The sequence below is a fragment of the Mesoplodon bidens genome (genome assembly GCF_964165515.1).
Source record: "Mesoplodon bidens genome assembly, chromosome: 7".
NCBI lineage: Eukaryota > Metazoa > Chordata > Mammalia > Artiodactyla > Ziphiidae > Mesoplodon > Mesoplodon bidens.
In genome coordinates this window covers 87,781,216-87,925,394 of record NC_138164.1, presented here as the reverse complement: position 1 = coordinate 87,925,394, position 144,179 = coordinate 87,781,216, and positions in this window count along the sequence as shown.

The following is a 144,179-nucleotide window of genomic DNA, read 5'->3' as shown; positions in this document are numbered from 1 at the left end:
CACCACACATCATGGAACCATCTTTGCCTGAGGAATCTGTGGTGCTCTCTCCTAAAAGCCACGTAAGAATATATGCAACACCACCACGGGGCGGGGGATGGAAGCCCAGCTTCATCAGCAGAAAGTCAGTGACAATGATGCTAATTAAAGGTAACACACAGGACTGTTGGGGGCCAGCAAATATAAGTGCTAATTTCAGTAGGTATCAAGTTTAATCTTAAAGGCTGTGTTCTCTTCAGGCAGGAAGCAGCAGACAAGCAATGGCTCTTGGACACATGAGCACACTTGGAGATCCTTAGAGATCTTTGGGTAAGGATACTTGTGGAACATATTAGAATTATTACTCAAAGAGAAAGGGAATGCAGAGCTGTTGCAAATTATGTACTAATGTGTAATGACTTCATTTGAATACAGACCCATATTAAGTCAATATATATGCACTCACCAAGCATAGAGAAATGTTTTGAGAGTAAGTTATATTTTTGTAAAATTTACATTATATTTTTTACATTATATTAATGTAAAATAGTAACAGGGCATTCTGGAATTACACAGTAGTTAACATGAGGCTACCGCTGAGAGATAGATCCTCTCTTAGTATACTAACAGTCCAGATTCTTTCGTCCAGATTTTTGAGTAGGGCTGAGCAAAGTGCCTTACAGATCTGTCTGAGTGGCTAGCCAGTCTCTATCAGATGATACCAAAATTCCCTGTACACCTTTATCTCTTATCTGCATCACTGGTCATCTGAAATCTTCCTGAGTTGGAAGGATATGTAGTATAATTTTTGTCTATTTTAAATGGACTCAAACAAGTGCTCAGGAACAACAGTTTGCCCAAAGTCATATTGGGGTTAATGGTAGAATGTGGTCTCAAGTTTGATCTTCTGACTCTGAGTACTGTGTTATTTGATCTCCTCTTCTCTCCTGTGGTCAGTGGGACAGCCTGAAGCCTGGAAGTATAGGTGAAAGGTGGGGAGGGAAGTTTCTCTTTTCATTGGAAAAAGGGTAGTGATTCTAGACAGATTGTTGAAACTAGAGTTAAGCCTTTAAAAATAAAAATCCTCTTGTTTTCTTTTCACAAACTATCCATCATCCTGGAAATCTAGCTGTGTGTGTGTGTGTGTGTGTGTGTGTGTGTGTGTGTATGTTGGGATGGGCAGGGATCCTGGAATTATTTCTGTGATCAATTCACTGTATTTTACAAGCAGCTCTGGCAAGCATGGTGGGACAATAATAATGTGTCCCTTGTTGATCTCAGTCACAGAGGAGAATTTTATTGTCTGGGTCATTTAGTTCCCTTCTGGAGGTTGGAAATTTAATTATCTTTTTTTTTTCTCCTTTCTGTTGTAATCCAAGTAGCTTATTATTAATTTTCCAGTGTATTTAATTTTTTTCTCCTTGTAGCAGTTTTGGGTTACATATGAATTTAACCACCAGACTGAAGTCAGATAATGGCTGAGCTTGGATGCTCTCTACAGAATACCTGACAAACAGTATTTGGGTCAACGTCCTTGAAAATAGGAAATGTAGAATTATATATATATATATATATATATATATATATATATATAATTTGTCTGAATCCTTTTGTGGTTAAGGGAGTATATGCTTGTTTTGACTTCCTGTTGAAAATAAATACCCTTGAGAAAGAAAACTCATGGATTCTCTATCAGCCTTTTATTCCATGGGACCTCGCTTTTTGAGTTAGTAGTAATTTCAGGAGGCTCTGAAGGAATTACACATAAAAAAGCACATTTCCCTGGGAGGGTTAGATCCAGAATTTTGGTACTACCTCAAGCAAGAGTCAGCATGACAGAGGAAAGAGTGTGTGTTGGGGTCAGAAGGGCTGGGTTTAAATCGTGATGCTCTATCGTGTACTGAACATTATACTTCAGATGATGGAATTAAATAATCCAAGCCTTCATTTCTTTCTCTGTAAAATGAGATTGATAGTATTCTCTACCCAACTTCAAAGGATTTTTCTGCGGCCAAGTTAAAGAAATGAATCTGAAACTGCTTTATAAAAGCTTGTATCATTTAAGATTCTTTGGATATAAGCAACAGATTCTAATTTAAGAAAAAAAAGGAATTTATTGGAAGGCCCTTGGGTAAGTCACTAAATGAAAGGACAAAACTGGGATACTAGGTGTAGAAGCACAGAAACCCCAGCACTGGACCAGGAATCTAAATTACAGGAACTAATGGGTGGTCCTGTCAAGATGCCACTGTCAGGACGAATAAGTTCTGTCTTTATCTCTTTGAGGTCTTCTGCTCAATATTTAGAATCTCTGGAGAGAGAGACCAAGACCAAATGTCCCCATCTTGGGATAGAAGCCTTCCACCTTGTTTAGCTGGGGCAAGGCACCTTGATTAACAGACCATCAAGACTGCCAACACTGAAGGAAAGGAAATGCGATCAGGAGAAAGCTAGGAATAGAGGCTGGGTGGCAAGACCACAATATTCACTGTAATGGCTCTACAATTATTTGTTCCAGTGGGAGGGCAGGATGCTGAGAGGATGCAAGGATGACCATAGGGGCTGGGGGTGGAGAGGGGAGCTCTGATTAGCTAAAGCTTCTCTGGCAGGGGTGCATCCTTTGGGGAAAAGGGTGAGGGAGTATTAAGGAGGGGGAAGGGTGAGTGGTTAAGGAAATAGAGGGGGGAGAACACTTTTGCTTAAACAATCCTTTTGTGCCCCATGGATTTCATGTAACATTGCAAGGTAAACATAGACATTATCTGTCCATTTTTTGGAGCTGGTTTTCCTAGCTCTTCAAAAGTGGGAGAGTCTATCTTGCATGCATCCTAGGGTTACAGGAAAGTGCCTGAGAGGACTCAGAAGGGATATTTGGAATGGCTTGGCCCCTGCCATGTGTCAGCCAGAAATGCTTCTATTTATATGTTTTATGAATTGGGTTTTCATGTGTGAATCTCTTTAGGGTAGGGTAAAAAAAAGATTTTGCTGCTAAAAATAGCACCAGAAAACCTGCGTCTGCTAAAGGAAAATATGAAGAATGTTTTTGAATAGCCTGTTTAGGCTCTTCAAACTGTCTCAGTCTCCAGCGACAGCTGGGCTGCTGGGTACACAAACACAATGTTGCTTTATTGTTTGATTCATATCAGTATTACCTCAGCATTGTTCGTACAATTCATTTTGCAATAGCCAGAGAGAGCTGCAGTCTGCAGAAAATTTTACCTGCCAAGATGGTTTGTTGAAATAATCCTGAATTGTGCTTGATCTGTTTGATCAACAGGGAAATAAATAGGTTCAGGCAGATTGGGCTTTGTTGAAAAAATATCTCCTTCTTCCTTAGTGTGTGCCCCGAAAAGTTGGAGCTCAGCTCCCCTGGAATTCCCAGTCCTCCTTAAAATCTGGGAATTCTTTTAGCTCATTCATTTGCCCTCAGTAACCATTAACATTTCTATGTGCTTTGCAGAGTGAATGGATCTGTCTGGTGAACTGAGGTGAGTTTGAGAAGTATGTGCTGGAGGGGAGGATTGCAGACTTCAGGAAGTGCATATTCTTAGCTTTGCCCCAAGCAAAACAAATTGTGTGAATATTCTTAGATTGCTCAAAATAAGCTGAGCAGAGAATTTCATGTTAAGGTAAACCAGTGACTCAAACAATGATACCTTAGACATGCAACAACCAACCTACCATTTGGCTTTCAGGATGTTATATACCATACTTGTTCAACTGTATATTTACTTTAATTATACAGCTACACCCTCAGGGTCAGAGTGGAAGTAATGTTATATCTATGTGACTATCATATCTACGTATCATATCTGTCTACTATCTACCTACCTATCTATTTCCCAAATATACCACTATAGTTGTTTTAGTCTGTTAACCTTATAAAATTCTTTCTTTGAATTATAAATGAGTATATCCAGGTATAGTATATGCAGATGTCTCTGGTATGGGGATAGAAAAGGTCTGTGCCTTATGATTTCTACTTTCTTGATAGAGGTTGTCTGGTAGAGAAGAGGAGAGACAAAACAAATTATTAACAGAGGGTGATAATGAAGAAGGGAAGACTAGGAAAATTTTCCAATGAAGATTGTAGGATATAGAATACTGTTTATATTAAATAGTTATTTTTCTTCTTTAGTATATGTTAAAGTGAAATACATGCTCATATTTGAAAATGTTGAAAGTATTAGAAGAGTATAAAGGGGCAGAAAAATAACAGCATGAATCCCACCAATCTGTATATTTCCTTCCAGGCTTTTATCTCTTTTTTTCTTTCATTTTCACATAGTTGTGTTCATTTAACATATGCAGTTTTGTGGTTTGCTTTGTCCAATAAATATCATAGAATCAGTGTCTTTGTGAATAAATATTTCTTTAGTATTTTAGATTATCCTGAAATCTAGGTTTTCGGGAGTGGAGTTAATGGGTTAAAGATGTATACATTTTTAGGCTCTTAAGCTCCAGAAGGTTCTGCTAATTTACATTTACATTTTATATTTCAATTTATACTCTCATTTACACTTTCTAAAGCCCTCAGTGGGGCTGCATGTCCCACTGGGTAGCATAATTGACTTTCATCAACATTGAATTGATAATTTGTACTTAACTTATGAATTTAATATAAATTGATAGAAATTTATGTTCTGCTTTTCAGTTTTGCATTTCTTTGATTATTAGTAATGCTTTTTATGTGTTTATTGGCCATCGGTATTTCACTCTTTGTGAATTACCTATACATATATTTGTATATTTTTATTCCCATATTTTAAAATTTGAATTCATGTATTTTTATATTTTTTTCACTCTTATGGATTATTAAAGACTTTAACACTTTGTTAAATGAATTGTCTATATTTTTCAGAGCTTGTCATAGGCTTTTTAACTTTATCATTAGAGCTAATTTGTCATTCCTTATTGTGTTTTTTAAATGCATGGGAATTTTAAGGTGTCGTGTGTTCACATATATCTACCTATTCCTTTACGCTTTCTGCCTTTAATTTTATGCTTAAAAAGGTTTTTGTCATTCCCGAAGCAGATAACTCCCTATGTTTTCTTGTAGTGTGTTTCATGTTTTCTATGCAACCCTTTGACCTCTCTGGAACTTTTCTTGATGTATGGCCATGATGTAGGAGTTTGGTTTGATTTGTTCCTTGCTGAACTTCTTGTCCTGGCCCAAAGGGCCCTACATGTCCTGGTCCCTGCCTGTCTCACTAAACACAATCATCTCCTTCACTCTGCCCTGAATCACTACTCTACATCTATACTGTCCTTTTTACTCTTCCTTTACACCCCAAGCTGGTTCTTACCTCACAGTTTTGACATTTGATTCCCTTGCTTGGAAAGCTCCTTCCCAGATGTCCATATGGCTTTTTCCTCATCTATTTCAGAGTCTTTGCTGATCACTCTGCCTTAAGGACTGCTCCTCTATCACTACTAGGCCTGTGACCTTATTGTATTTTCTCCCCAGGTCTTAGTCATATCCGAAATTACTTGTCCATTTGCTTGTATAGTTGTTAATTGTCTCCCACACCAGAATGTAAGCTCTGTGGGAACAGGGGCCTTGCCTCTTTGCTTCTCCACCATTTCCCCAACAATGAGGATTAGATTGGCCTGGTATGCAGTACATATTCAATTAACATGTTCCTTAGTCAAATGAATGAATAGAGTTGGTGTGTGTTATTAGCCAACTACAATAATACAACAATTATGACAACAATAACAGCTAACCTTTACTGAGTGCTTATTCTGTGGTAGTCAACCTGCTAAGCGGTTTACAAGCATTATTTCACATAATCTGCCAAATAGAATCTGCTCATTGAGGACATACTGACCTTTATTACTGCAAATAGCACTTAATAATAGTGGGCACTATTGTATCACCCACTTACAGGTAAGAAAACCAGAGACACTGAGAGTTTAAGTAAATGGTTAAGGTTAAACAGCTAGCAAGGGAGTATGTTGAAGCTTTATATTTTGCATATTTCTCTGCCCAATTCCTCTGGGCAAAATTTTAATATTTGTTTTAATTGGTTTATTCTACCAGATTAACTCCTGGATCTTTCTTTTAGCCTCTTCTACTGCTTTCCAAATAATCTTATTGGACTTTTGATTACAATTGCATGAAACCTCTTCATTAATTTGGAAAGAGCGTCATCTTTTCAAAATGAAACCATTCTCTTCTAGGAACATTGTCTCTCTTTATCTCTATTACTTTATGACCCTTGGGGGGAAAAAGAAGTTTTGTAGTTTTTTTAAGTTCCTGCTTATTTAAAAAATTAAGTTATAATGAGCCATTTTATATTTTTGGTTACTCTTATAAATAGTATATTTTATGTTACATTTTAAATTATGTATTATAAATTCTTGTTCTTAAATGATTGTGCATAAATTCTTGTTCTTAAATGATTGTGCAGAGTCCTATATTTAAAAGGAATGGATATTTGTTTCTGAGTCATTGTGTGCTCTATTAGCATCTATTAGAGAAAAATGCTCATTGCCCTGACAGATGGGTAAAAAGAAATATTAAAATCAGAAAACTACCAATAGAATGATTGTTAAAAGTATGAGCAGACCTGGGCTCAAGTCTGTAAAGTAGGTGTAGCCATAATTTCTACCCACAAGGTTGTTGTAAGCATTAAGTTAGGTACTGTGTCAAACATTTAGTATACTGAAAGATACATACTAAATGTTTAATAAACATTAACTACTGGTAATAGGGCTACAAGTCCAGAAATGATTTGCAAATCTTTTTCTGTAGATATTAAACTATGAGGGGATCATCATATTGTGAAATTTCATGTTCCTTGGTGGAAGATGATACAGAGAAGCCTAAAAAAGAAGCCAGTGATGCTACAGTCACTTTTACTGTGATGTCTTTGGCTATCAAGTTGAATGGAGATGTAAGGCTTCATTTGTATTTTGATCTCCTTCTGTGTTTATGACCATAAATGGGTAGATACACACACATCATTCTTTAACTTTAAAAAAAAGTATTGCATGGCAGATTTTTTTCATCTCATAAAATTTCTGTTGCTCCCTTGTGGCCCCTCACCTCTACCTCTTCCCTATGGTTTTCCCTGTCTCCTTACACTAACTCTGAGAAATGTACCCCGCACTACCCCACAAGTACAGATCCTCAAAAAGAAAAGAAAAGAAAGAATGGGACATAAAAAAGTTTTCTTATTTGATTTGAACCTGACCCTGTTTCATCTCTCTAGGTATGTCTTGCTTCTTTTCACAACCTCTATTATGTGACCACAAACACTTGCCTGTTGGTGGGGAGGGCTGTCGTAGGGCTTAGGTTATGGTTCACTCAGCCTACACCAAAGCTCCTCCCTCTGGTTTTGATCACTTTTGTTGTTGCTTTTGTTAGAAAATTATTTTCTTCTATATTAAATGGGTCAGTCTACCTTTTTCTCTTAATAAATAATATGCAGTAACCATAATTTACTCTTGGAAAATTGAAGCCATTGCTATGCCTGGGAAAACCCTCTCCAATATGTATTCTTTTTGTTATGCAGCCACAACTTAGAGTTAGAGAAGGTGCTGGGGTAGGGCTGCCCTATTAGTGATGACAAGTCCTTAGAGAGGCCTGCCATGAGTTGAGTGGATTCTAGTGAATGGAAGGACGATCAGCCTAACCCCAAAGAGCAACCATAGGATTTGGAGTCAGACAGCCCTTGACTTAAATTCTGCCACTAGCACTTATCAGCTCTGCTATCTTAAACAATTTAACCTTCCAGAGCTTTAATTTCCACAGCTACTATTTGGGAGAGAACAGTACTCACCGGTGTGTTTGCCATGGGGATTAAAGAAGACCATGTATGTAAATGTAAAGTGCTTAACACAGCACCTGACACTTGCAATGTCAAAGACATCATGACACTCATGATTATCATACTCATTCAGGTCAGGTACAGAGAAGAAAACAATCAGGGTCTGACGAAGGGATGTCGTTTGGTAGTAAAATATGCTCTGTAGTAGAGCCATTTTCCTTAAAGAGAGATGAATCTCTCCAAACTGTGAATATACAGTGTGTGGAGAAGACAAGGTGACTTTCAGCCTCCCTATATTTTGGTAGCTTTTCTTGCGAATGCTGACTGGTAAATGTTTTCCAGAATTTGCTGTCACACTGACATTTGATGGTTTCTTAATAATTTTCCATTTCTTCCATGTGTTAAATAAAAAAACTATAGCTATTTTGTTGGTCCATGGCAGGGCTATCTGTGATGTTGAGTAATTGCTTGGCACACAGGAAAGATTGCCTTCTATATTTAAACATGTTTATCAATCACGCCTTCCAGACACCATCTGCCCAAGGAGGGCCACAACAAGTGGAGGTCCAGAGAAGGATGACTTTGGGAGGAAACCTTTCCCAGGAGCATAGAGCAGAAGCCATCTGGCTCTAATGATTGTTCAAGGTGGACGAGGAGAGGGGAAGGGGAATGTGCACTCAGATAAAACACTTACTTATTAATCGAACAAGGCAGGTGCTAGGCTGCTTTGAATTCTGCTGGCAGGCTGCAAAATGTGCCATTTTCCATGCTAATAAATCCTTCAACACAGGAGACATCCCTAGCAATCTTTACAGCAAGGAATAAAGGAAAAATTCAATTAACGTAAACCCTGTGGTTAACTTTAAAAATCTCATAGCCTCTTCTCCTACAAGTTAGAAGGTTGAAAGGAAAGATAAGGAAAAGAAAGGGAAAATGGAGCCCACTGCCATTAGGGGTTAATTCAAGAGCACATTGACTATTAAAGCAACTATACTCCAATTTAAAAAACTCAAAAAACTCATTGAGGAAAAAAACTCACCAATTACTTTTTAAAATGTCATTTCAGTCTTAATACAAGGTACCCGGAAAAATAAAAACGTGTTACTGAAAAAAAAAGAGCACATTGACTAGATTTAATCCAGATTCCTCTGCCTGGCATTCGAGGTCACTTTTATGTCCACAGTGCCCTACCTTGGACACTGCCTCTGAAGTCTTGGTACCAGAGATATCTAGACCCTGGGAGTGAGGCTGGAGGGGGAAGGAGGCTTACTTTCCATTTCTTTCATGACACTTTCCACATTCATCCTCATAGATTTTCTCATTTCTATTTATTAGCTGAAACTCAAAGAAAGTTTAGGGAACTTGCCCAAGGAATACAGGTGGTGAGTGATTGAAGTGGGAATTAATTCCACTAACATCATTACTATTTGCTTTCATGTCTTCTCCCTCCTAATTATCCGAAGGTTCCTTGAGGGCAAGTTTAATTATATAGCATTTTCAGTTTATTCTTTAATATTCATGATAATACATGCTCTACTCAGAAAACTTGGTGACAAAGAAAAGCCAAGGATATTTAAGCACTTAAACTTCTATGGATTTTTGTTAATAATTTGATTTGCATGCTTCCATTCATTCATCTGTGTGTGTGTGTGTGTGTGTGTGTGTGTTTGTGTGTAAGTGCTTGTACATAATTACACCATTCAAAAACCTGCATAATGGCTAAGAGTGAATAGAATAAATTCATACAAATATAGACCTGGGTCTGAATCTTTTACTGTTGCATTACATTGGATAAATTTCATCACCTTTTTGACTCTCAGTTTTCTCATCTGGGAAAAATAAAAGCCTTCCTAAATTTCCATTTCCCCGTTTATAAAGTGAGCATAATAACACCTATTTCATAAGTACTTTCTGAGAATTAAACCATATTGTTTATGTAAAACACACAACATGGAGCCCATTTGATAAGCTATTGTTATAATAGCAACAATAGTTACTGTGGTTACTATAATTATTTATTGGGACTATTTTCTTTGTCAATAAATATTCTTCCACAGTAGTATTTCTCAACCTTTTGTTTATTATTGTCCCACAAAGGAGCATTTTAAGACATTTTCCCCGCTAATTGCCCCCATGCCCATGAAATTTTAATACCACAGATGTACTACATATCTGTTTATGTACTGTATGTATATTTGTGCTTTATACATACAAAGAGCAAGATATTCTTCACCCCTGCAAAGCAGCAATTTTAAGCCCCCATTGAAAATGCATTCTACAACATGATTTATAACAGCACATCATAATTTATTACAGAGATAAATTGTAATTTAGATCACTGACTGTTAATAAATATTTGGGTTATTTTGAATGTTTTCCTAGTTTTTAGCTACATTATAATGAACACATTGTACATACATGTATCCTTGTATATACAAACCTATCTTTGTGTATGTCTATGCTTTTTCTCAGATAAGTACCTCAGAATGAAATATGTTGACCAAAGATTATGGACTGTTAAAGTAATTTCGATGTATTTTGTTCAATGAATCTTCAGAAACTTTGATACTGTACTATACTTTCAGTAGCAATGTCTGAATGTGCCTGTCTTGCTAAATCTTGCCTAAATTGGGTATTAAAATTTATAGTTTTTTTATAATTTGTAAAAATCTTGGGGAGGGTTTAGTTTTGAGTCAGTTTTGCATCCCTACTATACCTAGGGCTGAGCCCATATCCATGGCATGTCTCACAGGGCCCAACAGGATTGAACTCCAGGCTCTCCCTTCAGACTTTCTTTGCTTATTTCCTACACAGCCCTCCACACCCCAGCATTATGAATGCCATACAGCTTCTGACCAATCCATGTCTTTCTTTTCTTTCCTGTTCTTATGTAGTCCAGTCCACTCAGTGGTGGGCTGTCAACAAGGGTGACCCTAAGTCAGACACGAAAAATCCTAACTGATTCAATATAATTATCCATATTTCTGCCCAATGGTGCTACCATTTTTAATTTGGATTCTAATTCAGAAGCACTTCCTCCAGCCATATTGAAACTAGATTAAAGAGGCACAAAGTAGGAAGACTGTACAGAGATAGAAACCAATTTGGGGGAAAAGATCTGGTTTGGTTTTTTGAGGGAAAGGATATTCATTTGTTTACACATCAAATGTTTATTGAGCAACTACTATGTGCCAAGCACACTGTAGTTCCAGTTTCTGCAAATATAACAGTGAATAAGACAAATGCTCTCACGTTCATAGAGATGGGAAGTATCTGTAGGAACAACCCCAGTTCAAGAAAGCAACATCACCTCAGTCTGGCAAATCAAAAGAACGGTATGGAACAGAAAAACATGGAAAATGCAAGAAGGGAAATTAAAACAGTGCTAAAACATTGGCCTGCTAAGGATTTTCATCAGTTCCTTAGAGAGGAGAGAAGTGAAACATTATTAGAATTACGCTGTAAATCTTTCATAGTTTGTTTTATTAGTTTGCTTCGTTCAGCTCTTGAGTAAAATGTAGGTCATTCCCATTTCATAGCTCACGCGCCGCTCACCTCCTGCTGTGCGGCCTGGTTCCTAATAGGCCACGGACTGGAACCAGTCTATGGCCTGGGGGTTGGGGACCCCTGCCTTAGAACATACCTGTCATAACACTGATTTCCTATTTCACAACTGATATTTTACTTCTCTCTTTTCGCTAGTAGACTATGACTTTCCTGAAGCATTGACTGTGTTTTAATTTCTTTACCACAAACACATGGCATAGTCTAATCACAGAGTAGTTGTTCAATGTAGATCTGTTATGAAAGAAGAAAGGAAAAAAGGAAAGAAGGAAGGAGGGAAGGAGGGGATGAGGGAAAGAAGAAAGAGGAGTAGGTTCTGACTAGATATTCAATCTAGTGTCTAATCCTTTGATACTTAACAGTTCTGGCTTAGTTTGAGAACACTGAGAACTTGCTAGATCACAAATCGCTACTTGCTAAGGCAGAAGGAATAAATAGATTTTAGAAATCTTTCCCATATTATATTTGCTTATTTATTTTGTTTAAAAAATCAACATTTATTGAGCACTTACTTCATGCTAGGTACTAGACCTTAGATGCTATGATACCACCATCTCAGCTTAACTCACAATAATTCTATAAGATGAGTGTTATCATCTTCATTTTATGCAAGAGAAATCTGAGGTTTACAGAAGAGAAATAGGTAGCTTAAATGCACATGGCTATTAAGTATTAGGGTAGAAATGTAAGCCTTGAGCTGTCCTGATTCGAAAGTCCACTTAGACACTAAATGTGTGGTTCTATTTCTTTTCCCATATACATTCCATTTAATCAGGGTTTCATGAGCCTCTTAAAAAAACAAGGGCTTTGGGAGCATCAGACAAGTACATGACTAATAGAGAAGCATCTTTATTATCACCTTTGTGACCTTTTGTGTGGCTGTATATGACTTTTAAATTCTTTGGCTTCAGGAAAAAATAGGTATATGATATAAGTATGTAGTCTGTGTGTCTGAGATGGAAAAATGAGGGAGGGAGTCTGGGGAGGAGGGAGAAAGGGAGAGAAAGAGACATAGAGAGAGAAAGAAAGAGGTGGGGGATGGAACATCTCACTTTTCTCTTTGGAAACATTTACTTAAAATGAGCTGTAAAAACTCCTTTCCTACATTTCCTCCTACTGCATTTATAGTAAATTTAATGGATTATGGCTTTGAATAAATGAGTCAGCAGTAGGAGTCCAGCAGGTGCTGGATCACTGCAGTAGAAGACCTCCTGGCCCCTAAGAGGCACTGCAGTAGAAGACCTCCTGGCCCCTAAGAGGAGGGCAGCCACACTGTGGGAGTGAGAGTGCTCCATCCCTTTTCCTTACTCTCAGCAGTAATTCTTCAGTCCTCAACATTTCCCTGGCTTATAAGATCACAGATGTGGGGGTCAGATATTTTAAAACCTAGTGTTTTACTCAGAGACTGTATTTTTCCTTTACTACCAAATTCCTTGGGGGATAGATACATTTTCTCTTGTACTTTTAATGGAAATTCTGCAGGAAAATATAAAGGAATATATTTAGTCTGCTCTTGGTTGGTACCCAGTGTATTATTTCATCATTTATAGGGCTGGTAAAATTGACTTAACCTTTCTGTCTTTCCCAGAAGCTACCTTGTATATATACAGTGTGTAGTTCTTCCAGTTGGGAATTCAATTAACAAAGAAACAGAGCTCTAAAACATAGGTTTATGGATTCTCTTCTTCCACTCTGTTTTTAGGTGCAGCTCTTTGTAGGCAGAGTCCATATTCAAATCTGAATTTCTCATACAACTTACAAGGGCCTTTCTCTTAGCAGGTGCTTATGTTTTTAAAAAAATAATTTAGAATGATGACTTATTTAAAAATTAAAATGATGTGGCAATTAGAGAAAAAGCATTTCTCTATAAGAAGGAAGGAAGTCGTAAAGGGATTATTTCATTTTATAGTATATGATGTTGACTTTCTCCAGATTGAGATGGTTTGGGTTTCTGTAACAACCATTAAGTTTGCTAGAATTTTATATTATGTATTTTTTAATATAATGTAGAATATTCTTCAAATGGAGGGAAAGAAAAGAAGGCTTTGATGTCATGGAAAAATTTAGCATTATATCAAGCCCTGAGTTCTTCTTTCTCCAGTAGAGAAAAGGGTGGAGAGTTTTATGCAATCCAGCATTTTAGTCTATTGGCAAAGTGTGGTAATAAACTTTCCTTTGTTACCTGTGAAAGCACTGAAGCCTTGGTGGCTACTTTCTTCAGGGGATAATCGCACTGGATAATAGGAAATAGAGACACGATAAAATCCTGGTTAAAAAAAAAAAACATGCAAAGCTTTAGTACTGGGCCAACTGAGCAATTAATTCAATTCAGAAAAGTACATTAAAACAACATTAGAAATATGACTCAATACAGTGAAGTCTAAGAAGATACAATGCATTATCTTCTGCTAATCTATGAATGTATAATTCCTCAGGCATCAGGGAGCGTTTCTGCCAGTTAAAGACTATCTGGGCTGGAGTGTGGCAGAGAGTCAAATGATTAGGTTTGAGACACTGTTTTAAAATGACCCATGTGACATTATTTTGGTGATTGATTTGAGACTCATTCTGCCTGCATCTCTTTTCTTTTTAATAAAAATTTTATATATTAAGGATATACAATATGGTGATTTAACACATACACATAGTGAAATGATTACTACTATAATCAATCTAATTAACATATCCATCTCCTTATATAGTTATCTTTTTCTTTTTCTTTTTTTTTTCTTTTTTTGGTGATGAGAGCAATCTACCCCCTTAACAAATTTCCAGTATTTAATACAGTGTTATTAAGTCTATTCATCATGCTGTGCATTAGATCTCTGGATTTATTTATTCTATATAACTTCAACTTTGTAACTTTTGACCAACATCTCTCCATGCACCCCCCTCATTACCACGGCTCTACTTTTTGCTTCTACGTATTTGACTTTTTTAGATGCCACATATAAGTGAGATCACATGCATCTGTTTTGATTCATAGTATCGTGTGTGTGTGTGTGTGTGTATACGTGATCTACAGACATTCAAGCTCAGAGGTGTTTTTCATGTTCCAGTTTTAGCTCTGATAGCTAAGTTGATGTGACAGTGAAGACCGCTTTAGTGAGGATAACATCTAAAACTCAACTCACAGCAAAGGAGCCTTGAAATTACCTAAGAAAATGTATATCAAAAAAATTTTTTTTAAAGAAGAAAACCCCTTAGGACTACCCTGGTGGCACAGTGGTTAAGAATCCGCCTGCCAATGCAGGAAACATGCGTTTGAGCCCTGGTCCGGGAAGATCCCACATGCTGCAGAGCAACTAAGCCCGTGCACCACCACTACTGAGCCTGTGCTCTAGAGCCCGTGGGCCAAAACTACTGAGCCCGCATGCCATGACTACTGCAGCCCGCACTCTGCAGCAAGAGAAGCCACCGAGATGAGAAGCCTGCACACCTCAACGAAGAGTAATCCCCGCTCTCCGCAACTAGAGAAATCCTGTGCACAACAATGAAAACCCAACACAGCCAAAATAAATAAATAAATCATTTTTTTTAAAAAAGGAAGAAACCCCCAAATTCTAACCCAGAGGGTTTCTACTTTGAAGTGCAGAATTTTATGTTCATATATCTCCTAAGAAGAGTACCATTGTTTCACTATTTGGCTGGAAATGAAGACAAAGTTCTATTTTTTTCTTAGGAGAGGAGTTGCAGCACTGTGTACCTAGTGAAGCTTAAAAGCAAAACAAAACAGAGAACTTATTCCCTTAAAGAATCATTTGTCATTAGAGATGGGTTTTTTACAATGTTCATTTATAGAAAATCTGTTTGTATTAATATATGATATCTGTTTTCATATGAAGAAATAAATATCTTATATATTCTCCATCAAACACCTAGTTGGATAAGAAACTGCAGATAGTGAATTATATGGTTTTTATGAAAGAAAATACTGAGAAATTAGGTGAAGTAGTGCAAACAAATGAGAGAAAAAATATTATTGTAGGGCTGAGAGCAAAATTAAACCTCTTTTTTTTTTTTTTTTTTTTTTGGCGGTACACGGGCCTCTCACTGTTGTGGCCCCTCCCGTTGCGGAGCACAGGCTCCGGACGCGCAGGCTCAGCAGCCATGGCTCACCGGCCCAGCCGCTCCACGGCATGTGGGATCTTCTGGAACTGGGGCATGAACCCACGTCCCCTGCATCGGCAGGCGGACTCGCAACCACTGCGCCACCAGGGAAGCCCAAAATTAAACCTCTTTGATGAACCCTACTGGGAATGAATTGGGATATATTATTACTCTTTTCTGTGGTGGCCTTTAGGGACTGCATCTGATAGTTCTACAAAGTGCAATGTGTAATAGAGACAGGAGGGAATGATTCAGTCCTACCTAATCTGACATGTGTAGAGTCTAATCAAAATTAACAGCCCTTTATCTAACATCTGCCATTAGCTTTGTACCATGATAGACATTGTGAAGGCTATAAAAGAAGGATGAGACTTGGTCTTTACTGTCATATAATTTATAACATTGGGGATGAGAAAAGGGAGACCAACAGTTATTGTGTATCCTATGTTCAGTAGACTGAAGATATATATGTCCTAGTCCCCAGAACCTGTGAATATATTACCTTACACGGTAAAGGAGACTGTGCGGATGTCACTGGGCTAAGCATCTAGAGCTAAGGAGATTATCCTGGAATATCAGGAGGCCTCAATGTAATCACAAGGGTCCTTATCAGCGAGAGAGGGATGCAGGAGAGTCAGAGAGGAGATGTGACCATAGTAGCAGAGGTTGGAATGATATGGGGCCGTAAGCTAAGGAAAATGGGCAGCCTCTAGAGGATAGAAAAGGCAAAGAGATGGTTTCTACCCTAAATCCTTCACAAGAATCACAGGTCTGCCTACCCATTTTAAACCTCTCATCTCCTGAACTGTAAGATAATATATCTGTATTGTTTTAAGCACTAAACTTGAGGTAGTTTGTTGTTGCAGCAATAATAAACTAAGACACTATTATGTTATCTCATCTACCATTCCTATTAACACTGTGAAAAGGTTATTGAGATTCCTCTGAAAAAACTCAGACTGTGCTCATATAAGTGTTCACATTTTTGTAAGCCATGTATCTAGTATATAACAAAGCAAACATTTAAACTCTAGTCAGGTGAATTCCAAACTACATCAAAATGGAGATTAATGAATTAAGGACAAATAATTTTAGAGTATATCATTAAGTGCTAAATTACATCATAGAGGCAAAGAAGTTAGATAAAGGAATGTGTCTTTGGGTTGGAATATTGGTTTGGATGTTCCACAGAAGAGATTGCTTTTGGTAGGGTTTAGAGGGATGATAAAATTTCACTAGGCAGAGAGAGAAGGGGAAATTAATAGGCACAAGTGAGTGTAGTCAACAGATGAGTGGACAGTGAGGTGATTAACTGGGTGGTGGAATGTAAAGTACACCCTGGGGAACAGTAGGTTAACTAGGAATGAAACCAAGAAGGAACCTATGGGGCCCCCCCAGCTGACCAGAGATTTATGGCTCAGATAATGTTCCAACCACAAGCAAGACCTGAGGGCTACTTAGAACCATGTGACTGAGAAAATAGAAGATTACCCCCTCCCCAGCACATAGCCCCTTCTTCTTTTCCCTATATAATAGCTAAGCAAAACCTGGGAAGTTGGGAGTTCGTTCTTTGGGACATGAGTCCATGTTCTCCCCTGGTTCACCAGTTTCCTCAATAAAGCAATCTTTCCTTTTTCCCAACACTTATCTCTCAGTATTGGATTCCTGAGCAAGGAGCAGCTGAACCTGAGTTCGGTAACAGGAAGAGTGGTTTCAGATTACAAAGAACCTCAAATTCAGATACAAAAGTTTAGATTTGATTTAGTAGGCAGTAAGGAATAATGGATGTATCTGAGTTTTCATGAAAGGTTTCTGTTGTTCATTTGCAATAATAATTTTATTTTAAAATAGAGTTTATAGCATTCAAGGCACTATACTATTAAAGGCTGATCTTTCAGCAATTTGTAAGAAGGAGTGAAATCAGGGGAAGTAACCTGAGGCCATTGAAGTAATCCAACGATGACATGGTGAAGACCTGGGTGAGCGTGGTGTCAGTCAAATTCAAATTATCATCTTGAAAGGACAAACAATAGATAAATTAGAGATGAATATATGATATTAAGCCTAATTTCCTGGGCAAATAGTTGGGTCAGTGAAAAAGTTACAGAGATGAACTTGGGGGAAAGAGACAGGGAAACCTGATGAATTGTATTTTGAAAATGTTGTTTTTTTTGATGAAAACAAGACATGTAAATGAAAATATTCACTAGGTTTCTGGAAAAAAAAAACATTTTAAGGCTCAGGTCAAAGCATGTAAGTGGAGGTATAATTTGTAAGGTTATAGGTAAACTGGCTTTGCAAGGGCAGGACTGTAAATCGACAAAGGAATAGGATGATGAATTGAGTTTTGGGGAACCCCACAGTTTAGATGTAGAATAAGAAAGTGGAGTGATGCACAGAGGAGCTGATTGAGATGAAGAGTGGGAACAAGATTGCATGTGCCATAGACACCAAGGGTGAGGGGATTTCAAAAACAATGTGTTAAGTAGTGTTCTCAAATATAGTGGAAGCTTCTTGACAAAGAAGTTTGGAAAAGGCCACTGAACTTTGGGATTCTGTACAAATGAACTGAAGAACATATGAAAAATTTGAGAAAATTAGTATATTGTTCACTTCGCAAGTGAAACAAAGACAGCAGAGAGTAGTAATCAGAGAGGGTAGTAGAGGTAACCCCTAAGCAATCTCTCTCCTCATTCTTTCTCTCTCCCCTCCCTCTGTGTGTGTGTGTGCTTGTGTGTGTGTATATATATATAAACAAATATATATGTATATACATGTTGATATGTGTTTGTCTCTTGGTGTTTATGTGTGTGCACATATATACACACATTAAGACATACATACATATATAACTTACACACATAAACACTCATAGACATACATATACCAAGGAGCAGTTAGGGCTATAGAAGAAGCTGGAAAAGAGAGGTAACTGGGAATGAGTTTCAACAATAGAAATAGCAAAAATACCTATTAGAGTATGGGAATCCTTTGGAGAACACATTCCTAAGGATCTTTCATGCTCCAGGAGGCAATCTGTTATTTCCATGTCTTTTCTATTTTTTTTTTTTAAAGAAGATGTTGGGGGTAAGAGTTTATTAATTAATTAATTAATTTTTGCTGTGTTGGGTCTTCGTTTCTGTGCGAGGGCTTTCTCTAGTTGTGGAAAGCGGGGGCCACTCTTCATCGTGGTGCGCGGGCCTCTCACTATCACGGCCTCTCTTGTTGCGGAGCACAGGCTCCGGATGCACAGGCCCAGCAGCCATGGCTCACGGGCCCAGCTGCTCCGCGGCATGTGGGATCCTCCCAGACCAGGGCTCGAACCCACGTCCCCTGCATTAGCAAGCAGATTCTCAACCGCTGCGCCACCAGGGAAGCCCCCATGACTTTTCTTTACTACATTTCCTGGGGTTAGGGACCTAGTATTGTAATTCTTGGGGTCTCTTTTAGTGCTTTATACATGTAACACTCATTCAAAACTAGTGATCTGTATGAATAAGTGAATCCTATTTATTTCAAGTATTGCTCTGAAGGGATAAGAAAAACACAATCTCTGAAAAGGAAGAAAACCGTAACTGGTGCTCACATAATTTTATAATAGAGCATTGAGAAGTTGGAGAGAGCTTTTAATCTAATAAAAAGCCCATCAACAGTCCAAGAGTTCTCTGGTCAAAAGATTTGGATTTATGTATGGTTATTCTCACCTTCTTTTTGCCAATGTGAATCAACACAGCAATAGCTTGTTTTTATATGTGTACTATTCTCTAGAAAGTTAGGGAAAATGAGTTGAGGTGAGGTCACAGTTGCATTTGTCAGATACCTATTGGTGCTCGATATTTTATTGAATTAAATCTTTACAACTCCATGAGACAAGTGCTTTTCTTATTGTGGAGATATATGTGTGTGTGTGTGTGTGTGTGTGTGTGTATGTGTTATGTATAAAATGACATCTACTATTTAAACCATTTTAAGTGTACAATTCAGTGGTATTAGATATATTTGCAGTGTTGTACAATGATCACCATTATCCAGAACACCATTTCCAGAACTTTTTCATCATCCCAAACAAAACCTCTGTACTCATTAAACAGTAACTGCCCATTCACCCCTCCCTCCCTCTCTCAGCCCTTATTTTACTTTCTGTGAATTTGCCTATTCTAGGTACCTCATAAAAGTGAAACTGTACAATATTTGTCTTTTTGTGTTTGGCTTATTTCACTTTGTATAATGTTTTCAAGTTTCACTCATATTGTAACTTGTATCAAAATGTCATTCTTTTTATGGCTGAATAATATCTACTGTCTGTATATGCTACATTTTGTTTATCTGTTCATCTGTTGATAGATATTTGGCTGGTTTCCACCTTTTGTTTATTTGAATAATGTTGCTATGAACATTATTGTACAAGTAACTGCTTGAGTCCCTGCTTTCAGGTCTTTGGTGTATATACCTAGAAATGGAATTTCTGGAGACAAGTGCTTTTATATCTATTTTTTTTCTGATAAAAAATTGAGACTCAAAAATGTTAATTTTCTCAGAGTCACATTATAAGTGGTAGTGCTGGGATTCCAACCTGGCCAGATATGTCTGAGTCTAAAATCCATATGCTCTTTTTTAATATCATGTTGACTTATGAGTTTTAATATATTTTCATTCTGATATTATGAAAAGCCTTTATTTTTTCATAAGGCATTTCTGCCTTTCAAATGGCCCAGAATGTGTTGAAGTGAAAAAAATGATCTTATTAATTTAAAGTAGTAGTTATTGATGTTGTCATCATTGTTTTTATTGTGTTTAGAAAATATCATGTATTACAGAAGTTGAAAGGAAATATAAAAAAAAATGGAGAGCAACATTTCAGGCATCTGGTTTTCTTAAATTTTACGTAAAATTTTACGTGAAAATTTAGACTACATTTTTTCCCAGCTCATTCAGATTTCACATTGTACTTCCTGAGGGAGATTGCTTGATAATACCATTTTTCTGTACATATATAAATAATTAAATAGGATCACATTTTAATACTATAATTTACATTTGCCTTGGATTAATCACTGAATTATTTATATGCAAGAAGAAACATAGACAAACCAAAACAAATGCTGATGAATAAAATAGAAAAGGAGAAAAATGAATATTGCCCAAGAGACCAGTCAAACATCAAAGTATATTATTAAGTACAATGGCACTTGCTCTCATGAGATGCATTTTTTTCAAATACTCCTACAGTCTTCCAACAGTGGCAGTGAGATGATGGGTATCATACTTGTACAGTATGTGTATTAACGCTTAGAACAGAAAATGACATTCACTCCTACTGTTCTGAATTACAAGGAGTCAGCCTTGGAAACCTGCCCCCCAACCCCCCATAAAAGTAATCTTTCTCCCTGCTAATCCTGGGTTTATTTCCTCCCATAAACTGCTAGAAAAACATATACTTATTTTCTGAACAACAACCTCTGTGGATTATGTATTTTCAAACTACAGATTAGATGAACCTAATCCAGACAAATACAAAAGATATGAACATAATGGAAAATTGAGTTTTGCTTATGGAATTAGTATCCCATTTTACTTTATTCTTTTGTAAAATATAGCAGTTCTGACCACCTTTTAAAATGGTTGTAACTTTTAAATTTTATTTTTCCTATTGTTTCCCAATAGACATAAGAAGTTTAAGTGTCTTTGGCAGTACATCATATCACATTTGGAGCTCAGAAGTTGATAAGGCATAAGGGATATTCCAGCCACAGTAACTTTGTTGTACCTAAAAATGGATACTGGTCTCACTAATTGTCAATAGCTTCACTTTTTTGTTTGTTTGTTTTTTGTTTTTTTGTTTGGCTTGATTTCAAGGCTTCTTGTTCCACGTGTGGAGTGATTGGTGATAAGGTATTTGATTTGAGTGTATGTGTCTAACATTCTGAGCAGTCTCATTTTTTCAATCTGTAGAAACACTAAAGATAAAGATTTGTCCTCGATTTAGCTATTATTTTTCTCTCATACTGTACTCAGAGAGGATACCAGCTGATTCTATTTTACTTAAACATATTTCTAACCTCCTGGAATGAAGTTTCCTGGAATACTTAAGTACACTTATATGAAAAAGCATTTTATCTCTTTCCCTATGGGATGAGTCAAGCATCTTCACATTAAAAATGAAATATATTCCTATATTTTCTTACTTAATTTAACTTTCCTTCAATAGTGGTTTGCATCTTCCATATTTTATATATCACAGTATTTGTAATGCTTCTTATAGATTTTAGCTCACAAAACTCTTTATGTTATGAATATTATATAAAGTGGGTTTTATTTATGATTACTCTCTTTAAATGTTTAATCACAGGATAGGAATTATATATAACATTATATTAGGTACCAATCCTATTCTCCTCCTAATTAAATATACTTGCTGAGCATCAGAATAATCAAAGGAAATCTGTTCTATGAGTTCTTTATGGGAATGTATACATGACATAGTAAGACAAATGTGCTGTATTTAGATCATTATCATCATCCTTACATTAATGTATGCTGAATTCTTATTTTGTCTTGGTACCAGGCTAAGTTACAGGTATCATTTCATTATTTCTATTGCCAACATTTTGAGAAATTTGTTACTACCCTGATTTTACAAATTAGAGAATTGAGGCTTAGAAAGATTCAATAACTTGCTCAAAGATCACACAACTAATAACAGAAACAGGATGTGAAACTATACCTTTTTTTTACTTCAAAGAACAATGTTAACCATTAGTTGCTTCTGCCACCTAAAGTTTTGATGGACATTGAAGAATATAGAATGATTGGTCAGGATAGAGCCCAATGATTAGTCTCAGGACTGAGACAAACATTTCAGGTAAAAAACTGCCACATTTACATAATATACAAGGTAGGAGGAAACGTTCTTTGCTAGAATGGAGTCTACCATCAGTAGAATAGCTCAGGGACATTAGTTGGATATTAAGATTGGAAGAAGATAATTTTCAATATCACTCTCTTAGAGTCTTACTTGTTTTGTCTTTGATCTCATTCCTCAGGAAACATGCCTGTCTTCATGAGAGAAACAAATAACTGAGAAATGACAAGGACAATTAGCTAATTTGAAACCCCAGGGACAGGATAAGAATCTAAAAGAAAGAAACATTTTTGCTTGGGGTCTGATATGAGTCACAATAATGTTTGAGAAACCTCTTCCTTTCTCACTGAAAAAAGAACTGGTTGCCTTGGGGATGATTACCTCAGTATCAGAATCACAAGAGCTATGGGTTTAGTGCTGGGGCTGAAAGAAAGGAATGATAACCTGAGGGGACACAAAGCTCCAAAGTCCTGACAAGGGCAACTGGTACCATAAAAAGAGAAGAGCGGTGGCTGACAACTCCCAAAAAAGTGTCTTAGTCTGCTTGGGCTGCTATAACAAAATACCATGTACTAGGTGGCTAACAAACAATAGAAATTTATTTCTTATGTTTCTGGAGGCTAAAAGCCTGAGATCAGGGTGCCAGTATGGTTGAGTGAAGGCCTGCTTCTGGATTGCAGACTTCTTGCTGTATCCTCACATGGTAGAAGCAACTAGGAATCTCAATGAAGCCTCTTTAATAAGGGCACTAATCCCATTCAAGAGGGCTCCACCCTCATGGCCTAATAATCTCCCAAATACCCGACTTCCTAATACTATCACACTGTGTGCTAAGGTTTAACATACGAATTTTTGGAGGACATAGACATTCAGACCATAGCAAAGGAGGAATGGAAAGAGAGACAGCTTCATCTCCAAAGGACTGCTTTAATCAGTTGTCTTGGGGTTCTATCAGGGGAGAGCCTGGACTTGGAATAATTTGGGTTTAAAAATTATCCTGCTGCTGGGCTTCCCTGGTGGCACAATGGTTGAGAGTCCACCTGCCGATGCAGAGGACATGGGTTCGTGCCCCAGTCCGGGAGGATCCCACATGCCACGGCGCGGCTGGGCCCGTGAGCCATGGCTGCTGAGGCTGCGCGTCCGGAGCCTGTGCTCCGCAACAGGAGAGGCCAGAACAGTGAGAGGCCTGCGTACCGCAAAAAAAAAAAAAAAAAAAAAAAGAAGATTATCCTGCTGGAGACAGTAAAACAGAAACCGCTTTTATATTCTCTCTTGTTATAGCCAGATTATAATTGTATAATTGCAAACGTTAATACTTTTATCCTGGTATATATCTCTAATATCTCCTTTTCTGCTTGATATGCATTATTCATCTTAATTTAATAGTTAAACTTTCCCTCAATTTTGATAGTTGATGGGTTGCCATTTAGTGGGTGGAATGCATTAATTTCTTTAGTATCTCTCCAAGTTTTGCTTTTAAATTAACCAGGGTTGTTCTGGAAGAAATCAAGTCAGAAATACTTGTTCTATACCTTTCCTTGATGCCCACTGGGCTACCTAATGGATATTACTTGCTTATTTTATGATTTGAGTTGAAGGCACTATCCGAGTACTATCTAGGTGTAGACACTTCCTGCATTCTTCACAACTCTGTTTAATTATGTCTTCCAAAGCTGGATGATATCAGAGCATGATCTTATTTTGCCAAATTTTCTATTCTTTTCTTTTTTTCCCGACTACATCAAGTAACAAGTATGTTATGGGTCTCCTGCAGTTACATATTACTATTATCATTACCTTTCTTATTCCTTGTGTTTACTCCTTCAGGTGACACATAATCACATAATGATAAATCGATTATTTTAAGTGGTCACACAGCTGAATTTTCCTTTATTAACCATCTAGTAAACTTTATACATGGCACTGTAACTTCTCCTATTCTAGGTTGAAAAATCTTGTGTTTGAAATCTGAGACTTCTGGGACTTAGGTTTCAGTGATGTTTTGATAAAAATTTCTTCAGATCACCTAGGAAAGAAATGACTATGATTGATTCCTTCAGTCCTGATACAACTAGCTGAAAAGAGACAGTTTAAAACATGAGTGTGCATGAATGTACAAGGGAAAAAATGCCAGGAAGGGGGATTGTCTGATTGATTTTAGTTCTCAGCGTTCCAAATCTTATCTCTCTTGTCTTAGTCAACTTGGGATACCATAACAAAATACCATAGACTGGGTAGCTTAAATGACAGAAACTTATTTTCTCACAGTTCTGGAGGCTACAAGTCCAAGATCAAGGTCAAGATGAAGACCAAGACCATGGTCAGTTTCTGGTAAGATTTCTCTTCCTGACTCTGCTTCCACCAGATAGCTGTCCACCTTCCATAGTGGGGACAGAAGGAGAGAAAGCTGTTTGGTGTCTCTTCTCATAAGGGCATTAATCTCATCCTGAGGGTTCCACCCTTGTGATCTCATCTAAACCTAACCACCTCCCAAAGACTCCATCTCCAAATACCAGCACACTGGGGTTTAGGGTTTCAACATATGAATTTTGGAGGTACACAGTTCTGTCTATAGCACCTCTTTACAGTTGTGAATGACTCAAAATGATCAATAAATACTCATCGAGGGATTGAGATGAGGCCAGGATTATGCTGGATTCTGTGGGTTTTATAAAGAAGGAAGAAGACATGGTTAAGAACTTGATTTAGATTTGTATAAGTTTGGATATCTTTTAGTAAGAAAACATAGATACAGAAACATAACTCCCTTTCTAGGATTTTTTAAATAGCGGAATGCTTTTAGCATTATTGATTGAGGAGAGAAATTTTGAGTGTCAGGTGCATAAGAAAATATGATGGGAAAATAGAACAGTTCTTCCTTTAAGACACTTCCTTTATGATTGTTTAGAATTATCAGAACATGGACCAGAACAGCTTTGAGAGGCGTACCGATCTTCCTTTTTCTCTGTGCTCTTTAAGGTATTTACATAGCCATATAGACCTGAGTTAGAATGCCTGGAGCTTAAATTCATATGTTCTTGTCCAGTTCATATGAGACCATTATTTTATCCATAGCAATATTAAATTGCTTAAGTGAAGAATTAGAGTAACTTAATCAGAAAGGAAACATATTTAGTTATTTCATGCATATAATGTGTCAGGCACTATACCTGATTTCATTCTCAAAACCACTCCTACAAAGTGGCTATTTTTATCCTTATTTTACATACGAAGACATTGAGGCCCAGAGAGATTAAATAATTTTCTTTAAACTAATTTTAAAAAGAAGCACTTGTTCTGCTAATAAGTGGTAGAAATAGAGTTCACTCTGAAGCTCTTTTTGTCATATCTACTATTTCCATGAAGTAAGTACACTGAATTTGTATTTGGTAACTGAATATTTGTCCAACTCTGTATGCTTTCTTTGCAAACTCTTCTGCGTATTGATAGCATTTTATTTGCCTCCATCATATCTCCTCCTCTCCAGTGATCAACATAAGATATTTAGCCATGTTGAAAAGACTCAAAACATCCTTCCATTGTTCTACCAATTGTCATAAACCAACAGTTCCATGCAAAAGAATGAGAATGGTGTTTGCCCTGATGTATTGCTTGAAGGATGATGTTCTACAAGAAATATAATAGATGTTATATGAAGATAAGGGCCTGTGGTAAAAAATAAATTTGGGAAATCCTGGTTTAAACAGTTAAGCAGATTTGTACTTTGTAAGATTTCCTACATCCTTAAATACTAATGCGCAGTGTAGTGTAGTTTTCCAAGAGAGCAGAATGAGTGGCTGTATTTTCCTAAATTATTTGACCACAAAACCCTAATCTTATTGAATAACTATTAGTCTTATGGAACCTAGAATTCTCTAGAGCATAGTTTGAAGCACTGGCTTCCAGTAATGAATGACACCTGTTTCGTCTAAGTGATTTTTTTTTTCCCCATGGTCCCTAGGAAAGGGTGCATTTATCTTGTGAGTTCATACTCAGAACCCAGAATGCATACGTGGGTGAGCTAGTTGTTTTATTTCATTGTAAAGCAGTTTGGGGAAGATGATAAACAAACCACACAAATATATGCACAAAATTCCGCTAGTCTGTGTAGTTCAGAGCAAGGTGAATTTAAGATTTAATTGCGCTGATGGAGTGTGAGTGTGGGCAGGGTGGGGGTGTGGGTGGGTGGCATTCATTTTCAGCCACCATTATGAAAGTAGAACTTGCTTGCTTTTACTATCCGCACAATATGTGCCTTTGTAAACAGGATGCAATCTGGAACCCGATTCCTGTATTAAACACACTTTTCTGTAGTTCATTTTTAGAATTTTGAGCTTAGCTTCCTCATGCTGTTATAGAGCAGGCTTAATTTGTGCATACAGAAGGCCGTTCTCTTGGAGTCTGGGGGTATTATGGAAAAGTCATAAATGAATTGGCATTGGTGGGGAGAGAGAAAAACTCATTGCCACAGTTCACTCCTTTGAGCTTGCAACCATCTGGAGGATGCCATATGGAGGAGGGAAGAGTTCAGAGAAGACCAGCACTTAAATCACCAAAACCCATTTTAGTCTCCATTGGACTAGATTTGATCATAAAGAACCGTCTCCTTTCTGGCTAGTGGTCTCACACAGGACTAGGTTAAAATAATGGATTCACTCTTTACTAGCTATATGTCTATTTTCAAATTATTTAATTTTTCTAAATCTTATTCATCAGTAACATGAGACTAATACTCACTTAATGGACATTTTGTTATTATTAATAGAAGTAAAAGCACCTACACTGTGCCCTGCTCATAACTGATAGATAAAGAGTGCTCTTTCCCTTTTCATCCTGTACTATTGGACCGGTTTGGAGAAGAAGGACTTGATGACGGGGCCAAGAAGGATCCAGGTAGAGGGAACATATGCTGATTCTTTTCTATATTTGATACTGTTTTTGTGTTAAGAAAGCTAGTCAGCTTTACACCCTAGACAAGAAAAGACAAACGCATTTAATTTCCAGTAACCTTTTTTTCAGTCATTCTACATTTCCTCTGCAGCACTTGATAATGGTTAGTACTTTCTTGTTCTTGAATTTCTTCCTTTGGCTTCCACAAGGCTCTACCTTGTTAGTTCTGCCTAATTATGTGACTGCACCACTTCCTCCAACTTTAGAAAAAAATTGTACTCTGGTTATTCATCGCCGCATAATAAACTACCTCCAAACTTCTTGGCTTAAAATGATAAATATTTTATTTTTATCCCCTGTGGTTCTGGATGTTGACTGGCTGAAATTGGCCATTCTCACTTATGTTCTCTCATGCAGTTGCAATTAGGAATGCAGGGCTGGAATCTTCTGAAGGCTTATTCACTCATGTCTGGCTCCTGAGAATAGAGGAGGAGATTGGGATAGATGCAGCAGCTATTAGGGATCCTTGGGCATCTCTCTGTGTCTGTATGGAGTCCTTCCTATTCATAGTCTTTTTTAGTGTACAATTTGCAGGGTAGCCGTGTTTACATAGTGGCTCAGGGCTTCAAAGATACGTTTCTGAGAGAGAGAGCACTATGTTTTATGTCGTCGCCTCAGAAGTCACAAATGATTACTTCTGAAACATTTTACTCATCAAGACAGTTACAAGGGCTTGTGCAGGTTTGAGAAATAAGCTCCACCATCAATAAGGGTGAGACAAGATTCTGAAAGAGCATGTGAAACCAAAAATATTTTGTGGCCACGTTGGGAAAATAGAACTTACCACAGTCTGTTCTCTGATTCCAGTGATACTATAATAAAGGTGGAGCAGGCCCACAGCCGTTAGCGTGTGACCCTTAGTGCAGCGGTTGGAGGTCCTGCCTCGCCAAGTCAGCCTTGTAGTGGTCCTCCTGGTGGAGAGTACAGTAAGAGTGGATCCCTGCCTTCTCCCCGGGGCCCTCTGGGTGAGGGGATGTGGCTGGGGACAGGCCGAGGACTGGGTCCTGCAGAACTCCCAAGCCCTCACTGCGGCCAGCCACTGGCTAGGCCCAGGCCTTGAAGACCTAATGGTGGTAGCAGTCTCCATGGGTCACAGTCCGTGGAGGCCTCAGCGACTGGACTATATGGACACTGCCATTAAGGTAACAGCTTCAACCAGCTTCAGTCTCTCCATTCAAGTTTCAAAAATTGATACAGCTTGGATCAGTCGTCTACCCCTAGAAGGTGGCCCGAGGTCAGGATTAAGTTGCCAGGATGTTGCACATCATTACTTCAGGTCCAGCTCTGTGGTGGGACTATTCTCAAAGAAGGGCAATTGTTGTGAGCTGGTGATTAGCTTGACTGGTATGTTCTACAACATGTATTCCTGCTGATCCTATACAAACGATTCTCTCCAGTTTAAATGAAAAGCGTGAGGGTGGTCTGGGTCCTGAGCACCTGGCTCCCTCAGTGATGATGGCTGGGCAGGATCTGGGACCCTGGCCCTGAGGGCACTGCCAGCTGAGATCTGCCTCTTCAGCTGGGCCTGGGCACTGGTGGGAGGACCCAGACTGGGTGCTGGATGAACGCTCCCAGGCAGGGTACCTGGCCTGAACAGGCCCCCCGCCCCTCCAGGGCCTGGACCTCCAAGGGCTAAGGTTGAGGCTTGGAACCTTGCCCTTTCTTCTCAGAAGAGAGAATAACATTTGTTTTGATGGAGGTTTACAGGAACATCTTGACCTGACCTTAAGAACAAAGCATCTGACACCAAGAAGTTTGCAACAACTAACCACACCCCTCCCTCACCTTTCCTATAAAAGGGTATTGCTGAAAGCTTTCAGGAAGTTCTGGGTTTTTAAGGCATGAGCCACCTGTCTCCTTGCATGGCCCTGCAATAGACCTTCCTCTGCTCCAAACTCTGAGGGTTTGCTATTGTTTGCCCTCACTGTGTGTCGGGCACACGGACTTGCATTTGATAACAATACAGGTCTCTTCTACATGCAGAATACACTCACTCTGTCTGGAAGACCACCTCCTCCCAAAGTTTCATTCTGTTGTGGCATTGGGCTCACTCTCAAGGGCCAGGATCTCAGCATATACGTCATGTTTAGGTGTGATGAGCTCCTCGGTGTGGTTCCTTGTGAATAGGTTCTTGAGTATCCTTCTCCTTGATCTAAGACTTGTAAAACTAAAGTGACAAACTGTCTGCCTCTCCCCCCCACACCCAGCATACATGATGGGACCGACTCAGAATAACCACAGTAGATAATTCCATTTAAAAAGGGGGAAATAGGCAGCACAGAAGTCATTGGTCCATAGCAATTCTGAAAAAAAAATAGCCCAGCATATATTGCCAATTCCTTGATTAAGGTTTAGTCATACTGTCTGGGAATGATTTTTCACAGCTCTTGGCTTTGCCTTTCCATAAAATGTAGTCTGTGTTTGCAGCTCAATAATTTTTTCAGTCTGTTTCCTGCTAGTAGAAGCTCAAGAGTCCAAGTCTTCTTTAATTTGGTACTGTTTTTGTCCTTTTCAGTTTAAGCTGATACAATTCCTTAAAAAAGCTTTGTATTTAAAAAAATTTTATTTTATATTGGAGTATAGTCGATTTACAATGTTGTGTTAGTTTCAAGTGTGCAGCAAAGTAATTGAGTTATACATATATCTATTCTTTTTCTGATTCTTTTCCCATATAGGTTATTACAGAGTATTGAGTAGTTCCTTTTGCTATACAGTAGGTCCTTATTGATTATCTCTTTTATATAGAGAGATGTGTATATAAAACTTTGTATTTTTTTTTAATGTACCAATCTGTAATCCATTACATTAGACTAAAGCCACATCCACAGATCTCTTCAGGGAAAACTCTGAGCTATGTTGAGCTTCCTTTGAGACTGTTATGGGACAATGCACTTCAGGTTCTTAGAAGCCCTATTGTGTAATAGAATCTGTGAGACATGCCTTAATATTCCCACAGGGTCTTTGCCTGTTTGAGGTATTACTTTAAATTTTTCTTAACATAGGTTTTTGCAGTCATACTCCTGGCTTTATCTTTAGATGATGTTTCCTGATTGTATGCTAGACTTTGTCTCTATCCTGAAGCCATTTCTTAATTTAAAAATGGTTTTCTCTAGTAGGTCTAGAGAAAAACCATTTTTAAATTAAGAAATGGCTTCAGGGTAGAGACAAAGTCTAGCATACAATCAGGAAACATCGTCTAAAGACCTACTAGAGAATGGACTTGAGGATATGGGGAAGGGGAAGGGTAAGCTGGGACAAAGTGAGAGAGTGGCATGGACATATATACACTACCAAATGTAAAATAGATAGCTAGTGGGAAGCAGCCACATAGCACAGGGAGATCAGCTCCGTGCTTTGTGACCACCTGCAGGGGTGAGATAGGGAGGGTGGGAAGGAGGGAGATGCAAGAGGGAAGAGATATGGGGATATATGTATATGTATAACTGCTTCACTTTGTTATAAAGCAGAAACTAGCACACGATTGTAGAGCAATTATACTCCAATAAAGATGTTAAAAAATAAATAAAAAAATAAAAGAAATGGTTTTTCTTCCAGAGAGGCTGGGAATGAAAATGTTTTATTTACTCGAGTCCTGACTCCTTTATATTTGACAATTCTTTCTTTAGATTGTCTCTCTCATCTTGCACCTTACTATAGGCAGCTAGAAGGCAGGCAGTGACGTCAATGCTCTGTTTGGAAATCTCCTTACTTATATCATCTGGTTCACTAGGTATGTTTTTCCTATTTTCCAGATTTCAGCAGGCAATAGTGTTGCTAAACTTTCTAACACTGCCTTCAGGACCGCCAGACTTTTTATTTGGCAACCCATGGAACCAAAATACCTGTCTCAAGGTAGAGGTGCAGGCTTTTATGACTTTTCTTGGAAGTCATGTATTCTTATGCATTTTATTTGTTTAAGTGATCACAAAGGCCCACTCAGTTTAATGAGGAAGGGAAATAGTCTCTACTTCTTAATGAGGGGAAGTGGCAAGGATCAGAAAAGCATGTAGGAATAGAAATATTATTGTGGCCATTTATGTAAAATATAATCTAACACATTCAGAATATAAGTGTTTCCAAAGGTTTTGCTCTTTTCCCACTCTTTCGTTAATTTTTCCTTGGTGATGTCATCTACACTCATGGCTTCAAATAATGTACTATGTATATGACTCCCCCAAATCATCCTCATCATTCTAGTCATCACAGTTATCCAATACCTAACACATTTTGAACACTTGTAGCGATCCAGGCACTGTATTAAGGGTTTCACATGAATTGTCTTATATAGTCCCTACCAGGACCCTATGACATGTTTCTGTTTTACAGAGGAGTTTTGGGTGGTTACATACTTAACCACAGGCGTGCAACTCTTATGTAGAGCTGATTTTTTTTTGAACAGAGAGATGTACATTTTATTTAGTTTCTTAAGTCTGATGGTCTTAAAATAACAAATCAGTATATCATAGTTAAAAGTCAGGCTTCAGGATGTTTCATTTTTGCTTTGGATTAGACAGTGAAACACTTAAGTAGTTTTCTTTGTCCTAAAGAAAGAGTATTAAAATTGGGACACTATGCCTTTCAAGTAAAATCAATACAGTTGGTGGAATGTTTCACCCTTTCCCCTCAAAAACACTATTAAAACCTCAATGCTTATAAGTTATAAAACTTCAAAGTGATAATTTTGCTCAATATTTAATGTATAAGAAATTGAGTCCTGGGAATTACGTGGCATCTTGAAGCTGTACATTTTGTTGCTGGAAGAAATGAAACTAGAGCCCAGGTGTTTTGAGGGAAGTGTATGTAGAGCTGATTTTTTTTTTTTTTTTTTTTCTTTTTGCGGTACGCGGGCCTCTCACTGCTGTGGCCTCTCCCGTTGCAGAGCACAGGCTCCGGATGCGCAGGCTCAGCGGCCATGGATCACGGGCCTAGCCACTCCATGGCATGTGGAATCTTCCTGGACTGGGGCACGAACCCGCGTCCCCTGCATTGGCAGGCGGACTCCCAACCACTGCGCCACCAGGGAAGCCCGAGCTGATTTTTTTTAAATTTTAATTTTATTGGAGCATAGTTGATTTATGATGTTGTGGTAGTTTCAGTTGTTCAGCAAAGTGATTTAGTTATATATATACATATATTCATTCTTTGTTAGAATTCTTTTCTCATATAGGTTATCACAGAATATTGAGTAGAGTTCCCTGTGCTATACAGTAGGTCCTTGTTAGTTATCTATCTTATATATAGTAGTGTGTGTATGTTCATCCCAAGCTCCTGATTTATCCCTCCCCACCATGTTTCCCCTTTGGTAACCATAAGTTTGTTTTTGATATCTGTAAGTCTGTTTCTGTTTTGTAAATAAATTCATTTGTACCTTTTTAAAAATTAGATTCCACATATGAGTGATATCATATGATATTTTTCTTTCTTTGTCTGACTCACTTTACTTAGTATGATAATCTCTAGGTCCATCTGTGTTGCTGCAAATGTCATTATTTCATTCTTTTTTATGGCTGAGTAATATTCCATTATATATATGTACCACATCTTCTTTATCCATTCCTCTGTCAATGGACATTTAGGTTGCTTCCATGTTTTGGCTGTTGTAAATAGTGCTACAGTGAACATTGGGGTGCATGTGTCCTTTCAAATTATAGTTTTCTCCAGATGTATGCCCAGGAACAGGATTGCTGGATCACATGGTGGTTTTATTTTTAGTTTTTTAAGGAATCTCCATACTGTTCTCCATAGTGGTTGTACCAATTTACATTCCTGCCAGCAGTGTAGGAGGGCTCCCTTTTCTCTACACCCTCTCCAGCCTTTATTGTTTGAAGACTTTTTGATGATGGCCATTCTGACTGATGTGAGGTGATACCTCATTGTAGTTTTGATTTGCATGATGTTGAGCATCTTTTCATGTGCTCTTTGGCCATCTGTATATCTTCTTTGGAGAAATGTCTACTTAGATCTTCTGCCCATTTTTTTAACTGAGTGTAAAGCTAATTTTTTTTTTTTTTTTTTTGGCCGTACACGGGCCTCTCACTGCCGTGGCCTCTCCCATTGTGGAGCACAGGCTCTGGACACGCAGGCTCAGTGGCCATGGCTCACGGGCCCAGCCGCTCTGCGGCACATGGGATCCTCCTGAACTGGGGCACGAACCCGCATCCCCCGCATCAGCAGGTGGACTCTCAACCACTGTGCCACCAGGGAAGCCCCTAGAGCTGATTTTTGATGGCAGGTCTTTTACCTCCAAAATCCATTTAGTTAACCACCAAATGAAGTTATCCACTAGGTTTATACCTCTGGTTCTGAGTTATTTTCCAAGACTGTCCAACTGCTTCCTGGATAATGCCACCTTTTTGAATGTTCTCTGTGGAAAAGAAGATAGGGAAAGAAGGAGGCCTAAGACCAAGCTAGTGTATATTGAACAGAGGCTAGAGAAAGGAACACCCTTCACCTAGAGCTGTGGACTTCAAAGACAAGGCAGCATAAGAATCTGATAGTTGAGCAGTAGAGACTGTGTTTTATAAATTAGAGAAGGTTCCAATGTCTTATAAGATGAAACTGTTCTGGGACAAGTTACCAGGAATGATACTCAAGCATTTGACTAGGGAACTATTAAGCTGGCAAATGGGAGAGACTCGCAGCAAAACATTGCCTGTTTATAATAAGCGGCCAAAGTGGCTCAATTTAATTGTTTAGCCATGGAGTAGATGCCATTGTATTTCTCATCATTCCATTATTGTCTCAAATACATTATCTTCTCCATATAGAGATTCAAAAAAATTTTACTATCAAAATTGAGAAGTGGTATAAAAGCAATTTGTGTGAAAAAAAGTGTAGAGCTTTTAGTTGACTAATACCTCAGTGAGAATCTACATTATCCTAACCTTTTTTTTTTTTTTTCTGCTATGGTGAAAATAGGTTGCCTTCAAAGACTGCAGTGAGGGAAGTGAGAATTTCATGCTGTTCTGAATATGTGCGACCACTGCTAGAGTACATACTGTGTTTTGATCAAGGCATTCTCTTACAGGTCATTGTTAAGGTCAAATCTCTTCCCTATGGCTCTTCAATGGCTGGTGAAGCCACTCAAATCTGGGTCAAGTTAACTACATATAAAAAAAATAAAACAATTTATCCATTAGAAGCCAGGGTATTTGTATTAGTTTTTCATTGCTGCTTTAACAAATCATAATAAACTTAGTGGTTTAAAACAATATAAATATATTATCTTAATTTCTATAGGTCAAAAGTCCAACATAGGTATCATTAGGCTAAAATCAAGTTGTCAACATGGCTGCATTCCTTTCTGGATGCTCTAGGGGAGAATCTATTTCCTTGTGTTTTCCTGATTCTAGAGGCTGTCCACATTCCCTGGCTTTTAGGTGCTCTTCCCTCCATCTTCAAAGCAAACAAAGGACGGTCCAATTCTTCTCATGTAGCATCTCCCTGAAAGGCAATTCTTTTGCCATCACCTAATTGTAAGGATTTATGTGATTAGATTGGGCCTGCCCAGATAATCCAGGATAATCTCCCTATATTTTAAAGTCAATTTATTAGTAATCTTAATTCCATGTACAATCTTAATTGGATTTTATTATGTAATCTAACATATTTATAGTTTTTAGGGATTAAGGCATAGAGATTTTGGGGGGACCAATATTTTGCCTACCACAACATATAATGTAACTAAGCAGCTATATGTATAATTATTTATATTTTATAACCACAATGTCATATATAAATAAATAAAAATTTATATATAAAATTACAGACACACACACCCATACAATATAGAAGGGTGGTATGATCTTTACACATTTGAATGGCTGTCCACATCTGGATGTCTTTGGTGAGCAAAAATAGGACCAATGATTAGAAGAACCAAGGAGAAATAACTATATACTTAAGTTTTTTGATTTCCTGCAACATGTCATACACTTTACTTAGATTTTTATTAGTCATTTATAGGAAGGTACCATCCCATTTACAGATGGGAAAACAGAGAATCAGAGAGTTGGATGACAGTGCCTTTAGGAAGTGGTAGAACTGGGATGTAAACCTAGGGATGACTGGCTCTCTCTAAAAGCATCCAATTTTAGGGGAGAGGTTAGCTCTACCTGCTAAATTTTGACTCAACAGAGAGATGGTAAGATTGAAAAGGCATAAACTTTGAAGTCCCTGAGGGTGGTTCCTTCAGAGATCAGATGCTGTCATTGAAGGGACTTAAGCACTGGACAGGGTGGAAGATGAGGTGGAGCTGAGTAAAAGTCAAGTCTCTATTCTAATATGAAATTCTATTAGTTATTGCTGGGATTTTATAGTAACTTCCCAAGCAGTTTCCATCTCCCAACTCTAGTTCCTATAAGAGACATGGGATCATGGTACAAAATGACTTAAGTTTAAATCCCAGCTTCTCTACTTCCTAACCCTGAAGCCATTGGAATATTATGTATGTTCTCTTAGTTTTGGAATTCTCAAATGTAAAAGAGGGATAATAATAATACAACCTTTTAAGGGTGAAATGGAGATTAAATGAACTAATGCAAGTTAAAACCTTTATCATAGTATCTGGGCATACAGTAAACACAGTAGGTTTTGTCAATTTTTATTGTTGCTGGGTTGTTATTTTACCCAACATATGCATCTCTGAAGCACAAGTCCACCATATGATTTTCCTAAACATTAACCTTTAGCCTCCCCCCACCACACATACCAACTACTTATGGAGTAAAAGGCAAGAAGCCTTAGCTTGACCTGCAGGATCTTGTAACTATGTCTTCAAGTAGCAAAATCTCCCCTTTGCTTTCAGACCTATACAGTCCAGACCTACTCATCTCCCTTTTACCTGAACATGTACATGTCACTAGTTTTCCTGTTTAGTGTCCTTATGTCACCATTCACTTATTCTAGAATGCCCTCGATCAGATTTCCAAAATCTAAACCATTCTTTAAGAATAAGCACAAAGATTGCCATCTCCATGACCTGTCTCTCATTCCCAGCAAGAAGTTAGTTCTTCCTCCTGTTATAAAGTTATTATGTATACATATAGTTACATAAAGTGAGATTTTACATATGTATATAGTAGAATATGTATATGTTGCCTTATAGTCCCTCTTATACATAATCTAGAACAGAATTATATCTTAATTATTGCTTTATTCTTAATATGCTTTATATGTTTGGCACAATGGCTTGATAAGAAAAGTATAGGCCAAAAATGTTTGAATAAATGAATGAGTTAAAGGAATGAAAATTACTCACTTTTTAATCTAATTCCCAATTACAGCATTTGTGTATGACTTCCTGCACTGAAATCAATAATAATCATGAATTTTCACACTTGTCTTCATTCTTCCTTTCAGGCAAAAATTCAATATGTGAAGTTCAGTAACCCAGTGGATATTAATGAAGCTCCTAATATGTGGTCAGTTGTCTCCTATAGCCTAGACAGTCAGTGGGCCTGATATTTCCAAGACTTTGGAGGTTGGTTGTCTAAACAAATTGTGTTATGAAATGTTCACATATAATGCAGGATGCAATAGTAAGTGGTGTGGCATGATGGGATCCAGACCCATAAAGACTGGGCATGAGTCTTGGCTGTGCTCCTAACTTGCTGTGGACCTTGAGCAAGACTCTTTCCCACTCTGAGTCTCATTTTCTCATCTCTAAAAAAAAATGATGATAATAATAAGATAATAATAATGATAGCAACAATAATAATATCTGTCTCATGTAATTGTGAAGATTTAATGAAAGAAATGGTCATGGCAAAAAGAAGCTAGTCACCCCAAAATCTCTCTCTCCCCACCCCCAAGTCAGTGCAAATAGGTTGTGCAGTCTAAATAAAATTAATCATTGCTTTATTATTCAAACACAGTTTTGAGAACCCCAGCACCGCCACAAGCTATATTCTGACTTAATTGCTAATCAGTATTCCCACATATAGAAATGCTTGAGCCATCATTAGACAGATTATATATACAATATCAGTCATGATGAGTGTTTAGTGAACGCTCAGTGCCTTTCTTTCCCTGGCAGGGATCCAGGTTGTGTACTAATCATCATAGAACATTAAAGGCGGAGGGAATGCAGTGATGTCAGGGAGATTTTAGATACTATCCAGTGATGCTGAATATTTTGCTTCTTGCTCTCTGGAAACTATAGGTGTCCAAGAAGATGTCTCTCAGCTGAGATTCCTTGCCCAAACTTCAACCTGAACAATTCTGCTTTTGCTTGTTTTACAAGTAACAATTCTTGTCCAGATTTTCTTTGGGGATCAGTGGTTCTGCTATTTTAAAATTGAAAAATCACTAATAATACCTCCCCCACTTTTAAAGATGAAGAAACTGAGACTCAGAAAAATTGAACTCAGGCTTCCCTGGTGGCACAGTGGTTGAGAGTCCGCCTGCCGATGCAGGGGACACAGGTTCGTGCCCCGGTCCGGGAAGATCCCACATGCCGCGGAGCGTCTGGGCCCGTGAGCCATGGCCGCTGAGCCTGCGCGTCCGGAGCCTGTGCTCTGCAACAGGAGAGGCCACAACAGTGAGAGGCCCGCGTACTGCAAAAAAAAAAAAAAAAAAAAAAAAAATTGACCCCCTCATAGACACATACATAATAGGAAACAGTGGCAGCACCATCATTAAAAGCTCATAGCTGATTTGCATGGATCGTATCCTCTTGGTACCAGATCATATCCTCCTGTCCTTGCCAAATCAGGATTCCAAGAGCAGACTCCCAGTTACCTCCACTGGCATCTCTTCACCTGAGGATTTTCAACTGGGGAGGCTACTCTGCCATATTGGAAAAGCTGAAGAATTAATATCCCCTGAAGCCTCCACCAGTGAGTGACAGAAGTTGGTGAATAAATACCTCAACTCCCTTGTTCCTCACAGGGGATAACTCTGAGGTGTGTGTTCTATACTGTTTTTTCTAGGATTTGCCCTCTGGGATTGAGTGGTGGTTACCCATAGGGGCAGTTTACTTGATAATATGCTCCTTATATAATATACTCTCTTCCAGAGTTTCCTTGAGATCATAGCACTAATACACTACTTTCCCTGGAATCCTTGTCTCAGGGTCTGTGTCTGGGGAACACAGTGTCTCCTGACTCACCATGTAGTATTGGGACTTGAGTTAACCATTGGTGGATAAGTCGATTGGACAAAGGCAAACTATGAGTGAAGGACTGTGGAAGGTGGAAAGTGAACAGCTCTGTATTTTCTATAGTTCATGGAGGACTCTGCCACGTTGGTATAAGGTCTTTCTAATCTGTGCAACCCGTTTTGCTAGCCTACTCTTTTATACTCCCATTGTATTTTTTTTTTTTTTTTTTTTTGCGGTACGCGGGTCTCTCACTGTTGTGGCCTCTCCCATTGTGGAGCACAGGCTCCGGACGTGCAGGCTCAGCGGCCATGGCTCACGGGCCCAGCCGCTCTGTGGCATGTGGGATCTTCCCGGACCGGGGCACGAACCCATGTCCCCTGCATCGGCAGGCGGACTCTCAACCACTGCACCACCAGGGAAGCCCTCCCATTGCACTTTATGTCCACTTAAGCATCACAACTCTACATTTATAGTCTAATTGTGTTCTGTCTTCCCTGGTTGATTGTGACATCCTCAAAGTCAGCAGTCTCTCATTCATGCAGACTGTTGCACAGTGCCTGGCACAGAGAGTTCACTTTGCTCATGGGAGCTAAGTGAATCACTTTCCTTGTGGATTGGTGAAATGGGTCAGAACCTCATCAAACTGGAGAAGCAAGTGGAAAATAAGGTGCCTACACCGGATCAGAGAGAAGAGTTTAGCTGTGAAGTTGTAAGAACTCACAAGCTATAAAAGGTTTTTAAGTACAGGAGCAACGTTATCAAGGTGCTATTTAAGGAAGAAATGCTTTGAAGCTACACTTAAAATAGATCAGATCAAGCAAGCTGAAAGCCAAGGAGGCTGACAAGAGACCTCTCCTATAAACCAGGTGTGAGGGGATAGTTCCGGGGGAGGGGGAAGTCTGTGTCCAGGAGAATGGACAGAAAGAGATAGATGAGAAGAAAACACTTTGCACAAAATTTTGACAGGAACTGCTAAATGTTTGTAGGTAAAAATATACTAGGCTATATCTATGCAGTGCTTTCTATTTTTCATAGCACTTGACTCAAAAATTTGGAGCCACTAGACAGGTATGATGTTGTCCTTGACAAAGGCAGGGATATTGAGAGCAGGAACTGCTGTTGGGGGAGGTTAACAAGCTGAGTTTAGTGACTTTAAATCAGTGATGACAGCAAATTCTTCAGTAGGAATATACTATTCAAATTCAGAAGAAGCCAGGACTCCTTGACTGCTGAAAGCTCTACCAAATACTATTTTAGAAACATATAGATATATCAGATAATTTTTAATGTGGAAAATAAATAAAAATGGCTGTATTAAAACATTTCTTATTTTCTTTTTATAGTATTCATTAAAAATTAAACATTATCAGTTTAACCAAAGGTTAAGCTTTCACATAAAATACTAAATTTTAAGATCCATGAGAATTGAGTAAAAGTCATTGTTAACATTCTCAATTTTTACGTATTATACGAAGTAGCAAGCATATCATGATAAAGCCTAGATTAAAGAGTCAGACATATTTTATGCTTTCATTTCACTTTATTGTGTATTAAACACTCACTGTGTACATTACAGTTTGAGGGGATACAGAATAAATAAAATAACATTCTTGCTCTCAACAAATTATGATCTAAAACAGTTTGGTTGAGACCAAGTGAAAACGGTCACACTGAAATGCTAGGTGTGCATGAACAAAAAAATCGATAGGCTTGTAATGTTTTGTGGGTGAAGGTAATGAGGAGAGTAATTTGTGCTGACTAGGGTCATCTGGAAAGGCTTTGCTGAGAATGTGGCATTTGAGCTGGTCCTGATATGGGATGGCTGGGCTATCAGTAGGCAGGAGAGGATGTAGCAGGTGGGGGGGTTTAAGTTGGGTTGTCTCACTAAGGTAAGAAGTATCAAGGTGTCTTTCAGCCAAGCAGTGGACATATGGGTGTGGAGTTTCAAGGCACTTGTGAACAGCAGCGTTTGAAGGCTGCAGCGTTGCAGTGACTCATACCCGAGAATTTCACAGCTTCCCCTAGCACGCACCCATTCTGTTTCAGAGCAACGCGTGAGTCATCACAGGGAACAGTTGGCCATGTTGTCACCAGTACACTTTGAAGCAATTACAGAATATTTATGCCCATTAGCAAAGGCAGATCAGTTGTGGGTGCTCAGGATCCACTCCTGTGGAAAGGAGTGAGTCTGAAGTCTGTATGCCCCTGGAGCCTTTAGAATACTAACAGGCCATCAATGCGTCCCTTTATGGAATGTCCTGTGCCCTGTTCAAAGAGCGAAAACATGTTGAATCACTGAAGTAAGTCTACACAACCACCCTATTGTCAGAAGCCCCAGTTTATGAGTGTGGGACAAAGGCTTAGGAAGCTGAATTAACTTTCCCATAGTCATAGGACCCAGTAATCAGTTAAGATTTGATTCTAGCTGATTCTGACTAAAAATTCCATTCTGTTTAAACATTATTGCCTCGCATGAGTAGCCAAGAGTCATAAGTATTCTTGCTAGTGGGTCATGGAAGAAATTGCTCATGTTGGCACAGCTCTTTAGTATTTTTAATATGCCAAATACTATTATAATTAATAGTAAGTTAAAAGAGCTTCTCCTAAATGCCATGTTTGTTCCTTATAATAACGCTGTCAGACTGGGTTGAAGTTAATGTTCAGAGAAAGTACTGGACATGACTAAGGTTGCAAGGTAATCCTATGAGGTTATTGGTGCCTTGGATCCTAAACAGATACTCAGTCTACGAGTGGTTTTCAATTTTTTCAAAACAAGAAAGCTACTTCTTCAAATAAAATATTATGGAGAAGCCCAGTATATGATGAAACCAAAGCGAATGGGGCTGCTGAGGCTGAATTCGGGTTTTGAACCTTGGAGACCCTGCCTGTACAGATCCTCCACTTACTGACCACTCCAATGCACCTCTGTAGAAACCTGGGGTTTGAAGAGTTCAAGTTCTACTCTTGCTGCCTCTGATGGAAAAGACACAACCACTATGGTCTAAGTGTTTTTCCCTACTCCCCCTACCTATGCCCGGCTTTAGTCATTAGGGAATATGTTTCCTATTCTTTGACTCTGCTGTGTGAACCTTGGGGTTTCTGTTTCATAATGTGTGGGTTTATGGGTTGGCCTATACACATATCATATCAGGAGCGAGAACTTCTTTCTCTTTCCTAAGGGGATTTGAGGCATCTTTATGCGACATTTTAATTATCTTGTTTTAGACACAGAAATTCTGGTGTCATACTGCACAGGCTCAGATTCCAGCTCTTTAACTTAAGTTGAAAAATAGCCTCTCTGTGTTAGTCTTCTTATCCCTAAAATGGGGATAACAATGGTAACTGCCACTTTGGACTACATTGATAATTAAATTAATACTTCATACAGAGGACTAAGAACAGTGAATGACACATAAAAAGCACTCTATAAATATTAACTATTTATCATGCATTAAAACATCTTAGAGGTTGTTTTTTGTCTCAGTGAGTCAATATGACTCTGTGGACACACACATACATACCTGTTGATCTGAGGCTGCACTGATCTAAAACATTTTATTAAAAATGAATCTTAATCTTTCCTTTTCAAGAGCAACCATGCTTGAGTATTGAGGGGAGTGTTTGCTGCCACAATTTAGGATGGTCATTGAAAAATTATAATGTATCTACAGGGAACATGGTATAGTGTACCATGGGATGAGGGGGAGGCTTCAGAACAGGAGTGAAAAACGTTTGAAATAGAATGATTGAACTGGAAAGGAGAACAGATACTTACTGGGGGGTACAATGGACCTTAGGTGGAACTAGGACCAATAGATAGAGACTAGAAGGAAGGCAGGAAATATTTATTTAGTACCTATGATGTGTTAAGCATATGCTTTTACTTATATCATTTAATTTTTATAACTATCTCATAAAGTAATAATTATTGTCCTCATTTTACATATAAGGGAAGCTGGAGTTAAGGAATGTCACCTGCTTAAATCAATTGGAGAAGCTAGGACTTCAGCCTAGATGCCTTGGACTACAAATTCCCAGCTCTTTCCACTGCATTCCTTTATACAAGTTGGAGCTGTCCAACAAGAAATAGGCTGCCTAGATGTCTTGACATATACACAGAGTGCTGTGGGTAGGTTTCTTCTCGTGATTCTAGTCCTCAGTACATGACAAAAAGACATTTCAATCTCAGTTTTCTTTTAAGTTGCATTTCATCTTCCATATTGATTTTTTCTTCTACCTTTCTTTCTTTCTTTTCTTCAGTTTGAGGTTTTCATTTTCAGGAAATCAGTCAGGTTGCCATTGAGTTGCATTCACTTAGATGTCTATTAATTTCATCACAGGGCAAATTTCAAGATAGAGCAGTTTACTAAGGGTTTTGCCTTTTCAGACACTGGCTTCACAGATAAAAATGAAACATTTAAAGATGGCTTCGGCCATTAGGACACCCATATTATATTGGTGGAAATCCTCCAGGCCTCCTAGCAGTGAATAAAGACTGCAAAATTAGCCCAGAGTTAAGCCAGCTTTTCTAAGTGGCCCCTTCAGTACTTGCTTCCTTGTTACCTAAGTCTACACCTTGCCAAAACACCAGGGGCTTTCCCCTTTGTTCTGACTTCAGTTTCTCATCTGTATGATGAAGTCAAACTAAACATCCTTGAAAATCAATCCCCATACTGTTATTTGTGATCTGAGGATTAAACTAAAATGAATTTCCTATGTTTCTTTCCTTCCCTCCTTCCTTGATTCCTTTTTTCTTTTGTTCTTTTATTTATTTATTTGGCAACTTGCTTGATAAACCTTTAGTTTAAATTCAGAAACTTAATTTTTTTAAATGATAACCTCCAAGTGTGTAGTTCCTAAAACAAGCTGACACTCTACAAAGAAGAGACAATTCTCACTTAAATGAAACAGCAAAGTTACAGATTGCAGCTATCATCACTAATTAGCTGTCCCAGATGGAGGTTTGCCCCACCTCAAAGCAAGAGCTGGATGGCTTCCTATAGATAACTGGGACGCAAATAACTTGCTCCACTCTCTCTCTACATTAACCGTACCATATTTCCTCTCCTGTAAGAGATGTACAGTTGGTCCATTTTAGAATTGGGGCAAAAGAAACTTGTTTTGTAATTAGTTTAAATAGCATTTTTAGGTATAAAAATAACAAATGCTATTGTAGAATGTTTATGTAATGTGAAAGACACAAATAAGAAATCATCCACAGTTCTATTATCTAGCTATAACTACTGTTAACATATTGGTATATATCTTTCCACATATATCTTTTGATACATGTATATGAAATAAAGTTTACACTGTACATACTGTTTTGCAAGGCTTTTAACTAAACACAGATCATAAAATTTTTTATGTCATTAATATTCTTTCACCATATCATTTTTGAATGATGAGTAGTATTCTGTTATTTGGATATTTCTTATTTTAACCACCTTTAATTTTTGATACTTAAGTTGTTTTCATTTTTCACTGTGAGAAATGGTAGATGCCAAAAGCTCAGCTTTTCTGTACACTGGTGCCGTATCAAATCTTGGAGACAGAGTTTTGGGTGAAGTAGAAAAGGATAGCTTTATTACTTTGGCAGGCAAGGGGGGACACAACGGGCTCCTGCCTCAAAAATTTATGTGCCCCCAACCCCCTTGGAGAAGATAGTGAGAAGTTTTACAGTAATTGTTCAAAGAGAGCGTGATCAGCTCATGGACATTCTTTTGGTGGGTTAGTTGTAAGGTAAGTAGGAGTCAGTATCATCAACCTTCAGGTCCAACTGGTCTGGGGTCTACAAGCTTGTGGGCAGTATACCATCATTAATTGTTAACTTCTCCCACCTGGAGGGGTTTCATTATCTGCAAAATAGCTCAAAGATATTGTAGTGTGTATCTGTTGAAGGGGAACCAGGGCCTTGCCCCAAGGCTTTTCTTGACTGTTTCTCCCTGGTTTCACATCCCCTCCCTTCCCTAATTAACAACTGCTTGAATCTGCCCATTGGAACTCAGGGAAGGTCATGGAAGCTGAATGAAGGCTGTTTCCTGTAATCAAAGAAATGGGGGACACAGAAAGGCTTTGTGCCCAGGAGCCCCACAGGTCCCTGCTCAGTATCATAAGCAATGTTATAAAGATTATCCTTACAGGTAAATCTTAGTATACATCTACAATTATTTCCTTGGGATAAAATCTTAGTAGTAAAGTTGCTGGAACAAAAGATAGGCAATTTCTAAGACCAAATCTCTTCAAAAAATAAGGAACACTTTGCATCCTTATGGTTTATGAATGGGAAAATTTTCCTTACACCCTGGCCAACACTATATATTACTGTTTGTAAAAACTTTGCCAATATGCTTGGTAAAACTTTATATATATATATATTAAAGTCTCTTTACTCATTTAGGGGGATTTTTTTATATGCTTATTAACTTTTATAATTCTATCATAAATTGCCTCTTGCCCACATTTTTAATCTCTATACACTCAGACTGATAATATATTGAAAATGTTGTCTCCCAATTTGTTATTGCCTTTTGATTTTATCTATTATATATTTAGCATAGTATTTAAGAGCACAGACTCTTTATTCAGACTGCCTGTGTGCAAATCTGGAACCCAGCCCTTTTGGCTATATGGCCTTAAAGTGAGTTCCTGAATAACTCAAGGCCTCAGGTCACTCATCTATAAAATGGAGGTTACAACAGTATGTACCTCATATGATTGTGAGAATTAAATGGGATGATACTTGAAAAGTGCTTAACATAGTCTCTGGAAAGTCATGAGTACTCAATAATTATGAGAAAAATATTGTCATTAGCCATATTTGTCACCAATGACTTAAAAATTAAATGATTAAAAACACTTCACTAAGGCTAGAAAATTAATTTTTAAAGGAATTAATTATTGTTTACTTTTTTGATCTCAGTTAAGATTATTTCCACAAATGTAATCATTTTTTCCTTTGCAGTTTGCCTGGTCATGCCTGTCAATTAGCAGATATGGGATATGAAAACAGGCTGGATTTCATCTTGTGCACTTCAAAATCAGCATTATTTATTTAATTTATTATGTTGACAAAACAGAACTTGAATTCTAATTACAAATGTTCAAATTCAGGCACAGAGAATTACATTAAAAAAAAGAAAAACTACTTTGACAAGGAATAACTAAGAATAAAAAGTAACATTGAGAAGTGAAAAGTCTCTCAATGTACTCCAAAAGACAGAGGTGCTAGACTATAAAATTCTTTCCTGAGAGGAATTTAGACCTGCCCAGTCTGAGGTACTAAGTAAGAGACATCTTTAGTAATTAATTAAGGGCAATTTTTTCCTTTTTCACAACCTGAGATTGCTAGTCATGGGGTGCTAATAGAAATCTAATTAAATGTCAAATAAGTCAGTTGTCTAGCATACAGCTGTATATACAGCAGGTCCTCCAGTACACTTATCTAATAAACTAATATTAGGTTTGGCAAAAAGTCTGCCATAAATATGATTTACTGATTTGTTGGATGGTTCATGTTAGTCAAAATTGCCAGTTCATTTTTGTATAAAGCTTTTTTTTTTTTCCAGAAAGAGAGTGGGAGAGTTTGTTCTAATCTCGTTTTAAGAGCTCATCAATAATGCACCAGATCAAAATTTAGAACAGTCTGTGTAACGATTGGCATATGGGGGATGAAGAAAATTAATTTGATGTAAGAGAACAACCAGACAATTTCCCCTCAATAATCCTTCTACTTCTGTGAAGGGAGGATTTAGGAGGTGGTGAGGAGTGGTAAGAAGCAGATTTTTAAAACCTGCCTTAATTTTTTCACCACCTAAAGAACAAAGTGATACAATTAAAATGTATATTTCCCATTTTCCTCCAACTTTATAGTGAGTCAGTTGTTCTGTCCTATTGATTTCAGCTCTGCAATTTTACTAAAATTTATCCCATCTCCATTTTGGTGACTTTCTCAGGTTCAGGTTCTCTTTATCTCTCTGTGGTTATTCAAGTGGACCATATATTTTTTCTGCCCCCAGTCTTTCCCTGATTCAAATCTTTTTTTTTTTAATATCATTGTCAAGTTAATCTACAAAAGCACAGTTCTTATCTTCAGTCTATTGTTGGGTAACATTTCACATTCCATTTTATATTAAAATTGTTTGCAGTCATTGTGTTCACTGTATATTACATAGATCAAGGCTAAATTTATGGGTGTTTGGGTTCAGAATAGTAAGGTTGGGAGGCAGGATGCTGATACTGCAAAGATCCACATGAAAGATATGCCCAGTGTCCATTGGGCAGTGCCTTAAAACATCAGGTCAAGTGCTGTGAGATGCTTGAGGAAAAGCCCCACCGTACTGTAGACTCCCTCATGCTTGACTTCAAGCTTCACAATATGACCATGCCAATCCCAGAGAGGCCTCAAGTACTGGTAACAGGCTAGGAATAAGAATCTTGGGTTTTACTACCAATCTCTTTTTACAATAAACCCAAGAGATTGGGAGATGAAATAATTCATTTATTAATTCATTTATCCTACAAATTCCACTGAGTATCTCCCTGTTCCAGGAATCCTCCTGTTAGTACTTAATAGGCTCTTAATAAAGGTTAAACTGAGAGGGTTTAAAGCTTATTTGTCCACTTCCTTCATTTTAGAAGGAGATTAATTAAGTGAATTTATTAAGATCATATGATAAGCACTAAAATAATTTTCATTTATAGAGAACATATAAAGTTCCTTCAATTCCCTGGCATAAGACTATTCTAACCTCTGATTATCTCTCCTTATGGAACCCCATCCTTCACCTTTTAGCTCCCGCCCAACTTACAGATTTCATTTTAAATGTTATTTCCTCAGGGTAGGCTTTCCTTATTTCCTGAGATTAGATTGAGCCCCTACATAATAATCATAGTAAACTATACGAGACCTTCGGTTTTGCTCAGTGCTTTACTTACTGCCTGGAACAAGGGGACTCTCAGTGGATGAATGAATTTATCTCATCTTCCAATCTCTTATGATTCTTGTGAAAGGAGATTGGTAGTAAAACCCAAGTTCTTATTCCCAGGTAGTTAATGGTAACCTCTCTGGTGTCCCCATACTCATGTTGTGAACTTGAACTTCAGCATAGTGAGTCTACAATATAGTGTTCAATGGCCTTGCCTCCAGTGGCCCTGATGTACTGAGGCACTGCACTTATGGATAATAAGCAGGTGAATGTTTCTTTAATATGGATTTTTCCATTACTGGCATCCTGCCTCCAGCCTTACTAATTTGAATTCAGAGACCCCTATGTTTAGCCTTGATCTATGAAAGGTAAGATGAACGCAAAGTTTACAATTTCAATGTAGAATAGAATGTGAAATATTTCTCAGAAATAGAATATTACCCAGGTACTCAAGGAAACTCTCCATAGAATATAGGTGAATAAAACAAATAACAGGAGGGTAAAAATGTGGGGCAAACTGGTCAAGGAGATATCCGAAGAGACCTTTGCTACCTTCTTTCCCCCATTCCCCGTTCTAACCAGGAAGGTTTGCCTCAAGTTTGTTTGAGCCCTCGAAATGCCGTTTTCACCTCTTTCCATCTTCATCATAGAATCGTAGTATTCCACCTTTGTTCAAGAGTGTATACACATGGCTTGCTCAGGCGATGGAAAAATAATGTTCAATCTTAAGTGTTTTCAGCTGTGATTCTCAGCAAAGACAACCCCCAACAGAGAATTATCCATTCCAAAATATCAATAATGCCAAAGCTGAGAAACTCTAATCTGTTCTGCTCACAAGAACTAGGTTGATTCCTTAAAGTGGTGAATCATATCACATCAATTCTCTGTCCTACATCCTTCATGAATCCCTATGTCTCCCCAACTTCTCCATTATCCCTCATCTCCTATTTTACTTCCTTTACTCATTGTATTCCAGCCTCAAGCCTTTCTGCTGGCTGATAACCCTGCCTGCAATGTTCTTTCTTCAGAGATCTGAATGTCTATTTTCTCATCTCTGTTGAGTCTTTGCTTATGTCACTCTTCCAGTGATCAAAATTGTAACCCTCCAATTCTGATTGCCTTAACCTGATTTTGTTGGCAAAGCACTTATCATCTTCTAATATGTTACAAAGTTTACTTATATGATTATTGCTTATTGTCGGTCTCCTCCACTAGAAAGTAAGTTCCATAAACTCAGGGATTTATGACAATGTCTGGCACATAGTGGGCATGCTGTGAATATTTGTTGAATGAAGGAAGGAAGGAAAAGAGCAGACCTGAATAATAACCATGTGGATGCTAAGAAAAGCCCTTGGAGAAGAGTAAGTGTAGAGGCTCTAAAAGTGAATGAGCCTGGTGTGCTTAAAGGACAACCAGAATCACTCCAGTCAGAATGGCCATCATCAAAAAATCTACAGACAATAAATGTTGGAGAGGCTGTGGAGAAAAGGGAACCCTCTTGCACTGTTGGTGGGAATGTAAATTGGTACAGCCACTATTGAGAACAGTACGGAGGTTCCTTAAAAAGCTAAAAATAGAACTACCACAAGACCCAGCAATCCCATTACTGGGCGTATACCCTGAGAAAAACATAATTCAAAAACAGTCATGTACCACAGTGTTCATTGCAGCACTATTTACAATAGCCAGGACATGGAAGCAACCTAAGTGTCCATCGACAGATGAATGGATAAAGAAGATGTGGCACATATACAATGGAATATTACTCAGCCATAAAAAGAAACGAAATTGAGTTATTTGTAGTGAGGTGGATGGACCTAGAGTCTGTCATACAGAGTGAAGTAAGTCAGAAAGAGAAAAACAAATACCGTATGCTAACACATATATATGGAATCTAAAAAAAAAAAAAAAAAGGTCATGAACAACTTAGGGGCAGGATGGGAATAAAGATGCAGACCTACTAGAGAATGGACTTGAGGACATGGGGAGGGGGAAGGGTAAGCTGGGACAAAGTGAGAGAATGACATGGACATATATACACTACCAAACGTAAAATACATAGCTAGTGGGAAGCAGCCGCATGGCACAGGGAGATCAGCTCAGTGCTTTGTGACCACCTAGAGGGGTGGGATAGGGAGGGTGGGAGGCAGGGAGATGCAAGAGGGAAGAGATATGGGAATATATGTATATGTATAGCTGATTCACTTTGTTATAAAGCAGAAACTAACACACCATTGTAAAGCAATTATACTCCAGTAAAGATGTTAAAAAAAAAAAAAGGGCAACCAGAAGACTAGTAGCTAGAGTATGGTCAGCATGAGTCAAAGAAATTGTCAAGGTCAATTTCTGTAAGGTCTTATAGAACACAATAGTGTCCATGTGCATTTTGTAAAGGAAGAATTTTGTGTTGTGTTTAGGAGAGGATTTATATATATTTTCCACCCAAGTTTGGTTGTTCTTATATTCAACTTAGGTAATAAACATTAATGATTCTAATGACTGTTTTATGTTTTGGACTCAATGGCTTTTCTCTATGCATTTAAAACTGACCCATTTAAAAATGTCCATCGTTGCTTGTGTTTTAGCCATTGTTTCAGAGGCTACTATTCAAAAGTAAATATGTATCTGGAACATATAACACGTAATTCTACTAATAATTGTTATGCCATCAGCAGTTGATTGTTCTGTCTCCTGAATAAAGACAGAATGAATAAAGGTAGAAGAGGAGGCTTCTGAATGGAGGTATAATGAGAGAGGTTGAAAATGTTAATAAGCAAAGGAAGAAAACTAAAATTTGCTGATCAACTAGTATGCAGCAAGTATTTTGCTAATTTGCATATGTGCAGCAAATTAATTTAAACATGGAAAAACTTATTGTTCCATTTCAACAATGAAAAAATTAAGGTTTAGAGAGATAAAGTTACTTGCCCAAGATCATGCAGCTAGTAAGGAGCCTAGCTGGAATTTAAATTAAAATGTTTTGGGGTCCAACACTGTGTTAGTGCATTGGGGTTGCTATAACAAAGTACCATAAACTGTGCAACAGGCAGTATATCTCACAGTTCTGGAGTCTGGAAAGTCCAATATCAAGGTTCCAGTCAATCTGGTTCCTGGTGAGGACTCTCTTCCTGGCTTGCAGATGGGTGTTTTCTAATTTGTCTTGCTATGGCAAAGCAAGAGAGAAAGAGAAAGAGAGAAAGAGAGAGAGAGAGAATTAGAGAGAGAGAATAAATCTGTCTCTTATAATGGCACCAATCCTATCATGAGGGCTCCACCCTAATGACCAAATTACCTCCCAATGGCTCCATCTCCAAATACTATCATATTTAAGATTCGGGCATTAACATGAATTTTGGGGACACACAAATCAGTCCATAGTAAATGCCAGTGCTGTTTCTATGATGTTAAGTTGCCTTCCTACTAAAAAGAAAGAACACTCCTGCTTGAATATTTTGCCAAAAGTAGGCCCTGAAAGAATTACCTGTGAGTCTAGGCCTAGATTCATTCCCTTTAATTAAGTCAGTTTCTGAAGTCTTTAGTTAAGGTTTAGAAAGTTTCTTGAACATACTTCTGTGAAAGAAGTTTTGATAAAGAAAGTCTGAATGAGCCCATTTTCTCTCAGTTCTCTGAAAAGTTAATGGTTGTCCTAATGCAATTTTCTTTTTCCTGCTATTTGTAAAGGGAACATCCAAACACTGAACTCCTGTTTTTGGGTTTTTGGTACAGCTTTTGTGTCTGATAATAAAAGCTAAGATTTATATTGTTGAGTAGAGAAATTCAACCACTGCTCTACATCAAACAGACAAAGGGACATTATTTGCTATTAAATAAAACTATGTTTGTTACAGTTTCCAGCTCTTCCACACAAAGACACAGGTAGAGAGTAATTTAGATCTTTTTAAAACTCCTAATGAAAGAATCATGAATCTGATCTATTCCCAAAATATTGTCCATGAATCTAAGTAAAGAACTCAAATAATTTATTTTTTAAAGAAAAGAAATGTCCCTTTTCTTCCTCAAACTTCCTTTGGAGGGGTTAGATTTCCCATTAATTTGTTTTAACTGTGAAAAAAGCCCTCATGAAGCCCTTATGAAGATTGCCTATCAGTACAGATTACATGAAGTGGCTGTTTGTTTGCAGTTGAAATGTTTTACTGAGAAGATTCTTGCAGTTTATGACAGTATAATTTTTTTTTACCTTCAAGTGACTATTTTTTTATGTTTTTTAAAAAATTTTATTTTGTATTGGAGTATAGTTTATTAACAATGTTGTGTTAGTTTCAGGTATACAGCAAAGTGATTCAGTTATACATATACATGTATCTATTCTTTTTCAAATTCTTTTCCCATTTAGGTTATTACAGAATATTGAGCAGAGTTCCCTATGCTCTACAGCAGGTTCTTGTTGGTTAACTATTTTAAATATAGAAATGTATATATGTCAATCCCTAACTCCCATAATTTAAAGTAGAGAAACACATATTAAAATAAGTTTAAGGAGGCATCCCTTCTCCCCAGATTCTATTTTATTTGTCAAGCATCTGGGATCCAACTGAAAAAAACAGCTGCCTGTCTATGGATATGCTAAGTCAGTTTATAAACATTTCTTTTCCTGAAAAATCAATTTATGTTGCATAACATTCTGGAGTCCCTCATCAAAAGTCTAAATTTTTGCAGCCTTGAATGAGATAATGGTATACAGAATCCCACTGCTTATATTATGTTTGAGAATGCTGTCTTCTTGTCCTAGAAAGATGAGTAGTATAAGCTTTCACTGGTGAGAATGTATGACCATTCAGAATTGCTAGAATTAATGCATTGTTTGAAATAGTTGTCTTTTTTATGCCAATTTTAGTTGCCTATTTGAGCAGAAATGCACTTTGAGTTATTTTTAGCTCTGTACGTTGGATTTAGAATTCAATGGATTTACTTTTCACCAATACAAAGTCTGTAATATCTGCAGCAAGTAGAGGGTGCAACACTCTATTTTTAACCCCTTTGGCTCCTCAAAATGATTTATAGGTCTGGTTTAAGAGCAACCAGTCAAGGAAACAGAGTCTATGAAACACACTCCACTTCTTTAAGAAGTCATCACAACCCAGGATTTGTAAAATTTCAGCTTGATAAATTTATTCATTATTGATAAATCTTGGAGGAGTTAAATACCTTTTTTGGAAAATGGCTATTGTCATCTGGCTAATCTCAGTATTTCTTTGCATGATAAATACTGCCAGTCATGTGGATGTCATAGTCTTTGCCTGTCAGATAGGTTTAGACAGTGTGGGTTGCAGTTAAAGATTGCCACTCTGCAGGATGTTTTTCAGTATTTCATTTGTATAATTATCTTTTGTTTTTTTAAAAAAATAAGGAAATGACTTGTCAGAGCAGTTTCTCTCCCAACTGCTTCAATTCAACATTTATGCTCCAAGGGATTGTAGTGTTTTTGTGTGTGTTTTTTGTTGTAGTTGTTGTTTTGTTTTATTTTTAAAATTATTATTATTATTATTATTATTATTATTGGTAAAAGAAAGGCTTATCTACAAGTCTTGGGCACCTGGGAAGTTCCTGTGAGCATGATTCAATAATGTGGTTGAGTGGCTAGACCATCACTGTGTCACTGGAAATGGATAGATTTGATCACAACACATATGGAACAAATGCCAAAAGACTGTTGGTAATTGTTCTTCTGGAATGGTGGCATGAGGAGCTCCAAGGACTTGCTATCCAGTGAAATAACCATAAATGGTGAACATTATTTTAAGAACAGTCATTTATTCGAGAAAAATTTTGTAAGGACAGTCACAGTCTGTGGCACTTGAGCCATGGCAAGCTTTCTCTCCTCCAGCTGAGTATAATGGCAGCTTCACTGGGAACAGATATGGCCAAGGGGATGGGACTCACTCTCCCATGATATCTCACCTGGAACAACAGGTCACCAGCATTTCTCATTCCTTCCCAGATCCATGCTGCAGAGACTCTGTTCCAGGCAAGAGTGGCTGAGGGGTTGGAGTCTCCCTTCCTCCACCCAGTTTTCATTCATAGGGCAGAGGTTCTACTCCAAAGGGTAGGCTGAGAATACTAGAGCCCTGAGCACCCTTACCCCAGCTTGCACATAGGGCAGAGGTTCCACACTAGGAGAAGCAATCTGAGAAGACCAGAGGCTACTTACTCTACCTAAAACTCTGCTAGTAAAGCAAAAGTGTCACTTAGAAGTTGGCCATTGTCCCTTCCCTGAGCTCCAGAGTAGTGGCTCAGAGATTTTGCCCAGTTTGAGACAAAGGTCATAAGAACAGACAGCTAACTCTAAGGCTCTCCCTAAAAGAGTTTTTTTAACAAAAAATTATGACATGAAAAGAAACAGGAAAATAAGAACCAATGAAAACAAAAAGTAAAATGGCAGATGTAATTCCAACTATATCAATATTAACATTAATAGTGAATGGACTAAACAATCCAATCAAAGGGCAGAGATTGTCAGACTGTATTTTAAAAAAATGATCCAACATGTGCTGTCTACAGGACACAGACTTTGTATTCAAAGATACAAATAGATTGAAATTAAAAGGATGGAAAAAGGTATATTGTGCAAATAGCAACCATGGAAAGCTGGAGTGATTATATTAGAATAAGATAAAATAGACTTTAAAACAAAAATGTCCCCAGAGATAAAGAAGGATAGAATACTAAGCCTATATATTTATAGCAGTATATCAGAAGGATTTACAATTATATTTATGCACAACAGAGCTCCAAAATACATGAAGTAAAAACTGACATAATTAAAGGGAGAACTAATAATTGCATATAGGTAGATTTAACAAGAGCTCATACAATAACTATAATAATAACATTTGGAGACTTCAATTACCCCCTTTCAACAATGCCTGGAAGAACTAAAATCATGATAAGCAAGGAATCAGAAAACTTGAGAGCCACACTACGTGAAAACCTGTTATATAGTTTCCATAATTAAGGTTGTCTGATACTGACCTAAGATCAGTGGAATAGAGTTGATGATCCACAAATAGACCCTCACATTTATAGTCAATTGATTTTTGACAATAATTCTAAGGTGATTCAGTAGAGAAAGATGTATTTTCAGCAAATCTTGCTGGGACAGTTGGATATCCACATACAAAGAATGAAATTGGACCCTTTCCTCATGCCATAAAAAAAATTAACTCAAAATAGATTATAGACTCATGTAAAAGCTAAAAGTATAAAACTCTTAGAGGAAATTATAGAAATAATTATTCATGATCTTGGGTTAGGCAAAGCCTTCTTAGATATGACACTAAAGCATGAGACAAAAGAAAAACACAGGTAAGTTGTACTTCATTATGTTTTGATGTTTCAGAGGATATCATCAAGTAATTGAAAAGACAACTCACAGAATGGGAAAAAATATGCAAATCGTATCCCTTATAAGAGATGTGTATCTAGAATAAAGAAATCTTTCATCTCAATAGTAAAAAGATAATCCAATTAAAAATGAACAAAGGATGTGAATAGCAGTTGTTCAAAAAAGATAGTCAAGTGGCCAACAAGCACATGAAAAGATGCTCAACATCATTAATCACTGGGGGAATTCTAATCGAAAGCACAATAGGATATCACTTCACATCCATTGGGGTGACTGTAATAAAAAATATGGACAATAAAATATGTTGGTGAAAATGTGGAGAAATTGGAACCCTTATACACTGCTGCTCCCCAGAATGTAAAATAGTGTATCAACTTTAGAAAACAGTGTAGCAGTTCCTCAAAAGGTTAAACACAGAGTTACCATATAACACAGCAATTTCATATATATGATAGAGGTATCAAAGCATGTTTATAGCACCATTATTCATAATAGGTAAAACTGGAATCAACTCATTAGTCCAGTTGGTGAATAGATGAGCTATGGTATATACACACAATGGAGTATTATTCAACAATAAAAGAATGAATGCTACAACATGGATGAAATTTGACAACTGTATGCTAAGTTTAAGTCATTCATGGAAGATCACATATTGTATGATTCTATTTGTATGAAATGTCTAGAATAGGTAAATATACAGAGATAAAAAGTAAATTAGTGTTTCCCTTGACCCGAGGGAATTGCAAGGAATGGGAATGATCCCTAATGTCTACGGGGTTTCTTTTCTGAGATTGTGAAAAAGTAAAATTGATTTTGTTTATGGTTGAATATTTGATATACATATTGTGCATGGCTATTTCTCAGTCCGAACTCTGAATAGTCTAAAAAACATTGACTACTTTAAGTGGGTGAATTGTATGGTATGTGAGTTATATTTCAACAAATCATATCATTCTACCTATGTATATCTGTTTGATATCACCTTTAGGTTTAAACTTACTTCCACACACATAGAATTCCTTAGAATAAAAGAATTATATCTTATAAAAGTATCTTATCCCTTGAGCCTAATTTCCAATAAACTATTTTTATTTTTCCTTTGTTTTAATTGCTGATTCCAATATTCTGAATAGGAAAAAATCAATTTATAATTATTGATTTATTCCTCAAAGATGAATATGATTAAGGCAAAATTCCCCAGTAGCACACATTAATTACACACCCTTTATTAGCACTTCAAGGAAAGGGTTTTAAAAAAATTTAATTGTTAATTAAATTAATTGTTTAATTTGTTTGTATAAACTACACATTCCATAATTGCTTATTAATAATGATGGCAAGGTTATATTACTGTATAATATATACTGCTTAAAGGAAGCAGTAGTGTAAGGCATGTAGATATTTAGGAGAGGTTGATTTTTCCAGCAAAAGGAAGCAAATGAAAAGCCCTGAAGGTGAGGTGGGAGCATGTAAGATGGGTTTGAGAAATAACAAAAATTAGACATGTCTAGAACACAGGGAGTGAAAATAGCAAATAAGATCAGCAAGGCAATGAGGAGCCAGAAAGTACAGGACCTGTAGGTATTGCAGACTGCCTTTTATACTGAATGAAAGGGATAGGTTTTGAGCAGAGGACAGATGTAATCTGCTCTACATGTTGAAGGAATCACTCTGCTATAGCAGGGTAAAGATGAAATCAAGGAAATGACCTAACCACCACAGAAAACCAGAACACAGGTGATAGTGGGTTTGATGTAGCAATGAAAGTGTTATTAGAAGTGTCTTGAGTCTGGATATATATATATATATATATATATATATATATATATATATATATATATATATATATATATAAACTTATTTTATATTGGAGTATAGTTGATTAACAATGTTGTATTAGTTTCAGGTGTACAACAAAGTGATTCACTTATACATATACATGTATCTATTCTTTTTCAAATTCTTTTCCCATTTAGGTTATTACAGAATATTGAGCAGAGTTCCCATTTATTTTGAAGATAGAAGGTATAGGATTTTCAGATAGGTTAGATCTAGGGTAATTAAAAAGAGGAGACAAGAGTAACTCCAAGTTTCTAGGTATGAGCAATGGGAAGAATGGAAGCAACAGTTACTGAGATGGGGAACACATTTGTTGAAGCAGATTTGTGTGCATGTGGAGTGAAAGCTTGGATGGGAAAAGGAAAATCAGGATCTCAGTTTGAGATAGCTAGATGCAAGGGATAACTCTTTAAGATTGATTGAGTGCTGGATGTCCTCAAAGATAAAAGTTGTAATGAATCAAATGAGCTTGATTTTAAAAATTGATATAGTATTCTAAAGATTTCACATTGAGATTAATTTTCCCAAATAATTTATTGTATTTAGTGAATAATGACAAGGAAAGAAAAGAAGAGAAAAAGGATAGCGGAAGAAAAGTGAAGTGGTTAGAGGGAAGGAGGAGAGAATCTCTAGCATCACAATCTTCTTCCTTGAGCTCCTGAGATACTGGGTGGTATCCCTTTCTCATAAATCTGAGCCCCACATTTGTGATGCTCCTTTTTTGAAGTACTAGGCTCTGATAAATCTAAACTCCTACATTTTCTTTCCTAATCCAAGGTAGTGGTAGTCATTTTCTACAGTTATTATCTTTGTGTTTTTGCACTTTAAGTCTTCCAACACCTATGTAATCAATCCCCTATAGTAAAAATTTTTTTTGCAAAGTTCTTATTTAGTTATTTATGTGTAGTTGGTTTACAATATTAATTTCAGGTGTACAACATAGTGATTGAATATTTTTGTAGATACAGGCTATCTTTCCATTTCTTTGCATCGTCTTTAATTTCTTTCATCAATGTTTTACTGTTTTCCAAATACAGGTTTTTCACTTCCCTGGTTGGGTTTATTTCTAGGTATTTTATTCTTTTTGATGTGATTTTTTTTGTGTGTGTGTGGTACGCAGACCTCTCACTGTTGTGGCCTCTCCCGTTGCGGAGCACAGGCTCTGGACGTGCAGGCTCAGCAGCCATGGCTCACAGCCCCAGCCGCTCCGGGGCACGTGGGATCTTCTCAGACCGGGGCACGAACCCGTGTCCCCTTCATCGGCAGGCGGACTCTCAACCACTGTGCCACCAGGGAAGCCCTTGATGTGATTTTAAATGGGATTTTTTTTTGCTTTCTCCTTCTGATAGTTAATAATTAGTGCATAGAAAAGCAACAGATTTCTGTATATTAATCTTGAATCCTGCAACTTTGCTGAATTCATTTATTAGTTTGTTAGTTTTTTGGTGAAGACTTAGTGTTTTCTATATACAGTATCATGTCATCTGCAAATAGTGACAGTTCTACTTCTTCCTTACCAATTTCGATGCCTATTATTTCATTTTCTTGTCTGATTACTGTTCTGCAACTTCCAACATTATGTTAAATAGAAAAGGTAAGAGTGGGCATCCTTGCTTGTTCCTGATTTTAGAGGTAAAGCTTTTAGCTTTTTACCATTAAGTATGATGTCAGCTGTGGGTTTGTCATAAATGACCTTTCTTATGTTGAGATATGTTCCCTCTATGCTCATTTTGATGAGAGTTTTTATCCTGAATGGATGTTGAATTTTGTCAAATGCTTTTTCTACATCTATTGAGATGATCAAGTGATTTTTATCTTTCCTTTTGTTAATGTAGTATATATCACATTGGTTGATTTGAGAATGTTGAACCATCCTCGCATATCTGGGATAAAGCCCACTTGATCATGGTATATGATCCTATTTATATCTTATTGAATTTGGTTTGCTAATATTTTGTTGAGTACTTTTACATCTATACTAATCAGATGTATTGGCTTGTAATTTTCTTTTTATGTAGTGTTTTTGTCTGGTTTTGGTATCAGGGTAATGGTGACCTCATAGAATGAATCTGGGAGTGTTCCCGCCTTTTCAATTGTTTGGAAAGATTTGAGAAGGATAGGTATTAGCTCTTCTTTATGTGTTTGGCAGAATTCCCTTATGAAGCTGTCTGGTCCTGGACTTCTGTTTGCTGGGAGTTGTTTTTCTTGTTTTTTTAAATTATAAATTCAACTTCACTCCTAGTGATCAGTCTGTTCAGATTGTCTATTTCTTCCTGACTCAGTCTTGGAAGGTTGTATTTTTTTAGAAATTTGTCCATTTCATCTAAGTTGTCCAATTTGTTGGCATATAACTGTTCGTAGTATTCTTATATGACTGTTTGTATCTGTGATATTGGTGATACTGTTATTCCTCCTCTTTTATTTCTTATTTTGTTAATTTGGATCCTCTCTCTTTTTTTCTTGATGAACCTAGATAAAGGTTTATCAGTTTAATTTTTCTTTAAAAAATTATCTCTTTGTTTCATTGATCATTTCTATTGTGTGTTGTGTGTGTGTGTATTTTTGTTTTTGTTCTCTATTTTATTTATTTCCTCTCTGATCTTTATTATTTCCTTCCTTCTACTGACTTCGGGCTTTGTTTGTTCTTCTTTTTTCTAATTCCTTCAGATGGTAGTTTAGGTTGTTTATTTGAGATTTTTCTTGTTTCTTAATGTAGGCCTGTGTCACTATAAACTTCCCTCTTAGAACTGCTTTTGCTACGTCCCATAGATTTTGTTTTCATTTTCATTTGTCTCGAGGTATTTTCTGATTTCCTCTTTGATTTCTTCATTGTCCCACTGTTTTTTTTCTTTTTATAGTGACATGTTGTGTAGTCTCCATGTGTTTATGTTTTCCCCATTTTTCTTTCTGTAAATGATTTCACTTTCATACCATTGTTGTAAAAAAAAAGTCTTGATATAATTTCTATCCTCTTAAATTAGTTGAGACTTGTTTTATTCCTAGCATGTGATGTATCCTGGAGAATATTTCCTGGGCACTTGGGAAGAATGTGTACTCTGCTCTTTTTGGATGGAAAGTCCTGTAGGTATCTATTACATTCAGCTGGTCTAATGTGTCATTTAAGACCACTGTTTCCTTATTGATTTTCTGTCTGGATGATCTGTCCATTGATGGAAGTGGGATGTCAGTGTTCCCTAGTATTATTACATTATTGTCAATTTCTCTCTTTATGTCTGTTAGTATTTGCTTTAAATATTTAGGTGCTCCTGTATGGGGTACATATATGTTAATGAGTGTTCTATCCTCATCTTATATTGATCCCTTTATCATTATACAGTTTTCTTCTGGGTCTTTTGTTATAGAATTTGTTTTAGAGTCTATTTTGTCTGATATGAGTATTACTACCCCCATTTTCTTGTTGTTTCCATTTACATGAAATATATTTTTCCATCCTCTCAGTTTTAGTCTGTGTGTGTGTCTTTAGCTCTGAAGTGAGTGTCTTGTAAGAAACACATAGATGGGTCTTATTTTTTCATCTAATTGGCCATCCTAGGTCTTTTGATTGGAGCATTTAGTCCATTGACATTTAATGTGATTATTGATAGGTATGTACTTATTGCCACTTTGTTACTTGGTTTCTGGGTGTTTTTGTGGTTTTTATCTGTTCTTTTCTTCTTCTTTTAGTTTCTTCCCTTATGGTTTGACGATTTTTTAGTGGTATGTTTGTGTTCCTTTCTCTGTAATTTCTGTGTATTTATTGTAGGTTTTTGATTCATGGTTACCATGGCATTCATATATTCATACTCATTTTAAACTTGTGGTCATTTAAGTTCAATCTACATTTTTCTTACTCCTCTCCTTCATATTTTGTGTTTCTGATATCACATTTTACATCTTCATGTTTATCCCTTTATTGTCATTGTAGTTATAGTTGATTTTACTTTTTATTTTTTTATCTTTTAATCTTCGTACTAGTTTATTTAAATGGTTGATTCTCAACCTTTAATATACATTTGCCTTTACTAGTGGGATTTTTCCTTCCTATTGATACTTACTTCTTGTTATAGGCTTTTCTTTTCCACTTAGAGAAGACCCTTTAACATTTAGGGTAGGTTTAGTATTGTTGAATAGTATTAATTTTTCTTGCCTGAGAACTTCTTTATCTTTCCTTTAATTCTAAATGATAGTCTTGTGGGGTAGAGTATCCTAGATTGCAGGGTTTTTTTTTTCCCCCCTTTCAGCACTTTAAATATATCATGGCAATCCCTCTGGCCTGCAAAAAAATCAGCTGATAACCTTATGGGGGTTCCCTTGTATATGACTCTGTTTTTCTATTGCTGCCTTTAAATTTTGTCTTTATCTTTAATTTTTGCCATTTTAATTTAATCAATTTTAATTATGATATGTCTTGGTGTTGGTCTGTTTGGCTTCATCTTGTTTGGGACCCTCTATTCTTCCTATACCTGGATATCTGTGTCTTTCTTCAGGTTCAGGAAGTTTTCAGCCATAATCTCATAAAATACATTTTCAACCCCTTTCTCTCTCTCTTCTCCTTCCGGAACCCCTATAAGGTGAATCTTGGTACAGTTAACATTGTTTCAGAGGACTTTTAATCTGTTCTCATTTTTAATATTTGTTTTTATTTTTGCTGTTCTGATGGGGTGATTTCTAATATTCTATCTTCCAGATCACTTGTGCATTCTTATGTATCACCTAATCTGTTGTTAACTCCTTCTAGTATGTTTTTCATTACAGTTATTGTATTCTTCAGTTCTTGTTCCTTGTTAAAATTCTCCCTGTGTTCATCTATTCTTTTCCCTAATTCAGTTAGCATTCTTATGACCAATGCTTTGAACTCTTTATCTGGTAAATTATGTATTTTTGTTTCATTAGTTGTTTTTTCAGGGGGTTTCTCTTGTTCTGTCAATTGAAAAAAATTCCTGTGTTTTCTCATTTTGCTTAACTCTCTCTGTCCCTATGAAATTAGGTGAAACAGTTACCTTTGTGGTCTTGAAGGGATATTCTTGTGTGGAACCATCTTTATACAGTCTGTATGTGCTCAGTGGCTTTAGTGGGAGAGCTGGATCTGATGTGGGCATGATTCATATCTTTCCCCAGGGTGTTCCAGCAACTACCACCTTGGTAGGAGATGGGCCTGGAGATGGAGGGGCTAGAGCCAGAGCCAGGTATGAGCTGGGGCTTCTCCTCTGCTCAGTGGCCTGCACCACTGTATTGGGGGTGGGTCCCAATTTGCTGGAGCAGAAGCCCTGGGGGTCAGGTCTGAGTTGGCCCCATTTCCTCTAAGTGTGCACTCTCCCCTCTCCTAGCACTGGTACCCTTGCCCCAGGGCTGTGGTGACCCTGGATCCAGTCAGAATCCTAGACTTCTTCCTAGATGTGCTGCCTCCATAAGTGCCAGTAATGTCTGCCCCTGCCCACTTCAGATGCCGTTCCGGGTCTGGGTTGGCTCTGTCCCTCACAACTGAGCACTCCCCTTGGCCTCAGCATTATTTTCCTTAGTGTGAAGCTACATGTAAAACAAGAAGAGCCTGAGTGGGTGCTCAGCTTAGGCTGGGATGTGTGCTGGGTTGGTTGTAGGAAACCTGCCAGGGTCCAGTGCAGTTTCAATCTGCTTTCCCCACCTTGTTTCGAGAGTGACCAAGTGTGTGTGTGCTCTTCTTGAGTAGAGTCTAGATTTCTTACAGTCCTCCTGTTAGTCCCACTGGTTTTCTAACCAGCTAAGGGGACTTGTCTTCCCATTCTTGTACCCCAGGGCTGGGGCATCCAATATGTGGCTCAAACCACTCACTCCCAGGGAGGATCCCCTTTTTCTTCTGTGTCCCCTCCCAGAGGTATAGGTCCTGACCTGATCACTTTTCTTCCCTTCCTACTCAATTCTGTGTGTATCTTTCTTATAGCCTTGGTTGTATAAGAGTCTTTCTACCAGTCTCAAGTTCATTTTCAGTGAGAGTTACTCACATGTAGATGTATTTTTGATGTGTTTGTGGGGAGAGGTGAGTTCCACGTCCTCCTACTCTGCCATCTTGATCAGAATCCTCAATTCTATTTTCTTTAAATGCCTAATATAGGTTTTGTTTTTGTCATTGGACTCTAACTGATACACTCTAAATATGTGATACAAACCTATTACACTTAGTATGAAACAACTACAATCCTTTTCATTGTTCTTAAAATTTGTCTTCAATTTTCCTCCATTTGCTCTTCATCAACAGACGGTTTACATAAAGGGCATATTGTATTCTATACCAGTGGTGTAATAGCTGTTGGAATATTTTGGGCCATAACAGAGCAACTATGTTGAAACAATGAGTAGAAATTTAAATTGAATTTTACCTTTTTTCTTCTTGTAAATTTTGGCATATGAACTGTTTTAACATAGGATAGGGCTCACTTTTTCCTATGACACTCAGTATTTTTTGAGTGTCTCAAGAATTGAAATGCTATATGGTTTTACATTTAAATGTAGACTTTTTTTTTTTGTGGGGGAAGGCATTGCTCCCTGCTGTGGAGCTAAGTGACTGTTTTATTTCTTTGAAGATGATTAAATGTCTCTTCATTTAACCAAATCTGACTTTCTTTTCTATGCAAGTTTCAGAGGAAAGTGTTCTTAAAGTTTCTATTAATCTACATTCTCATTTAATAAACCCCATTAAATCCTTACAATGAGGGAATCATTCCTACTGAAAATATCATCTCTCTGGATGGTATACAATTCTATAAATTATACAAATTATTGTTTTGGGCCCTTATAGAAAGATAGCATTAAACAAACAAAATCTCACAGTCTAGGGGGAATATGGCTGTGCCTGAACAAGAGACAAAAATTATAGTAGATTTCCAAGTTAATTATAGATGGGAACTCATTTAAAACCTCATGATAGTAATCTAAATTGCTTTTAACATCCTTTTATTACTCAGGATAATCCTTTATTTAATATTATTGGTCAAGACTGAAAGAATTAATCCACTAAACTGTATTTTCTCTTTCTGACATCAAATTTACCACTTCTTGTGACTCTCAATGAAGTAACCCAATTAATTAAATATTTTGTCATGTAAATTCATGCAAAAAAATCTAAATTTTAACAATTTCACACATTCTGTATACCATTTTAGAAAAGGAATTAGGATTCTGTTTCAAATATATTTCTATGGACTTCATCATCTTAAGTACATGGAAGACAATTTCATTTTCACAGTCCTTATCCCTTATCCAAAGATTAGATCATCTAGATCCTCAGGCATTGAAGACTACTTGGTGATAGGGATACAATTCAGGCACATTGGTTATAGCAGGTACCACTGGTTGCCTATTCAGCAATCATTCACACCATTTGCCTTGCTAACCAGATTTTTATATTTCTGGTAATGAAGTTGTCCAACAAAAACATGTACGTGAGGCAACACAAGAATGTGAGCCCTAGAGATATAGCAGTAATTTTGTGAGCATGAATAGGACAAATCTGAGGGAAGAAATCAACATGCTGAGGCTTGTTTTGGATGGCAGAGTAATAAGATAGAGGGACCTTGGCCTTGATGGTATTTCAGAGCCATTTCTGGAATTTCTCTACCTTCAGAGCCCTTGGAATATGAGGTAATTAATGACTATTATTTAAACTGCTTTTCACTGGATCTTCTATGTTCTAATCAACTTTTATAGATTTTGTAGTTGATGACTTGTCATCCATTGGTCACAGGACTTACAGTAGGTTCCTGGACCCAATTCCAACATGTGTATGTGGAGGCTTCCCCACACCAACAAGCAATTCTCAGAATACCATCTGGGTGTCCCACAATTCAATTCAATCCTGACACTTTCTGTCTGGAGATAGCATCAGATTCCACATGTTAAGGGCTCAGTCCCACAAGGCTGTGGTTAGCCCTGCTCCACACCCCCTCTTCAAACACCAGTCATAAGTCTAGGTTGTCACTTGTACTTCTGACCACTGGCTATAGATCAGTGGGCTTGGTTGGGCTTGGTTGATTTTCTAGAGTGGCTCACAGAACTCAGAATAACATTTTACATATAACTTGGGAGCAGCCGGATGGAAGAGATGTGTAAGACAAGGCATGGGGAAAGGGTGAGGACCTCCCATGCTCTGTTTAGGTGTGCTGCTCTTCCAGCACCCACACGTGTTCACCAACCCAGAAGCTCTCTGAATCCCATTCTTTTGAGATTTTATGGAGGCTTCATTACATAGGTGTGATTGATTAAATCATTGGCCATTGACAACTGAGTCAACTTCCATCCCCTCTCCCCTCTGCCGAGGTCAGGGAGTGGGACTGAAAGTTCCAACCTTCTAATCATGTTTTGCTCCAGCCCCCATCTTTAGGTGCTTTCCCAAGCACCTGGGTTTTGGGAGCTGTGAGCCAGGAACTGTGGATAAAAACCAAATGTATATGAGAAATATATATTTGGTCATCTGAATGACCAAATACATATTTCTTATAAATCACAACATTGCAGGGCCAAACTAATAGTCAAAGTTGTTTACATCTCCCTTGTGGTCCACACTTAAAAATCATTTTATAAATCCTCCAACCACAAACCCCAACGTTTGAATTTCACTCCCTGCCCGATAGAGAATGTCCTCACCTGACAATTTCCCACCACTATAGTAATAAAGGCTCTGGACCAAGCTCTCCCTTTATTCTTTCTGCTTCCTGACTACAGTTGATGCTTCTTCATGTGGCCCTGCATGATGTGGCATGCCTCCCCTTCTTAAACTGTAAGTAATAAACTCTTCTTTCAGTGTCACTGACCTCTCTCTGTTGTTACCAAGTGACCTTTATAAATTAAAATTCTGTGGGTGCAGTTGAGACAGTGGTGCAATGAACAGGGTGACTTGGTGTCTGATGAAGGTGCATCCCCCTAGCTTGTTCTTGACTTATTAACTGGATTCACCAGAAAATGCTCCCTGGGAAGGCATGGCTGATGCTTGTGCTTTAGTTGTCATGGCTTTATCTGTGTCTGCCATATGATGTATGGGTGTTCCAACCTAAATTGTAAGAGGACTTCTAAGGTATATGCCTCTATGATATACCTGGATTCATTTAGTTTTAGGGAAGGATAAGCCACCTCTGGGATATATAACTGGATCCACTGGGTACTGTTTGATGCCCTAACCCATGCCCAGGAAGGGGTGATGAGGTTGATTGGCTAACCTGCAAGGCAAAAGATCCTTGAAGGGAGTGGGGAGAGGCTTCTTCCAGAAGGATGTGTTGGAGGCAAGTCTGATTCACTGACTCAACAACACTGAAATCAGTGGAAGAGTCATTCAGTCAGATTGGGTTCTTTTCTCCCCATAAGCTAGTTATTGCACTGGCTTGCTCTTTTAGATGGCATCTCTGGAAAAAATCTGGGCACTGTATCACCTGGGGAGCTATAATGATGCGACATGGGGTGCCCTCCTCATGGAAGCCATGGAACCTAAAAGGCTTAAATGTTGCTTCAAAGGCAAATCTCTTAGCTGTTGCCTGCCCAGCTGCTGTTGCAGTTTGTACCCTGACCCTATAGGGTATAAGGAATTCTACTCTTGGAGACTGGTGAATGAATTAAAGCTTAATTAAATTAATCAATTAAAATAATCAATGGTTAATGAAAAAGAAAAGAGAAAGGAATATTTTGTTCCCACCCCCTCTAAGACAACTGAGGAGGTTTCTCAGCCCATCAGAGACTGTGAATCTCTAGGTCACTGTGCTTAGGCACTCTTAAGTGTTGCTGCTTACCAATATGCTGAGTGTCCTCCTTAAAGCCAAATTGCTACAAAAGAAAGAATTTGAAAAATACAGCTGCGGCCACCATTGCTGTCCTGGATGTAGACCCCAGCCCCTCTGAGGTTGATCATTCCCGCCTAGAAAGTAAGACTTCACTGCAGAGGTCACTTTGAAGCACTAGGAGTTTTTCATTTTTTTTTTTTATCCAAGGAAAAGAGGAGCAAATATGTTTGATAGTCATAAATTGCATGGAAAAAAACAAGTGGAGTAAAGGGATAGTGAGTGCTACAAGGATAGAAGTGTTATTTTGCACAGTGCTTTAAAAAAAGGTGACAATAACTAAGTACGTGAATGAAGTAAAGACAGGAGCTATGCATCTCTGTGGGAAGAACATTCCAGGTTGAGGAATTAGCATACACAAAGTCCTGAAGATGTTAGTTTGACTGGAGTCATGCAATGAGGGGACAAGTTAGAGAAAAGTATGACTGATTGGTGTAAGTATTAAGTGATAAATATACACAAAACACTTAGCATGGTGAATAACTGTTATTTCTCCATTCCATTTTATTGCAATTCAGAATACACAAAATCTTGGTATTTTTTAATCCATAGCTTTGCTCCTTGGTCCACATTTTCTGTACAATGTGGCTCATTATGGCCTAGAAACTCAGTTGTCTTAGATTCATATTTTTACAACTTTTTCCCCGTGTGACTCATATGAGAATCCTGACATTCACTGTTAGTAGCTGAGCTTTTAATCTCACCAGTGACATTTATGACACTCATGAAAAATGAAAAGTCCTGAAGTCTGCAGAATTTTCTAATGACTTTTCTTATTTACGGACCAGAGACGTATATGTATATTTGATATCCCTAATCCCTTATTATATTATCCCTAAAATTGTTCACCAAAAGAAATGTGAAATATGGGAAGTTATCAAAGACACGTTAAGTGAAAAGAGCAGGTTGCAGAGCCATATGTAGAGTATCCATTATCCATTATTTTAAAAACAAACGATGTATATTTATGCATGCATGAAGGGATGCTGAAATGTCTTGGAGTCTTAGTTGAGTTCTCAGAAATGAGAAGAATAGATGTTAACTTGTTAAATACAACCAAATCTACATTGAAGTGCTTGACTATCAATGTAGGATATGCATTGGGAGTGGCAAAAAAGAAAAAAAAAATTCCTCCTAGGATTAGCTCTTTGCCCATATCAAGTCCAGGCTGTGTAATAGACTCTCAGAGAGCTAAGAGTTCTTGAGAGCAGTCAGAATGTGACTATTTTGGGAGAGACTTATAAGTGTACTGAGTGATTCCTGCATCCGTTTGAGAAGGAGTGATGAATAGGCCCTACTAACTTTGAAGCCAAGTGGAGGGCTTTCTAGGAGAATCATTTAGAGGGCCTGGCTTCTGTTTTCTGGGATTTTTATGTTGTAAGGCCTGGCATGTGACACCTGCCTGAAGTGGTCTGTGGCAGCTAAAAAAGAAATGGGACTGCACTTGCAGAGTTTGGTGGGAAATGGATGTGTGCTTATGTAGACCCCAAAAGGAAGCAGGAGGAGGGACTTGTCCAAAGACGCAGCACCCAACAAGAACAACTGGAGGGGCGAGGAGGCCCCACAGAAGGGTGGGCCATTTGAAGATGGGACACAAGAGAAGATGTCACCCACATCTAGGATGCTGCAGTGAGAAATCTCCAGATGAGGGTCTCTGAGGCTCCCCAAATGTGTCAATATAAAACAAATTTCCAGTTGACCAACTCTGAGGGCCCCGATATAGAGAGTAACCATACCAGTGAAGCAAGGCCTTTCCTGACCTTAACATCTTCTCCCTTCCCTACTTCACTGCTTGTGGAGTCAGAGGAGTCCTGGTGAATAAGGAGGAGGAATAGAGGAACAAGATGGGCAAATAAGGAAGGGTCCATTATGCCCTCAACTCCTGCACTATAGCCTTTTTCTTAACCCACAGCAGGTCCCAAGCAGGGGCAAAGGAGAAGCTTTAGTGTATCAGATATATTTATTTATTTATTTATTTATTTATTTATGGCTGCCTTGGGTCTTTGTTGCTGCTTGCAGGCTCTCTCTAGTTGCGGCGAGCGGGGGCTACTCTTCATTGTGGTGCATGGGCTTCTCATTGTGGTGGCTTCTCTTGTTGTGGGGCACAGGCTCTAGGCACACAGGCTTCAGTAGTTGTGGCACACGGGCTCAGTAGCTGTGGCACATGGGCTTAGTTGCTTTGCGGCATGTGGGAACTTCCCGGATCAGGGCTCAAACCCATTCTCCTGCGTTGGCTGGCGGATTCTTAAACACTGCGCCACCAGGGAAGTCGGATATTGGGTTTTATATCGTGTAAAAGGATGCTTTTAGAAAGGTAAAATTATGACTCTCATGCAAATGTAAAATGAACCTGTGTCCAAGATTATATTTAATTTATAAATTAATGGGGAAAATAGAATATAACCAGGTTCAAGTTTTAAAAGTATATATAACAAATGTTCTGTGTAAAGCATCAGTCTTTGTCAGGTGCTTGGGCACACAGTAAGGGGCAGGTGAGAGCTAAGGACAGTGAGTATAATTAAAAATTCAGAGCAAGGAAATAGTACATGGAAGCAGACAGATCTGGTCAGACTCTGGAGAACAGGTACATATTAGGTGTAAACAGTGACCTTAAGATAAGCAGAGGGAAGGCAGGAAGTGGTTCTTAGCAGCAACACTTAAAATCGAGACTGGAAGATCATGTTTCCTGGGACTGGAGAATCATTTAATTGAATTGGGCTGAAGATTTTAAGAGTAATATGAGAGAATATTAACAATGTAGGTGAGAAAGATGACATCTGCTTTGCTCAGTATTTTAGTCCTAGCCTCAGGCTAGGGTGCCTGACACTTAATATATGATTAATAAATATCTTTTTGCATGAATGATTGGTTACATTATTCTGAAGTAGAGAAGGCCATGAAGCTTCAGATCAGCAAAATGAGCAGGATATTTTAGAAATATGATTAGAATAGTGTAGAGACATCAGAGTAATAAAGATCAGGTATAAAATACTGAGAGCCTGAAATGAGGCGGGGTGGGATAGCTTTTGGGAAAGTAAAGGAAGAAGTGGGTATGAGCTCTATTACAAAGATAGGATTTGTGAGCAGGGTTTGTATACATGAAGAGGGCCAAGGGAAGAGAGAGAAAAAAATATTAAAGGGTACTTCCATATTTTTAGGTTATATCAAGGAACCTGTGCTTTTAGCAATATTTCCATTTAATTTCCCAATGTTTAGACATGGAATACCTTTTTTTTTTTTTTTCTGTAGACATACAAATAAAATTCACAGGATCATCCCGAAGCAAAATTCGAAAGTTGGAAAATACATTTTCTCTCCTTTTTGTACACTATCTCCTTTTTAATGTTGACCTCTTCCCTTTCATTTGAACAGGGCCTTCTACCCTCTTACTGAACTTCTCTCTATAAACTAGAAAAGGACTAAGTCTTAGTCTAGGTTCTTCCAAAAAGCAGAGCCAGAAACACAGGCTTCCATGATAGTTATTTGTTTTAGGAAGTGACCCTAAGGAACAGGATTAGGGGAAGGGGAAGAGTGATAGAATGCAGTAGGATAGAAGGACCCTTTAAGGAGGTGTTACCTCCGGGTGTCTGCTGTGGACAACAGGGGCTTGATCGTGCTGGAGACTTCTTGAGTTGTGTAGGGAGCTTCTCAGAATTGTCTGCCTGAAAGACAGAAGAAGAAAGTATTTATCCATAGGTTCCTTTCCCTCCTTGATCAAGGCTTGCCCCATAGTGTATTAACACCTTCTCACTGAGGTTTGCACATCAGAATAGCTGAGAGGGATCCTGCAGGTAGTGGAAGTGGTCGGTTTAAAGAAGTTCCAGGACAGAAAACAGAATTATGTGACACAGTTGAAGTAACACGCAGTCAGATTACACCTACTCATAGCTGAGTGCCCTGAGTGCTATAGCAACAATGGCTGGAGTGAAAACGTGGGTGGGAGGGATGTGAGCTGGGCAAAAGACGTGTCTGATACAGTTCATGCCTCGAACTTGTGCCCTAATTCAACAGGTTATCCCAATTAAATCATCATACAGCCTTCAAAGTGGTGGCTGGTGACAACATATAAAAAAGATGTCCTATACAAGAATTAGGATAACCTCTCTATGGATATTAGTCAGTTTTGTCCTTAGCCATCCTAGAACTTGCTTAATATGTCTATGAACAGAGAATCCAGGTAACGGGTGGAGGCAATGCATGAGTTAACCATTATAGGCTCCCTTTTATCAAGGCGATCTAACTACAGCTTCTCCTGGATGGCCAGGGTGCCAGTATCAGAGATCAATGCTAATTGATATCTCACTGTTCCTCAGGGAGACTAACGAGTCCTTTGGTGGCAGATTAATTATATCAGATCCTTTCCATTTTGAAGGAGGAAAAAATTCATTGCTGCTGGAATTAATGCATCCTCTGGATATGGTTTCTCCTTCCTTCCTATAGATCTGCCATCTTGGCCACCATATATAAGCTTTAAAATGCCATACTATGAGTCAAGTCCTTGGTAGTAGCTCAAATTATAGGTGACTTTGCCTAGGCTGTGAAGTTGCTCCTGATTTATTATTTTGGCAAGTAGGTGGGTGTAATTTAAGGGGCTCCCTCATGGTACTTGCTACCATAATGTTTCTTATTTTTATTTCAGGGAACCACTGTGAAAATTCTGCCAGCTGCTAAGTACACTAATCCCAATTATTCATTCAGGGACTGGGGAAGTAACCACAGGGTGAGTCCATGCACCCTTTGGATCCACTGTGAGGTGGACTTGGGCCAAGATTCAATTTATTATTTAGATAACCAAAGTCCATGTTTATGTTTCTGGTTCCAGATATTAGTAACAGCTCAGACTCTGCAATGGTCTGTGTATTCATCAACCCTGGAATGGTCTGTGTATTTTCCCTTCCCAGGGTATAGATATTATGATAAATATCTGCAAGTCCCTTTGTACATACTTGATTTGGTTCCTGACTTTCTCCTCCAGAGAAGACGACTTCTCCTTCAGTCAATGGACTCTGGCATGAGAATTTACTCAGATATGGGATGTAAGTGAGAGATCATGACTTCTCATTGCAGCAGCTGACCTCAGCCTTCTCCTCGTCAGCTCTTGACTTTATCTGATTATACAAATATACTTAGACCTCCCTGCCTCTTTGTCATCTGAAGAATACCATGGTCTATCCCTGCTACCATGACCCCTCTGTTTATGAACTGATTGGGTTTGAGTTAATAGTTCCATAAATTGCTTTCCACTTACGGTCAACTCTGATGTTCATTCATTCAACTGACAATATTGATAGAACATGGACTATGTGCCAGCTACTGTTCTAGATGTTGAAGGTGCTGTCAGGAGCCAAAGAATAAAGTCCCATCCTCACGGAGCTTACATTATAGTGGGATATTCACATTGTCCAACAATCACTAAATATACCTAGAATGTGTTAGTGTGACTATAATTTGGTTATAATAGTAAGCATTTTAAATGGTTTTAAAGTATTAGATAGAGTGGCTGTGGACTCACAATTTAAAAGTAGTTAAGAACTGCTGTAAGTTGTGAAGGTATAAGCTGTATTTAGCTATGTACTTCAGATTTTCCCTTTTCCACTTCTTTTAGATATTAGAACCATGTTTATGGTACCTGATATACACAGACGTTGACAAGCCTAGACCAGATCTATAGTGTCTGTAATATATGTAGTATTATGTTGTTAAAAGGCAAAAAATATATTTTTAAATTGTAGCACTGGGGGTTGAGCTGTGGTAGTAGGGTGTTGAATCTATGAACCACAAATTCAGAGTACTGCCTGAAAGAACATGCTTGGTTGACCCAGAAATTTAGGTTGGCACATTTGCATGTATAATATGTAAGAGGAGATTAATGTATTATGCACATTGTAAATGTCTATTCAGTGTTATTAAAAATAAGTTAAGTATGTGTCATACCAGAGCAGTGGTGCCTAACCAGGAGAATGTACAGAATTAACTGAAAGACTTAAAACAAAAAGACAAAAAAACCTAAAAACCCATAATCTGGATTCCGACTCTGCAGGTTCTGATTTTCTGTAGGTTTGGGTAGGGTCTGGACCTCTGTTTTGTTAATAGCTCCATAGGTGATTGGGATGCACAACTAACATTTATAAACAGTGCATGCGAGGTACAGAAAGGCAGATTTTGATTCTGTGCAAAGGGAGAACTTTCTTACAACTATTTTAACTGTCAAGAGTCAGCATAAGTAGGATATCAAATTCAAATAAAGTTAGTACTAATATTCAGACATATGCTTATATACATACTATTATTGGCCAAAGTAAACTGTGCTAAACAATTTCCTTTTATTTTCGTCATGATCCAAATGTTTCCAACTCATGTGATATTGTTTATAATATATTAGTGTAAGTCTAAGATCTCCGCATATTTCCTTCTAGACTAGTTTTGCTACAAGCTCTGTAGCAAAAGGCAATACAACAGAGTGAGTTCAGATTATTTGTAATTCCCATCTTTACCATCTGCCTGTATTCTCATTAATTTCTTTATTCATGTGCAAAAAATAGGTATAGTTGTGATGCCTATTCTTGGAGATTCTCTTATTCCTTGTTTTCTATTTCCACATGGAGGAAGCTCCACTGGAAAACCGCCACGAGTTTCTCACCTAATGAATGCTGTGTTGCTCTGCCTAAGTCTCCCCCGTTAGGACCAATTTATTCAATTCTTCACCTGCAAGGGTGTTGACTGCCCACAGGCCACAACTGAGTCACACTGCAGTAATAAAAAATAATTGCCTGTAACTGAAAGGATTGGCCTTTCCCAAGTTATGTCACCTCCCAGACACAGCCTGCATCCAGTGACCCCTAGTTAATGTAGGGGTACAAAGGCCTGGCCCTCTTGCCTTAACACAAGGCAACTGGGCAAGGCCTTTGCTTCAGAGTTCCTAGGAGATCTGCAGAGGCCTCGGTTGCGATTGCATTGCAGTTCAACTCCTCCCACTGCCCAGTCCTGCTTCCTTCAATGCCCACAGGTGTTGAACCCCAGGAAACTCCCCAATAAACTTCCTGCAGGTAAATCTCTATCTCTCTTTTCAGGGGACCAGACCTAAGAGAGGCATCTCTCTGATTGGTGAATATGCAAAAGGAGGCCTGAATGCACCTCTCAGCCCTCTGAGGGTTCTTCTTGTAGATCTTGTTTTCTGGGAGTGTGTGCTTGGGCCAGTTTATGGTCTTGTCACTGAAGGCTCCTGGCCCTCCAGGGAACAACTGTGGTGTATTGCTATCTGAGACAGAGTGGGGAAACTTGCTCCAGATCTAAAGTCATATTCTTTGATCAGCCTGATATATAATAATAATATTTTGATCTCCATCGCATTGTTTCATCTATCTTCTAATTCAGAACCCAGACATTGTAAGACATTTGTGTTACTTATTGAGCCACCTAAAACTCCAGTGACTACCTCATAGGGTTATCATGATAATTAAATGAGATGCATTTAATTGCTTAGCATGGCATCCAGTATTAAATAAATACTTGAAAAATATTAACTCTATTTAAAATAACATGACTCAACATCACATGTTTTTTTGTTTTTTGTTTTTTGGGTTTTTTTGCGATATGCGGGCCTCTCACTGTTGCGGCCTCTCCCATTGCGGAGCACAGGCTCCGGATGTGCAGGCTCAGCGGCCATGGCTCACGGGCCTAGCCGCTCCGCGGCATGTGGGATCTTCCCAGACCGGGGCACAAACCCGTGTCCCCTGCATCGGCAGGCGGTCTCTCAACCACTGTGCCACCAGGGAAGCCCATCATCACATGTATTTTAAAATATATTCAGTTTATCCAAATCCAGATCACTCTGAAGAGTCTTTGAAGTTTTGATACTGGTGTGAAAAAATGAAGATCAAGGGGAATTTATGTATTAAACCTTGGTTTTTGGTCAACAGCCACCAAACCAACCTATATCTACTACCTTAAAATACAGGTGCCTGTCTGTGATCTTCAAAGTTTGCCCAAAGATAATTTCCTGTTTTTCCCCTTGTGCTAATTAGTAGCACACATGTTTGTAAGCCTTTCTAGGCACCAGAAGAAGCATCCAAATGAGCAATATTCTGAGTCTTTGAATCACATTCATTCATTCATTCATTCATTCACCTAGCATTCATTGGTCACTTACTCTGCACCAAGCTTTGGGTTAGTAAAGCTCACACGTGCTCTTTTGTTTAATCTCCCAGGAAGAGAACTCCTGTGCTACCATCATTTCCTAATAGCATCACTGAAATTCCTTTTTCTAGAGGACTTAATAAAGGCAATGCACATCTTGACACAATTTAAAACCAATTATGTGCAGAGGTAGGGTAACGAGTTGCATTTATTTTCAGTGAGCATCCTTCTGCTTGGAATTAAATAATAGGAATAATGCCAAGACTGAACTGTGAAGAGGGCTGTTTTAAAGATTCACCCATGTGTAGAAATATGGATCATCACACGAACCTGAAATGATTTGGGTTTTGGAATCATGCAGGCTTTAGATTAAAGTAAACACTGTCTAACTATATAAATTATTTTGGCCTTTTCAGTCCTTGAAGATTATTGTATAAATTAAATTAAATAATACAAGTAAAGTATTTAATGTAGTGAATTTCCTGGCAAAGAGTACTCCTTCAAAGAAAGATGATGGTACTCATACTAGTAGTAATAATAATGGTCATACTAATAATAATTGTAAGTAAATCTTCAAAATAAAATCCAATTATGGCAGATGCCATTCAACAGCTTCCACCTTTTCTTCCCTTAACAGAACCCTCATTTTGTACAGGTAGTAGACAGTCCTAGATCTCAGGGAAGTTAGCCTTTCCCACCCCACCAACTCAAGAAGATAAGTTATAATTGGTCTAAAAAAGACATTAAGATCTCATTCCTCTTGACCTGTTTTGCATATAACTCTGTCCTCAAACTCTCTAGCATAGAAGGAAATTTCCTGAGGAGCTTTCAGAAAATGTTTTTTATTCTGGTTAATGTATTTTAATCTCCTTTAAAAAGGAGAAAGGTGCACATGAATATCTCTTGTCACTATGGCTTCAGCCCCCTCCTCCCCCTTCCTTCTTTACTCCTGGTGGGGTGATGCTCAGAATTATGGAATCCACAGTATGGCTCTGAGGAGACAGTCACAAGGAAGAACAGCTAGCCTTCCGAGGATACCAGAGCAGAAAAAATGAAACAGCAGGGCCCCTGGTGGGTATGTGAAGTAACTGTCTTTATTGCCTAAGCCATTGGTGGTTGAATAGTCTACTATTTGAAATCATGATTGATATTCACAAAGTAGTCATCAGTATGACACTTGTTGGCATTCTTCTTCATCTGCTGGCAATAATGATTGTGATAAGTAGAGAAATTAGTTCAAGGTAATCATCACAGGATATTGCAATGACCATTGATGAATTGTCTTTCTTATTAGGGTAATGTATGAAAAACTATTGAAGCACTTTCTGCCAGCTCCGTTTTAGGTGGGGAAAGTAGCACAACTGTGTTCTGGAGTTTTCCAGAAGTACTCTGTGCTTTTGGAGGATCATACGTGGTCTGTTAAGTAACTTTGGCTCTACAGGTCATGTCTGCCTCTACTGGAAGAGGGCTCCGTGCAGGGCAGGTCCTGGTTTACACTGGGAGTAAGAATAGGAGGTGCTGAACTTTAAAACATTATCTCCCTTCACTGCTCCTGCTCTCCTGGTTAATCTCTACTGAGAATGGCTGGTGAGGGACGAGTGCTTTTGGATTGCTGGGACTGTCTTACAAGAGGGGGCTAGAATGCAAAGATCCATGGCCCACTAGCATTTCCCTACTATTTCTTACAGGCAGGGCCAGGCAGTGCTTATGCTACATCACCAACACAACTAATGGGGGCCTTCTTTTCCTTCATCTTCTTTCCCCTAGCTTAGAGTCCTGGGGCTTCAGAGAACAGTGGTCTAAAGTTCACAGGGAAACTATCAAATAACCGTATTGGAGAGTTTACAGAAATTCTCTACTTATCTAGACCACAAGTCATAGAATGACTATCAATTAATGGGGAAGTTGTTGGAAGAGTGGATGTGGTTTACCACAATACATTATGGCTCAGACAGGGCCATCACTTAGCTAGTGACAGCTCTGTCAAACAAAATCACATCAGCAATTCATAAAAGTCAACAAATGGTTTGGAAATAATTGGAAGATTTGATGAACTAAGTATTTCACTTAGAAAATAGTTTACTTTCACCATAAAAGGAAATGTATATTTAAATTTTTGAGTCACGTATTTACTATATTACCATCATGGTTGGTATTTATTTGAAATATCACTTTTGCTTGCAACTGAGTGCTTCTAACTGAGGAATTTTGATGGAAAGAAGGAAGAATTATTTCATACAGCAGTCAGTATAAAGAATTGACTCCAGTGGAATTTTTAGTTCTGGCAACAGAGAGATAAAAGCCAAGTTCTACCGACATTGGTAAACTTCAACATCTTTTGAAAATTATCTTGGCACTACTGTCCTTGCCATGCCTATGTCAAGGTTATTTGAACTTTTCTCTTGCTCAGTCCAGAATAAATGGGAAGACACAGAACCACATTTTTTTTTTTTTTTTTTTTTTTTTTTTTTTTTGCGGTAGGCGGGCCTCTCACTGTTGTGGCCTCTCCCCTTGCAGAGCACAGGCTCCGGATGCGCAGGCTCAGCAGCCATGGCTCACGGGCCTAGCTGCTCTGCGGCATGTGGGATCTTCCCAGACCGGGGCACGAACCCGTGTCCCCTGCATCGGCAGGCGGACTCTCAACCACTGCGCCACCAGGGAAGCCCTAACCACATTTTTTATTAAATGTGAAGCCCAGACATCGGTGCAATGCAACTGTGAAAGAAAGAGCTAGGGAAGTGGTCCAGGTTTCACCCACCCTTAAAAGAAAGACTTTCCATCAGGAATATTTCCTTCTTTGTAAGTAACTCTTGCTCAGGATGCTGATAGTAACACAGCTCAGATTTCATTTGTTGGGAAAACACTGCAGGCAGGTATTTGGATCTTTATCATCACTCCACATTTTTTCAAAATTTAATTTTTCTGATATTAATTGTACTTTTATATAGGCTATTAATTATTCATATTGAAGATAAATATGTACATGATAACATAAAAATTGGTAAATTTCTTTATGGCCACTCCTTAAATAGATACTGTGGAGTGTAGGTTTTTATTTTTTATTCCATTGAGTCCTAGTTATACTTTGTGGCTCCTTAAGGGGGAATTCCAGTGGGTGAGTCTGCAAGACTTCTAGCACCATATCAGACATTGAATCTCTGCTTCTTTTATCTTATATACTGAGGTTCCACAGGAGGTTGAACAATATTTTACGTAATTATCAAATACATATTTACATTCAGTAAAATACATCTATTTTAGATGTGCAGTCTGTGGGTTTTGACAAATATGCACACTTATATAACCACCGCCCCAATCATGATGGAGGACATTTCCATTACTCTCAAAAGGTCCTTCATACTGCTTTGCACTCAATCTCCACCACTCCTGGCCTCAGCAACCACCATTCACCTTTTGGTCACTGCGGATTAGATTAGATTTGCCTGCTCTAGAATTTCCTATAAATGAAATCAAACACTAGGGACTCATTTGTGTCTGGCTTATTTCTCTCAGCCAATTTATTTTTCAGGTTAATTCAAGTCATTGCATGTATCAGTAATATGGTTTTTAAAAATTGGTTGGTAGTATACTGTTGTATGGGTCTACCACAATGTGTTTATTGGTTCACTTATTCATGGACATTAGTGTTGTTTACAATGTTTAGCTATTATGCATAAAGTTGTAATGAACATTTGTGTAAAAGTCTTAAAGTGGAGGGTTTTTTTTCATTTTTCTTGGGTAAATACTTAGGAATGTAATGGCTGGATTACATGATAATTATAGATTTAATCCTATAAGGATTTGCTGAACTATTTTCCAAAATGGTTGTACTAGTTTATATTCCTAACAGTTCTAGCTGTTCCAAATCCTCACCAAGACTTGATACTATATCTTGTTCATTTTAGTCATTCTAATGGGTATGCAGAGCTATTTTATTGTGGTTTCAATTTATATTTCCCTGATGACTAATGATATTGAGCAGCTTTTCTTGGGCTTAATGGTCATTTGTATATCAAACCTTATGGAACACCTTTTCAAATCTTTTGTCCACTTTTTTATTGGGTTGTTTTTCTTAATATGGCATAGTATGTGTTCTCTGTATACTTTGGATTTAAGTCTCTTGTTATATATACATATTGTAAATATATTGTCCAGTCTGTGGTTGACTTTTCATGTTCTGAAAGGTGTCTTTTAAAAAGCAGAGGTGTCCAATGTTGAAGACGTCTAGTTTATCATTTTTCTCTTCTGGTTAATGCATTTTATTTCCTAAGAAATGTTTGCCTACCTCAAGCTGGTAAAATTTTTCTTATATGTTTTGTTTTAAAAGTTTCATAATTTTTGTTTTAATTTTAGTTCAAGTTAATTTTGGGGTGTAATGTCAGGTAAAGGTCAAGATTTTTTTCCCAAATAGATATCCAGTTCTCCAGCATCATCCTTAACCATGTATGTGCACAGGTTTATTTTTTGGTTCTCCATTTTTTCTCCTTTCATCTAGATATTTATTCTTTCACCAGTCCCACATTCTCTTGATTGCTGTAGCTTTATAGCAAGCTTTTAAATTGAGTATAGTCTTCCATGTTTGTTATTTTTCAAAATTAGTTTGAATTATCTAGATTCTTTTCATTTCCATGTAGATTTTAGAATCAGCATGTCAACTTCTACAAAAAGCCTGCTGGGATTCTTAGTGAGATTGTATCACACTGATAAATAATTCTACTTTACCCACATATTTATCATTCTGATGACTATTGCTTGCTTTCTATAGACTCCAATTTCTATCTGGTATTATTTTCTTTCTGCTGTAAGATTTTCTTTTACTATTTTTTTTTTACATCTTTATTGGAGTATAATTGCTTTACAATGGTGTGATAGTTTCTGCTTTATAACAAAGTGAATCAGTTATACATATACATATGTTCCCATATCTCTTCCCTCCTGCGTCTCCCTCCCTCCCACCCTCCCTATCCCACCTCTCTAGGTGGTCACAAAGGACTGAGCTGATCTCCCTGTGCTATGCAGCTGCTTCCCACTAGCTATCTGTTTTACATTTGGTAGTGTATATATGTCCATACCTCTCTCTCGCTTTGTCACAGCTTACCCTTCCTGCTCCCCATATCCTCAAGTCCATTCTCTAGTAGGTCTGTGTCTTTATTCCTAGCACAGATCTACTGATAATGAGTCCTATTGGCTTCAATCTGTCAAAATCTTTATTTTACCTTTATTTTAAAGGATATGTTTTATATATGTGTGTGTCTTATAGTTTGCATTTATTCTTCTGATGTGATGTCAACCATTCTTATTGATGCTGCCCTGTTTATAATGTTTCTTTTTCTAAAACTGTTTCTAAGATTCCTCCCCCTCCCCCTGCCACTTGGTGTTCATTGAGAGCCTTGCAACTATGGGTTTATAGTTTTCATCAAATATTGAAAATTTTTAGGGATTATTGCCTCAAATATTTTTTCTGCATTTCCTTTCTTTCCTGGGACTCCAATTTCATGGCTCTTAGAGTGTTTGATGTTTTCCCACAGGTCACTGGGTATTAACTCTTTTTTTTTTTTTTAGCCTTTTAAAAAATAACTGCTTTAACTTGAATGGCTTCTATTTCTATATCTTCAGATTACTGTTTTTTCTTATGTAGTCTCTAATCTGATGTTAAGCCAATTGAGTATATTTTTTCAAATATTTTATTTTTCATCTTTAGGAATTCCATTTGATTCTTTTTTATATCTTTTATTTCTCTCCTAGGGTGGCAGGCCATAAAGTTACTTGCTAATCAGTTTTATCCTTTCAAGGCTAATTTTTAAGCTTTGTTATGGCAGGTTTATAGAAAGAATAGTGTATTCTAAGGATAGTTTAGTCCTAACACTAAGGTGTGAGTTTTCCGGGGTCTTTACTATGTACCTTATGTGTCAATGAGGACTTTCCACTCTGACTGTTGGAAACTCAATGTCCTGTGCCCTTGTGTGAGCTCTGGGAATTGAGCTCTGGGAATTGGTGAGCCTGCAGTTTCCTGGTACTCTTTCCTCCTCTGGTAATTGTTCTGTGCCCAGCCTCATGGAGGACCAGCTTAAGCATGTGCAGCTTAGCAGTAAGGCAGATTTTCTAGGGGACTTGTCTGCAGTGTTTGGAAGGTGTTCTTTGTGAAGCGTTCTGTGTACTGGTACTCTGCTTCAAACATTTCAGCCACCTCTACTCCCCAGCTCTGATTTCTATCTCCTCAACAAAGTGAGAATGCAGAGTTCTTTTTGAATTTCTTTTCCCTAAGCCATGGACCAGAAAATGTCTCCAGGCAGAAAGCCTAGATAATTCTAGGATTCATCCTATTTTCCTTTTATTGTGACCACAGTTCTGCCCTTCTTGTTGTGTTATATTGGAATATATATTTTGTCTAATTTTCTAGCTGTTTATGGCAAGAGGACAAGTCTTGTACCAGTTACTCCATCATGGCCAGAAGAAAAAATCTCTAATTTTTAAAGGGCAGTTCTCCAGCTGAAGTGCTCTGAAAACCATTCCCATATATCTGTTTCTAAACTAAATGCACATAAATACTAGATTGAATTACATAAACAAACAGAATTACATAAATAAAGCATTATTTTCTTAAAGAGATAGTAGGAGCTATAAACAAATCATTGCCATGTGTCCAGATATTCTAGAAAGAAAGTTTTGAATATGTCCCACTTTTGGATCACCATGTCACAGTCCTGGTTCTATCACTTCATACTTCTATAATCTGAGAAGGACTTATGCAATAAAGAAGACATTACGAAACAAAAAGATTTAGAGGTAAAGAACCATCCAGAAATAGACACAAACGCCATGTGTGCATGTGGTGGAGTGGGGCGTTGAGTGTGAGGAAAGGTGTTGCAAATCTGGTAGCATCTGGAATTATTGTGCAGAATTAGTTAAGTATTCTGGGACCTGAACATCAGTGGGGCTGTCTTGAAAATAAAATCCATTAATGAATTTGCTTCTGGACTCTTTGTTCTATAATTTTTAAGTCATCCTGTCAGTTGGAAACTCATTTGATGATGTAGTTGACCTTTAGTAAACCTCAGTGTACTCGCTAATGTTTCAAAAGAATCACTGGTAATGCATCCTGATAATAGATTAACACACCATAATATGTCTCTGGAGTAGAACTTTCATACTATATTCCTCCAAAAGACTGTCCAGGGAATGATAGGTCCTGAAGATGATTCCATTTGATTAGCCTGGAAAGTGTGATGATATTATGAACTGTTTTAATTCTTTGGATATAGGACAATTTGGAGATGGCCTGCCATGGAAAAGTTGATATCTGTGACCCCTAGAAAGAGACTGTTCTCTTCTCTCGAATTTTGCAACAGGAAAGTTTCCATTTTGGAGTTATCTATCTTTGGATATTCTCAGTAGTCAGTTTGAATGGGTTCTATACCTAGGAATAGATTGTGAGCATATATCAGAGGTGCTGTTAAGCAGCTACTTTCTTAATGGAGCCAGGCCACACAACCACATATATCAGATATGGTGCAGAGTAGTATTACTTTTATTCTATTTCTTAAGGAGTGTGAGATGGAGAGGTCGGTCTGACAAAATAATTCAGGAGTGAAGACTGAGGGTGATGAACAGATTTCACTTTGTGCATTATTTCCAATAATTTGGTAGCAGTTACCTAAAAGGTTGTTTTGGGAAAGATTCTGAGGCAATAGCCAGGCTCTGCAGGACAGTATGCCATGATCATTTAATGGTGACTGTTCTTGGAGTCTGGGTAGAAGAGGGGAAAGTGGAAGCACTTTTTTCTTTTTCTTTGCTTTTTTTTTTTTTGGCATCCCTAGCAAGTGGAAACTAAGATTGCTATAAAGTAAGTTTTGAGAAAAGAGAAGCAAAGTCATTGGGACCCACGAGTACAGTTAGATTGTTGTACTATACTACACTGTACTTGAGAGTTAAGCTCTAAAAGTTCAGTATGGGCTGGGTAAGGAAGGTGATATATGTGCATTAGTGACTGAAGATTAGAGTGTGGATGGCTTTATTTATTTGTTTATTTTAAAAAATTGATTGATTTTTGGCTGCGTTAGGTCTTCATTGTTGCGTGCGTGCTTTCTCTACTTGCGGTGAGTGAGGGCTACTCTTTGTTGCAGTGCACGGGCTTCTCATTGCAGTGGCTTCTCTTTGTTGCAGAGCATGGGTTCTAGGCGCGCGGGCTTCAGTAGTTGTCGCTTGCAGGTTCTAGAGCACAGGCTCAGTAGTTGTGGCACACGGGTTTAGTTGCTCCACGGCATGTGGGATCTTCCCAGACCAGGGCTCGAACCCATGTCCCCTGCATTAGCAGGTAGATTCTTAACCACTGCGCCACCAGGGAAGTTCCTGGGTGGCTTTATTAAATGGAAAATATCAGAGTGAATTTTAGATTTCCTTGGAGATGATTTCTGTGCATAGAAAAGGCTATTTTTGGTTATTTTAATGTAATATTCAATTTATTAAACTTATAAATTCAGAAACTTTATTCTTCCTTAGAAGTCCTGGTTCATCTTACTATTCTATTTTTTTTTTAAAAACATCTTTATTGGAGTATAATCTCTTTACAGTGGTGTGTTAGTTTCTGCTATTTTTAAGTAAAGCAAATTTTGATGATCATTTTGATTAGTTTGGTCTCATTTACGAACTTGGTCTATTAAGCTGCTTCAAATATTTTAAACTTAATTTATCCTATTTCTTTTTTAAACAGTTCAAAGGTAAAACTAATAACCAAAATGTTCCCAATACTTAAACAATTCCAGAAAAACGAATAAATTCCATACGGTGAATCTAAAACTATTTACCAAGATTAAATACCATTATTCTTCTCAGACAGAAAAAGTCTTAAGAATAATTGCTCAGTGAACATAAAGCTAATCTGTTAGATCCTTTGAAGTGTCAAATTCTTTTAAATATTAGAGATAATTTAAATATAAAATGTAGACTCCTAAGTTCAAGTTAAGTCCTTAGCTTATCATTTTGTAACCTCTTTGATTTAAAGCAGATAAGGATTGCTTGCTTTAATATGAGATTTAAAAAAAATTCCCCTATAAAGAAACCTATAGAAGGCAGATATTAAATCTTTCATGGGATATCAAGGTATAAAGCATAAAAGATAGTTATCCCAGAGTTCCAAAGGCTCATGGGTAACTCTAGATTTCCATGAAACAGTTTGCAAACATAACCTTTGTGCCAAATTTGTGCTATAACTATTCAAAATGGGGAAGGTTCCTGGCTCCCGGGACTCCCACTTTTTGTTCATTGTATGTTCATTGTTTGTTCACTCTATGTTCATTGTACATAGAGCTGCAATGAACAGTGTGGTACATGTCTCTTTTTGAATTATGGTTTTCTCAGTAGTGGGGTTGCTGGGTCATATGGTAGTTATATTTTTATTTTTTGAAGGAAACTCCATACTATTCTCCATAGTGGCTGTGTAGTGAGGTGGATGGACCTAGAGTCTGTCATACAGACTGAAGTAAGTCAGAAGAGAAAAACAAATACTGTACGCTAACACATATATGTGGAATCTAAAAAAAACAAAAAATGGTTCTGATGAACCTAGGGGCAGGACAGGAATAAAGACGCAGACGTAGAGAATGGACTTGAGGACACAGGGGCGGGGGAAGGGTAAGCTGGGACGAAGTGAGAGAGTAGCATTGACATATATACACTACCAAATGTAAAATAGATAGCTAGTGGGAAGCAGCTGCATAGCACAGGGAGATCAGCTCAGTCCTTTGTGACCACCTAGAGAGGTGGGATAGGGAGGGTGGGAGGGAGGCTCAAGAAGGAGAGGATATGGGGATATATGTATACATATGCTGATTCACTTTGTTATACAGCAGAAACTAACACAACACTGTAAAGCAATTATACTCCAATAAAGATGTAAAAAAAAAATAAAGTATGCAAATCAATGGCATTTAGCATGTTCACAGTATTACACAGTCATCACCTCTACTCAGTACCCAAATATTTTTATCACTCAGAAAGGCAAACTTGTACCCATTAATCAGTCATTCCCCAGCCCCTGGCATCTACTATTCTGCCTTCTGTCTCTATGGATTTACCTATTCTGAATATTTCTTATAAATTGAACCGTATGATATATATATTTTTGTGTCTGGCTTACTTCCATTCATTCATGTCATAGTATGTATCAATACTTCATTCCTTTTGATGGCTGACTAATATTCCATTGTATAGATACACCACACTTTGTTTATCCAGTCCATCAGCTGATGGACATTTGGGTTTTTCGCACTTTTTGGCTATTGTGTATAATAGTGCTGCTATGAACATTCATGTACATGTTGAACATTCATGTACAAGTTTTTGTTTAAATACCTGTTTTCAACTCCTCATTTTTGAGGAGCTAAGTAAGTTGCCCACATGTAACAGCTAATACTGGGATCGGGATATGAATCCGGACTTCACAGTCTAAAACCCATGTTTTTTCCAGGAGAGAACAATATTTCCCAAGGACAAAGGAACCAGGGGGCTAGTCCACTTTTTTTGCAAGAGGATGTGAAAGCTCCCTTCTTCCTTTCATAGACGAATCAAATGGAATTTGATTATTCCTCACATTCTAAAGTAGTCTGTGATTAGAAAGGGATAGAAAAGGCTTACAGAGGAAAGGGATATGATTGATTATGAATTATCCCTGTATTTACAGATGGGCACTATTTCTTCTACTTTCTTTCAACTTACATCAGGGAGCTTCTGCCTTATAAACATTATTGGCTAATATGTCACTTAACTTTAGCTTAGAAATTATTTGGAGGAAAAAGTCTCTGAGAGCAAACAGCACCATGCTCTGTTGGTGTCCTTTTGTAAACGATTCCCTCTAGTGGTTTGAAATTTTGTCACTGTGTTGACAAGATTTCTGTCTTCAAAAATGTAAGCAAGAGAAACCCAGGATATTTATTATTGATGATAATCAAAATCACAACAGCAGTAATTCTGGAGGCTTCTGGCTGTCATTACACAGAGGAAACCAGGGTAAGCTTTTAAAATATTTATCACATCAAGTTACTTCCTGACTTTACATTCCAATTAGAATAAACTCCCAACTCTTTTCTATGCCTTATAAAACCCCAAAGGCTTGAAGCCTACCTGTTGCTCCAAACTCTTGCTGGAATGTCAACCATAGAGGGGCAGGAGCTTCTCTGACTCTTTGTCATTATTTTATCTCCAGCACTGGAATAATGCCTGGCAAATGGCTGGTGCTCAGTAGAAGCATATGAATGGCTGAATGAATGTCTTCTCCTTCTACTCTCCTGCTCCAAACTCCTCTCTTCCTTCAATACCTTGAGTACTTCAAACTCCTTACTGAATCACGGCCTTGGCAGTTGTAATCCCCATCTAGCTTGAATTTTCTCCTCCAGATCTGTGCATGTGGAGGAAACTTCTTCACACCCCTCAGGTCCCAGGCTCCAGGAAGAGATCCTGTGATGTAGACCCCAGCCCCTTCATTATTCCCTATCACATCACTCTGTATGTCTCCTTCACAGTCACAGTTTGCAAATATTTATTGATATATTTTTTGCTTGTTTCTTGTTTGATTTCCCCCAAGATGGCAAAATGGCAAGGCCCAAGTTTTGCCTATTCCTTATAGTATATTAAGTACCTAGGCAGTGTGAACTGTATGGTAGTCCCTCATTCCAAATGTGTTAAATAAGTGAACCAATAGCATAACACTGTGGAATTTTCAAAGTAAGTTTAAGTTGATTGGCTGTAATAATCCTCATAACAATCCAATCTCAGTGACCCTGATTTTATCAGAAGTCCCCTTTGGATTATTACATTCAGGAGGAAGAATAGAACAGAGTTCCTTAGCCCTGTGGCCTTCCTTTGGCATAGCATTGGGATAGATCACTTGGCAGACATATCATAGGTGGGCCAGGTGGATGGGTTTTGAAGGATTTCATGCATTCCTTGGCAATGTCTGACTTCAGTCCAGTACCGTGAGAAAGGCCTAAGCCTTATGGCCTGTGATGTCCTAATTTTCAGCAGTGAACTGATGGGCCCCAGGAAAAGACTGGACATCCCTGATTTCAGAGAATAAAGTCAGGGGCAGTTTTGGTTAAGTGCAAAGAGCCCAAACTTTGGAGTTAGAACTAGGTTTGAATTTTAGCTAAGATACTAATCAGCAGTGTAACCCAAGGCAACTGATTAAACCTCTCTGAGCTTCAGTGTCTTTGTGTAAGATGCATTAAGAGTAATGAATGCCATACAGAGTTGTGGAATAATGAAGTTTAGACTAAGGTAAATGTCCTGTGGTATATGCTGGGTGTGCTTAATGGTTGATGCAAGGTAAGAGGTGGGGTGGGGGATACATTCCAAAGGGAACAGGATGTGAAAAAGCTCTGAGATAAGAGAGAGATTATGGCCCGTCTGAAAAACGGAAAGGTGGTGGTGCATGACCTGAGCAAGTAAGCAAGGAGGAGACTGATAGGAGATGATGCTGGAGAGGCAGGAAAAGTGAAACATGCAGGGACCTAGAGCAATGGGAAAACAGAAAACAGTTTCAAGCAGGGAGAAACACAATTCATGTTTCACCTTGCTTTTTTAAATTTTTAAATTTTTATTTTTGTATTGTTTGGCCATACCACATAGCATGTGGGATCTTAGTTCCCCAACCAGGGATCGAACCTGTGCTCCCTGCAGTGGAAACGTGGAGTCTTAACCACTGGAACACCAGGGAAGTCCCTCACTTTGTTTTTCATGTGTAACATGCCAGATGTCTCACAATTCATGAACTGGGTTAGGTTTTTGAATTCAGATCTGCCTGACTTCAGAGTTTCACCCTTTTCCTGTAAACTACCCTACCACTCCCAGCATAGGTCAACTTACCTAGGTACACATTTGTCCTTTAATAAGGACTTTTAATACCTAATCCACCAGCTGTGTAAACTCTGGTAAATTACTTAACCTTGCTACATGTCATTGCCCACATCTCTAAGACTGTTGTGAAAATTAAATGTGTTATAAATCTTTGGCACGAGGTACATACTCAATATCTATTAGCTGCAACAATCGTAATTATCATCTAGCCTTAGAGATAGGGTGAGGGCAAATATAAGACACTTTAGGAAGCTGATGAAGGACCTGTTTTGTGAGAGGTGCTTCTTTCTGTGTCTCTCAGTTGAATTCTACCAAGCAAGCTGTTCCTACAGGGCAGAAAGTCAAGAGATACATGTCCTAATCTCACCTCTACTGAAAATTCATTTCATCTCCATTTTATCTCTGATTCTCAGTTTCCCCATCTGTGATGGGGATTGGAGATTTTAGTATGAGTCTCTCTTAGGGATGCTGTGAGGTGAAAATGACCTAAAGGGGCTTAGAGCTCTTAGAAAGAAAATGACAACATACATTTAAGGAAGCTGGTGTCATTTTTAATGTTGTGTTTGAAAGGAGATGGATTTACACTGTGAATTACCCTTTATAATTTGCTTTTTAACAGCAATATGGTATAGCCCTGAAGAAGTCAAGATATAGGTGGCCTCCCTGGTATTAGTAAAGCTGAAGAAATATCAGTTAAGTTCCCCAAGGCAAAAAGGCCATTAGCTTTTCGAGCCAGGAAGAATCTAAATATCTTCCTCAGAACTCAGGATAATCATTCATAAATTTCCTCTGCTGTGTTTCTGTGACTCAGAGGCAAGAATGCATGGTATCCATTATATAAGATGAGTGGCTGACTTACCTAGGGTCACACAGTTAAGTCAGCAGTGATTAGAATCTATTATTTCCTGATTTGGAGTTCAGAATCAGAACTTACTAGACTTAATTGATATCCCAGCTTGGAGTTTTAATTCACTGGACCTTTCTATTAAGCTGTATCACAAACCATCATGGCAGAATAATTCTGAGATTTCTTCCCACTTAACCTGTCAGTCCAAGCCATTTATGTGATGAGCTTGCTGTTTGCCAGTTATGCTGCTATTTTAATGATCTGCAAATACGTGCCTCAGACCAGAGCCAGCTTAAGACTAAGTTGTGAAAGTGGCCAAGCTTGTTTGCTGCTCAGGAACCCAAAGCCCTAGGTATTCATGGCCTCCTTTTTTTTTTTTTTAATTTTTTAAGATTTTATTTTTAAAAATGATTTTAGATTCACAGCAAAATTAACAGGAAAATACAGATATTTTCCATATGCCCCCACACATGCATAGCCTCCCCCATTATCAACAACCCCCATGGAGTGGTACACTTGTTGCAATCGATGAACCTAGGTTGACATATCATAATCAGCCAAAGCCCATAGTTTACATCAGGGTTCAACTTGGGGTTATGTATTCTATGAGTTTGGACAAATGTATGATGTGTATCCATCATATAGTATTGTACAGAATATTTTCACTATCCTAAAATTCCTCTGTGCTACATTGGGCAAATTCTTTATTTTTTTTAAACATTTTTATTGGAGTATAACTGCTTTGCAATGTTGCATTACTTTCTGCCGTGTAACAAAGTGAATCAGCTATACATACACATATATCCCCATATCTCCTCCCTCTTGCGTCTGCCTCCCACCCTCCCTATCCTACCCCTCTAGATGGACACAAAGCACCGACCTGACCTCCCTGTGCTATGTGGCTGCTTCCCACTAGCTATTGGTTTTACATTGGGTAGTGCATATATGTCCATGCTACTCTCTCACTTCGTCCCAGCTTACCCTTCCCCCCACCCCGTGTCCTCAAGTCCATTCTGTACATCTGCATCTTTATTCCTGTCCTGCCCCAAGGTTCATCAGGCCATTTCTTTTTAGGGTCCATATATATGTGTTAGCATACGGTATTTGTTTTTCTCTTTCTGATTTACTTCACCCTGTATGACAGACTCTAGGTTCATCCACCTCCTACAAATAACTCAATTTCGTTTCTTCTTATGGCTGAGTAATATTCCATTGTATACATGTGCCACATCTTCTTTATCCATTCATCTGTTGATGGACACTTAGGTTGCTTCCATGTCCTGGCTATTGCAAACAGTGCTGCAATGAACATTGTAGTACATGACTCTTTTTGAATTATGGTTTGCTCAGGGTATACACCCAGTAGTGGGATTGCTGGGTCATATGGTGCTTTTATTTTCAGTTTTTTAAGGAACTTTCATACTGTTCTCCATAGCGGCTGTATCAATTTACATTCCCACCAACAGTGCGAGAGGGTTCCCTTTTCTCCACACCCTCTCCAGCATTTATTATTTGTAGATTTCTGATGATGGCCATTCTGACCAGTGTGAGGTGATACCTCATTGTGGTTTTGATTTGCATTTCTCTAATGAGTAGTGATGTTGAGCATCCTTTCATGTGTTTGTTGGCAATCTGTATATCTTCTCTGGAGAAATGTCTATTTAGGTCTTCTGCCCATTTTTGGATTGGGTTGTTTGTCCTTTTGATATTGGGTTGCATGAGCTGCTTCTGTATTTTGGAGATTAATCCTTTGTCTGTTGCTTCGTTTGAAAATATTTTCTCCCATTCTGAGGGTTGTCTTTTCATCTTGTTTATGGTTTCCTTTGCTGTGCAAAAGGTTTTAATTTTCAATAGGTCCCATTTGTTTATTTTTGTTTTTATTTCCATTTCTCTAGGAAGTGAGTCAAAAAAGATCTTGCTGTCATTTATGTCATGGAGTGTTCTGCCTTTGTTTTCGTCTAAGAGTTTGATAGTGTCTGGCATTACATTTAGGTCTTTAATACATTTTGAGTTCATTTTTGTGTATGGTGTTAGGAAGTGTTCTAATTTCATTCTTTTACATGTAGCTGTCCAGTTTTCCCAGCACCACTTATTGAAGAGCCTGTCTTTTCTCCATTGTATATTCTTGCCTCCTTTATCAAAGATAAGGTGACCATATATGCATGGGTTTATCTCTGGGCTTTCTATCCTGTTCCATTCATCTATATGTCTGTTTTTGGGCCAGTACCATACTATCTTCATTACTGTACCTTTGTAGTATCGTCTGAAGTCAGGGAGCCTGATTCCTCCAGCTCCATTTTGCTTTCTCAAGATTGCTTTGGCCATTTGGGGTCTTTTGTGTTCCTATACAAATTGTGAAATTTTTTGTTCTAGTTCTGTGAAAAATGCCACTGGTAGTTTGATAGGGATTGTATTGAATCTGTAGATTGCTTTGGGTAGTACAGTCATCTTCACACTGTTAATTCTTCCAATCCAAGGACATGGTATATCTCTCCATCTGTTTATATCATCTTTAATTTCTTTCATCAGTGTCTTATAGTTTTCTGCATACAGGTCTTTTGTCTCCTTAGGAAGGTTTATTCCTAGGTATTTTATTCTTTTTGTTGCAGTGGTAAATGGGAGTTTCCTTAAGTTCTGTTTCAGATTTTTCATCATTAGTGTATAGGAATGCAAGAAATTTCTGAGCATTAATCATGTATCCTGCTACTTTACCAAATTCATTGGTTAGCTCTAGTAGTTTTCTGGTAGCATCTTTAGGATTCTCTATGTATAGTATCATGTCACCTGCAAACAGTGACAGTTTTACTTCTTTTCTGATTTGGATTCCTTTTATTTCTTTTTCTTATCTGATTGCTGTGGCTAAAACTTCCAAAACTATGTTGAATAAGAGTGGTGAGAGTGGGCAGCCTTGTCTTGTTCCTGATCTTAGAGGAAATGGTTTCAGTTTTTCACCACTGACAATGATGTTGTCTGTGGGTTTGTCATATATGGCCTTTATAATGTTGAGGTAGGTCCCCTCTATGCCTACTTTCTGGAGAGTTTTTATCATAAATGGGTATTGAATTTTATCAAAACCTTTTTCTGCATCTATTGAGATGATCATATGGTTTTTCTCCTTCAATTTGTTAATATGCTGTATCACATTGATTGATTTGCATATATTGAAGAATGCTTGCATTCCTGGGATAAACCCCACTTGATCATGGTATATGATCCTTTTAATGTGCTGTTGGATTCTGTTTACTAGTATTTTGTTGAGGATTTTTGCATCACTGTTCATCAGTGATATTGGTCTGTAGTCTTCTTTCTTTGTGACATCTTTGTCTGGTTTTGGTTTCAGCGTGATGGGGGCCTTGTAGAATGAGTTTGGGAGTGTTCTTCCCTCTGCTGTATTTTGGAAGAGTTTGGGAAGGATAGGTGTTAGCTCTTCTCTAAATGTTTGATAGAATTGTCCTGTGAAGCCATCTGGTCCTGGGCTTTTGTTTGTTGGAAGATTTCTAATCATGGTTTCAATTTCAGTGCTTGTGATTGGTCTGTTTATATTTTCTATTTCTTCCTGGTTCAGTCTTGGCAGGTTGTGCTTTTCTAAGAATTTGTCCATTTTTTCCAGGTTGTCCATTTTATTGGCAAAGAGTTGATTGTAGTAATCTCTCATGATCCTTTGTATTTCTGTAGTGTCAGTTGTTACTTCTCCTTTTTCATTTCTAATTCCATTGATTTGAGTCTTCTCCCTTTTTTTCTTGCTGAGTCTGGCTAATGGTTTATCAATTTAGTTTATCTTCTCAAAGAACCAGCTTTTAGTTTTATTGATCTCTGCTATTGTTTCCTTCATTTGTTTTTCGTTGATTTCTGATCTGATCTTTATGATTTCTTTCCTTGTGCTAACTTTAGGGATTTTTTTGTTCCTCTTTCTTTAATTGCTTTAGGTGTAAGGTTAGATTGTTTATTTGGGATGTTTCTTGTTTCTTGAGGTAAGATTGTAATGCTATAAACTTCCCTCTTAGCACTGCTTTTGCTACATACCATAGGTTTTTGGTCATTGTGTTTTTATTGCCATTTGTTTCTAGGTATTTTTTGATTTCCTTTTTGATTTCTTCAGTGATCTCTTGGTTATTTAGTAGTGTATTGTGTAGCCTCCATGTGTTTGTATTTTTTACAGATTTTTTCCTCTAATTGATATCTAGTCTCATATCATTTTGGTCAGAAAACACGGCCTCCCTTTATCAAGGTCTGCTGTAGTTATTTTCCCCCCTCTCTTTTACATCACAGTTTACCTTTCCCATGTTCTGTTTCCAGTACCTGTGAAAGTTGAATTCTTCTTAATCTGATAACAGAGGTAATAGGCATTTTGTTGAACTATCACAAGAATTCTCTGGGTCCCAGTTTTTCATACCTATGGATTATTTCATCTTTATGTTTGTGTCTCCTATAGATTCACTTTCTAAAAGAAAATGTAGTTATCAAGCCAACTGCATATATTAAGTAATAATTAATCTGTTTTCCCATTTTTAATTAACCAGGGACTTAAACAGCTGCCAGATAGAGCTCCTTATCAGTATGAGATATAAGCAGTGTGACCACACTGAGATGATTATATCCAGTGAAAAGCAAGGAAATTTCCAACCTTGCCATATGCATATTGAGAACTTCAATTAGGCTTTAAAAATAGCAAAAATTTGCTCTTGAAAATCTATGTTCTTCTGTTTTAAAATACTTCTTTTTATGAGAGCTAGGCTAAGAACTGCTGACTTAACCCAATTCATAGCTCTTGGGTTAAATTTTAGAGTAAACATTTTTAGGAGTTCTCAAGATCTAGCAGGATGATTTTTTTTTTTTTTTAGGGTCAGCATCTTAGCTGAGTGTTCAAGAAGCAGTTTACCATAATGCACAAATATTTGCTTGTAACTGATAAGTGGCAGGAATTAATAGGCCCAAGAGAAATAAGTTTGTGCCCTTTGCCTCAATGAAATGACAATGCAGGGAGAGAAGACTTTAAGCATTCCTTATTTAGGAGTAGTTTCTGGTTTCTAACCTCCACCACTGAAAAAATGTGGAGCAAAATCTATGACCAAAGAAAATAATGAGGAAAATGAGGAATACAGCTAGTTTTCCTATAGAAAATTTTAGTCATTGTTTATCAAGAAAGAACCATGGTCCCTTCCTCTGAAAACTCTTCCATTGTGCTTTATAAGAGGTTTAATTTCATTCTTGGCTAGGGTTTCATTTAGTATTGCTACAAGAAATATTCATGTGACTTTTGTTCTATCTTGTCAATTAATTTGCAGAGAGACTATCTTTTCTACCTGAAGCTTGATATATGGGAAATGAAACACTATCATATCCCAACACTGGTTGATACTTTCAGATTTATTATCCAGATATATCATATCACATCACACTGTGACTCAAAAATAGCTTTTTCAGTAAGTAAAGACTAGGCTCTTCAGCCTGACTTAGGAGATGGAGTATAGTTAAACCTGACCTCATGCCCTTTAATTTGTAGTTAACTTTCAAGGATCAATTTAAGTGCTACTTCTTCCAAGAAGACTTAGCTGCTGGCACTAGCTGGACATGAATACTTTTTTATGTGAACCCTTATGTCATTCTGAAAGTCTCTTATATGCTGCCTTAAATCAGAGCCATGTACTCATTTTATTTCTCACAATAGATGATGGACTCCTTGAAGTGAGGGCCTTTTTACAAGTTTATATTCACAAAGGGCCTAAATTAGAACTTTACAGAGAGGGAGTCCTAGATTACATGTACTGATTGAGTGAGTGAATGAATTTAGTCCTTAGTTCTCAATATTGGGGAATCAAAATACATATTTCTCTTAGTGTTCCGTGTATTATGAGCCAATGACTTGGGCAATAAGACATTTGGAAAAAATGATCTGACTCTGTTGGAAATGGAGATGGGGCTAATGAGGGCTTTAAAATTTTTTTTTGTTTTGTTTAATAAAAAAACTTGCCAAAAACAGTGGGAAGGAGAGAGAAAAGTTTCCATGGCAACCTCCAACGCTGTACCTCTGAAGATTCAGTTTATACATTTAAAAAAATGTGCCTTCATTTATTCTTCCCATGGAGACTGGAACTTAGTTAACTGGTAAAAAGTTTTATGGAGGAGGTTTTAACGATACCTGTCAATTTAGGGAAAGGTAAAGAGGAGAGAAACTTTATCATTGCTGGTGAAATGTACTCAGACTTCTGCACTTTTTGATTTACCAGAATAAATGTATATGAGTGATGGGGGTGGGGTGAGGTGGGGTTCATACCTAGTCCAGAAGGAAGATGACTAGGCTGGCCTGATACAATATCTGTCCACATTGCACACCTCATCACACTGTTAGCTTAAAACAAAAGAGACCATAGTAAAATAGCGTTATATGGATCATCAAATGCAACTATTTGGGGGTGTAGGAAAAATATGAATTCAATAAATCAACAGATTTTTTTCAAGAGAGGCAGGGGGATAAAGCTTGAAGTTAAAGTTAATTAAAAATATTAATTGCTCTGACATTTGGTAAGCATATGGAATTGAAGAAGTTACCTAATTTTCCACAAGCCTATGTTTGCTCATGTGTATAGCAAGGGCAGTACCTACTCCAATGGGGGTTTTGTGACATTTGAAAGGTCAGCACAGGACATGGCATACACTAAGAACTCAGAAAATGTTAGATGATGGTGATGGTGGTGACAGTGATTAGTAGTGATGTGGTGATGATGATGATTTCCTTCTGTGAATAGCACGATGTTATACATCTAGAATTCAACAAATAAACTCTTACATAGGAATTGGCCCCAAGGAGATTGTGATTTAACCTGGGATATGTAACAGTCACATGTTGCAAGTTAAATAGTAATACAGTCCAAACTGCTTAAGACAACATCAAGGCCCCCTCCTACTACCCCTTCCTGTTCATCTCCTGCTACAACTCCCAGTACAAGTTGATATCAACACACAAGCCATACCAATTACTCTCCACCCTCTGAGCTCATCAGCACCCAGCTATCATTCCTCCTGCCTTTACACATGTCACTTCTCCTTGGCGTGCCCTTCCCCTCTTCATCTACTTGCTGACCCATCCTTCAGGCCTCAGCTTCTTTGAAAGTGCCCCTAAATACAAGGGGCACTTGTATTTATCTCTTTTAGGAAGCGTTTCTTTCCATCAACATTTATGATGCATGTGCCAGCCAGTGAGATAGGCACTGGGATACAAAGCCTAAGAAATCATGAGATCTACCCTAAGGACTTTTTGTTTTGGTTTTTACTATTTTGCTTGCCCTTAACAGACTGTTGTCACATTTCTTTATCCCTTTTATCTTACACTAAAGGCTGAGTATAAGGTCTGACATGTAATAGATAATAAAGGTTGATAGGATAAAATCAACAGATGGAGGCATTTAGTGCAGAGAGCACTTAAACCAAAGAAACTGTCAGTGGTAGGAAGAAAGGAGAATTCTTATTATTTAAATAAGTTAGGTGGTAGGAGCTGGAAGTTAGGTAGACAGAGACCCTGATTCCAACAAGGTTGTACTCATTTTGAAGGGATGATTGCTAGGATACTTCTTTCTCACAAACAAGTGGGCACACCAAATCTATGTTGCCTCATTTAATCTTATAAGTATATTGGGAAAAGGGGCACAAGCCAGTGGCTGCAGAAGGACAGTTATTGCATGTATTTGGGTGTGTCTTGATTCTCTTTCAAAGCCAATTTTGTTTTAGAATGTTCATTGTTTTTATAATCATGTATAAGTTATTCCTCTATTTGTGTCGGCCATGTAGGAGTGAATAAAATTAAAAGTCACTATTTTTATGCCCAGTAAGTGATTGAATTGCACTTTAAACAAGGGTAAGCCTCCTAACTAGAGAGACATGACCCAAGGTTGGGTCCCAATATTTGAAGCACCAGATGTCTGTCTGTCTGGGGAGAAAGTCTCCTACAGAGAGGAGAGGGTCTTACATCTTTGATTTTTTTCCCCCTTGGGTGATATTATTTTATTTCTTTCTTGTTCATTTGTACAAAAATATTTATTGAGCCTCCAGGCTGTTTAAGGCACCATGCTAGGCTCTCGGGCTGAAGTGGGGCTAGATCAAATCTGTACAGAGATATTTAATGTAGATTATCAGAATTTCTAAAAGAGGATAATAGCAGATGTAGGTCTAGTCCCCAGAGTATACCCTGCCACAAAAATCTATTCCCCACCCATCCTTTCCAACCCCCAAAGCAATTTTACACCAAAGTGGTGACCTATTTTGAACCTGAGTAGTTGGATGCATTTTCCATTCTACAAAACTCTGTGTGAAAAAAGTATTATGTTGATTAGAGTTGTGAGAAACTCTTCCTGGAAGCCAGGAGTCAAAATAATGGTATCACTTTTTTTTTTTTTTTTGGTCTCCACTACTAGACAGAAGAAAAAGGAATCATTTTCTTTTCTCCCTTCCTCAGCAAAGCTGGTGAAGGAGGCCTGCCATTTTCTATTAACAGAACTCCTTCACTCCATTCTCAAGGAATCTTAACAAGTGTCATCTAAGAAGGGCCTAAGGAATGAAACTCCAGGAAGCTGCTAGAGGCAAAAGCACCAATCTCCTCACTGCAGAGCTGGCACCAAGGTCCCACCCAGCTCAGGGGAGTTACTGCCATTGGAAATGTAGACTAGCATACCTCACTTTCTCAAAAGCAGGTATGGGGCTGACTATTAAATCCACAAGGAGACACTTTTGTCATAACAATTGACCAACTGCCACATGGACATAGATGTTAAATGAAACATTCTTCCCACCAGGTTACTTGGTTGACCGAAGTTATCAAAATGGTACTACTAGGGACAAGGGGCTGAGACTTGGTGATAGAACTTTTTGTTGTAAATTAATTTAACCTCCAAATACAACGGGCATTTCCTTTTTTAAAAAAAAAATGTCTTTTGGGCTTCCCTGGTGGCGCAGTAGTTGAGAGTCCGCCTGCCAATGCTAAGGGACACGGGTTCGTGCCCCGGTCCAGGAGGATCTCACGTGCCGCGGAGCGGCTGGGCCTGTGGGCCATGGCCTCTGAGCCTGTGCTTCCGGAGCCTGTGCTCCGCAACGGGAGAGGCCCCAACAGTGAGAGGCCCACGTACAGCAAAAAAAAAAAAAAAAAGTCTTTCATATGCTATTTTTACTGAAGATTACTGTACTTGATCCCCAGAAGAACTGATGATTATCAGGACACAAAAGTTCATAGAAGGGAAGTTGCCCAGGGTTATCGAGTTAGGAAGTGCTGGAGCTGGAACTCTCCCCTTCATCCTTTATATTCTAGGACTGCTGCTCTTTTCATACCTGTCCAGATGTGTTGACTTCTGAATGTAATGCTGCTTATAACCTGTTATTGGTTTGAAGAGTTTCCAGCAGGGCTTCTTAGAATCAGGGGGTATATTTAATACTACTGATGGAGAGTTAAGCATGATCTAAGACCATGTAGCAGAGATGAGCTGATTTGAACATGGGATACAACAAACCCAGGAATTTTACCTTCAGTAATGCTGCTTCTAAAATGAGGTATGATGGGTTTGGCATGTGACTGCAAAATAATTATACCCTTTATTGTGTGTTTCCCAAATCATTTTACTTTATTAATGGTTGTACTTTCAAATGTTGAGTTTTTACATTGTTATTAATATAGTATGATTTTTAAATTACTACTCTAAAAAATATTTAATGTTGGCCCTTCTCATATCAACTGCTCTTGCCATGGATTTTAGACCATCTCCAAAACTGTCTTTCAAACTGGCAAAACACCATCCAAAAGACTGTCATTTTTACAATCAATGCTAATTGTTGCCAGTGGAACCATGTTTCATGTTTAGTCCAGATAATATTGACATGTGGTCTAATTCAATTGAAGTGGAAACATATTTCTTATCTTTTATATTCAATATATTTTACTTGGTTTTGGTGAAATAATAAAGGAAAAATTGGTGGGGACCTTAAAATTTCAATGGGAGAGGAAAGATACAAACAACTAATGAAAATATAAGGCTGAATGAAATACATTTTGTCTTATAGGTAAATATATTGCTGTGGGAGCAAAAGTGAAAAAGCAATTAAACTTGACAGGAAGACTGGGGGAAAGTTTCACAGACGTATGATGTCTGAGCTGGGCTTTCATGGATGAGTTGGATTTTCTTCTATATAGGAGTGGATGGGGGCGCACGCTGGGCTGAGAGAATATCAAGGGCAGGCAGAGGTTGAGGAGTGTGAAAGTATGTTTAGGAAAGCACATGTGGTTAAGAGAATTTGAAATATGACTAGAGAATTGGAATAAAAGTGAGGTGTGTCAGGGCATGAAACAGGGCAACAGCAGTAGTGATATTTAGATACGTAGGTTTGCCAGATTTCGCAAATAAAAATACAGAATGAACAGTTAAATTAGAATTTCCGCTAAACAACAAGTACTTTTTTAGTAGACGTATGTCAGAAATATTGGATAGAGCATACACAAATCAAAAATTATTTGTTGTTTATCTAAAGTTCAGATTTAGCTACCCATCCTGTATTTTATCAGACAACACTATGGGTGGAATGGGAATTAAGGGAGCTGCAGATGGAGGGTAAGGAAAGGACACAAGAGGGACACTATGACATTTTAGTTTGATGAGTTAAAATATCACACCTGGGCTTCACCCCGCTTATCTTTCTCAAAATGTGTAACAACAAGAATGGAGGAGGCTGGTAGCTCAGAGGAAGCTGGTCTGTTTGATATTATGCAATTCTAAGGGCAAATTCAGAGTGTGGCAACCTCTTAATTGCATTTGAATGCCACCAGAGAACAATCACTGCCACTAAATAATCAAGTGGACAAAATGTCTTGGCCAGTTGACATCAGCCAGCATCTCTTCTTGGTCACCCCAGGTACCCCAGTGCTTGCACAGTGGATTATGAATGAGGTAACCACAATGACAGAGTCAAAGCTAAGTATAGACCCAACAGCAGGTGTTCCTTCTCATAAGGCTGTTATTTATGTGTCTCCAGTAAGTAGAATATATGGATTCAAGAACTTAGGGGTGGAAGTAGAGTGGCCCTGCTCATGGTCACTCTCAGTTACCCATCTAGGTAATTTCTGTTTTCTGTCCCCAAACTTTAGGCTCTGTGGGTCTAAGCCAGGGTCAGCAGCCCATGGTCAATGTACCAAATCCTACCCTCAGCCTGTTTTTTCATAGCTCCATGAGCTAAGAATAGTTTTTACATTTTAAAGGGTTATATATTTAAAAAGAGAAATATGTGACAGATACTAAATGTGGCCTTAAAGGCCTAAAATATTTACTCTCTGACCCTCTAAAGGAGAAGTTTGCTGATCCTTGATCTACAGGTCCTGAGTCCCAGAGAGGAACAATACTTCTTCTAGTGGATACGGTAAGAGTTCCACTAAACTTAAAGTTACAACTGCCACTATATTACTTTGGATACCTTGTGCTTGTAGGTCAGCAGGCAAAGTGGAGTGATTGACCTTGATTATCATGAAGAGATAGAGTTGTTGCTACATATTTTTGGCAGTTGCTGGGGCAACAGTCTCATGCACATTTTATACTGGAATGTGCAGGTGCAACCATGTTCTGAGAACAGCATGGCAACCACAGACTCAGATCCCTCATAGATGGGGGCCTCCCTGCCAGGTAAGCTAGCAGTCCAGTGGAAGTGCTGGATGAGCCAGCAGGGGAATCCAGCGTGAGTGATGGAGGAAGGAGATGATAAGTATCAGTTACAGCCATGGGATCAACAGCAGCAGCACTAACCCTCCTCTTATAGACTTTCCTTGACATTGTGACCAACTGGAATCCTGGATAAACATTGTCTGGATAGAGTGAACTTCATGTGAGAAGCAAGTGGATCTGAGTGGTGCAAGGGGTGGATCGTGGTAGATGCTGTTAGTGCTTCACCCAGATATCATTTACCAAGCCAGTGTACCTACCTGATGGTGGCTCAATCACAGCTGCCACTTCTCCTGAGAATTGCCCTTGGTGGTACAGGAGCTGCCTCACTTGGGGAGTTACAATCCCCCTTCTTCCCAGGAGCAGCTTATTGATAATGATTAATGACATGAGGGAACAAAAGGCCATTTATCTTGCTACAAATTGGAACCAACTCTGTAGTGCATTTAATTCTCCAGGGCTCCTTATGGCATTGAGCTGAAGCTAGTCTCTAGCGGAGCCCACATTCTTGTTTTGCTTTGGTTTGGTTTCCCCTTATCCTGTACTGCTTACCTCATTTCCTTCTCTTAAAAGGACTCCCTCAATAAATCAATTTCACACAAATTCCTGTTTTAGGTTTTGCTTCTAGGAGACCTGAACTAAGGCTAAGTCCTATATGATCTGATCACTGCATACCTGGCTAATAATTTCATACTACTTTTTCTCCTATGTATTTGATTCCAGCAGCGCTGGCCTCCTTGCTGTTTCTTGATATGCTAAGCATCTGCCAATTTTAGGGTATTTATACTTATTCTTCTTTCCACCTTAAACTCTATTCTCTTAATGTCAACTAAGCTCACTCCCCCACTTCCTATCTATATCTATATCTACATCTATATCTACACCTACACCTACACCTACATCTACATCTATATCTATATCTATATCCATATCTATATCTGTTTATTCTTTTGGCCATGGTGGTAGGTTACTGTATCAATGATACCCAATTAATTTTATGCCTATCAGTATCCATGCCTTTGAATAGTTCCCTCCTAAAATGAGTCTGGGTTTGGTCCTATGACTGGCCTTGATCGATTGGACACCAATACACTGACACAAGCAGCAACCTCTTAAGTGCTGAAACTGAGATTTATCCTTTTGAATGCTGTTACCCTCATATTTAAAGCTTATGCTGGTCTGCTGAAGAGACCATGTAGAGGTGTACTAATGTTCTCTGGCTGACAACCTCAGATAACCAACAGATGTGTGACTGGGGCCACATAGGACCATCCGGCTCCAGTCGAGCTGCCACGTGATTACAGCTTCATGAGGGACTCCAGGAGTGACCAGCTGAAAGCTGCCCATATGAACCCAGCCCAAACTGCAGACTCTTGAGCAAACAAATGGCTGTTACTTTAAGCCTCTGATTTTGGGAAGTTTGGTTACATAGCAATAGATAACTGATAGAGCTGTAGCATATTTATTTGGAAAATATATATTCCTTATGTGATCATTCCCAGCACCTCTACTGCAGCAACCCTAACCCTAGCCGGTGTCATCTGTCATTTACTTCTCTCCATAATCTAATTACCTAGGAAATCAAGTGGTTTGCTGCAGATTCTGACTTGCAGCCGGATTCTTTCACACCTCTCTTTCCTTAGTTTCCTGAGGGATCTTAACTATTTTCATTCTACCTTTTTGTTCCCCGCTTCATATCTTCCCTTGATTTTGTGGTATTTCTCAAGTTTCTTCCAGCTGTGTTGACCATACAGAGTTAAAAGACACTCAACGGTCAGAGGAGTAACTAGCTAAACTCTTCTAGTCCAGGTGTTTTATCTTTAAAATGGGGAGGTTGGGATGCATTTATGTTCTTGGTCATCCTCAACCAGGTTCAGTATTTAGTCTTTAACCCATCTGGTAATTTTCCTATCTTTTCTATTTCTGTATTGCTTTTTCTTGAAGTCCATCCAGTTAAACTTTAATTTCATGGGTATAGTGTTCTGTTTGTTTAAGTGGAAAAAAATGAGCTCCAGAGCTATTAGACATAATTTTGAGCTCTGTTTCTTCAGGATTCAAAGTTGTTACACAAGGCTTTTTACTAACATAGCTGAGCCCCAGTTTTTCAATTTATATAATGATATTTCCTTTGTAGATTTGTTGGTAGGATGCAATAATGAAAATATGGAGTTCCTTGGGCAGCTCCTCTAAGACAGGGTAGGCAATAAATAAATGATCATCATTATCATCATGATTAATAATAATTTATAACAAGGTGACTCTCTCTCAAGCACATTCTTCAGCTAAGTCTGAATTTATTGATCTATATTGAAACATTTTGAAAAATTGTTTGTGATTTATTTCTCTGATGTTTTATAGAAATTGAATGCACTGGAGAACTAATGATAAAAATTCCTAGTAATTATTGAGCACACATCACATGACAGGCACCATTCTAAACATTTTACATATATTAACTTGTTGAATGCTCACAAGAACCCTGTTAGAGAACATACTATTTTTCTCCCTCTTTTACAGTAGAGAACACTAGATGTGAAAAGTTCAAGTAACTTGCTAAAGGCGGCTCAGCTGGTAGGGGCAGAACCAGAATCCTACCCAAGTGAATGTAGTTCCAAATCTGTACTCGTAAACACCATTCAGCTGTGTACTCCTGCCTTTCCAGGATTCATTAACGTGAGTGATTGATGGATTACTTCTACCACAGACACCAAATTTCTTATTAAAGTTGGTTTGTTCTTTGTCCTGCACACAGACTTTCATTTATCATTTATACTGTTTTTATTCTGATTTCAGCTCAATGGGTAATCACCTTTTTCTCAAAATCCATGACTAATCTTACTCTGTGGAAAATGAAATCCATCCCTACCTCCTCGTCTCTCTCAATGATAGGAGGAAACATTTGTAATTAGAGAACTCTTTCTACTTGAATTATAGAATTGAGAGTACCTTAGAGATCATCATCTAACCTTCTCCTTAAATGTGTAAAGAAACTGAGTCCAAGAATGATTTTCTTAATGTCATTACTTTATTCAGTCATTCACTCTTCCATTCAACAATGGTTGAATTCTCCTAAGAACCAGTTTATACTTTACGCTAAAACAAATTGCTTCCCCTAGAGCTGCGGGGAACCTCAGTTGATACCCTAGGAGCTGAGGGCAGCTGAGAGCTCACAATCCAACACTAAGAGGACTGTCAGGTTGCCATGATTTCTAAAATACTGATGTCACATTTTAAACAAAATGATTCAAGGAACCTTCCCCAAGCATTGTTGGTTTCCCTCCTCTAAGTTGTTTTAAGGCCCTGAGTCGTATCGTATTTCTAACAAAACATTTTTGCTCAAATCTTAGTTTTTTTAAAAGGACATATGTCAACTCGTCATACTCTCAGGGCAAAGTCAACTCACTTTGATCTGTTCAGTCATTTATTTTGAGTTTTTAAAAGGTATGCCATTTTAGTTAACCTGTTCTGTACTTGAAATTGCTTTTCAGAAGAAGGAGTAAGTGACCATTTCAAACTTAGGAAGAACAATTTCATTTTAAACAATTCGCCACAGGTCAGATCATTTCAGAACTCCTGGAATCCAGTTGCCTGTCATTACTACAGTTAGTTGAAATTCTCCATAGAGGAGTTTCTACCCTATATTCTGACATAATGGGAGGGACTACAAGGTTACAGACATATCACTTTCTTCTTTTTCCCAATACAAAACATTTATTTGCCTGCAATTAAAAATTTTTGTTATTTTTCAAGATCCATCATCCTTGGTTTGCCTGTAAGAAAGTTGTTATGGGAATATCATGGGATAATTTAGTGCTATCGAGGCATTCTTACTATGTAACGATACATGCTGGGGATTACTGTGTGCTGGGGATTGTGCTAGGTGTCTGAGATACAGAGATGAAAACAAGGCAAAGCGTTAAACAGAGTGAAGAGAACTAAACATTTTGGATCATGTACTACGGGGGTCAGACATGGTGTTGGGCACTCTGTATATTTCAGCTCATTTAACTTTTTAACACTATGGGGTATGTATCCTTCTGATTTTTCAGATACAGAAACTGAGGCTCAAAGATAGCAACAAAGCTAAGCTAAGATCATTCAGCTTAATAAATATGATGGAGGAGAAATAAAATATCATGTAATATAAGTTTATGGGTCTGAATTCTAAAATAAAATTATAAACAAATTATCTAGGAACTTAGGAAAACACAAATTGTTCTTTCTGGGGTGTTGTTCCAAGGTAATATTTTAGTTGGGCTTTGGGAGTTGTATGAGAAAGAGGTGGGACTAGTGGACTTTCTGATTGAAGAAATGGAATAAAGAAGTTCTTGAAAAGACAAAAGTGCGTGAGACAGGGAGTAGTTAGGCATTTCTAAGGTACAGGATATGTTGCAGAGCAGAGTGAGTGTAATAGATGCTGTTAATGTATCAACCCACATCCTTAAGTTTACCTTTGCTTTCACCGGAAGTTGTTGTAGACAATTTCCCAGTTTAAACACTTGAGACTCTTTGCTTCTCTGCCTGGGGACTTTGTCTGGCAGCAGAGGCATTTGCCCAACTGCAGATGGGTGCAACTTGGGTGTGTTTGGGGGTTAACAACCCCAAGAGTGACCCTCAACCAATGGAAGAAGGGAGTCAGTGGTTAACGTTTTGGTCCCTTGGTGGGGAATCATGCGGCCCACTCCCCAGTTTCACAGGAGCCCTCCAGTAGAATTGAACTGAAGCTGCCTGGCTTTTTAATGCACACTTCAGGGTCTTTTCTCACTTTCCTGTCCTTCTTTCTTCCTTAGAGCATCTCCCAACTAAGTTACTTTTACCTGAGTCCTTGTTTCAAGGTCTGTTTTGTGAATGGGTGGGACTCACAGTGAGAGGGCAGGGAAAGTGGAAAGCAGAGGAAGAGGTAGGTAGGTGTACCTCCTTGGATGCTAAGAGACATGGACTTTAACTTGAAGGAGATGGGAAGTCACTAAAGGCTTTAAAGAGGAAAATGATATCAGATTTTAATTTAGAAAGATCACTCAGGCTGTGTGGTATAGGATACAGTGGAAAGGTTAAAGTTTGACCAGGGAGACTATTTGGGGAATTTTTGCAGTCATCCAGTGGGCCTCAGTTTGAGCCATTGGTGTAAGATTGATGACAGATTGAGACTTTAAAGGTAGTATATAAAATGGGGTTAGTACACGTATCAGTCAACATATCAGCAGGAATAGATGTATATTCAAAATAGGCTAATTTAAAAAAGGTGTAATAAAGGACGACCTGTTTATAAAAATGTGTGCAGGATAAAGCAAAACCACAAAAGACTGTATCCCAAGGCAGGTAAAGGCAGAGGAACTTATACTACCCTAGTCCCAAAAGGATACTGACCGAGGAATGGTTACCAGAGTGTAAAGGAGAGAGTAGTACAGACAAGGCCCCTCGAGAGGAGGGTTGCCCAGTCCTGAGGCTGAACCGGTCCAAGGACACTCCATGGGGAGGAAGCTGGAGGAAGGAATGCCTGGACTTCTTTCTCTTCCCTTTGGTATCCTGATGGAGCTCTCTGCTGGCCAAACCAATTGGAAGCCAGAAGGCACAGTCACATGTTGATGTAGACCATACAAATCAGCCACCTAGGACTGAGAGCAAGGAGGTCAAGGGTAAAGTGTGGATCTGGAAGGCAAAAGAAAGAAAACACGCACTGTCCGGCAGCAGGACCTAGGGACTGGAAAGCAGAACAGATCGATTTAGGACAAGAACTAAAGGGAAAAGAAGGGAAGACCCTGCATGCTTTGCAAAGGCATTCTTAGTGGGCTCTGTAATGGTCTCCCGTGTAGGTAAAATGTGGGTAGTGCACTTGGGTGGGACAAGGAGGCACGAGCACTGGGAAGAAGTAGGCTGGCAAGAGTGTGAGGCTATGAGATGGGAGGTGGGACCAATGTCATTACTTAGTCCAAGGATTGCTGGGTCTAGATGGACTGAAACTGCTGCCTTGGACTAAGTCAAATGTCTCTAAAAGTTACATTTTTTTTCTCTGAAAATTAAGATTAGAAACGACACTTTCACAACCCACATGTCTACTACTCAGCTCTGACACACATGTGAACACACACACACACATACACCCATACATACACTTGTGATGTTGGAGAATACATTGGTTTTGATAATATTTCTATCAATATTAAACATCTAGTGACAGGTCCTAAGAAAGTAGAATTCCTCTTCTTCATGGTTCCTTGCAGGCCAGGAAACAGCCATCTGCAACTTTTTCATGCTATTAATGTGAATAGTTCAACTGTATGTAGGTGGGAAACAGGACTAAAGTCATGCTGAAGGGGTTTCCCAGCAATCAGTGCACTAGCAAAGACTCCTGCATTCCTGGGGAACAGAATACATCAGAACCAGGTCTATCTCACCTTGCATGACAGGCAGTGTGTCTGAGAAGAGCCTTGGTCTTCGAGTTAGAGAAGCAGCCTTCAAGTCCTGACTTTACTTCTTACCTATGTGAGATTTAGCCGATTACGCACACCTTCAGTTTCTTACCTGTAGGATTCAGAAAATGAGTCTTGCTTACTTTTTGCAATTGCTATGATAAGGCAATGTATGCAAAAGCATAATTGTTTACTTCATACTTCTATATAAAGAACTATAATTTTGTTTTGCTATAACTTCCCACTGAAGGGAAAGAGTTCTGTGTTCCCATGACCTGTACACTTTTAGAGGAATATGGTAGATTCTGGGTGGAAACACTGTTATGAGCACGGGCTATTTGTTCAGATGGATTTGGGTTTTAAGCCAGGCTCCTCCACTTATCAACTGTGCAAATCTAGGCAAGTTCCTTAAATTCTACTCAATTTCCATATCACTAAATTGAGAATAATATATTCATGTCACAGAATTATTGCAAGAGTAAATTAGATAACACACAGAAGGGAGTAGCATTCACCAAAGATAGTGAGCACTCTGCTAGTGGTAAATATTATATTTCATTAGCTGGGCTAGCTTCTTTTCTACTTCTCCCACTCCTCTTTCCCAACTCTCCCTCCTCCCTTTCCTCCTCCTCCTGCCTGAGACTGAACCCTCAGGGATGCTAGGGTGACTATAATATGACCCTGGACCTAGAGATGTATATAGAAACTTTACATATATTGGTCCATTTTATCCTCACAAGGACCTTAGATATTTTCCCCATTTGACTCATGAGTAACCAAGGCTCAGAGAGGTTACATAATTGCCACAGAGTCACACAGTTGATAATTGGCAATGCTAGAGTTTAAACATGGATTTGCTCATCTCCACAGTTCTTTCTACATCTCCATTCTGGCTCAAGCACAGTTAAATGTGATAATGTAGTAAAAGAAAACACTTTGTAATATTTGAAGTGATATATAAATGTGAAATACTATTATTATTGCTATAAACTATGAAAATGATAACAATGACACGGCTGGCTTGGCTCAGAGGCCCTTAACATATAGTCTGACTCGCACTCATCAGGCAGGTGAGGCTGTTTGGTTCTATACTGACCAGCAGGGTGGACTCAGCAAAAACTACAAGGGGACTGTTCAGTCTTCCCTGTCTTTTCAGGCATAGGGAGGGACAAGTGATACACCCAGCAGTCTGTTTCCTCCTCACTGTGCTGTTAGTTGGGAACCAGCTGTGAGTGGTGGGGGAGTGGGTCCACATGTGACCCAGAGTGTGGTTTCCATTGACAGGCAAGGTGGTTTCCAGGAATCTCAATCCCGGAATAGTTAAGGAGAGTAACAAAAGGAAGCATACAGTATATCTGGCTTGATACCAGGGTACGGGGATGGCCCATCGCCTGGGTCTATAAAAGCCATTTACTGAGCTGAGAACTTAGCTGAAATAACAATTTAAGGATCCAATTAGCATGACAGCTGGATTTTTAATTCTTTTTTTTTTTAACTTCTTCACAAGTGAGCTGACTTCTAAAAAACAATGACCTATTTTTAATCTCTTATGTTACTGGCAGAGGAAAAATTCCCATTAAAGTGCACTCGACTGTCATTGGTAGAGATAATGAAGGAAGAAAATAGGAAATGTCTGAATAGAGATCCAACCAGGGATCTTTGATTAGTTTTCACCCCTTCTTGTCTGCCTTCCATCCATCCTTTCTTCCTTCTTCTTCTATTATTTCCCTTCCTTCCTTTTTCTATTGAGAAACAATAAGAAATGTTTTCAGGAGAGAGGTAACTTTTTTTTCTAAGACTAGGGGTGATACTAAAATTTCTTTGTGGTTAATTCAGAAGGCCCGGAGAAGGTCCATGTGATTAACTCTGTGACTTTCTTAGAAGTCTTAATCATGTGAAGATTTTTTTCCTCCAGGTCATTATCTAAAATCCAGCAAAAGAATTTGAACATTTTCCTTGGAAGCTTCTTATATTCGCCTACCTTCATGCCTCCTACTTTTAAGTTCATTTAAGCAAATCTACCATTTTGTGCAAAGTTCCATTTAACCTATAATATTTTACAATGGGCTTATTTAATCTTAAGTGAAAAATGGGAAAAAAAATTCCATTGAGATGAGACTTATAAGCAGGTCTCTTCTGTGAAGTTAATTGGAGTTGGGGGCATTCCCAGTCATTTAATCTATCTATATACCTAATTTATACATATTGATTATCTATAGGTATATATACACACATATCAGAATATCAGCTTTATTGTTGAGCACATGGATGCTAAATAACAGCTGCTTTGTTTTGAGCATTTATTTTGTGTTAGGTTCTGTATTAAGAGCATCATATAAATGATCTCAATTAATCATCCAGTGATCTTGTAAGATCTATATCATTATTGAATTTTATAAAAGAAGAAACCAAGGATCAGAGAGGTTAGGCAACTTTCCTAAGTCAGAAAGTGGCAATATTCATATCAGGATTAATTTCACCCCAAATTCTTTCAAATATCCATGCTGATATTTCCCCCTCATTTTTATTAGAAGACTATAACTTCCCATTGGATAGCTAAGTAAAGTAAACATAAAAGGCATTGCTATACTTGTTATACAAATGAGAAAACAGTACCAGAGATTTTAAAGTGATTGGTCCACAGCAGTACCAGAGAATTCAGGGATTTTTCTAGGGTAAAATGAACAAATCACTACTATAATGAATCATCATATTTATCAAGATATTTTATTAAGTTAAAATAAAGGATCTTTTTTCTTTGCCCAAGAAAATTCTCTACAGGGAAAGATGATTTTTAATGAAAAATATGACAATTAATGCAAGGGAAGTGAAACATAAATGCTTTTACAGGATTGATGACTATCTTCTCTCTGCTCTGAAACTACAGAGAGCTTTCATTTGTATTAACCTGCTCGGTGTACCTCTAACTTTGCTTCAATGAATAGGTTTTACTTCTTGTAATTGTAATTTAAGATCATCATCAACAACGTTTCCACTCCCATTTCACTGCAGGAAGCCCCAACAGTTCTCACTACCAATAGGACTGTGTATCCTACAATAATTTCCTGTAAGACTCCAAGGCAGGTTGTTAAGATACCAACGAAAGCAGTGACAGACTAGATGTAAGAAGTCTTCATGGCAACTCTGAAGCTTAGCTCCAAGTCTTTCTTCCCATCTCATCCCAGATTCCACCATGGAACAGTTTCCCCAGATCTTATATCACTTTGGTATATTGACTGAGCACTGCTGCAAATGGATCACAACCTGGATTATTTTCTTCTGGCCCTTATTGTGAAAATGCACAATTCACTTGGATTTGTTTTTAACAAAAGGTTGTCTAATCTTGTCTGGACCAGAGCTGTTCAGTAGAGATATAATGCGAACCACATGTATAATTTTCCACTTTCTGCTGATGACATTTCTTTAAAAGTCAAAAGGTAAAGTTAATTTTAATGATTTATTTAACCTAAAATATCACATACCATATGTAACCAATGTAAAAATTATTAATGAGATATTTTACATTCTTCATACTAAGTTTATGAAATATGATATGTATTTACACTTTATAGCACATCTCAACTTGAAGAATCACATTAAAAATGTTCACTAGTCACATGTGGCTTAGTGGCTGCCGTAATGGACAGTGCACACCTAGACTTTGCAATGATGGATATAAAAATGGGTTTTTGTATGATGAAAACTTGCATTAAAGACTCTGTCATGGAAATTTCAATTAAAAATAATTAAGAACCAGTCTGTTAAATATTTATTCAATGCCAACTATGCATTATACTAGGTCCTAGGGATGTAGTTAAAAGTGAGGTTGTTAGAAAGGAGTATAAAATATAGCTTTCCCATCATGTCATCACTAAGGAGCCAAAATACCCCTAAATGGCTACAGTGGGGGAGGGTAGGTAAGACAATGTAAACTAATATTACAAAGGAATTCCTTTTAGTACTCATTTTTCTATCCAGTGGGGAGAGCTATTTTTTATAGCCAGGACATTAATGAAGTCACTCTCCCAACAGCATTCCTTCTCAATCACCCCCCCAACCCAAAGAACTAAACAATGTCCCTTCCACTGAGACAGCTTCAGGATAAGAAATTCAGAGGCAGAGGGGCAAGATGCCCTCAGAACATAACATGCTCAGGGAGAGATGTGACGACCTAGCACTACACAGTGAGAAAATCTGATAATTGCTGTTGAGCCTTTTACCAGCTGTGTGAAACAATGGAAAAATGCTTCTGTATTTTAAATCTAAACTTTGGAAATTTTTGATGGAGAATAAAATACATTGCTGTCTTTATTCAATAATGGCCTTGATATAAGAAAGTGATACCCCTGTGTAGCTTAGCATGAGCTGAGATCAATGTGGGGCAAATCAAGAAATTAAACAAAACTGGGAGGACCACTCAGCCAGATGAGATCCTCCTGGGTTAAGGGCTTACTTTTCAATAGCTCTTCATAGGAAAGACTCTAGGATGCTAAAATAGGATGTCTCTGCCTGCCTTTTATAAGTTACAATATAGTAAAATCTTTCTAAGTTCTAGTTTCAGAATGCTCTTTTACTGTATCCTCTGCTATAATCCTTATTTGATTCTTTTCTCAATAGTCTGAGATCCTTCAGGGCAGAGTCTATGTCTTCTATATCTGTGTCAACAATGCCTGCTACATAGTTAATGTACAGTAAACATGAATTACTGAATAAGCTGCCATTCTTTTTGTTGTTGTTGTCTTTGTAAAGTCCTGACTTAAAGAATCTCTTTGGACATTGTTATAGACAGACATAGACCTTACTTGACAATTAAAGTCATGATTCTCATCCCTAGGACCACTTAAACAGAGCCTTGTAGGGGAAGCTGCTTAACAAGATTTGCTTCTTTCTGGTGGGCTATGAATTACGCTGATAGTCCACGTAGGATGGCAAAAAATGTTCATAGAAAAAAATACCAATGCAAGTGCCAAATGGATGGAACAGATAATACATGAGTTCCAAGGCAGGAGAGATCAATGGGGGCCTTGTTGGTCCATGGGTGAGATGTGAACTGGACTCAAGAGAAGGGGTGAAACATGTACCATCATAAGCTGGAAAGTCATCAAGCAGAAAACCAGAAAGCTTTGCTTGTTGTTTTTATTTATGGGCCAAACATCCACTTTAGGGAGCCCACGTGGCCCTTTCACAGTGTAGATAGCCTCAGTCTGGTCTTAATGAGGCTGAAAGAATTGGCTTCAGACACTAGCTCAGGTTTTCTTCCCTAGCATTTTCCATTCTTTAGAGGAAGTGGGAAACACACTCAGCTCTCTGAACTCTGGAAGATACCATGGGTATTGCTATAATTCAATAAGGATTATTAGTGAGAGGAGAAATAAAACAGTAGAAGTAATAAAACACAATGATAGCCCAGTACCTGGAGACAGAAGTGAAACTAACCAGAAATTGTATAGCTTTTGATTCATTTATCAGAGCACTTTTGGATTCAAAGCAGGAACCCGCCCCTGCCAAAAAAAAAAAAAAAAGTGAGAGAAGGTTAATCCATATCTAGAATCCTTTAATAAATAATAAATCATTTTTAATGGAATGTGAGAGACTTGTTTCTTGTCTGCTTTTCTTTTGTTTGGCAATTCACCAGAGACAAAACCCTATCAATCCATTCTAATGAATCCTTGGTTTATATGTTTAATTTGTCCCTGATGTCATATTAATAGTGGATTTGAGGGATTATATTATTTGTAAGAAAATGTGCAAAGAGAGAAGAAAAATACCTTCCGTTGTCTAAAAATGAATCTCTACTGCTTAAAGAATCTAATTTTTTCTTCCCTTCCCTTCCTCCCTCCCTCCTTTCTCTTCACCTTTTCTCCCTCTCTCCCTCCCTTACCTTCTTCATTTATTTTTCCCGTTGTTCCCTGTTTTGGTTTGGTTCCTTTTATTTGTTAGAAGACAGTGATGTTGTTCAATCATAACAAAGAATTTAGTGTCTTTCCAACTTTTAAATTACTCTTCAAAAAGATTCAGATATTCTTGATATATCATGTAAAATGTCATTTAGCTTAAAAAATACAAAAATCTCCATGCAATTAAGTGTTCTATATAGCGTATTAGACCTCATGTTATTCACAAGAATCTCTGGATTCTATCTAGCTCCACTGCTGTGAAATGTCACTCCGTGAAATTGACAAAAACCCTTAGTCTCTCTGTGTTCAGGTTTCTGCACCTGAATGTAAAGGAATGTTTTGAGAACCAAATGCAACTATATCTGTAAAAATGCTCTAAAGCTTATTGAGCATCTCCATCTAAAGAAGGTTAATAGTCATATAGGGTATATATCTGAGTTTATAGGTGGGATAATGTCTTTGATTTTGTCACATTTATTTATTACTGTTTCGCTTAAGAATCAGTATATTTGTTCAGAAGTTAAAGTTCTTTGTATAACTGAGTCTGTTTGTTAGATTCTTGTTAATATAATCAGTGGATTTGGAATTTTCATAGAGAAATAAACCACTAATTTCTTTTTGATTAACTATGTGGCTTAGGCAGTTGGTTTATCCCGGTTGTTGTCTCAATATACAAACATTTTCAACTTATGTACAAGGAAGAAGAAAATGAATTGCTTATAATCCCATACCACTCTTCACCACAGTTAACATTCTAGTGTGTACCTTCTGGTAAATATACATATGTATATGCATGTATACATATATGAATACATATTTATGTAGCATATAAATGTATAAATTATACATAATATATGTAAGCATATGTTATATTTTATATAATACATAAATGTATATGTTAGACATATTACATATTAACTTATATAATAATACATATAAATATACATATAAATAAAATAAATAAATAAATAAATAAATAAATGTACAGGCATACATATTTATGTGTACAAATATATGTATAAGTATATATGAATATACATTATAAAATTACCAACAATATCAGTCATTTAATATAGTCCTCTTAGTTATTTTACTTACATATATATGTTTTCTAGTTCTATGTTACAAAAATGGACTGTGATGAACATTCCCATGGCTAAATTTTACAGGTAATAATTTTTTATGCAATGTGCTATTTTCCCAGTCCTGTTTAAGTCACATTTTAAACTGTGCTGCCTCTCTTTACATCATGGAGCTAAAACCAAATGAAAGCACATTTTGGCGGGTTTGACCCTATTCATATAAAAAGCCCTGAATCCTACTCCTTCCTGTCTTTGTTCTTTGATTCCACTCTGCTTTTACCACCCTCAGACCTTCTTGGCTTTATCTATCATTCCTGATCCCCAATTTAGCTCTTGGTCTTGACAACAGATCTGGCTTCTTTTGTCTAGTTTTAAACCTTGGCATTCTCCTCTGGATGCAGCTTACACTCCCCAACTGGCTTCATTCCCTCCTGACCATTCTGGGAAACTGTGAAGCTCAATCAAGGCTGAGCCTGGCTGCTCTGTTCAGTCTGGCTGGAATTTAAATGCATGGCAGGGATAGAGTATTTAGAGCTGGAGGTTGTGGTCAGATAACAGAGGCCTTGAGTGCCAAAGTGAAGGGTTTACAATCTTTTCTGTAGACATTGTGGCCCCAATTAAGGATTTTAAACAGAGTGTGCTTTAGGGACATTAACTTGGTATTTGTGTGTAAAGTAAAACAGAGGGGGAAAGACCAGAGATGAGAGGCTATCAGAGTGGACCAAGTGATGGATACTCTGGGTCTATAATAAGATAGAAAGAGAGGAAGGGAGGATGTGACAGTGTTTTTTGTTTGTTTGTTTGTTTGTTTGTTTGCTTTTTTGGTTTTTAATAAAACTGGTGGGACTTGTAAGCCACATGGATATTAGTAGTAGTAATACTATAAAAAATAATATTATAAAGATCTTACTATGTGCTAGGTACCACACTACATATCTTACAGGTGTTAGCTCATTTAGCCTTTTCAACAATCTGAGGTGAATACAATTATTTTCCTAATTTTGCAAATGAAGAAACAGAGGATTAGAAAAGTTAAGTAACTTGTCCAGGATCACATAGCTTAAGTGGCCTTCTAATCCAGATTTCTCGGATTTCAGTGCCCATGCTCCTCACTGAGTTAAACTGGAAGATAATAATAGAAATAACGAACGTGGAAGAGGACAGCATTGCTGCTTGTGAATATAAAGAGCAGGGACTTCTTAGGAGAAAATTTTAACTTCAACTAAAACTTCAATGACTGCTTCTGATTTTCAGGATAGAATACTTTTTATTCTTTAATGACTAGGATAATTATCCCGTCCTTACCTTCCTTTCCCCAATCCCTCATGGAGCTTCCATTCTTGTTTACATGGAATTGAGCAGCTTGCATTGTCAGAGCTTTGCCTAAATTGTGACTGCAGAATTAGCCTCCTGCTGTTATAACTCTGGGGTTGTGAAATGAGATCTCATGATACAGTTACAGTCAGCCAGTTGACGCTGATACTTTTCAGTTGCTATTTCTTCCCATACAAATACACCTGCTGCCAAACATATTTATTAGATCCTGGTATAAAAGCATCTCTTGAGTTTAATCCAATACATTGCATTAAGTTATATGTCAAGGTGACAGCAATTTTGTCACTGAAGGGTATGGTCATATAGGAGACCCTAGGATGTCTCTTAGGTAAGCACAAACCCTGTTCTAGGTTTGTGAATGTAATAGAGAGGATCCCTTCTTTTTTTTTTAACATCTTTATTGGTGTATAATTACTTTACAATGGTGTGTTAGGTTCTGCTGTAGGGCAAAGTGAATCAGATATATATATATCCCCATATCCCCTTCCTCTTGCGTGTCCCTCCCACCCTCTCTATCCCACCTCTCTAGGTGGTCACACAGCACCGAGCTGATCTCCCTGTGCTATGCATCTGCTTCCCACTAGCTATCTATTTTACATTTGGTAATGAATATATTTCAATGCTACTCTCTCACTTTGTCTGAGCTTACCCGTCCCCCTTCCCATGTCCTCAAGTCCATTCTCTACATCTGCATCTTTATTCCTGTCCTTCCCCTTGGTTCATCAGAAGCTTTTTTTTAGATTCCATATATATGTGTTAGCATACAGTATTTGTTTTTCTCTTTCTGACATACTTCACTCTGTATGACAGACTCTAGGTCCATCCACCTCACTACAAATGACTCAATTTCATTTCTTTTTATGGCTGAGTAATATTCCATTGTATACGTGTGCCACATCTTCTTTACCCATTCATCTGTCGATGGACACGTAGGTTGCTTCCACATCCTGGCTATTGTAAATAGTGCTGCAATGAACATTGTGGTACGTGACTCTTTTTTAATTATGGTTTACTCAGGGTATACACCCAGTAGTGGGATTGCTGGGTCATATGATAGTTTTATTTTCCATTTTTTAAGGAACCTTCATACTGTTCTCCATAGTGGCTGTATTAATATACATTCCCACCAACAGTGCAAGAGGGTTCCCTTTTCTCCACACGCTCTCCAGCATTTATTGTGTGTAGATATTTTGATGATGGCCATTCTGACGTTTCTGAGGTGATATCTCATTGTAGTTTTGATTTGCATTTCTCTAATGATTACTGGTGTTGAGAATCCTTTCATGTGTTTGTTGGCAATCTGTATATCTTCTATGGAGAAATGACTATTTAGGTCTTCTGCCCATTTTTGGATTGGGTTGTTTGTTGTTTTGATATTGTGCTGCATGAGCTGCTTGTAAATTTTGGAGATTAATCCTTTGTCAGTTGCTTCATTTGCAAATATTTTCTCCCATTCTGAGGGTTCTCTTTTTGTCTTCTTTAAGGTTTCCTTTGCTGTGCAAAAGTTTTTAAGTTTCATTAGGCCCCATTTGTTTGTTTTTGTTTTTATTTCCATTTCTCTAGGAGGTGGGTCAAGAAGGATCTTGCTGTGATTTATGTCATAGAGTGTTCTGCCTATGTTTTCTTCTGAGAGTTTGATAGTGTCTGGCGTTACATTTAGGTCTTTAATACATTTTGAGCTTATTTTTGTGTATGGTGTTACAAAGTTCCAATTTCATTCTTTTAAATGTAGCTGTCCAGTTTTCCCAGCAACACATATTGAAGAGGCTGTATTTTCTCCATTGTATATTCTTGTCTCCTTTATCAAAGATAAGGTGACCATATGTGCGTGGGTTTGTCTCTGGGCTTTCTATCCTGTTCCATGGATATATATTCCTGTTTTTGTGCCAGTACCATACTATCTTGATTACTGTAGCTTTGTAGTATAGTCTGAAGTCAGGGAGCCTGATTCCTCCAGCTCCATTTTTCTTTCTCAAGATTGCTTTGGCTATTCAGGGTCTTTTTTGTTTCCATACAAATTGTGAACTTTTTTATTCTAGTTCTGTGAAAAATGCCATTGGTAGTTTGACAGGGATTGCATTGAATCTGTAAATTGCTTTGAGTAGTAGAATTATTTTCACAATGTTGATTCTTCCAATCCAAGAACATGGTATATCTCTCCATCTGTTTGTATCATCTTTAATTTCTTTCATCAGTGTCTTATAGTTTTCTTCATACAGGTCTTCTGTCTCCTTAGGAAGGTTTATTCCTAGGTATTTTATTCTTTTTGTTGCAATGGTCAATGGTAATTTCCTTAATATCTCTTTCAGATTTTTCATCATTATTGTATAGGAATGCAAGAGATTTCTGTGCATTAATTTTGTATCTTGCTACTTTATCAAATTCATTGATTAGCTCTAGTAGTTTTCTGGTGACATCTTTAGGATTCTCTATGTATAGTATCATGTCATCTGCAAACAGTGACAGTCTTACTTCTTATTTTCTGATTTGGATTCCTTTTAGTTCTTCTTCTTCTCTAATTGCTGCAGCTAAAACTTCCAAATCTGTGTTGAATAATAGTGGTGAGAGTGGGCAGCCTTGTCTTGTTCCTGATCTTAGAGGAAATGGTTTCAGTTTTTCACCATTGACAATGATGTTGTCTGTGGGTTTGACATATATGGCCTTTATAATGTTGAGGTAAATTCCGTCTATGCCTACTTTCTGGAGACTTTTTATCATAAATTGGTATTGAATTTTATCAAAAGCTTTTTCTGTCTCTATTGAGATTATCATAGAGTTTTTCTCCTTCTATTTGTTAATATGGTGTATCACATTGATTGATTTGCATATATTGAAGAATGCTTGCATTCCTGGGATAAACCCCACTTGATCATGATGTATGATCTTTTTAATGTGCTCTTGGGTTTTGTTTGCTAGTATTTTGTTGAGGATTTTTGCATCACTGTTCATCAGTGATATTGGTCTGTAGTTTTCTTTTTCTGTGACATCTTTATCTGGTTTTGGCATTAGGGTGATGGTGGCCTCATAGAATGAGTTTGGGAGTGTTGCTCCCTCTGCTATATTTTGGAAGAGCTTGAGAAGGATAGGTGTTAGCTCTTCTCTAAATGTTTGATAGAATTGTCCTGTGAAGCCATCTGATCCTGGGCTTTTGTTTGTTGGAAGATTTTTAATCACAGTTTCAATTTCAGTGCTTGTGATTGGTCTATATATATTTTCTATTTCTTCCTGGTTCAGTCTCTGAAGGTTGTACTTTTCTAAGAATTTATCCCTTTCTTCCAGGTTATCCATTTTATTGGCATATAGTTGCTTGTAGTAATCTCTCATGATCCTTTGTATTTCTGCAGTGTCAGTTGTTACTTCTTTTTCATTTCTGATGTTGTTGATTTGAGTCTTCTTCCTTTTTTTCTATATGAGTCTGGCTAATGTGTTACCAATTTTGTTTATCTTCTCAAAGAACCCGTTTTTAGTTTTATTGATCTTTGCTACTGTTTCCTTCATTTCTTTTTCATTGATTTCTCATTTGATCTTTCTGATTTCTTTCCATCTGCTAACTTTGGGTTTTTTTGTTCTTCCTTCTCTAATTGCTTTAAGTGTAAGTTTAGGTTGTTTATTTGAGATGTTTCTTGTTTCTTGAGGTTGGATTGTATTGCTATAAACTTCCCTCTTAGAAGTGCTTTACTGCATCCCATAGGCTTTGGGTCATTGCGTTTTCATTGTCATTTGTTCCTAGGTATTTTTTGATTTCCTCTCTGATTTCTTCAGCGATCTCTTGGTTATTTAGTAGCAAAGTGTTTAGCCTCTTTGTGTTTGTAATTTTTACAGTTTTTTTTCCTGTAATTGATATCTAGTCTCATAACATTGTGGTCAGAAAAGATACTTGATAAGATTTCAATATTCTTAAATTTTCCAGGCTTGATTTGTAACCCAAGATATGGTCTCTCCTGGAGAATATTCCACTTAGCACTTTAGAAGAAAGTGTATTCTGTTGTTTTTACATGGAATATCCTATAAATATCAATTAAGCTCATCTTGTTTAATGTGTCATTTAAAGCTTGTGTTTCCTTATTTATTTTCATTTTGGATGATCTGTCCATTGGTGAAAGTGGGGTGTAAAAATCCCCTATATGGTTGTGTTACTGTTGATTTCCCCTTTTATGGCTGTTACCATTAGTCTTACGTATTGAGGTGCTCCTATGTTGGGTGCATAAATATTTACAATTGTTATATCTTCTTCTTGGATTGATCCCTTGATCATTATGTAGTGTCCTTCTTTGTCGCTTGTCATAGTCTTTATTTTAAAGTCAATTTTCTCTGATAAGAGAATTTCTACTCCAGCTTTGTTTCAATTTTCATTTGCATGGAATATCTTTTTCCATCCCCTCACTTTCAGTCTGTATGTGTCCCTAGGTCTGAAATGGGTCTCTTGTAGACAACATATATATGGATCTTGTTTTTGTATCCATTCAGCCAGTCTCTGTCTTTTAGTTGGAGCATTTAATCCATTTTTATTTAAGGTAATTATTGATATGTATGTTTCTATTACCATTTTCTTAATTGTTTTCGGTTTGTTATTGTAGGACTTTTCCTTCTTTTGTGTTTCCTTCCTAGAGAAATTCCTTTACCATTTGTTGTAAAGCTGGTTTGGCGGTGCTGAAATCTCTTAACTTTTGCTTGTTTGTAAAGGTTTTAATTTCTCCCTCAAATCTGAATGAGATCCTTGCTGGGTAGAATAGTCTTGGTTGTAAGTTTTTCCCTTTTGTCACTTTAAATATGTCCTGCCACTCCCTTCTGGCTTGCAGTGTTTCTGCTGAATGATCAGCTGTTAACCTTATGGGGATTCCCTTTTATGTTATTTGTTGCCTTTAATATTTTTTCTTTGTTTTTAATATTTGATAGTTTGATTAATATGTCTTGGCATGTTTCCTCTTGGATTTATCCTCTATGGGACTCTCTGTGCTTCCTGGACTTGATTGAATATTTCCTTTCCCATGTTAGGGAAGTTTTCAACTATAATCTCTTCAAATATTTTCTTAGACCCTTTCATTTTCTCTTCTTCTCTGGGACCCCTATAATTCAAATGTTAGTGCATTAATGTTGTCCCAGATGTCTGTGACACTGTCCTCAATTCTTTTCATTCTTTTTTCTTTATTCTGCTCTGCAATAGTTATTTACATGATTTTATCTTCCAGGTCACTTATCCGTTCTTCTGAATCAGTTATTCTGCTATTGATTCCTTCCAGATATTTTAAATTTCATTTATTGCATTGTTCATCATTGTTTGTTTGCTCTTTAGTTCTTCTAGGTCCTTGTTAAACGTTTCTTGTATTTTCTGCATTCTATTTCCAAGATTTTGGATCACCTTTACTATCATGACTCTGAACTGTTTTTCAGGTAGACTGCATATTCCCTCTTCATTTGTTTGATCTTGTGGGTTTTTACTTTGCTCTTTCATCTGCTGCATATTTCTCTGTCTTCTCATTTTGCTTAGCATACTGTGTTTGGGGTCTCCTTTTTGCAGGCTGCAGGTTCATATTTCCCATTGTTTTTGGTGTCTTCCCTCAGTAGGAGAGGTTGGTTCAGTGACTTGTGTAGGCTTCCTGGTGGAGGGAACTGATGCCTGTGTTCTGGTAGGTGGGGCTGGATCTTGTCTTTCTGGTGGGAGAGCCATGTCCAGTGGTGTGTTTTGGGTTGTTTGTGGACTTAATATTATTCTAGGCAGCCTCTCTGCTAATGGGTGGGGTTTTGTTCCTGTCTTGCTTGTTGTTTGGCATGGGGCATCTGGCACTGGAGTTTGCTGGCTGTTGGGTGGAGCTGGGTCTTAGCATCGAGATGGAGATCTCTGGGAGAGCTCTCGCTGCTTGATATTACATGGGGCTGGGAGGTCTCTAGTGGTCCAGTGTCCTGAACTCATCTCTTCCACCTCAGAGGCTCAGACCTGACACCAGGCCGGAGCACCAAGACCCTGTCAGCTACATGGCTCAGAAGAAAAGGGAGAAAAAAAGAAAGAAGAAAAATATATATAATATTAAATTTTAAAAATTATTAAAATTAAAAAAAGAGATCAACTAAACCAGTAAACAAATCCACCATTGATAACAAGCGCTAAACACTAAACTAATATAAACATAAAAATCAGAAACAATTCAGTCACAGACAGCAAACCCCATGCCTACAATTGTTCCCAAAGTCCACCGCCACATTTTTGGGATGATTTGTTGTCTACTCAGCTATTCCAGAGATGCAGGGTGCCTCAAGTTGATTGTGGGGATTTAATGTGCTGCTCCTGAGGCTGCCCAGAGAAATTTCCCTTTCTCTTCTTTGTTCACACAGATCCTGGTGTTCAGCTTTGGTTTTGGCCCCACCTCTACGTGTAGGTCTCCCTCAGGCATCTTTTCCCCACCCAGACAGAAGGGGGTTAAAACAGCAGCTGATTAGGGTTCTCTTGCTCATTTAGGCCGGGGTGAGGGAGGGTTACGGTAGTTATAATTGGAACGTGGGGTAAGCCTGTGGTGGCAGAGACCAGCATGACATTGCAACAGCCTGGGGCACGCAGTGTGTTCTTTTGGGGAAGTTGTCCCTGGATCACGGGACCCTGGCTGTGGCTGGCTGAACAGGCTCCTGGGAGGGGAGGTGTGGATAGTGACCTGTGCCTGCACACATGATTCTTGTTGGCTTTAGCAGCAGCTTTAGCATTTCATGCCTGTCTCTGGGGTCTGAGCTGATACCCACGACTTATGCCCGTCTCTGAAGCTCATTTAGACAGTGCTATGAATCCCTTCTCCTCTCACACCCCAAAACAATGGTCTTTTGCCTCTTAGGCAGGTCCAGACTTTTTGATGGACTCTCTCCTGGCTAGCTGTGGCACACCAGCCCCCTTCAGGCTGTGTTCACACAGCCAACCCCAGGCCTCTCCCTGGGATTTGACCTCTGAAGCCTAAGCCTCAACTCCCAGCCCCCTCCTGCCCCAGTGGGTGAGCAGACAAGCCTCTCAGGCTGGTGAGTGCTGTTTGGCACCGATCCTCTGTGCAGGAATCTCTCCCCTTTGCCCTCTGAACCCCTGTTGCTGTGCTCTCCTCCATGGCTCCAAAACTTCCCTCCACCCACCCACTCCCAGTCTCCACTAGTGAAGGAGCTTCCTAGTGTGTGGAAACTTTCCCTCATTCACAGCTCCCTCCTGGTGGTGCAGGTCCCATCCCTATTCTTTTGTCTCTGTTTCTCTTTTGCCCTACGCAGGTACGTGAGGAGTTTCTTGCCTTTTGGGAAGTCTGAGGTCTTCTGCCAGCATTCAGTAGGTGTTCTGTAGGAGTTGTTCCACATGTAGATGTATTTTTAATGTGTCTGTGGGGAGGAAGTTGATCTCCATGTCTTACTCCTCCACCATCTTGAAGGTTTCCCCTCCTCTTATATCGAGAGGATTCCTTCTTAAGATTCAGTTCCACTGTAGCTGCATATATACTACAAACTTTTCCAGCTAGCTGTATCAAAAGTAAATAAATGAATCTTACAAAAGATTTAACTATCACAGTAAAGGTTTTATATCTCTCCTGGTTGGGAATAAGATATACTTTAGCCAATTCTTCATCAACGCTACAGCCTGCTCTGTAAATAATTGGAGACTAGACCAAGTTATGCAATGAGAGAAGAAAAGGAAATAAATGGCATAGAGATTGGGAAATGAGAAATAAAACTCTTTTTGTTCACAATTGTCTATGTAGAAAATACCAAGAAGTGGCAAGAAAAAGAAAGAAAAAACCCCACAAAAACTCCTTGAATCAATAAGCAATTATAGTAAGGCTGTAGGATACAAGGTTACTACACAAAAATCAGTGGTTTTCTATACATCAAAAATAAGCAATTGGAATTTGAAGTTGAAAACACAATGCCATTTTCATTAGCACCAAAAAAGGGAAGAAATGCTTAAGCATAAAACTAATAAAATATGTACAGGATCTGTATGAGGAAACCTAGAAAACTAATGAAAGAAATCAAAGGTCTAAATAAATGGAGAGAGAGTCCATGTTCATAGATAGGAAGATTATTAAGATGTTAATTCTCCCCAACTTGAACTATAAATTCAATGAAATCTCAATCAAAATCCCAGTAAGTTATTTTGTGGATATCAACAAACTTATTCTAAAGGAATAATTTATATGTATTTGGAAAGGCAAATGGCCCAAATAGCCAACATATTACTGAAGAACAAGAAGAAAATTGGAGAATTGGCTTGACCTGACTTCAAGACTTATTTTAAATCCATAGTAATAAAGACAGGTGGTTATGGTGAAAGAACAAACAAATAGATCAATGGAACAGAATTGAAGGCTGAGAAAGAGACCCATACAAATGACCTCTGACAAAGTAGCAAAGGCAAATCAATGTAGAAAGGACAGTCTTTTCAACAAATGGTGCTGGAACAACTGGACCTCCACATGCAAAAAACAGAACCTAAACACAGATCTTACACCCTTTACAAAAATTAACTCAAAGTAGATCACAAGCCTAAATGTAAAATGCAAAACTATAAAATTTCTAGAGGATAATATAGGAGAAAATCTAGTTTACTTCTGTTTGGCAATGAGGTTTTAAATACAATACCAAAAGCACAATTACTGAAAGAAAATTCATAATTTGGACTTCTTAAAAATAAAACTTCTACTCTGTAAAAGATACAATTAAGAGAATAAAGAGACAAACCACAGGCTGGGAGAAAATATTGCAGAACACGTATCTGATAAAGGACTTATATCCAAAATATACACAGAACTCTTAAAACTCAGCAATTAAACAGCAACAACTCAATTATAAAATAGGCTAAAGATCTGAAAGACACCTCACCAAAGAAGATAAACAGATGGCAAATAAGCATATTAAAAGATGCTCAACATCATATGTTATTTGGGAATTTCAAATTAAAACAATGACATACCACCACATACCTATTAGAATTACTAAAATCTAATAACCTGACAACACCAATTGCTGACAATGATGTAGAGCAACAGTAACTCTCGTTTGTTGTTGGAGGGAATGAAAAATGGTACGGCCAATTTGGAGGAGAGTTTGACAGTTTCTTGCAAAGTGAAACACAGTGTCTTACCATATGATCTAACAATTACACTCCTAGATATTTACCCAAATGAGTTGAAAATGTATACCCAAACAAAAGCCTGCACACAAATGTTTACAACAGCTTCATTCATAATTGCCAAAAATTGGAAGCAACCAAGGTGTCCTTCAATAGGTGAATGGATATATAAACTGTGATATATCTAAACAATAGAATATTATTCAATGATAAAAAGAAATAAGCTATCAAGCCATGAAAAGATATGGAGAAAACTTAAAGGCATATTGCTAAGTGACAGGAGGCAGTATAAAAAGTCTACCTACTATGTGATTCTAACTGTGTGACATTCTGGAAAAGGCAAAGCTACAGAGATGATTTTAAAAACGCATGAGGGAGAGGGATGAATAAGTGAAGCACAGAGAATTTTTAGGGCAGTGAAACTATTATCTATGATGCTGTAATGTGCATACATGACATTACACATTTGTCCAGACACATAGAACTGTACAACACAAAGAGTGAACAGTAATACATGCTATGGAATTTAGTTAATATTCAATAGTAATGTATCAATATCAGTTCATCAATGTAACACATGTTCCACACAATTGCAAGATGTTAATAATAGGAGAAACGGTGTAAGGGAGATGGAGAATATGGAAACTCTTTATACTATCTGCTCAATTTCTCTCTAAACGTGAAACTTCTCTAAAAAAATGAAGTCTACTAATTGAAAAAAATACGTTTGTTAATATCACCAATGATATCATCAGGAAAGTCTTTATGTAAAGGAAAGCTGTCAAGCTCATCGTAGTAGATGTAAGAATTCCAAAATTTTAGTCTTTGCTTAAACCTCAGATTTTATCATTGGCAAGAAATATTGTCATCTGTGTTCCTTGAAATGACAGGCTTGTTTCATTCATTTTCAAGAAAACTCTTGGAAAACACCCAAGTCTGAATAACCATAGTATGTCTGTTAGTTGTTCTTTCAAGTAAAAATGGTGATCCATGAAAAAAGCATCTGGTAGAGCTCATAACTCAAATCACACATGTGCTTTTCTTCTTGAAAACATTATACTTTAGTATGCAGCAAAAATGCTTTATGTGTTCTGTCCATTTCATCACAAAATATTAAAAAGATGTACTCAATAAATAAAATTGTTTTAGTACCCAATTAAGGGTTTGTTTTTTTTTTTTCTTTTTTTGTGGTAGGCGGACCTCTCACTGTTGTGGCCTCTCCCGTTGCGGAGCGCAGGCTCCGGACGCGCAGGCTCAGCGTCCATGGCTTACGGGCCTAGCCGCTCCACGGCATGTGGGACCTTCCCGCACCGGGGCATGAACCCGTGTCCCCTGAATCGGCAGGCGGACTCTCAACCACTGCCCCACCACGGAAGCCCAATTAAGGGTATTTTTAAGTGAAACTGGCTTTTTAAATTCCAGTACTCTGAGTAGCTGTATATTGGAGGGTACTGCCTTGATTTGGTTTAAGTTACCAGCAGTCTCATCCCTCCCCCTCCCACCCCTCCATTCCTTTTGTACCCACAGTTCAAATGTCAACCTAGTGAAAAAGGAAAATAACATTTTAGTATTATTATTAAAATAGTTTTGACCTCTAGATCTTCTGAATGGGTCTTGGGGTTAGTCCCACAGACATTGGTGGACGGCAATTTGAGAAATGTTGGCTTAAATTTTGGCTCTGTAAATCTTTTATATCTTTTCAATGATTAAAAATGTCTTTAAGGAGATTTCAGTATAGTCTTTTTTCTTTTAATTTCAGCAAAGGGTTGGTCTGAATAACCTATCTCATCGTCTGAATAACTAGAAATAGAAATCCATTTGACTCCTTTAAAAGAAAAATCTAACCCTCATTTTGATAGTATTTCATTATTTACTTATCCTTTATTTTGTCTTTTTAGTTCTTTAAATTTTTCATATATTTATATCCTATAGTTATCATTTTGACTGAGGTCAAATAGATCATCTTTGGTTGAACTTAATAGGTAAAACTCTTAGGGCATAAATTAGGGATGTTCTAGGGGTATTTGTATTTGTTTCTTGCCTAGAGCCAGCTAGTACTACGCATTGGGGACAATTTTTTCCCCTTTGAGGATCCTGCTTAATGTGGGGGTGAGCACCATGTTGGAACCTGCTCTAGAACAGCTTCAGCCTTCTCTTTGGCTTATTAAGCACAATTCAAGTTTCAGTTTACTGATTGTCTTCTTCATTTTATTTCTTTACTTCGTCATGAAGCAACTGGTATTAACATGTGTATTTTTCTCTATTCAAGAATCTATTCATATTTTATGAATGGGAGGTGATAGCATTTGGAAGGAAGACCCTGAGCTTGCCTGGGTTGTGGTTTTTCATATTTCTTCCTTACTGCTGGCAATAGAGATCTTTATTGTTTTCACAACACTATTCCTAGTTTAAACTGTATTTTTAAATTTACCTGTTTAGAGCAATGCCTGGGACATAGCAGATTCCCAGGAACTGTTTGTTGAATGAATGAATGAGTGAAGTAAAAACTTCTATCTACTGATAAAGTTATTGAAGCTGGTAACTGACTGCCTCCTAAAACCCAGAACCCTGACTCTCAGTTTTCCCCAAGAGTCTTTCTGTGCTTCTTATCTTTGTATGCTCCTGTCGACATTTCAATTGTCTAGTCAATAGCCTTTGCTTATGAATGAGATAAGTGTATTCCAGAGAGTGAAAATGGTTTGCCCATAGTCACAATGGCTGGTTTCTGGTAGAACTTGAACTACAAGGTCATAAATAAACTTTCACTTCTCATAAGTCTAAGAGGCCAGAAACATTCCTAACTGATTAACATTAACCTTAAATGAGGAATATAAACAGGCAGCACAAATTTGGGGTTCATTTAGAGGCTGAGGTGATTTCCAGGTCAAGGTGTGAGTCAAGCAGAAAAAAGAAATTTTAGGAGTTGGTTCTGAAACCCATTTAAAAAAATTATCCTTTTCTGACCACTAAAAAGTTTATTCTTACCTATAAACTCTGGTCAGAGAATTTGAATTAGGTAGGAGACTAATGGACATCATTCAAAATGATTACTACTGGGCTTCCCTGGTGGCGCAGTGGTTGGGAGTCCGCCTGCCAATGCAGGGGGTGCAGGTTCGTGCCCCGGTCCTGGAAGACCCCACATGCCGCGGAGCAGCTAGGCCTATGGGCCATGGCCGCTGAGCCTGCGCGTCCAGAGCCTGCGCTCTGCAACGCGAGAGGCCACAACAGTGAGAGGCCCGCATACGGCAAAAAAAAAAAAAAAAAAAAAATGAGTACTACTTCTCCAATTTGTGAAACATAGCATTTAAGTAAATAACAATCTTTCACTGCTTGATTCTGGTGTAGGGATAGATATCCACCTCTCATTTCTCCCCAAAGCCTCTGATAAATATGACTCATTTTATATCTGTGACAGATGAGCAATATCAAACCTTAGTATCATTTGTGTGCCTTTGAAATCCCTCTCTGTGTTTCCCTTATCTTGTCAAACCTGATGCTTTAAGGATAGATCTTTCTCACCAGCCTTGTACAATTAAACTATGTAACAAGTTGGTTCCCAACTATTTAATTTTCTTTCTTAACATTTGCTTTAGAAATTGCTTATGTGTTAGGGCATTCATCAAACAAACCCACGTTTTGACACCCACATTAATATCAAAAGAGACCATTTAATGAGCAGTGTTCTTATCGAGAAAAATGAAGAACTCCTTGAATGGTAGAATAATCTAGATTGCACAAAAAGTGTAACATTACCTCTGGAGAGGAAGGGAGATGTTAGACACTGGAGGGCTTTGGGACCAGTCTGATGCATGGATGGGGCAGGTCTTCTTGCTGCTGTGGTCTTCCTGGGATTAGCTCCCTGTTCTGCTCATGTACTGGTACATGGGGTGGCAAAATCAAAACAGGTTCTTGTTTCGGGGAAAGATGAAGAAAGCTGGCCTCCTCCCCCATGACTCACCCAGTTAGCTGTGAGGTTGAAGGAGTCTTTTTTTAAGGCTGAGAGGAGAGTGGAGGAGGCAACAAGAAAGCCCTGGAAGGCGATGCAGAAGTTGAGTCTTTTTAATAGTGCATGGGAAGGTGCAGGTGTGGATTAGATGGAGAGTGGGTCTTGCCAGAAAGTGTGCAGTTTGCAGATAAGTGGTATTTGGAGAAATGTGCATCTAAAATAGATCGTAGGGCACCTATAAGGGTTGGTTGACAAGAAATCCCAGAATCCTTCTGTGTTCATCCTTTTAGAGCCTGGGAAGTATCTAGAACAGGACGTGTAGCCTACTATATGCTCAATAAACAACAGCTGCAATTATTGTCATGGATCTCTGGGTGACTCACTCTGCTTAGGAGGTGCTGTGGCAAAAACAGCGAGCATGATTTTAAGAATCCAAAGGCTGCATATATCCCACATGCCACCTCCTAACTGTTTGGTTATAGACAAGTCATTTAACATTTCTGGGGCCCGATTTTCTAATCTGGAAAGTGACAGTAATGCCTGTCCTGTTCATCAACATGCTACACAGCATTGAAGGAGGGAGAGTGAGCTAATGAATATAATAGTGTTTTATTAAGAAAAAAGTATGAAAGATGGCAGTGGTGACAATGATGATGATGATATTCCTAGGTAATTCTGTGCTGAGGAAATTTCACATACATTATATGATGCATTCTCATAAAATAACTCGTGAAATAAGTTTTTTTTACAGCTAAGGAAACTGAAGCTCAGAGATGATACTCAAGGTTGAATTGGACACGTAGGTGATAGGATTAGTTTTCTAACTTATGCCATGCTGCCTCTGATTATTATTATTAGCAAATATTGATTAAGATTTTACTATAAGCCAGGCATTACTCCATGAGCTCTGTATGTTTCACAACATTTAATCCTCACAACACTACCCAGAGGGCAAATTTAAATATTGTTATCATCATTTTACAGTTGAGGAAATAATATCATCACTTATTGCTATTCTATTCATTACACACGAGGCCAGCTCCAGCCCTTGGAAAGCTTTCTTCTAACTGGGTCACAGAGGGTTCCAGCTGCCCACCCACTACCGGCCCCACAGGGATTCAGGAGAAATGCTATTTATGTCTCCTGCCCGTCCCACAGAGCCTGGCACCCAGCTCCCTGGGGGAGGACTGCTCTTTGGAATTCCTGGCACGGTCTCCATTCTCCTCCTCCTCATCCCTCCCAGTCATGGCTGCCTTTACTTTGTCTTGTAACTCAGGCACAAGCAAGCATGGCTCTTGGTTAGGGGTTGTAAATTGGTTAGTGATCTGGTCAGTGCCTCTGGCATCTCACGCTTCAGAAAGGGTTCAGAAAGGGGACCGGGGGTGAATGGCCAGTGGCAGGATCCTCACCTGCAGCCAGCCCTCTGGGAAGGATTGTTCGAAGGATTTCTTTTACCTACATAGTCCATGTTTTCTGTGCAGCTAGGTTTGCTGCCTGTCTCTGGGGCATTTCCTTCCCTTCTCTGCAGCCCCACTGGGCTTGGGGATCTGGTAACCTAGGAAATGACGGCGTGTGGAGGAAGGAGGCTTTGGTTGTGCTGAGCTGCCAGTGTGATTGTCAGCCCGGTGGGCTGACTCTGAGGTGGAGAGTGTGTGAGGGTGCTGTGAGCCCGCACACCCGTGGTTGCTAGAGTGCTGGCACAGGGGTGTGGGTGTGATTGCAGTGTGAGTGCTGCACGCCGAAGGTGATTGTCAGGCAGCTCAGATTTTTTCCTCTGTCTTTTTTCTTCTATTTTTTCTAATTTATAGTAGGCAAAGAAATTCTCCTCTGCAACAGGGAGGTGATATTTTTGAAAAGGTTCCAAGGGGATGAATTATGTGCTGTCTCAATTCCTCAGTGTTATTGATTCTCCAAGGCTTTGTGACTAATGCTTCTTAATGAGGGAGCCTGGGGTCGGGGTGAAACTTGGGAGGCCAGATTTGCCTATTTTTTTACCATGAAAAGGATGCAAGCCAAATGCATCCTGGGGCAAGGTCACCTGAAGAGTCAACCTTATTTTGTGCATCCAAGCGTTCACCTCCCACCAGAGTCCTTTGGTTGTAACAGATCCAACTTTGCTTTAGGGAAAACATTCCACCCTTATTTTCAATACATGGGACTGATTAAGGTTGACCTCATGCCAATTTAGGGATGGGCTCATAACCCAGACCCCAGTATATGTCACGTAATTATTACAATGGTTGGTTTAGGGATGAGCCTAAGACTCAATTAAGAATAATGAGGGTCACACTTAAATTGAACTATTTAAAAATAGAGAAAAATTTTTTTATTGATCTCAGAATTGAAGGATGCAATTTAAAATTTTTGACAATAATCTTATAGCAAGGGCCTGCATGAAAAGGGACGTAATATACTGAAGGTTTCAGGAAAAGGGAGAGGGACAGAGTCTTAAGAGATGTCATTTGAGACCCTGGAACCAGCTGTTCTTGAGGAAGGTTCTACACCTAAACTTTTTCATCATGTGAACCCAATACGCTTCTTTGGCACTATAATCAGTTTGAACTGGGTTTTCTGCCACAGGAAGGCACTGCTTTTCAACTGGGAGAAATTTTGCCCCTAGGAGACATTTAGTGGTATCTGGAAACATTTTTGGTTGTCACAACTGGGAATGGGGTTTCTGTTGGCATCTAATGGATAGAAGCCAGAGATGTTGCTAAACATCCTACAGTGCACAGGATGGCCCCCTGCAACAAAGAATTATCTAGTCCAAAATGTCAGTATTGCCAATTTGGACAAACCCGACACATATGAAGCAGTAAAAGTTGGCTAATAGGTAATAAGACTATCTTTATCACCTCTCCCTTCCAGGGTCAGTTCATCTTATCAGGGATAAAACCTTGAGTTAGAGACTTATGGGGGATCCTGCAGCCTCTTCGATGCCCCAGAAGTGAAACTGTGCACCAAGCCAGTCCTGACTTAGCTCCAATGGCTTTGGCTTCCATATGAAAATTGCAAATAAGTACAGGCCAGACAAGGGCTGCATGAGTGTCCTCATGGCATGACAGCTGACCTCCTCTAGAATGAATGATCCAGGAGAGAAAGCAAGGAAGAAGCTGCCCTACCCTTTATGACCTATTCATACACCATTACTTCCACCATATTCTATTTTTAAAAGGGAGTCACTAAGTATAGCTCACATCCAAAAGGAGGGGAATTAAACTCTACCAATTGAAGTTAGCAGTATCAAAGAATTTGTGGATACATTTTAAAACCACAGCATATTGCCTCCCTGAATGAAGTCTCAGGCATAGCTCATAACTCTTCTGGTCATTTTCAGATAGTAAAACTGTCAAGCCCAGTCTAACAAAAACTCTTACTCAATTTTAAGTGTTAACTTCCCCCAGCTTGTACTTATCCACTGAAGGGAAGGGGAATTTGGTTGATTCTGCCTTTTTTCTTTCTTCATTGTTTTCCCCATTTATTTGCTACTATTGGGGGATTCCTCCAAAGTCAAGCATTGCTGGGTTGGGGCAAGGAGTCTTAAGAAGGCATAGTCTGGTTTTGTTTATGTCTGTGTTCAGTAGTGCCAAAGCTGGGGGCTTTTCTTATTGGGCCCTTTTGGGGCTCTTCAAAGTTTCTCCTTATAGGAGCCTTTCCAACAGCAGATGCAGCTTGAAAATGAAGTCTCTTCTGTATGGTCACATACAACTCTCTCCTTGGCCTCTGTCTTCTCCTTACTCTGCCACTACAGGCCACCTGAACCACAGCCAAGCTCTTGAATGTTTTTCTTAAATCTGTCCTCATTTAGATGAAGAGAAATACTCTTCCCATATTGAGGGTAACAGTTGGTGGTTGAGAGCATTTACCCCCAGCACGGTAGAAAAACTGTTCCAAGTAGTCTTCCCCATCCACACGTTCAACCTTCAACCCCAAGGTGCTTGATGAACTAAGGATTGAATAGGCAGTATCACATCTTTTAACATAACCTGATTTATGTGGTCTGCTGCCTATAGTATTGTCTTCAACTGTTGAGGCCTCTGTAGAAGTTTAAAAGAACAGAAAAAAATTACATTTCACATCCTATTACATCTATATAGAGTGACTGACAATTCTTCATATTGTAGACTCTTAAACATCAGCTTAGATATATTTTCTCCTAGAAATGTGGCCAAGAAACTTTATGTCCATGCTCCAGAGCAACAAAGTTTTGATTCCAAAATTTTTAATGCAATTGTTCATTTTTAGACTCAAATTTTGATCATGAAATGTGATTGAGGAAGTATAAAATTCTGTACCTGTATAACCCTCCAAGAAAACCTCAGCTCCATTCTTACAAGCACAGTTGTGTCCTGGCAAAGATAATTGTCTTTCTGAAGAGCCTGCCCTATCATTGACTCTTCAGAAAGCCTGGTTTAATCACAACCCATAAAGCATTCACATACATTTATTATTGATACAGCACTTAGCCTTCTGGCCTTCCAACACTTTTCCTGATAGAACCCTTCACTTTACCTGCTATGTTCATGTTTCCAATGGAAATTAACTTTGCAGGATATCATAGAAAGGCAGTGGTAGATTCAGTCCTGCCAATGGCTTGGAACTTTAACTTCATCATCACTCTGAGACAGGGGACCAAATATATAATTTATGGAAAAAGTATGTATCTTTCTGTCTGTGCTAAAATACCTTAGTGCTCTACTTGTGTGCCTCTTATGATACTTTTATCTCTATATTATAGATATTCCTTTATATGACTTATCTTTCCTAACAGACCCTATTCTTCCATATTTGTCTCCTGATTATATACGGTTCCTCTCCTCACTCCATTCTCTGTATCCAGATATGGAGTAATAGGTATATAGTTAGTTGACTCTTTAATCATATATTAATTTGGATAAATGAGTGAGTGAGTGAATAATTAGATGAACCATTGGAGATTTAAAGAATAGAATATTCTCAGCAAATCCACTTTATTAAGCTCCATACCCCCATTTTAGAGAACCAATTTTCCCTCTTGTTACCCTGCTTCACAAAAAAACAGAGGCTGGGAATCTGCCCAACTGGTCACAGATTGAATCAAAGGCAATCACCTGGCCCATGCTAGACCAAATGGATTATTCTTGGAATTTCGATTTGTGAAATTATCTGGATGAAGCTTTCTCAAGCAGTGCTGATGAAGCTTGTTTATGGAGAGTAAATTCAGGATGACACAGAGAGAAGCAGTGACAGGCCCTTAAGAGAATAGTTATTTTAGTTCTTGAAGGCTTTTCAGTCTCTGATGTCTTTTCAGTTCCTGGTTCTGGATTCTATACTTCTTCTACTCTTGAGTTCATGGATACTCTTTTCCAGGTCTTAAGATAGCTGACTTCTCTTGTCATTTTGGTCTCAGCTTGAATGTCATCTCCTAGTAGAAACCTTCCCTTAAGAGTTTCAGTTGTCATGCTGTTTACCCCAGGTCACTCTGCTTTATTTTCTTCATAGCATTTAGCACCATAAATGGGTGCTAATGAGCTTTACATGTTTGACTTTTTATTTTATTATGTTTCCCCTACTAGAATATATCATGTGACAACAAATACCTCATCCATTTGGTTCACCACTCTTTTCCAACACTGTAGAATAAGATTTTCACATTGGAGGCCTGGATAAGTAGTTTTTGAATAAATAATAGATATAATAAATCCTCCTTGTTACATCAGCTATTTTGAGGAGGCTTCTGTTATTCCAAACATAAAAGTACCAACACCTAGAACATGGAAGCTGTAGGGGATATCAGTGCCCATATTAGTGAAAGGTCTACTAAGATAACCACCCACTTCAACTTTTCCACCAGCTCCAAAGCAAGAAGCCTATAAAAGATCTTCCTCACATCTGCTCTGCATTCTGGTCTTTTCTTTCAATCCTTTTTCCCCCAATCTCTTTAAACCACTAATTTTTATATTTATCCACATCTGTAGACTACTGGGGAGTATTCTCACACTTTTCCATATTATTAAGCCCCTCGAATCATGTGTCAGCTTTCCTATTATTCAGGTACTTTGCAAATGGTGGCGGTGAGGGTATTGATTTAACTGAGTCTGAAACCTTTTTATGTAATAGTCAGGAATAAGTTATCATAAAGTGTTGGAGCATGGTTCCCACCTGTTTAATGTTGAAAACCTCCTGAAGAAGTTTCAGGGAGGTTAAAGATGTGCCGCTAAGTACTCATCCTGTCTGGGATGGAAGTGAGAAATTCTACCTTGTAAAGGTCTTCCAGAAACCCAGAAGCACTCAGAGTTCTGTGGGATAGATATGCCAACAAGTCCACCACATGACTAATTGTGCAGTGCTATTGATCTCCTATTGGCAGTAAGAACCCCACACATCATCTCAGGAATGAGATGTGGGAGTGCATTGTTCAGTTCTAAGGTACCGAGTGTGCGGGGGCCACGTGTGCTGTGGAGCAGGCTCCAAATGAGTCAGATGTCTGTTAGGAATGTTGTTGTGGATCTGCTGCCTGTGCTTTCTATCTCACATTGCCCTCAAGTACCTTTCCAATAACCTATACTCACATTTCACAGCTTAAAATGGCCCAGACTGAAGGTGACCAATATAGTTGAGTCAAGCCCCCAAAAGATCACATGGGGAAATAGTACAATGCCCATGGTGTTACTATTCTTGACAAAATAAATAAATAAATAAATGGTGTCACAGAGTGGCAGAATGGATAGAGAGTGGGTCTCTAGAGTCAAATGAACTTGCATTTGAATCTCAGCTCAATTATTCCCTAGCTGTCAGGCCTTAGACAAGATCTTTCACTTTTCTCTAAGTGTTAATGCTCTTTATGTCCAAATATTATTGTTATGCCAAACAAAATTAACTTCATAAGATTGTGGTGACTACTGAATAAAATAACATAAGCAGAACTCTTCATCACAGTGCTAGGAGATGGTAGGCACTCGTATTTAACCTGGAGCCTCGGTTTCTTTTTTAATGATAAGAATGCTAATAATATCTCACATTTCTTAAGCACTTATTATATGCCAAGTATTGCACTAAATACTTTTAACTGTTGGAGCAGACATGGTCAATTGTCTTTCCTATTCTATTTTTCTGTGTTAACAGAATCCTAATTTATGTGCCTAGTTTAAAAGCTACATTTCTTAGCCTCTCTTGAAACTAGGAACAGCCATGTAACAAAATTCTGTCAACAGGTTTAGATTAAGAAGTCTGCTATGGATTTCTGGGAAAATTCTGCCTCTCCTTTGTTACTTCCTCTTTGTTTTCTGTCTGCCATGCGGATATGAGCCTGGGGGAGAGCAGCCCTCTGGCTTTCATCAGGCAGCCATGAGAATGCAAGCCTCATATAAGGGATGATGGAACAAGAAGGTAGAAGGATCCTGGGGCATTCTGAAGCCCCTGTACCAACCCTGGAATAACTATCTCTAGACTTTTAATTTATGGGAAAAAAAGTCTTCTATATGGTTAAACTTTTATAATTGTGTTTTGTGTATGGGCAGCCAAATGCAATCCCTAACCAACATATGTACATTATCTTAATCATTACTCTAAGTTTTTTTGACATTATTGTTATCAAATCTATTTTATACTAAGGATATTGAGACATAGGCTAAGTAATCTACCCAAGGTCACAAATAATTCACCTAGTAAGTGAAGCAGAGATTTGAATCCATTTTTTAACCAGTAAAATAGAAAATGGGGATGATGATGTTTCTTCCCTGGACTTCCTAACTATTTCACAAATCTTTGAGCTTACCTTTGTAACCTACAAACTTGTTCTGACTACCTGTTCATTTTGTAAAAGTTTCTTAGAATTCACCCAGATCACAATGCTTTTGGAAAACATTTAAGCTCACATGGCCATTCTGGCATTAACTACCTATGCTCCTAGGCCAGTCATTTAGCCTCTCTGGTCACTTTATGGCAGGGTGGCATTACATTATCTATAAAGTTCCTCTACTTCTAACTATCTGTGACTCTAAAGGTAAAATTTAACAGATTTCTAATTATTCAGTTAGCTCATCATCAAAGTTTTACTTTATCTAGTTCCATCTCATGACCCAGAGGGTACTGAATAAATATTAATTGATGACTATAGTAGGGACAAAGCAACCTTTCTCTGACTCTCTCATTTTTCCTTTTAAGTCATTGGCTTTTTATCCTTTGTATTTCCATCTAAAATCCAACATCTCATTAAATGGTTTGGGGGAGCTGATCCAGTCAAGATCAAAGACCATTGCTTCCAAAGAGTGAAGCTTACTTCAGTCAGGGCAGAAGCAAAGGGAACAAATCAAAGACCTGAAAAAGTCATATTTGGGATTAAAAAAAAAAAAAAGTACAAACCATCCCTTAAGTGAAGGAATGGGGTTGGTATGTGGATTCAAAAAAACAAACTTCAAATAAGAAACAGCAAACCAAAGCAACTTTAGCTGGAAGGAAGCAGGAAGCAAAGTGGTAAACACAGGGGAGGATTGGTATTGTTTTGGAAGTATTTTAGAAAGATAAGCAGTGACCAGAGCATTAAAAAGTATTAAAAGATATTTGAGCTAAAAGAATAATATTTGTATTGTGAATGATCAAAATACATCAAATGGTTAAGTAGGTAGAAAGTGCTTTAACTTAATCAGAATCTTTATTGGGGCGAGATCATGTCAAGAAACAGCCTTGAAACTTGCTAAATAGTGCTGTAATATTGCAAGGGGTTAGGAGAAGACTGCTGTCTGCAAACCAGGGAGAGTGCCCTCACCAAGAACAGAACTTGCTGACACCTTAATCTTGGACTTCCCAGCCTCCAGAACTGTGAGAAATAAATGTCTATCATTTAAGCAACCTAGTCTATGGTATTTTGATATAGCAACTTGAGCTGACTAAGACAGTCTTCATGAAGTTCTTACAGCAGATTTATGTTCAAATTTCTAATAATATATGTTGGCATTAGCACAGAGAAAATCAACATGGGATAAGGAAAACAGCATGGGCATTGGAGCCATAGCTACTTTCCAAACTCTCTCTCTAAATAATTTGCTAACATCTCTGAGAGTCAATTTACCCATCTAAAAACAGAACTAATAATATCTACAGTAATGGTGGTTTGCACTAAATAAAAATAACAAAAGTAAATCTTCTTGTGAAATGGCTGATACGTAGTAGCTACACAATAAATATTAATTCTTCCTTCTAGTAACAATGGGTAAATTTTCTTCTCTTGGCTTATGAAGACTTCAATTTTACTTGCTATAAATTTCATATTTTAGAAGTCCATTTTCTTGCAAAGAGAATCTGTAAGAGGAGTACGTTGTTAGTAGTTCTATAATGAAAGATGAACTAAAAAGCATAATAAATTTGTATGCTTATAATATGCTATTTGCAGACTGCTTGTATCTTATCATACCTATAACTGAAGTTTGTACTTTTCAAGGATTTTGATATTTGTTTGGTGAGCCTCACTTCACCTCCTTTTGGGGAGCTGAATTGGATTGAATGTGAGGTACCGACCTTGTTTTCTCCAGAGCAAACATGTTTATTGTACTACATGTGGAAGGAAAGTAAATCACCTTACTAGAAACACCATGGACATCCTGGATTTAATTTAAAATGTGGCAGGGCTAGAGAACTTTGCTTTTGAGTTTCTAGGTAAACCATATTTCAAGGAGTCATTTCTTTATTTTATTAATTACTCCCCAGGAAATGAACACTTCCAGGCTCTAGTATGAAAAAAAAAAAAGGGTACAAAAGGCTTAGGGCTTCCTTTGAATAAATGTCTTGTTTTGTGCTTTTTTTCAGGAAATTTTAATGCTAACATTACCCAGAGTTACTAATAGGATTTAGTTAGTACATTGGTTGTGGGCAATTGTACAATAGCTAGTCCTGTTTTACGGGATACAGTTTTAATACATGTATAAATCTGGATAAGATGGCTGGGGAGTGCATAAACAGGGATTTTTATCAAGTATTCTGGATAATTGGATTCAGACTATAACAAGAGAGGAGCTCTATACTGGAAACTTCTGAGTTGTAGTGACTTGTGTTGTTAGTGTGTGTAAAAGAGAATCAGAGGTTTTGGCTTCCTTTAAAGGTTTAACAAAAGGAAACTAAGAGGTTATCCAGAATCATGGCCACTGTTGTTTGTTGAGCTGAGTTCTTTTGCTAATTAGATATCAAGAAATGTGAAAAACATGTTACTTTCATTTTATATGCATTTAATTGATTACATTTCTATTTTGTGCCAGCCACTTTTTTTTTTTTTTTTTTTTTGCGGTATGCGGGCCTCTCACTGTTGTGGCCTCTCCCGTTGCGGAGCACAGGCTCTGGATGCGCAGGCTCAGCGGCCATGGCTCATGGGCCCAGCTGCTCCGCGGCATGTGGGATCTTCCTGGACCGAGGCACGAACCCGTGTCCCCTGCATCGGCAGGCGGACTCTCAACCACTGCGCCACCAGGGAAGCCCGCCAGCCACTTTTTGTATACTGGCTCTACTACTGTGACCAAGATGGGCCAGGGTCATGCCCTCATTGTGAGCATAGTGCAGTGAGGGAAAATGACAGTAATGCAAGAAAGAGATATAGAAATAAGAGAATTTCAGCTAGAGGTAAGTGATGTGAAGAAAGTAATACAGGATAAGGGGAGAATAACTGTAGAAAGGAGGCATTACCTTCAATGGCTGGTCAGAGAAGGGGACCTTTGGGCTAAGGTCCGAATGATGAGAAAGAGGCAGAAACATGTTGCTGAAAGGTAAAGCTATTTCAGGGAAAGGACAAAGGAAGTGCCAAAGGCCCTGATGAGAAAGGAGTTTGGTGTGTTCAAGAAACTGAGAGGATACTGGCTAAGAAGCTAGCTAGGAGAAGTGCACCTGTGAGCTCTTACTGGCACTCACTTCCGTATATCAAATTAGTTTCGTGGAACACTCTAGGCTGCCATTAGAGCTAAGGCTCTCAAACACTGGACCGTGGATTGTCCTACCACTTAAAAATAAAACAATCCTCAGGCCCTTTACAGATTTCTTGAGGTGGAGTGTAGAAATATCTATTTTAAAGCTTTCCTGATGATTCTATGTGCATCAATGCAATTTCCTATCACCCTTGTGGTCTAAAAAAATCCTGAAGCCTCTGGAAGTGATACAGAGATAGTTGCACTGTGATGTCTAGTTGTTAAAAGACTTAGGCACTATTTGAGGAAGTGAAATACACCAAAGGGACAGGGGGGAACCTACAAAAATCACAGAATGAAATCAACATTAGGAACCCTTATGTCTGGCAGTTACCACCATTGCTAAGAGCAAAAATTACTGTCATTAGATTCTGTCTGTCACTGCAACCACCCCACCTTGAGGAGAGGCTGCTGTAAACCATGATGATAAAAACCCCCGCCACTACTTTGGGAACTGCCACTAAGGAGAGAAACTGCCTATTTCTTCTGCTTTGAGCTGCTGAAGACCTGGCACTACTCGTTGATGGGCACCATCACTGAGATCAGCAGATATTTCTGTTTTACTGACTTGGAGTTAATTAAGAGGATAATAATTTGTGGGATAATCTTATAATAAAAATAATAGTACTATTATGGTGATTCGATTTCAGAATTCCCTCCAGACTTGATCTCTCATGAGACTAGAGATTACTATGTTTGATGCATTCTTCAATAAGAGGAAAGAACTATGGCAAGGAGGGAGACTCTGGAATTGCTGGGGACAGATTCTTCCTAATTAGAGAAACCATGAAATTAGCTCCATCTTTGGATTCCTGCTGTGACTTGAATGGAGAGGGTTACAAAGTAGAGACATAATCAAAGGCTAGATCATTTTCTGAAGGCTGTTGTTGCCAAGTACCACACCCTAGGTGGCTTAAAAGATCAGAAATATATTCTCTCACCGTCCTGGAGGCTAGAAGTCCAAAATCAAGGTTTTGGCAGAGTCAAGGTGTCTTTTAAGGCTCTAGGGGAGGAGCCTTCTTTGCTTCTTCCTCGCTTCTGCTGATTACAGGCAATCCTTCATGTTTCATGGCTTTAGATGCATCATTCCACTCTCTTCCTCCATCATCACATGGCCTCCTCTGTGTGTGTTTCTGTGTCTCTGTTTTCTCTTCTTATAGAGACACCAGTCATTAGATTGGGGCCCACTGTAATGAGGTATGACTTTGACTTAATTCCATCTGCAAAGACCCTATTTCCAAATAAGGTCACATTTTGAAGTTCTGGGTTGACATGAATTTTGGGGGGATGCCATTAAACCCAGTACACAGACAATTGGTAGGATGATGTCTTTCCTTCTTTCTTTAAAATGTACAACTGAAAATGAGATAAAGGACAAAATAGCCCTTAAAACTGGAACAGTAGCTATTTGCAAAGTCTGCTTTTTAATTTTTCTGAAAGGCTGTGGCCATTGCCCAAGTCATCCAGATAAAGTGAATCTAGTTTTCTTGGATCCCAGTACCTAAGTTCAGGACTAGAAGCTTTAAAAAGATGTGATTGAGGAGAACTAGATGTCCAACCATCTCTTTGGGACTCCATCATTAGTCTTTTCATGAAATTAGAGCATCAGAAGTTGACAAATATTTTGCTAGGGAATTTTTAAAATGATCTCATTGTCACTCATTGAACTGCAAGGCAAATGAATTGATGAAATTTGTTGGCCCTCTTTTATCAAGGTTCTAAAGAGTAGATCATTATGTGGGACTTCAAGGTGGAAAACCCTGAATGGCTTCAGAGTCCAAGGGATTTTAACTTAGGGAACAGCTTGAAGATAAGTTTTACATAAATCCCTGATAGTATTTCATTCATCATCTGATTGCCCAAACATCTTATTGGTATAAAACTTTGTCCAAAAGCATAAAAGTATTGGCTCTTCCAACGCTGCCCATTTTTGCACAAATCATTTTCAGCATAAGAAGGAGGATAATGATGAAGGATTTTGTAGAGTAGATATAACAAAAGTCTTCAGCCTAGGGTTCTGTATAGTAGTGGCAAAAGCTATTTGAGCATTTTTTGTTTTCAGAAAAAGAAAAGCTCTTTTATTATAATAAAATAATGTGAAAACTGGATACATTTGTCTAGTAGAATCCAAGAGTCAGAGCCTAAGGTTTTAGCAGAGACAAATTAATAAGGATTGGCACAATTTATTAAGTAGCTAAACATCTTTCAAAAGGAATTGATCTGAAAACAAGTGTGCTTAACACTTCTGGAAGCACAAAGAGAAATTCCTTTGCACTTTTAATGCAAGCATGTATTCATCTGATAGGTACTTTTGAGAATGTTTTTATGTGTACTTTTGCCCTGATGTTAGTAATTTGTGTGTCTCTGAGGGTATGATAGTTGTTAGGGATGCAAAACTGAAGAAGACATGGTAAGACACTTTTTATTTTTTGTAAAAATTTTTATGATAGATATGGTTTACTTTTTTTAAGACCCCTTTATATCCAATTATTCTTTCATTAAGGGGATGGACTAATATATTATACTATAAATCCATATTATTTCCCCAAGAGAATCCAATCCTTATCTCTCTCTCTCTCTCTTAGTTCAGGTCTGGGGGCCTTCCATCCTCTGCCCTCACCCCGCCACCCCGAACTCCAGCCCAGCTTCTCTGATCAATAGATCAGAGATCACTGAGCTGAAATGGTCAAGTTTGCAACGCCTGCTGACATAGCCCCAGAGGATGCTATCTTAACTGTAATATTCAATCAGAGAAGGAGTGTGTGTTTGGAACTGGTTCCCAAAACTCAGAGCAACATGCCTGCTGCTTCTGAAAGATCAATCTGCCTTCAGCAATTGAGTCTCAGCAGCAGAAGCAGCACAGACGAGATGATATGATTCTTGTTCCTCTTTAACCTCCAGCTGAGTATTATTTTAGGTCAAGCCCGATCCCTTTCTATACCCTGAACTATGGGATGATGCTAATTTGTGAAGTTAAGGTGCAGTATAAGCTAATGACTTATTTATTTTGGGAAGAAATTCCTCTCTACCTCTGATAACTGAGGATTATATTGGGCAATTATACACATTAGGGACATTTAACTCCCTCCTTTGAAGCAGACATTTTTGGCTACTGGAATATACCAGATGCTATGGCAATGGGGATGATGTGTGATGTTGGTTTCTGACTTGCATATAGAAATGAATGTTTGTGGAAAAAAATACATGACAAAGCATGAATAGAAAGGAAAGTACCTACCAGGATCCTGATGATCAATAGATTTTAATACACATTAATATTTGTTTTGACTAGAGTTTTTTAAATCCTCTTTAGCTGAAATTTTACATAGAGAATAAGCAAAGTAAATGGTTATTTTCCTGGTGGAGAATTATCTAGATTATAATTATTTTTTATTATGGCACAGAATATTAACTGTATCTTCCATGGAGGTCACACACACATGGAGAGAGAAATAATAGGTGACTGGCAGATATGAAGTCAACCCCAGTCTACTTCCAACCTTTGATTAAGCCCATTTTTAGCCATTCTGCATTGACTAATGTTTTATTAATCTATGGTATCTATCCTACTTTGGCTTATAAGATGGATAAAGCAATGACTAATTACTAGTCATGCACACACCTATGTAGGATATATTTTGAGAGTCTATATTGAGAAATCTATACTGTAAACTAGCTCTCCAACTTTGTAATTGCAGACAGAAGGTTTGGGTCAATAGAATAATGTTGCTCCCACCAAAGTGAAGTAAATGGTTGTTTTGAAGCTTTCCTAGTGTCCTCATTTAATTGCTGTGGACTACAAGAGTTGGTATATACTTTTTTTGCTCAAAGTAAATTTCCTTAATTAATGCAGTTTTCATGACCAGAAAGTCTAGTTTAAAGCCTACATACAAACTGACAATTTCTTTTCTAATTCCAGCTAAACCTCTCAAATCTTTGTGTTTATGTGTGGAGAGACAAGGGAGATATGACCCTTCATTTCAGTCTGGGGAGATTCTGAGCTCATTCTTGACTGCCACTAACCAAGGTCAAATGTGAAGAGATTTTTCTCACTAAGAATCACACACTTGAATCTCAGCCACTCTGGTTTCTTGCCTTACTTTTTTCTAGAGTGCCTACAGCAATAGCCCTATTTGGTCAATTCAAAATCAGAACGAATACATTTATTCATGCAATTAAATATTTATTAAGTACCTTACTAGGTTGAATAGTGTCCCTAAAAGCTCACGTCTACAGAGAACCTCAGAAAAATGACCTTATTTGGAAATAGGCTTGTTGCAGATGTAATTTATTAAAATGAGGTCAGGGGGCCTGAAATCCAATAACAGGTGCCCTTATAAGAAGATGTGATAATGGAGACAGAGGTTGGAGTGATGCAGTTACAACCCAAGGAATGCCAAGGTTTGCCAGCAGCCACAAGAAGCTGGAAGAGGCAAGGGAGAACTCTTCTCTAGAGCCTGAAAAAGCATGGCCCTGCCAAACACCTTGATTTCAGACTTCTAGCCTCCAGACCTGTGAGAGAATAAATTTTTGTTGTTTTAAGGTACCAGTTTGTGGTAATCTGTTACAGCAGTCATAGAGAGTTAATGTGAATTCCTACTATGAGCCAATGATTGTTCCAGGCAATGGATATACTGCAGTGAACTAAGTTGACAGCCCCTGTTCTCACAAACCCTGATACTGGAGGATATCATACTCATTTGTTTGGAAAGGTGGAAGCACAATTCAAAAAAATATTCAACATTTATTGAAAGATTATTTTCATTCTTCTTAAAGTCTTGTTATAAGATGAATTGTCTCCACCACAAATGTATACGTTGAAGCCCTAACCTCAGAAAATGACTGTACTTTGGAAATAGGGCCGTTAAAGAGGTGCTTACATTAAAATGAAGCTGTTAGGCTGATCCCTAATCCAATCTGACTGCTGTTTTTATAAGAAGAGGAACTTTGGATACACACAGGAGCACCAGGGGTGTGCAAGCACAGAGGAAAGATGATGTGAGGACCCAGGGAGAAGGCAGCCATCTGCAAGCTGAGGAGAGGGGCCTCAGAAGAAAACAACCTTGCAGACACCTTGGTCTCAGACGTGTAGCTTCCAGAACTGTAAGAAAATAATTTTCTGTTGTTTAAGCCACCCAGTCCATGGTATTTTGTTATGGCAGCCCTAGCAAACTAACCTAGGGATTTACACATATTAATTTATTTAATTTTTATAACAGCCCAGGGTGGTGGATCCTGTTATGCCTATTTTAGGAATGAAGAACATGAAGGTTAATTAACTCTCCTGTGATAAGCTGAATAATGTCCCCCAAAGATATCCAGGTCTAATCCATGGGACCTGTGACTTATTATGTAGTAAAAGGGACTTTACAGATATGATCACGTTTAGAATCTTGTGTTGAGGAGACTATCCTGGACTATCTTGGGGGGCCCTATATAGTCACAGGTGTCTTTATAAAGGGGAGGCAGAGCAGATTTGACTGTAGAGGGGAAGATGATGGGGCAATGAAAGCAGATTGGAGTGGTGTGAGTCAAGGAAGAGCAGCAACCACCAGAAGCTGGAAGAGGCAAGGAACAGACTCTTCCCTGGAGCCTCCAGAAGGAACCATCCATGCCATCACCTTGATTTTAACCCTGTGAGACTCGTTTCTCATATTAGGCCTCCAGAACTATACAATTTTTTAAAAATTCTGTTGCTTTAAGCCCCTATATT